Below are 129,685 nucleotides of genomic sequence, written 5' to 3'. Positions count from 1 at the left end.
CGTCTCTCCCCCCCCGTCTCTCCCCCCCCGTCTCTCCCCCCCCCGTCTCTCCCCCCCCCGTCTCTCCCCCCCCCGTCTCTCCCCCCCCCGTCTCTCCCCCCCCCGTCTCTCCCCCCCCCCGTCTCTCCCCCCCCCCGTCTCTCCCCCCCCGTCTCTCCCCCCCCCGTCTCTTCCCCCCCCCGTCTCCCCCCCCCCCCGTCTCCTCCCCCCCCCCGTCTCTCCCCCCCCCCCCCGTCTCTCCCCCCCCCGTCTCTCCCCCCCCCGTCTCCCCCCCCCCGTCTCCCCTCGTCTCCCTCCCCTCCCCTCCCCTCGTCTCCCCTCCCCTCCCCTCGTCTCCCCCTCCCCTCGTCTTCCCCCGTCACCTCGGCTCCTCCCCCCTCCCCCCACCCTCTTCCCCCCCCCCTCCCCTACCCTCCCCCCGTCCCCTCCCCTCCCCTCCCCTCGTCTCCCCTCCCTCGCCTCTCCTCGTCTCCCCTCCCTCGCCTCCACTCGTCTCCCTCCCTCTCCTCGTCTCCCCCCCTCCCTCCCTCCCTCGTCTCCCCCCATCCTCCCTCGTCTCCCCCATCCTCCCCTCGTCTCCCCCCCCCATCCTCCCCTCGTCTCCCCCCCATCCTCCCCTCGTCTCCCCCCCCCACCCTCCCCTCGTCTCCCCCCCCACCCTCCCCTCGTCTCCCCCCCCCCACCCTCCCCTCGTCTCCCCCCCCACACTCCCCTCGTCTCCCCCCCTCCCCTCCCCTCGTCTCCCCCCCTCCCCTCGTCTCCCCCCTTCCCTCGTCTCCCCCCCCTTCCCTCGTCTCCCCCCCTTCCCTCGTCTCCCCCCCCTTCCCTCGTCTCCCCCCCCTTCCCTCGTCTCCCCCCCCTTCCCTCGTCTCCCCCCCCTTCCCTCGTCTCCCCCCCCTTCCCTCGTCTCCCCCCCCCTTCCCTCGTCTCCCCCCCCTTCCCTCGTCTCCCCCCCCTTCCCTCGTCTCCCCCCCCTTCCCTCGTCTCCCCCCCCTTCCCTCGTCTCCCCCCCCTTCCCTCGTCTCCCCCCCTTCCCTCGTCTCCCCCCCTTCCCTCGTCTCCCCCCCCTTCCCTCGTCTCCCCCCCCTTCCCTCGTCTCCCCCCCCTTCCCTCGTCTCCCCCCCCTTCCCTCGTCTCCCCCCCCTTCCCTCGTCTCCCCCCCCCTTCCCTCGTCTCCCCCCCCTTCCCTCGTCTCCCCCCCCTTCCCTCGTCTCCCCCCCCTTCCCTCGTCTCCCCCCCCTTCCCTCGTCTCCCCCCCTTCCCTCGTCTCCCCCCCCTTCCCTCGTCTCCCCCCCCTTCCCTCGTCTCCCCCCCCTTCCCTCGTCTCCCCCCCCTTCCCTCGTCTCCCCCCCCCTTCCCTCGTCTCCCCCCCCTTCCCTCGTCTCCCCCCCCCTTCCCTCGTCTCCCCCCCCTTCCCTCGTCTCCCCCCCCTTCCCTCGTCTCCCCCCCCTTCCCTCGTCTCCCCCCCTTCCCTCGTCTCCCCCCCCTTCCCTCGTCTCCCCCCCCTTCCCTCGTCTCCCCCCCCTTCCCTCGTCTCCCCCCCCTTCCCTCGTCTCCCCCCCCTTCCCTCGTCTCCCCCCCCTTCCCTCGTCTCCCCCCCCTTCCCTCGTCTCCCCCCCCTTCCCTCGTCTCCCCCCCCTTCCCTCGTCTCCCCCCCCTTCCCTCGTCTCCCCCCCCTTCCCTCGTCTCCCCCCCTTCCCTCGTCTCCCCCCCCCTTCCCTCGTCTCCCCCCCCCTTCCCTCGTCTCCCCCCCCTTCCCTCGTCTCCCCCCCCTTCCCTCGTCTCCCCCCCCTTCCCTCGTCTCCCCCCCCTTCCCTCGTCTCCCCCCCCTTCCCTCGTCTCCCCCCCCCTTCCCTCGTCTCCCCCCCCTTCCCTCGTCTCCCCCCCCTTCCCTCGTCTCCCCCCCCTTCCCTCGTCTCCCCCCCCTTCCCTCGTCTCCCCCCCCTTCCCTCGTCTCCCCCCCCTTCCCTCGTCTCCCCCCCCTTCCCTCGTCTCCCCCCCCTTCCCTCGTCTCCCCCCCCTTCCCTCGTCTCCCCCCCCCTTCCCTCGTCTCCCCCCCTTCCCTCGTCTCCCCCCCCTTCCCTCGTCTCCCCCCCCTTCCCTCGTCTCCCCCCCCTTCCCTCGTCTCCCCCCCCCTTCCCTCGTCTCCCCCCCCTTCCCTCGTCTCCCCCCCCTTCCCTCGTCTCCCCCCCCTTCCCTCGTCTCCCCCCCCTTCCTCGTCTCCCCCCCCTTCCTCGTCTCCCCCCCCTTCCCTCGTCTCCCCCCCCTTCCCTCGTCTCCCCCCCCTTCCCTCGTCTCCCCCCCCTTCCCTCGTCTCCCCCCCCTTCCCTCGTCTCCCCCCCCTTCCCTCGTCTCCCCCCCCTTCCCTCGTCTCCCCCCCCTTCCCTCGTCTCCCCCCCTTCCCTCGTCTCCCCCCCCTTCCCTCGTCTCCCCCCCCTTCCCTCGTCTCCCCCCCCTTCCCTCGTCTCCCCCCCTTCCCTCGTCTCCCCCCCCTTCCCTCGTCTCCCCCCCCTTCCCTCGTCTCCCCCCCCTTCCCTCGTCTCCCCCCCCTTCCCTCGTCTCCCCCCCCTTCCCTCGTCTCCCCCCCCTTCCCTCGTCTCCCCCCCCTTCCCTCGTCTCCCCCCCCTTCCCTCGTCTCCCCCCCTTCCCTCGTCTCCCCCCCCTTCCCTCGTCTCCCCCCCCCTTCCCTCGTCTCCCCCCCCTTCCCTCGTCTCCCCCCCCTTCCCTCGTCTCCCCCCCTTCCCTCGTCTCCCCCCCCTTCCCTCGTCTCCCCCCCCTTCCCTCGTCTCCCCCCCCTTCCCTCGTCTCCCCCCCCTTCCCTCGTCTCCCCCCCCTTCCCTCGTCTCCCCCCCCTTCCCCCCCCCTTCCCTCGTCTCCCCCCTCTCCCCTCGTCTCCCCCCTCTCCCCTCTCCCCTCGTCTCTCCCCCCATCCACTCCCCCCCTCGCCCGCCCCCCCCGTCTCCCCCCACCCCCCGTCTCCACCCAACCACCCGTCTGCCCCTAGCCCCCTCCCCTCGTCTGCCCCTACCCCCCTCCCCTCGTCTGCCCCTACCCTCGTCTCCCCCCACCCTCGTCTCCCCCCCCGTCTCCCCTCCCCTCGTCTCCCCCCCCCCACGCGTCTCCCCCCTCCCCTCCCCGCGTCTCCCCCCCTGCCCTCCCCTCGTCTGCCCCCCCCTCGTCTCCCCCCACCCTCGTCTCCCCCCACCCTCGTCTCCCCCCACCCTCGTCTCCCCCCACCCTCGTCTCCCCCCACCCTCGTCTCCCCCCACCCTCGTCTCCCCCCACCCTCGACTCCCCCCACCCTCGACTCCCCCTCCCCCTCGACTCCCCCTCCCCCTCGTCTCCCCCTCCCCCTCGTCTCCCCCTCCCCCTCGTCTCCCCCTCCCCCTCGTCTCCCCCTCCCCCTCGTCTCCCCCTCCCCCTCGTCTCCCCCTCCCCCTCGTCTCCCCCTCCCCCTCGTCTCCCCCTCCCCCTCGTCTCCCCCTCCCCCTCGTCTCCCCCTCCCCCTCGTCTCCCCCCCTCCCCCTCGTCTCCCCCTCCCCCTCGTCGCCTCCCCCCCCGCTACCCCCCTCGCCTGACCCTCCCCCCCGCTCGCTCGCCCCCACCCTCGCCCACCCCTCCCCCCCCACCCCCAGTCTCACCCCCTCCCCTCCCCGTCTCGCCCCCGTCTCGCCCCCGTCTCGCCCCCGTCTCGCCCCCGTCTCGCCCCCGTCTCGCCCCCCTCTCCCCCCGTCTCGCCCCCCCCTCCCCCCGTCTCTCCCCCCGTCTCGCCCCCCCTCCCCCCGTCTCGCCCCCCCCTCCCCCCGTCTCGCCCCCCTCCCCCCTTCTCGCCCCCCTTCCCACCCGTCTCCCCCCCTCCCCCCCGTCTCCCCCCCTCCCCACCGTCTCCCCTCCCCCGTCTACCCCCCGTCTCCCCTCCCCCCCGTCTCCCCTCCCCCCCCCCGTCGTCCCCCTCTGCTCCCCCCCGTCGTCCCCCTCTGCTCCCCCCCGTCGTCCCCCTCTGCTCCCCCCCGTCGTCCCCCCCCCCCCCCCCCCCCCTCTGCTCCCCCCCGTCGTCCCCCTCTGCTCCCCCCCGTCGTCCCCCTCTGCTCCCCCCCGTCGTCCCCCTCTGCTCCCCCCCGTCGTCCCCCTCTGCTCCCCCCCGTCGTCCCCCTCTGCTCCCCCCCGTCGTCCCCCTCTGCTCCCCCCCGTCGTCCCCCTCTGCTCCCCCCCGTCGTCCCCCTCTGCTCCCCCCCGTCGTCCCCCTCTGCTCCCCCCCGTCGTCCCCCTCTGCTCCCCCCCGTCGTCCCCCTCTGCTCCCCTCCCTCGTCCCCCTCTGCTCCCCCCCGTCGTCCCCCTCTGCTCCCCCCCGTCGTCCCCCTCTGCTCCCCCCCGTCGTCCCCCTCTGCTCCCCCCCGTCGTCCCCCTCTGCTCCCCCCCGTCGTCCCCCTCTGCTCCCCCCCGTCGTCCCCCTCTGCTCCCCCCCGTCGTCCCCCTCTGCTCCCCCCCGTCGTCCCCCTCTGCTCCCCCCCGTCGTCCCCCTCTGCTCCCCCCCCCCGTCGTCCCCCTCTGCTCCCCCCCCCGTCGTCCCCCTCTGCTCCCCCCCCCCGTCGTCCCCCTCTGCTCCCCCCCCGCCGTCCCCCTCTGCTCCCCCCCCCCCGCCGTCCCCCTCTGCTCCCCCCCCCCCCGCCGTCCCCCTCTGCTCCCCCCCCCCGCCGTCCCCCTCTGCTCCCCCCCCCCGCCGTCCCCCTCTGCTCCCCCCCCCCGCCGTCCCCCTCTGCTCCCCCCCCCCCGCCGTCCCCCTCTGCTCCCCCCCCCCGCCGTCCCCCTCTGCTCCCCCCCCCCCCCGCCGTCCCCCTCTGCTCCCCTCCCCCCCGCCGTCCCCCTCTGCTCCCCTCCCCCCGCCGTCCCCCTCTGCTCCCCTCCCCCCGCCGTCCCCCTCTTCCCCCCCCACCCGTCGCCCCCCTCTCCCCCCCCGGCGTCCCCCTCTTCCTCCCCCCCCCCCGCCGTCCCCCTCTTCCCCCCCCCCCGCCGTCCCCCTCTTCCCCCCCCCCCGTACCCCCTCTCTTCCCCCCCCCCCCCCCCCCGTCGGCCCCCACTTCCCCCCTTCCCCCCCCTCTCCCTCTTCCCCCCCCCCCCCTCTCCCCCCCCCTCCACCCCCTCCCCCCCCCCCCCCCCCCCCACCCCCCCCCCCCCCACCCCCCCCCCCCCCCCCCCCCCCACCCCCCCCCCCCCCCCCCCCCCCACCCCCCCCCCCCCCCCCCCCCACCCCCCCCCCCCCCCACATCCCCCCCCCCCCCCCCCCCTCATCCCCACACCCCCCCCCCCACAACCCCTCTTCCCCCCCACCACCCCACTCCCCCCCCATCACCCCCACATCCCCCCCCCACCACCCCACTTCCCCCCCCCCCCCACACCCCCTCATCCCCCCCCCATCAACCCCACAACCCCCCCCCACCACCCCTCAACCCCCCCCCATCACCCCACTCCCCCCCCCAACACCCCTCTTCCCCCCCCCATCATCCCCTCTTCCCCCCCCATCATCCCCTCTCCCCCCCCATCATCCCCTCTTCCCCCCCATCATCCCCTCTTCCCCCCCCATCATCCCCTCTTCCCCCCCCATCATCCCCTCTTCCCCCCCCATCATCCCCTCTTCCCCCCCCATCACCCCTCTTCCCCCCCCATCAACCCCTCTTCCCCCCCATCATCCCCTCTTCCCCCCCCATCATCCCCTCTTCCCCCCCCATCATCCCCTCTTCCCCCCCCATCATCCCCTCTTCCCCCCCCATCATCCCCTCTTCCCCCCCCATCATCCCCTCTTCCCCCCCCATCATCCCCTCTTCCCCCCCCATCATCCCCTCTTCCCCCCCCATCATCCCCTCTTCCCCCCCCCATCATCCCCTCTTCCCCCCCCATCATCCCCTCTTCCCCCCCCATCATCCCCTCTTCCCCCCCCATCATCCCCACTTCCCCCCCCCATCATCCCCTCTTCCCCCCCCCATCATCCCCTCTTCCCCCCCCCATCATCCCCTCTTCTCCCCCCATCATCCCCTCTTCCCCCCCATCATCCCCTCTTCCCCCCCCCATCATCCCCTCTTCCCCCCCCATCATCCCCTCTTCCCCCCCCATCATCCCCTCTTCCCCCCCCCCACATCATCCCCTCTTTCCCCCCCCCCCCCCATCATCCCCCTCTTCTCCCCCCCATCATCCCCCTCTTCTCCCCCCATCATCCCCCTCGTCTCCCCCCATCATCCCCTCTTCTCCCCCCGGCCCATCATCCCCCTCTTCTTCCCCCCCCCTCCCCATCATCCCCTTCTTCTCCCCCCCCCATCATCCCCTTCTTCTCCCCCCCCATCATCCCCTTCATCTCCCCCCCCATCATCCCCCACTTCTCCCCCCCCCATCAACCCCCTCTTCTCCCCCCCCATCACCCCTTCTTCTCCCCCCCATCATCCCCATCTTCTCCCCCCCATCATCCCCCTTTCTCCCACCCACATCCCCCTCTTCACCCCCCCCCATCATCCCCCTCTTCTCCCCCCCCCATCATCCCCCTCATCTCCCCCCCATCATCACCCCCATCATCACCCCCATCATCACCCCCCATCATCACCCCCCCATCATCCCCCCCCATCATCCCCCCCCATCATCCCCCCCCATCACCCCCCCCATCATCCCCCCCCATCATCCCCCCCCATCATCCCCCCCCATCATCCCCCCCCATCATCCCCCCCCATCATCCCCCCCCATCATCCCCCCCCATCATCCCCCCCCATCATCCCCCCCCATCATCCCCCCCCATCATCCCCCCCCATCATCCCCCCCCATCATCCCCCCCCATCATCCCCCCCCATCATCCCCCCCCATCATCCCCCCCCATCATCCCCCCCCATCATCCCCCCCCATCATCCCCCCCCATCATCCCCCCCCATCATCCCCCCCATCATCCCCCCCCATCATCCCCCCCCATCATCCCCCCCCATCACCCCCCCCCATCATCCCCCCCCATCATCCCCCCCCATCACCCCCCCCCATCACCCCCCCCATCACCCCCCCCCATCACCCCCCCCCCATCACCCCCCCCCCATCACCCCCCCCCCATCACCCCCCCCCCATCACCCCCCCCCCCATCACCCCCCCCCCATCACCCCCCCCCCATCACCCCCCACCCCATCACCCCCCACCCCCATCACCCCCCACCCCATCACCCCCCACCCCATCACCCCCCACCCCATCACCCCCCACCCCATCACCCCCCACCCCATCACCCCCCACCCCATCACCCCCCACCCCATCACCCCCCACCCCATCACCCCCACCCCATCACCCCCCACCCCATCACCCCCCACCCCATCACCCCCCACCCCATCACCCCCCACCCCATCACCCCCCCACCCCATCACCCCCCACCCCATCACCCCCCACCCCATCACCCCCCCACCCCATCACCCCCCCACCCCATCTCCCCCCCACCCCATCTCCCCCCACCCCATCTCCCCCCACCCCATCTCCCCCCACCCCATCTCCCCCCACCCCATCTCCCCCCACCCCATCTCCCCCCACCCCATCTCCCCCCACCCCATCTCCCCCCACCCCATCTCCCCCCACCCCATCTCCCCCCACCCCATCTCCCCCCACCCCATCTCCCCCCACCCCATCTCCCCCCACCCCATCTCCCCCCACCCCATCTCCCCCCACCCCATCTCCCCCCACCCCATCTCCCCCCACCCCATCTCCCCCCACCCCATCTCCCCCCACCCCATCTCCCCCCACCCCATCTCCCCCCACCCCATCTCCCCCCACCCCATCTCCCCCCACCCCATCTCCCCCCCACCCCCCCCATCTCCCCCCCCCCCATCTCCCCCCCCCCCATCTCCCCCCCCCCCATCTCCCCCCCCCCATCTCCCCCCCCCCCATCTCCCCCCCCCCCATCTCCCCCCCCCCATCTCCCCCCCCCCCATCTCCCTCCCCCCCCCATCTCCCCCCCCCATCACCATCCCCCCCCCATCACCATCCCCCCCCCATCACCATCCCCCCCCCATCACCATCCCCCCCCCATCACCATCCCCCCCCCATCACCATCCCCCCCCCATCACCATCCCCCCCCCATCACCATCCCCCCCCCATCACCATCCCCCCCCCATCACCATCCCCCCCCCATCACCATCCCCCCCCCATCACCATCCCCCCCCCATCACCATCCCCCCCCCATCACCGCCCCCCCCCATCATCCCCCCCCCCATCATCCCCCTCTTCTCCCCCCCCATCTTCCCCATCCCCCCCCATCATCCTCCTCCCTAATTTCACCCCCCATCCCCCTCCCTACTCCACCTGCACATCCCCTCACCAATCCACCACCTCATCTGTTCTGTGTCCTCACTCTCCCCTTTTTGTAAAGTCTTCCTCCTGTACATCCACTTTGATATGGAAATGTAGCATTTAAAAAGATTATAATAGTTTCCTGTGTAACAGTGGTTTTTATATCCTTTTACAAATGGTGACAATATACTCATTTATTTTATTCAATTACAGCACGCCCCACACCAAAGGTAAGCTCCACGCTGAAAAAAGTGCCATTCTTTGGCATGGCAGGGGGTAGAAGAGGGCCAAGTAGAGCATCCTACTGCAGAACACAACTCAATGAATCTGGAACATTAGGGGGCTCTAGCTATTCCTCCAGCTCGCCCATTACCGGAGTACGATCAAGAACCAGGTAAAAAGAGTTCCTGTCTAACCTGTAGAATGTTTGCTGACTCTGGGTGTCCAAATGAAGTAGTTTGATTCACTAACAAGGACAGTAGGATCCTAGATGAGAACTAAAATATAACTTAACCAAAGCATTTTCCTTATAATGGTTTTTTTTAATACAATGATCATTTGTGCCCCTCCTCAAATGGGTTTCTGGACAGATGAGAATATTTGTGGAAGTATATTTACATTACGTTTAAAAGAAACATTTTTTCAGCTTGCACAATTCAAGAGCTTTACCGAGAACATAAATTCAAGGGGAAACCAACAATTGAATATGCGGGAATTGGATTCTTATTGGTGGAGATGTTACCATGGAGAGACAGATAATACCCAGGTAACATTCTGAAGAACGGCCGCTGGACCTCCAGCATTAACTCCACAGATACTGCCAGAGCTGCTGAGTTTTTCCAGCAGTTATTGTTTGATTCCAACATCTGTAGTTCTGTTTTCATGGGGGATGGGGTTTGTTCAGATACAAGCCAGGCATTATTCAAATTTTAAAATAGGCAGGTTGGCTGCAATTGATCATGGTTTTGCCCTGAGAAATGAACCAGCAAATAAATGGCTGACCTATTTGTTTAGTTGGAATGGGTGCAATGCCCATACACATTCCTTTTGTCTGCAAAGCCCAGGACCCAGTGTAGTTATGTATACTACATAATTTGTGATATATCTAAATGATTTGGAGGAAAGTGTAGGTTGCTTCATTAGCAAGTTTGCAGATGACAATAAGATTGGTGGAGTAGCATATAGTGAAGAGTTCTGTCAGAGAACACAGCAGAGTATAAATAGATTGGAGAGTTGGACAGAGAAATGTCAGATGGAGTTCAATCCAGACAGTGCGAAGTGATGCATTTTGGACGATGCAATTCCAGAACGAACCATACAGTAAGTGGAAACGTCCTGGGGAAAATTGATGTACAGAGGGATCTGGGTGTTCAGGTCCATTGTTCCTAGAAGGCAGCAATATAGGTCAGTAGAATGGTCAAGAAGGGCATGCTTTCCTTCATTGGACAAGAGTGTTGAATACAAGAGTTGGCAGGTCATGTTACTGTTGTATAAGATTTTTGTTTCGTCACATTTGGAATACTGCGTACAGTTCTGGTTGCCACATTACCAAAAGGATGTGAAACCAAAAGAGAAAATGCTGGAAAATCTCAGCAGGTCTGGTAGCATCTGTAAGGAGAGAAAAGACATGACGTTTCAAGTCTAACTGACCCTTTGACTCACTTTTCTCTCCTTAAAGATGTTGCCAGACCTGCTGAGATTTTTCAGTATTTTCTCTTTTGGTTTCAGATTCCAGCATCCGCTGTAATTTGCTTTTACCAAAAGGATGTGGATGTTTTTGAGAGTGTAGAGGAGGTTCATCAGGATGTTGCCTGGTATGGAGGATGCTAGCTATGAAAAGAGGTTGCGTAGATTAGGATTATTTTCATTGGAAAGGTGGAGATTGAGGGGGGACCTGATTGAGGCCTGCAAAATCATGAGAGGTTAGATAGGGTGGATAGCAAGAAACCTTTTCTCAGAGTGGAGGACTCAATTATATGGGGTCACAAGTTCAAAGTGAGAGGGGAAAGGTTTAGGGGCGTTATATGTGAAATGTTCTTCAGAGTGGTGGGTGCCTGGAATGCACTGCCAGCGGATGTAGTAGGGGTGGGAACGATAGTGTCATTTAAGATGTATCTCGACAGATACATGAATGGGCAGGGAGCAAAGGGATACAGATCCTTAGAAAATAGGTGGCAGATTTAAATAGAGGATCTGGATTGGTGTGGGCTTGGAGCTCTGAAGGACCGGTTCCTGTACTGTAATGTTCTTTGTATGTTGTTTCCTTTACATACTAGTGCACCACACTGTGGGCCTGACTATCCTAAACTAATTGTCAATGTAATTCCTCACATTCATAGAACATTACAGTGTAGTACAGGCCCTTCGGTTTTTGATGTTGCACCGACCTATGAAACCAATCTGAAACTCATCAAATCTACGCTATTTCATTATCATCCATATGTTTATCCAATGACCATTTAAATGCCCTTAAAGTTGGCATTCCATTCCCTTACTACTCTCTGAGTAAAGAATCTACCTCTGACATCTATCACCCTTCAATTTAAACCTATGTCCCCTCATGCTAACCATTACCATTCAAGGAAAAAGGCTCTCACTATCCACCCTATGTAACCCTCTGATCATCTTGTATGTCTCTATTAAGTCACGTTCAGGGGGTGTGTTGTGAATGCTTCACTGTTAATCAGCACTGATGAGTGAACTCTTCATGGCGATGTCTTTGCCAATCAGAGTACATATGCTGGGCAATCAACACTCACATTTCATGCAGTATAAATGTTGGTTTTCCTCTTGAATTTTTATTTTTGTGAAATGTTTTAACGAGTGCAGGATGACAGTTTTCATCAAAGTTTGTCTTTGCTTTAAAATATTCAAATTCTGTCCTGCAAAATTACTAAATGTTTTAATAGCTGACCACAGGCAATGCACTAGGTGACTGGAGGATAGCTGATGTAGTTCCTTTGTTCAGTAAGGGCAGCAGGGACAGGCTAGATAATTACAGACCAATTAGTCTGACATCAGTGGTCGGGAAATTATTGGAAAAATTCTGAATAACTGGATTAATCAATTCTGGGAGAAGCAGGGATTGATCAAGGATAGTCGGCATGGATTTATTAGAGGGAGATTGTGTCTGATTTATTTGACCTTTTTTGAAAAGGTGACTAAATATATTGGTAGTGCGGTGGATCTGGTTTATTTAGTCTTCTAGTAAGGATTTGACAAGGTCCCATATGGAAGACTGGTCCAAAAGGTGAAAGCCATGGATCCAAGGCAAGTTGACAAATAGGATTCAGAATTGGCTTACAAAAAGGAGGCAAAGAATGATGGTGCAGGCTTTTGTAATTGGAAGCCTGTGACCAGTGGTGTACTAGGACCCTTACTGTTTGTTATGTACATTAATGACTTAGATGTGAACATAGAAGGTATAATTAGTAAGTTTGCAGATGAGACAAAAATTGGTGGTGTTTGTTCGCAGGTAAAGGGACGGCTGGAAAATGGGAAGCCTTCAGAAATGAGATAACAAGAATCCAGAGAAAGTGTATTCCTGTCAGGGTGAAAGGGAAGGCTGGTAGGTATAGGGAATGCTGGATGACTTACGAAATTGAGGGTTTGGTTAAGAAAAAGAAGGAAGCATATGTCAGGTATAGACAGGATAGATCGAGTGAATCCTTATTCTGGATTAGTGGTGCTGAAAGAGCACAGCAGTTCAGGCAGCATCCAAGTAGCTTCGAAATCGACGTTTGGGGCAAAAGCCCTCCATCAGGAATATTCCTGATGAAGGGCTTTTGCCCGAAACGTCGATTTCGAAGCTACTTGGATGCTGCCTGAACTGCTGTGCTCTTCCAGCACCACTAATCCAGAATCTGGTTTCCAGCATCTGCAGTCATTGTCTTTACCTCGAATGAATCCTTAGAAGAGTATGAAGGAAGTAGGAGTATACTTAAGAGGGAAATCAGGAGAGCAAAATTGGGACATGAGATAGCTTTGGCAAATAGAATTAAGGAGAATCCAAAGGGTTTTTACAAATATATTAAGGACAAGAGGGTAACTAGGGAGAGAATAGGGCCCCTCAAAGATCAGCAAGGCAGCCTTTGTGTGGAGCCACAGAAAAAGGGGGGGATACTAAATGAATATTTTGCATCAGTATTTACTGTGGGAAAAGGATATGGAAGATATAGACTGTAGGGAAATAGATGGTGACATCTTGCAAAATGTCCAGATTACAGAGGAGGAAGTGCTGGATGTCTTGAAACGGTTAAAGGTGGTTAAATCCCCAGGACCTGATCAGGTGTACCCTAGAAATCTGTGGGAAGCTAGAGAAGTGATTGCTGGGCCTCTTGCTGAGATATTTGTATCATCGATAGTCACAGGTGAGGTGCCAGATGACGAGATTGGCAAACGTGGTGCCACTGTTTAAGAAGGGCGGTAAAGACAAGCCAGGGAACTATAGACCGGTGAGCCTGACCTCAGTGGTGGGCAAGTTGTTGGAGGGAATCCTGAGGGACAGGATGCACATGTATTTGGAAAGACAAGGACTGATTAGGGATAGTCAACATGTCTTTGTGCGTGGGAAATCATGTCTCACAAACTTGATTGAGTTTTTTGAAGAAGTGACAAAGAAGATTGATGAGGGCAGAGCAGTAGATGTGATCTATATGGACTTCAGTAAGGCTTTTGACAAGGTTCCCCATGGGAGACTGATTAGCAAGGTTAGATTTCATGGAATAAAGGGAGAACGAGCCATTTGGATACAGAACTGGCTCAAAGGTAGAAGACAGAGGGTGGTGGTGGAGGGTTGTTTTCAGACTGGAGGCCTGTGACCAGTGGAGTGCCACAAGGATCTGTGCTGGGTCCTCTACTTTTTGTCATTTACATAAATTATTTGGATGTGAGCATAAGAGGTACAGGACACCAAACTTGAAGGTGTAGTGGACAGCAAAGAGGGTTTCCTCAAATTCCAACAGGATCTGGTCCAGATGGGCCAATGGGCTGAGAAGTGGCAGATGGAGTTTAATTCAGATTAAATTTGCTGCATTTTGGGAAAGCAAATCTTAGCAGGACTTATACACATAATGGTAAGGTCCTAGGGAGTGTTGCTGATCAAAGAGACCTTGGAGTGCTGGTTCATGGCTCCTTGAAAGTGGAATCACAGGTCGATAGGATAGTGAAGAAGGCGTTTGGTATGCTTTCCTTTATTGGTCAGAGTATTGAGTACAGGAGTTGGGAGGTCATGTTGCGGCTGTACAGGACATTGGTTAGGCCACTGTTGGAATATTGCATGTAATTCTGGTCTCCTTCCTATTCAAAATGATGTTGTGAAACTTGAAAGGGTTCAGAAAAGATTTGCAAAGATGTTGCCAGGGTTGGAGGATTTGAGCTACAGGGAGAGGTTGAACAGGCTGGGGCTGTTTTCCCTGGAGCGTCGGAGGCTGAGGGGTGACCTTATAGAGGTTTACAAAATTATGAGGGGCATGGATAGGATAAATAGACAAAGTCTTTTCCCTGGGGTCGGGAAGTTCAGAACTAGAGGGCATAGGTTTAGGGTGAGAGGGGAAAGTGACCTAAAGGGCAACCTTTTCACGCAGAGGATGGTACGTGTATGGAATGAGCTACCAGAGGAAGTGGTGTAGGCTTGTACTATTGCAACATTTAAAAGGCTTTTGGATGGGTATATGAATAGGAAGGGTTTGGTTGGATATGGGCTGGGTACTGGTAGATGGGACTAGATTGGGTTGGGATATCTGGTCGGCATGGACAGGTTGGACCATAGGGTCTTGTTTCCATGCTGTACGTCTCTATGACTCTAGTGGAGAGGATGATCTCAGGCTAGTCTATTGATTAGGTAAATTGGGCAGAGCTTTGGCAGATGGAATTTATTCCCCATAAATACGAGGTAATCCAATTTGGGAAGGTTAATAGAAAAGGACATGCACAATGTATACATGCGTATGTAAGGTCCAGACAACTGAAGACAGACGAAAATTTGGAGGAATATCGGGAATGTAGGACCAATCTGAAACGAGGAACGAAGAGGGCTAAAAGGGGTCATGAGATATCCTTGGCAAGCAGGGTTAAGGAAAACCCCAAAGCCTTTTATTCATATATAAGGAGCAGGAGGGTAAATAGGGAAAGGTTTGGCCCACTCAAGGACAAAAGAGGAAAGATATGTGTGGAGTCAGAGAAAATGGGTGAGATTCTTAATGAGTACTTTGCATTGGTATTCACCGAAGAGCATGACATGATGGATGTTGAGGTTAGGGATAGATTTTTGATTACTGTAGGTCAAGTTGGCATAAGGAGGGAAGAAGTGTTGTGTATTCAAAAAGACATTAAGGTGGACAAGTCCCCAGGTCCGGATGGGATCTATCCCAGGTTACTGAGGGAAGCAAGAGAGGAAATAGCTGGGGCTTTAACAGATATCTTTGCTGCATCCTTGAAAACGGGGGAGGTCCCAGAGGACTGGTGAATTGCTAATGTTGTCCCTTGTTTAAGAAGGGTAGCAGGGATAATCCAGGTAATTAAGGACTAGTGAGCTTGACATCAGTGGTAGGGAAGCTACTGGAGAAGATACAAAGGGATAGGGTATATACTCATTTGGAAGAAAATGTGCTTATCAAGGATAGGCGGCATAATTTTGTGCCGAGAAGGTCATGCCTTACAAAGCTAATAGAATTCTTTGAGGAGGTGACAAAGTTGATTGATGAGGGAAGGGATTTAGATGTCATATACATGGACTTTAATTAGGTGTTTGATAAGGTTCCCCATGGTAGGCTGATGAAGAAGGTGAAGTCGCATGGGGTCCAGGGTCTTTTAGCTAAATGGATAGAGAACTATTTGGGCAACAGGAGACAGAGAATAGTAGTGGAAGTGAGCTTCTCAAAATGGAGACCTGTGACCAGTGGTGTCGCACAGGGATCTGTGCTGGGTCCATCATTGTTTGTGATATACAGTGGAACCTTGATTATCCGAATACTGATGATCTGAAAATCGGATTATGTGAAGATGATCTCGGGGTCTCGACAGAAACATTACATCAAACATGTGTCCAACACTGATTCCGTCTTTTGTTTATAATGATTAAAAGTGCTGCTGAGAACAGTCCTGAACTGATGGGAGCGCAGACACCGTCTCTAAATGACTGCCCTCCCGCCCTCTCACTCTATTCCCACACTTACCCTGGAATTTTACACAGGCATGTATCCTAAACTCCCCTTCCCAGATAGTTTCTCTAACATTATCCTGTACAGAGCTGAGGTGGAACCTGTCAAAACGTTGCAGTGAAAAGGTGTGTGTGTGTGTGTGCGCGCGCGCGCGCCTTGTTGGTGTCCAGTCTGGCTGTCCTGGAGAGGGGGCAGGGCAGAAAGGGGTAGGGTGGGTGCGGGGGCAGACGAGTTGCGCGGAGGGTGGGGGTGGGAGCAGGCGGAGTGGTCAGGGGGGCAGGTGGGTGTTGGTGTTGGGCGGGGTTTGGGGGGGCAGTGTTGGGCGGGGCTCGGGGGGCGCGTGGTGTCGGACGGTGGTTCGGGGGGAGCGCGGTGTCGGACGGTGGTTCAGGGGGAGAACGGTGTTGGATGGCGGTTCGGGGGGAGCGTGGTGTCGGACGGTGGTTCAGGGGGAGCGGTTTGGTCAGAGAATACAGCAGAATATAGATGGATTGGAGAGTTGGGCAGTGAACTGCACCTGCCATTTCTATGTGGACAAATGCCAGGTGATGTATTTTGGAATGCAATTCCAGAGCGAACTATACAGTAAGTGGAAAAGTAGGGGAAATTGATGTACAGAAACATCTGGGTGTTCAGGTCCATTATTCCCTGAAGGTGGCAAAATAGGTCAGTAGAGTGGTCATAGAGATGTACAGCATGGAAACAGACCCTTCGGTCCAACCCGTCCATGCTGACCAGATATCCCAACCCAATCTAGTCCCTCTGCCAGCACCCGGCCCACGTCCCTCCAAACCCTTCCTATTCATATACCCATCCAAATGCCTCTTAAATGTTGCAATTGTACCAGCCTCCACCACTTCCTCTGGCAGCTCATTCCATACACGTACCACCCTCTGTGTGAAAAAGTTGCCTCTTAGGTCTCTTTTATATCTTTCTCCTCTCAACCTAAACCTATGCCCTCTAGTTCTGGACTCCCTGACCCCAGGGAAAAGACTTTGTTTATTTACCCTATCCGTGCCCCTCATAATTTTGGAAACCTCTATAAGGTCACCCATCAGCCTCCAATGCTCCAGGGAAAACAGCCCCAGCCTGTTCAGCCTCTCCCTATAGCTCAAATAAGTGTATAAGTCTTGCTAAGATTTGCTTTCCCAAAATTCAGCACTTCCCATTTATCTGAATTAAACCCCATCTGCCACCTCTCAGCCCATTTGCCCATCTGGTCAAGATCCTGTTGTAATCTGAGGTATCCCTCTTCGCTGTCCATTACCACCGCTAATTTTGGTGTCATCTGCAAACTTACTAACTGTACTTCTTATGCTCGCATCCAAATCATTTATGTGAATAGCAAAAAGTAGAGTACCCAGCGCCGATCCTTGTGGTACTCCACTGGTTACAGGCCTCCAGTCTGAAAAACAACCCTCCTCCACCACCTCTGTCTTCTACCTTTGAGCCAATTATGTGTCCAAATGGCTAGTTCTTCCTGTATTTGGTGAGATCTAACCTTGCTAATTAGTCTCCCATGGGGACCCTTGTGGAACGCCTCACTGAAGTCCATATAGATCACATCTACTGCTCTGCCCTAGTGGTCAAAAAAGCGTATGGCATGCTTTCCTTCATCAGACGGAGTACTGAGTACAAGAGTTAGCACGTCGTGTTACTGTTGTATAAGACTTTGGTTCAGCTACATTTGGAATACTGCGTACTGTTCTGATCGCCACTTTACCAAAAGGAGGTGGAAGCTTTGGAGAGGTTGCAGAGGAGGTTCACCAGGATGTTGCTTGGTATGGAGGGTTCTAACTATGAGGAGAGGTTGAGTAGATTAGGATTATTTTCATTGGCAACAAGGAGGTTGAAAGGGGACCTGATTGAAGCCTACAAAATCATGAGAGGTGTAGACAGGATGGATAGCAAGAAACTTTTTCCCAGACCGGAGGACTCAATTACTCGGGGTCACAAGTTCAAAGTGAGAGGGGAAAAGTTTAGTGGAGACATATGTGGAAAGTTCTTCATGCAGAGGGTGGTGGGTGCCTGGAATGCATTATCAGTGGAGGTGGTAGGGACAGGAATTATAGCGTTGTTTAAGATGTGTCTAGATAGATACGTGAATAGGCAGGGAGCAAAGGGATACAGATCCTTAGAAAATAGGCAGCAGATTTAGCTAGAGCATATGGATCAGTGTAGGCTTGGAGGGCTGAAGGGCCTGTTCCTGTACTGTAATGTTCTTTGGTATGGAGCGTTGGTTAGGCCACAGATGGAATACTGTGTACAGTTCTGCTTGTCACACTCACAGAAGGATGTGATTGCACTGGAAATGGTGCAGAGGAGATTCACCAGGATGTTGTGTGGGATGAACAGCCTTGGTTATGAGAGATTGGATAGACTGGGTTTTTTTTCCTTAGAACGGAGGAGGCTGGAGGGGAGTTTGATTGAGGTATACAAAATTATGAAAGGCATAGAGTAGATAGTGAGAATCTCTTCCCCATGGCACATGTGTCTTAAGATCAGAGGGCATAAGTTTAAGGTGAGGATCAAGTGACTTAGAGGAAATCCAAGGAAAGGCTTTTTCATCTAGAGGGTCGCAAATATAAGGAACATGCTCGCTTAGATGGTGGTGGAGGCAAGTACTCTTGCAACGTTCAAGAAGCATCTGGATTAATACTTAAAATGCCTGAGCATTGTAGGCTGTGGATCAAGTTCACGTAAATGGGATTGGTGTGATTTGGTGCTTACTGGTTGGCATAGACATGACGGACCAAAAGTCCTGTTTCAATGCTGTATGACTCAATTAATTTACTTTTACTTTAAGGAGTGAAGAAACACCATGCTTTGTCCAATAAATGTATAAATAATCTTAATGCTATCACAACATTGTCAATTGCAATTCTTTTTACCTTTATCATTAGGAGTGGCTCAGGAACTGGCTTGACAAGCCCTCCCCTTGCAACCCAGACCGTGATCCCTCTGAAACACTGTAAGATTCCTGAACTACCTCTTGAGAAAGGCATTCTGTTTGAGCTTCACCTTCTCTTCTGCCACCTTGTAGCTTTGTTTGTTCATTACATCAACATCTATAAAACAGTGTGGTGGTATCCTCCAACTCATCCACCTTCATTTACATCACTGGTGAGTATCAATGTGTTGTTCCTTGTGATCTGACAAATTAGAGTTTTCTCCTGGCCAAATAGTTCATGGAACCAATTTTCTCTTGGACTGTCTAAAATGCTAATCAAACTTCATGTTCACAACAGAAAATACATGCACATTTATGTTTACTGTGCTTTTAAATTTATAACATTTTAATGGGTATTTGGATTCTGGGTAATCCAAGATGGAGGACGGGAAAAATTTCTGGCTGTAAGAGCTGCTCCTTTTTTGAGGTATTTTAGGTGTTGGAGGTGATTTCCTCAAATTCCAGGAGCAGCAATTACTGTTTTATATGCTGTTGCATTGTTCTGGAACCTTGGAAAAAGAAAGTCATAACAACAGCAGTTTAAAAGGGAGAAGAGCAGACAAAGGAAGCACATGGTGAGGACAGTGCAGGATAGAGAGAGAGAGAGAGAGAAAACCTGCACAGTTACCGCCTTTGCTATTTGAATTCGTGCCAGAGAATGTGGTGAAGGCTGGTACAGTTGCAACATTTAAGAGGCATTTGGATGGGTATATGAATAGGAGGGGTTTGGAGGGATATGGGCCAGGCGGTGGCAGTTGGAACTAGGTTGGGTTGGAATATCTGGTCGGCATGGACGGGTTGGACCGAAGTGTCTGTTTCCATGCTGTAAATCTCTATGACTCTATGGTAAAACCTTAATTTTAGCCATGCTGTCTCATTGCATCCTGAGCATTAAGTATGGTGTTTCCAGTATCTAGAAAGTTCCTGTTATGCCCTGATAGTGAAAATTATAGGTCGGACAAAATAACAAATTTAAATCAAGAATAAAGGTCTTTTACTATCTAATCTACATCAGTGCAAAATTTATAGGATCATAAGCTCTCCTTGACTACATTGAAAATTTACTGTGCAACTTTCATGTGAATCAACAGTCCTTTCATATTTGTCAATTTTGAAAAAAAAATGTTTATCCAGGATTATTCTTTATTTTGCTGTGCATATCAGTCATTTACCAAAGAAAATGAAATTTCTGATGGTTTAAATTTTAAATGTTTTCTTTTCCAGCTCTGACTGTTTTGATCGAATTTACTGCCACCAGTACAAATGCTGTTTAGGAACCTAAGTCAATTGATAGTAATTTTGAAAATTTAATTGTTCCTTTTAGCTCCCCAAGTCCCATCCTTTGCCCTCAAACTCTTCATGCCAATTTACTCAATACCTAGTATTAGCAAATCTTGGAAACCATCCAGAGGTGAAATAAAATAAAGTACTACATATCTATTGACAGACTTCACCATATAGCAAACGTCCCATTCTTGAAAACTCATTCAACATATTTAAACCCCCAGCCCCCCCCCCCCCCCGCCACAAAGCATTTCATCCCTTAGGAAAACAAACATTTGTATTCGTAATCCCACGTTAAAGATTAAGATTTTAATTACCTCTTGGAACCATCAATAAAACTAAAACTCAGACACCCCCACTGTGATAGTGATAGGTCATGGAAACAGTAATAACGTTATGATACCATTTAAAGCTATGTCACCAAACATCCATTGAAAATGCTAGAACAGATTTTATTCTCCCAGTTACAGGCAGGCAAGGTTATTTTCAACACTTAAGTAACTTGACAGCTTTACATGTTTTACTTGTCCTTCATAAAGGATTACATCTCTACCATAAACTCATGAAGAATGCACCATAGTTAGAGACCTTCCCTGGGCCAAAAATTATTTCAGTTTGTCCTGTGCACTGAGATTAAAAAGCCCACCTGATTTGTAATTTGCTCTTGTGTGCCTCACATCCCTTTTTATGACTGACAGAAATGGAATCTATTGGAAATAGGGGCTGGATTTGTGGATCTGGATCCCACCTGCTCTTTTTAAAGATCCAGAGTGTCTGATTGGCTACTGAATGGCCTAATGAAGCATCAATATATAGTTCATTTTATGAGCTAAATTAAAATGATAGGAATCTGGAAAGGAGGTAGATAGAAAACAGGAAACATTAGGCCAGTCAATTAAGACATCAGATCGAGAAAATGCTGTGATCAATGTTTAAGACAGTTTCATTATTGCACTTAGAAAAGCATAGTTTGAGCAGGAAAAGCCATCTTGGGAAAAGAAAGTCATTTTTAACAAATTTATTGAGTTTTTATTAGATTAAGTAAACCCTGAAGTTAGTTTGCCAAGGATTTGACAACATACTATGTGAAAGGTTAATGTGCAATATACAAACTCATGTTGCGCCTAACATAACATGTACGTGACATGTTGAGGTAATAACATTAACAATTGGTTAATGGACTGACTGCAAAGAGTAGGGATAAACTAGACATTTCAAGTTGTCAGGCTGGAACTAGTGAAGTGCCACAAGACTCGATTTTGGGGACCTGACTGTTTACCAACTGGCTCCACTGTTGTTTTTCATTTATGTAAATGATTTGGATGCGCATATAGGAAAAATGGTTAGTAAGTTTGCAGATGACACCAAATTTGGTAGTGTAGTGGGCAGGGAAGAAGGTAATCTAAGAGTATAGTGGGATCTTGATCAGCAGGGCCAATGGGCTACGGAATGGCAGATGGAGTTTAATTTAGATAAATGTGAAGTGTTGTATTTTGGTAAGACAAACCAGGGTGGTGCTTACACAGTTAATGATGGAGCATTGTGGAGTGTTATCGAACAGAGAGCCATAGGGGATCAGATACATAATTCCTTGAATGTGGTTTCACAGGTAGACAGGGTGGTGAAGCAGGCATTTGGCTTGCTTGCCGTTATTGATCGGAGCATTGAGTACAGGAGTTAGGGTGTCATGTTCCAATTGTACAGATCATTGGCAAGGCCACATTTGGAGCACTGCATACACTTCTGGATACACTGCTATAGGAAGGATATTATTAAATTGGAAAGGGTACAGAAAGGATTTACAAGGATGTTGCCGGGACTGGAGGGTTTGAGTTATAAGGAGATGCTGGATAGGCTAGGTAATTTTTCCTTGGAGAGTAGGAGATTGAGGGTGTCATCCCATTTTCTTCCTCTCAGTCAAAGCAAAATGCTCAAAGACATCTCCTCATCTATATTTCAGGACCTGGAGGGAGAGAGAATGAGTGCCTGTGTGCACAGAGACATGATTTCACGGTCTTCTCTGGAACAGCAGTTTCTCATTGAACTATATAGCCATTTTACAGGGAAGAACATTCAGATAAGGCGACATACATATTAATTGGGTTACCATTACAATCATTGAGTGCCAGTAGTTAAGATTAAGCCATCTGTTGTTACACAATGAATAACTGGCTTCACATAATAAATACTTGTCACCTTGTTAAACTGACATCACATATTGAATGCTTGCAATATTGTTAAATGGCTTGACATAATGAATGCTTTTCCATCTTGTTAACCCATTACCCTTGTCTCCAGAACCCCGTTGTTAACTGTAAGTTCTTATCTGATCTGAGTCATGCTCTGCTGAACCTCTTGTTTCACAAAACTCAGAACTTAACTCTTTCCCTACCTGCTTTAACCCTATACACATTCTCAAGGGGTGACCTTATAGAGGTTTATAACATAATGAGTGACATAGACAAGTTGAATAGCAGAAGTATTTTCCCGAGGATAGGGGAGTTCAAAACTGTAAGATGTAAGTTTAAGGTAAAGGGAAAGATTTAAAAGGGATCTGAGCGGCTTTTCGGAGGGTGCTGCATGTATAGAATGAACTACCAGAGGAAGTGATGGATGCAGATACAATTAAAATATTTAAAAGACATTGACAGATGCATGAATAGGAATCAGTTAGAGGGATATGGGCCAAGCACAGGCACTATTTGGTTGGGATACTTGGTCGGCATGGATGAATTGGACCGAAGGGTCTGTTTCCGTGCTATGTGACTCTATGATTTGGACAAAGAAATTGAGGATAATATATTTAATTTTGCTATCAGTACAAAGCTGAGAAGGAAAATAGGATGTGAGAAGGGCATAATGAGGTGTGTTAGGTTTCATTGGTTGAGGGATTGAGTTCCCGAACCGCAATATCATGCTGCAACTATGCAAAATGCTGGTGCGGCCACACTTGGAATATTGTGCACAGTTCTGGTCCCCATACTTCGGGAAGGATGTGGAAGCATTGGAAAAGGTGCAGAGGAAATTTACCAGGATGTTGCCTGGTCTGGAGGGAAGGTCTTATGAGGAAAGGCTGAGGGACTTGAACCTGTTTTCATTGGAGAGAAGAAGGCTAAGAGGGGATTTGATAGAGACATACAAGATGATCAGAGGATTAGGTAGGGTAGACAGTAAAAGTCTTTTTCCTAGGATGATGATGTAAACTTGTACGAGGGGGAATAACTACAAATTGAGGGGTGATAGATTTAAGACAGATGTCAGAGGCAGGTTCTTTACGCAGAGAGTGGTAAGGGCGTGGAATGCCCTACCAGCCAATGTAGTCAACTCAGCCACAATCAGGAGATTTAAACAGTCCTTAGATAAGCACGTGGATGATTTTGGGATAGCGTAGGGGACAAGCTGAGAATAGTTCATGGTCGGTGCAACATTGAGGGCCGATAGTATATTGAATGTTAAGTGGGAAACTGGCTGACAAATGTCATATAATTTGGATAGGTGTAATGTTATTCATTTTGGTAGTAAGAATAGGAAAGCAAAATTTTTTTATTTATAAAGCATGAAACTTTGAAAGGTTGATATTCAGAGAAATTCTCACTCATACAAGGATGTGAAATCAGCATGCCAGCAATTACAAAAGATCATGAGTTGGGAGTCTTATTACTATTGCACAGAGTTTTAGTGAGATTATTCTTGGAGTATGTGCATGGCTTTAGTCTCCATTTCTAGAGAAAAATATACTACTGTTGGATAGGAGGCAATGGCCTAATGGTGTTATTGCTAGACTGTTACCAAGTAATGAGACCCAGCTAATGTTCTGGGGATCCGGGTTTGAATCACGCCATGGCAGATGGTGGAATTTGAATTCCATAATAATCTGAAATAAGAGTCTAATGATGACCGTCAAACGTTTATCAATTTCCAGAAAAAACGTGCCTCGTTCACTAACATCTTTTAGGGAAGGGAACTGCCATCCTGACCTGGTCTGACCTTTCTATGACTCCAGACCCACAACAGTGTGGTTGACTTTTAACTGCCCTCTGGGCAATTAGGGATGGGCAATAAATACTGACTCAGCCAGTGCTGCCCACATCTGTGGATGAATAAAAATAAATGTTCAGTAGATTGGTTCTTGGGATGAGAGGCTGAGTAAATTGGATCTATGTTCTCTGGAATTTAGAAGAATGAAAGGTGATCTCATTGCAACATACAAGATTCTGAAGGGGGTTGTTAGGCTGGGCAGTCAGTTATTTTCCTTGGCTAAGGAAATCTAGAATCTCAGACAAAATTTCAGAATAAGGGATCAATCTCAGGATGAGGGATCAATCTAAGGAGACGTGTGTTCATTGCAGAGTTATGAATATTTGAAATTGAGCTCCCCAGAATTTTGAGGGTATTCCATTCTTCAGTATTTTTAAGCCTGAAATCGACAGATTGTTGGTCTGTCTGGGCATCAAGGGACATAAGAACTGGGCAAGAACGTAGAGTTGAAAGAGAAAATTAGTGACAATCGTATTGAGTGATGAAGCAGGCAAAGTCTGTTGTTGTGTTCTTATATTCTGTGACACTACAACAAAATGATGAATTATGTTGAAGTATGGTTTTCTCTCCATTTGTAGAATTTCCATCTGATTGATTACAATTTATTAGTCCTCGCTATTATTGTGTTGGCACGTCGTCTTATAATTGCAGTTGTAAAAGAGGTAAGCTCCATATAACTTCTGCTTTTAAGTAATGTTCACTTTTCCAGATGGGTACATACTAGCAGAGAAGCCTTTTTGTTTTGTTCTGCTGAATTCTTTTAAAACAATTGAGTAAAAACTGCTACAGTTTGCAGCATAAACAGTACATTTGATTTTTTCCATCAATATGTTAGAGTGGATGAAAACAATTTCCATCAAAATCCCAATTACCCCAAACTAATAAAATGAGATTGATCAGTCTCCACAGTCCAAGTGGGCAATTGTTATGATCCCAGCTGATGATAATACTGGACAAGCCACAAAGTGAAATCTTGTTTAATAACCCATAAGTTCTATTTTTCCAATTTATTTATCATGATGGTCAGTCAGCGAACATAATCACAGGAGTCTGCCAATGTAGTTTCAACAAATGAATATCATTGTTTATTAAATGCGAAAGTTAGAAAAAGTAAACTACTTTATACAATATAAGAACTATTTAAAGTGGTCTTATTGCAAATATCTGAAAGAAAGTTTTAATCCTTCTGCCCCGCCCACAGCAACCTTACAGATACTCAAATCTCAGTAAAGAACTACTCTGTTTCGATTTTAATGTTCCTTGTTCAGTTGGCACAGCTTTTTAATTTCTTTCTGGCAAGAGTCTGCATTCACTCAATATTAACTTCTTTAGTTTGTGTCTCTTCTTGAAACCCTTAAACAAACTGCTAATGCAACTAACTTATTCCTTAAACATATGCTCCTTAATTTCATGCACTCAAAAGTCTTGTAGCATGTAAAGTCTTCTGTTCCTGGAGCTTTTCTGTTTGAAAACTTAAAGCCACTCAGAACTTCTTTTTCTGCTCAGTGTTTTGGACAGTGCTATAAAGGTCACAGGCTTTTTTCTTTCTGAATGACTTGTTTTTGTGTCTGAAAGAAATCTGCACTCACTGACCTTTTGGAAGGCTCTCGCTGTCTAAAATAACTTTTTTCTGTTTTTTTTGTCTCTCTGTGTCTAAGGATAACACCGCAGTTTTGGTCTTCTCTTGTGCTGGCTTAAAGCTTCATTTAAATGCATGTATGCATATTTCCAAACAATCTAGTATGAAATTGAAATGAAAACCATGTTTCCCTTCTTCAATTCTCTCAATATATAAGTACAAATCAAGCATAAGGGTAGTCATTATTCTGTCCACAGTATACCTCTGTTTCTAACTAATAATGATATTTGATTTGCATTTACATTATAGCTCCCTGCAAAAAACAAACTGAAAAGGTCACTTTTAGATTTCCTATTTCAATTTCCTGATCACATCTATTCTACTTATATAGCTTTCACTTTGATAATACATAACACTTTTCCACTATCATCTATTAAAGTTCATTTTGATCACATTTCTTCTCTTTCGTCATTGCTCTTGATAAACCATTTGGATGGGTAGATGAATAAGAAGGGTTTCAAATGGTAAGGGCCAAATGCTGACAAATGGGGCTACAGCAGTTCAGGATAACAATGTGCACTGCTTTTAAATTGTATAGTTGTAGCATTAGACTTCTAATGCAAGTTTCATTTTTTATGAAATGGCAAAGTGTTTTAAACACTGCATTTTTATTTTTAATTGTGGGCCAAAATCAGAAAGAATTGTTTTAAAATGAAGGACTGTAGAAGAAGTTGGTGTATTTTTAAACACAAGGTACTGGAAATCATTGAGAGTTCTGTTTACACTGCTGTTTTGCAAGCAGTGGGGGAAGGAATGATAAGGAACCACATCATCTGGGTGTGTGCACAGAGTAAGATTTGATCAGAAAATTGATTGCTGATCGGTATGGACAGTCTTCTCCTGTTGTGGATATGAAAGTCATCAACTTGATGACAAGGTCTAGGAACCGAATCAGGCCATTCAACCAATCAACGAGCACTGCTTTTAATCATGGATGACATGTTACTCATCTCCATTCTCCTGCCTTCTTGCTATAACTTGTTGATCCCCTTACTAATCAAGAGCCTATCCAACTCTGTCTTAAATACACACAATGAAATTATCTCTATGGCCCTCTGCAGCAATGCATTCCACAGATGCTCTGACTGAAGAAATTCCTCCTTATCTCAGTCCTAAAGGCTTGTCTCTTCATTTGGGTCTGTGGTTCTAGTTTCAGGTCCTAGTCATAGAGTTATATGGCATGAAAGCGGACCCTTCAGACCAACTCACTCACGTCAACCAGTTATCCTGAACTGCTGTAGCCCCATTTGCCAGCATTTGGCCCTTATCATTCGAAACCCTTCTTATTCATGTACCCATCCAGATGTCTTAAATTTTGTGCCTCCAGCACTTCCTCTGGCAGCTCATTCTGTGTACACACCACCCTTTGCATGAAAAAGTTGCCCCTCAGGTCCCTTTAAAATCTTTCCCCTTTCACTTTAAACCAAGCCCTCTAATTTTGGACCTAGGAAAAAGACCAGATCTATTTACCGTATCCATGCCCCTCATGATTTTATAAACCTCTTTTAGGTCTCCCCTCAGCCTCTGAAGCTCCAGAGAAAAAAAGCCCCAGCCTATTCAGCCTCTCCCTATAGCTCCAAGCCTCCAATCATGGCAACATCTTTTATGAACACTTTCAAGTTTAATAACATCTTTCCTATAGTAGGAAGACCAGAATTGAATGCAGTATTCTAAAAGTGGCCTAACCAGTGTCCTGTACAGCCTGAATGTGACATCCCAACTCCAAAACTCAATGCGTTAACCAATGAAGGCAAAAGTGCCATCACAGTGGCTCAGGCAGCATCCATGGAGAGAGAACAATCTAATATTTCGAACAAAGAACAATACAGCACAGGAACAGGCCCTTCAGCCCTCCAAACCTGCACCAATACATTTTTCCTGTCTTCATTTTCAAGATCTATACCCCTCTATTCCCTTCCTATCTGTGTATTCTCCAGGTCCTTCTTGAATGCTGCTGTGTCTGCTTGCACCACCACCACCTCTGGCAATGTGTTCCAGGCACTGACCACCCTTTGTGTGAAAAACTTATCTCGCATATCGCTTTTATACCCCAGAGTTCTGAAGGAGCGAGCTAGAGATTATAGAAGCATGGATGGTGTTCATTCAGGAATCACTGGAGTCAGGGAGGGTCCGAGAGGATTGGAAAATGGCTATGGTAAATAGATGAGGTCTTTTTCCTAGGTTAGAAGAGAGGGAGATAGAAGATCGGAAATTATAGGTTGGTTAGCCTGACCTCAGTTATTGGTAAGATTTTAGATTCAGCCACATAGGATAAGATTGCAGAGTACTTCAAAGTGCTCAGTAAATTAGGGCTGAGTCAGTTCAGCTTTGTCCAGAGGTAGTCATGCCTAACATATCTGTTAGTAATTTTTTAGGAGGTAACAAACAAGGAGTGCCAATGGACGTGATTTATTTGGATTTCCAGAAGACCTTTGACAAGATGCTGCACAGGAAACTGTTAAATAAGACAAGAGTCAATTGTTTTAGGGACAAGTTACTGGCACAGATAGAGGATTGACTGACTGGCAAGCATAGAGTGGGTATAAAGGGATATTTTTCAGGATGGCAACCTATAACTAGTGAAGTTCCACAGGAGTCCATGTTGAGACCACAACTATTAACATTATATCTTATCAGTCTGGACAAAGGAACTAAGGGCATTGATGCTAAATTCGCAAATGACACATAGATGGAAAGACAGTTCATGTTGAAGAGGCTGGAAGGCTGCAAAAGGACTTGGACAGGCTAAGAGAGTTGGCAAAGCAGAAGCAGATGGCATACAGTGTGGGGAAAGGTGAGGTTATGCACTTTGGTAGGAAGAATAGAGGCGTAGACTATTGTCTAAGTGGGGAAAAGCTTCAGAAATCTGAAGCACAAAGAGACTGTTCAGAATTTTCTTAAGGTTAACATAGAATCTTACAGCACAGAGACAGCTCCTTCAGCCCAAACCGGTCCATGCCAAACAAGAAAATGTCCATCCACGCGAGCCCCATTTCCCTGCATTTGGCCCATTTTCTTTTAAACCTTTCCTATCCATGTATTTGTCCAAATGTCTTTTAAATGTTATTAATGTACACACCTCAATCACTTCTACTGGCAGCTGATTCCATATGTATACAATCCTTTGTTTAAAAATGGTTGCCCCTCAGGTTCCTATTTATTCTTTCCACTCTAAAACCTTGCATCAGTTTAAGGTTACCACAATTCTCTCCTCTTGTTCCTTCTCTGCTGCTCCTCCAGTCACTGATTGACATTGGCCAGATTTCTGTAACGGACTCTGACGTCTCCGTTTTAGATCTATGCTGCTGTCAAATTCACGACTACTGCATCTGAGCTGGAGCCATTGGCCTGGGGACTTGAGGGTTCCATACCTCCTGTTCCTCATGGCACTTCTTCAGGCTCGTGGGCCTAACCGCAGTCCCGGAGCCACGGCTCAACCTGAGAGTCTGGGCTGGGGGAGTTAACTCCGAGCTTGCTCCTGGCTTGCAGTGAGATCCGGGCAAGGGTGAAGCCATGTCTGGCTCATCCTGGTGTTGCTGCTACTGCCTCTGGAGGCTTCCTCTTTTATTTGCCCCTCTCCAGGCTTTAGAGGGAAAATAACACGTCCAAAAGCAAAAAGAAGAAAAGAAATAAAAAGAGAAAGAAAGCAGATGGGATCGGATGAGCACCAGGCTCAGCCCTGCTACTCTGCAACCATCTTGGAATTGACATGAGGCACTATGGGCCATCAACGGCAGTAGAATTGTACTCCATCACAATCTGCGACCTCGTGGCCCAGCATATCCACCGTTCAACCATTTCAATCAAATTGGGGGATCACCCCTAGTTCAATGGACTGTCCAGGAGGGTATGCCAGTACCAGCACCAGGCATACCTAACAACAAAGTGTCAAGCTGGTGAAGCTACCAAACAAGACTACCTGTGTGCAAAGCAGCATAAGGAGCAAATGATAACAGAGCTAAGTGATCTGACAATCAACGGATTAGATGTAAGCTTTGCAGTCCTGCTACATCCTGTCTGGAATGGTTGTAGACATTCCAACAACTCACAGAGGAGGAGTCTCCACAAATATCCCATCCTGAATGATAGAAAAGCCCAATACCACCATGCAAAAGACAAGGCAGAAGAATTCACAGCGATCTGCAGCCAGAGTTGCCAAGTGGATGATCTATCACTGCCTCCTCCAGTGATCCCAAGCAATGCACTTACCAATCTTCAGTCAATTCAATTCACAGGATGTCAAGGAATGGTTGGAGGTACTAGTTACTGTAAATACTATGGGCCCTGACACCATTCCGGCAATAGTACCGAAGATTTGTGCTCCAGAACAAGCCACTCCCTTAGCCAAGCTCTTCCAATACATGTACAACACTGTCAACTATCTGGCAATTTGGAATATTGCCCACATATGCCCAGTACACTAAAAGCAGGACAAATTCAACAAATTGAGATAAAAGTGAAAATCCTTGACGTGAAGGCTGCATTTGATCAAGTGTGGCATCAAGGACCCCTAGCAAAACTGGAATCGATGGGTGTCGGGGTGCAAACATTCTGCAGCTTGAAGTTATACCTGGCACATTGGAAGATGGTTGTAGTTGTTGGAAATCCATCGTCTTCACTCCAGATGTTTCTGCATGAGTTCCTCAGTGTAGTGTCCCAGGCCCTGGTGTCTTCAGCTGCTTTATCAACAGCCATTCCTCCATCACAAGATTGGAAGTGGGGATGTTAGCTGATGATTGCACAATACAGCAAAATTTGCAACACCTCAGATACTGAAGCATTCCATTTCAAATGTAACAAGCCAATTTCCAGGCTTGGGCTGATAAGTGCCAATTATATTTGTACCATACAAATGCCAGGCTATGACCATCACCCTAAAGAAACAATCTAACCACTGCCCCTTGACATTCAATGATGCTGCCATCAGCGAATCCCCCACTATCATTGTCCTTAGATTGCCATTGACTAGAAACTCAAGTGGACCCACCACACAAACCTAATGACTTCAAGAGCAGGTCAGAAGCTAGGAATACTGCAGTGAGTAACCCACCTACTGACTCCCCAAAGCCTGGCAATTATCAACAAGACACAAGTCAGGAGTGTGATAGAATACTCCCTACTTGCCTGGATGGGTGCAGCTCCAACAACACTCAAGAAGGCTGACACCATTCAGACCAAAGCAACCTGCTTGATTGGCACATCCACAAAAACTCACTCCTCCACCACTGATATTGAGTAGCAACCATATGCCTCTGTTTTTCTAAATGCAAGTGGTCATGGATTTGAAAAAAGTGCAAGGAACCTTGGTGAATTTCTGCGTTGCATCTTAAAGGTGGCGCACACTGCTTCTGAGCACTGATGGTGGAGGGAATGGATGTTTGTGGGTTTGGTGCCAAGCAAGATGGTTGCTTTGACTTGGATATGACTCTGTATTTTGAATTTTAGTTTCTATATGTTTTCTCAGTTACAACCATAATGTCTCCACTGGATGCTTTCCCCTCGTTACATCTTCTCTCACCACAGAAATGATTCTGTTTACAATCAGCAATGCCACTCCACTCCCATGGCTCTTTTCTTCATCCCTTTTGGTATGTTTAGTTCCCAGTCCTGACCATCCTGCAGCTACCCCTCTGGCTACTGTATCATATTTTCCAGTTTGAATCTGTGCCTGCAACACATTTAATTTGTTCCTTACACTGCATGCATTTGTACAAAAAAACTCTAATTTTGGCTGTACACTCTCTCCTGTCCTTCAGCATCTTTTTATTATTTCCACTCCTGTCTTATTCAATACATGTTTTATAGTTCTACCTTGTTCATTAAACTGGCATTGCTTTTTCATTCTTTTAACTTTGACCTTTTCACATGGCTGACCTAATGCTCTGCTTCCCAACCCCCTGCCATACTAACTTAAGCCCTCCCGAGTAGCACTAGCAAACCTCTCCTCAAACATGTTGGTGACCCTCCAGTTAAGGTGCAACCTGTCCTTTTTGTACAGGTCCAACCTGCCTTGGAAGAGATCCCTATGATCCAGATATCTGAATTCCTTCCTCTTACACCAGCTCTTTAGCCACGTGTTCAGTTGTACTATCTTCCTTTTTTGGCCTCACCAGCATGTGACACACAGAGTAATCCCAAGATTAGAACCCTAGAAGTTCTGCTTTTTAACTTTCTGCCTAACAACTTAAATTCCTTTTGCAGGGCCTTATCACTCTTCCTACCTATGTTGTTAGTTCCAATATGGGTCATGTTTTCTGGCTGTTCACCCTCCCCTTTCCGAATGTTCTGTACCGACTTGGAGACATCCTTGACCCTGGCACCAAGGAGGCAATACACCATTCTGGAGACTAACTTGCAATCACAGAAATACTTCTCTGTGCTCCTGACTATAGGGTCACCAGCCATCACTGTTCACCCGCACTTTGATCCTCCCTGCTGTGCAACAGATTCAGTTGTAGTGCAATTGTTATGGCTACTGCTTTTGCCATTCCATTCCCCATCCCAACATTAGCCAAAATGGTTTACAGAGGAACGTTAATTATCCGAAGGACATGGGCAGGGAGTATATCGTTCAATTAATCAAATGCCTGATATCCGATTGCCAGATAACGTAGTTAGCCAAGGTCAGGACCTTGTGATCTTGTTCGGATAATCCAAAATTCGGTTAATCAAATGCCGGATAATCAATGTTTCTCTTTACTTGTTTGAAAGGGAAATAGAACTTAGAACGGTACAGCGCAGTACAGGCCCTTTGGCCCTCGATGTTGCATCACCCTGTGGAATCAATCTGAAACCTATCTATCCTACACTATTCTGTTTTCATCCACATGTTTATCCAATGACCATTTAAATACCCTTAAAGTTAGCGTGTCTACTACTGTTGCGGGCAGGGTGTTCACACCCCTACTACTCTCTGAGTAAAGAAACTACCTCTGACATCTGTCCTATATCCATCACCCCTCAATTTAAAGCTATGTCTCTTTATGCTAGCCGTCACCATCTGAGGAAAAAGTCTCTCACTCTTCACCCTGTTTAACCCTCTGATTATCTTGTATGTCTCAATTAAGTCACTTCTCAACTTTCTTCTCTCTAATGAAAACAGCCTCAGGTCCCTCAGCCTTTCCTTAGAAGACCTTCCCTCCATATCAGGCAACATTCTAGTAAATCATCTCTAAACCCTTTCTAAAGCTTCCACATCCTAGGTGGGTTTCCTCCCACAGTCCAAAGATGTGCAGGTTAGGTGAATTGGCCATGCTAAATTGCCTGTAGTGTTAGGTGCATTAGTCAGGGGTGAATGTACGGGAAGGTCGGTGTGGATTTGTTGGGCCAAAGAGTCTGTTGCTGCACTTCAGGGAATCTAATCAAAAATATCCTTCCTATAAAGCAGTGACCAGAACTGTACGTAATACTCCAAGTGCGGCCACGCTAGAGTTTGTACAGCTGCAGCATGACCTCGTGGCTCTGAAACTCATTCCCTCTAACAATAAAAGCTAGCACACCATATGCCGCCTTAACAACTCTATCAACCTGGGTGGCAACTTTCCAGTTTCTATGTACATGGACACCAATATCTCCACTCATCTACACTACTAAGAATCTTACCATTGGCCCAGTACCCTTTATTCCTGTTCTCCTTCCAAAGTGAATCACCTCACACTTTTCCACATTAAACTCCATTTGCGACCTCTGCAGCTTATCTAGTAAGTCTTAGTCTTAGTTCGGTGGTAGGCAAAGTAATGGAAAGGGTACTGAGGGATAGGATTTATGAGTATCTGGAAAGACATTGCTTGATTAGGGACAGCCAGCACGGATTTGTGAGGGGTAGGTCTTGCCTGACAAGTCTTATTGAATTCTTTGAGGAGGTGACCAAGTATGTGGATGAGGGTAGAGCAGTGGATGTAGTGTACATGGACTTTAGTAAGGCATTTGATAAGGTTCCCCATGGTAGGCTTATGCGGAAAGTCAGGAGGCATGGGATAGTGGGAAGTTTGGCCAGTTGGATAGAGAACTGGCTAACCGGTCGAAGTCAGAGAGTGGTGGTAGATGGTAAATATTCAGCCTGGAGCCCAGTTACAAGTGGAGTTCTGCAGGGATCAGTTCTGGGTCCTCAGCTTTTTATTAATGACTTGGAAGAGGGAGTCGAAGGGTGGGTCAGTAAATTTGCAGACGATACGAAGATTGGAGTTGTGGATAGTGAGGAGGGCTGTTGGCTGCAAAGGAACTTAGATATGATGCAGAGCTGGGCTGAGGAGTGGCAGATGGAGTTCAACGCTGTCAAGTGTGAGGTTGACCATTTTGGAAGGACAAATACGAATGCGGAATGCAAGGTTAACGGTAGGGTTCTTAATAAGGTAGAGGAGCAGAGGGATCTTGGGGCGTATGTTCATAGATCTTTGAAAGTTGCCACTCAGGTGGATAGAGCTTGTAAGAAGACCTATGGTGTATTAGTGTTCATTAGCAGAGGGATTGAATTCAAGAGTCGTGAGGTGATGTTGCCACTATATAGGACCTTGGTAAGGCCAGATTTGGAGTACTGTGTGCAGTTCTGGTCGCCTCATTTTAGGAAAGATGTGGAAGCTTTGGAGAGGGTGCAGAGGAGATTTACCAGGATGTTACCTGGAATGGAGAATAGGTCGTATGGTGGCACAGTGGTTAGCACTGCTGCCTCACAGCGCCAGAGACCCAGGTTCAATTCCCGCCTCAGGCGACTGACTGTGTGGAGTTTGCACATTCTCCCCGTGTCTGCGTGGGTTTCCTCCGGGTGCTCCGGTTTCCTCCCACAGTCCAAAGATGTGCAGGGCAGGTGAATTGGCCATGCTAAATTGTCCGTAGCGTTAGGTAAGGGGTAGATGTATGGGTGGGTTGCGCTTCGGCGGGGCGGTGTGGACTTGTTGGGCCGAAGGGCCTGTTTCCACACTGTAAGTAATCTAATCTAATCTAGAGAAAAAAAAATTCTGAATGTGTAGGAGGATAGGTTGAGAGTGCTAGGCCTTTTCTCATTGGAACGGCGAAGGATGAGGGGTGACTTGATAGAGGTTTATAAGATGATCAGGGGAATAGATAGAGTAGACAGTCAGAGACTTTTTCCCCGGGTACAGCAGAGTGTTACAAGGGGACATAAATTTAAGGTGAAGGGTGGAAGGTATGGGGGGGGATGTCAGGGGTAGGTTCTTTACCCAGAGAGTGATGGGGGCATGGAATGCACTGCCTGTAGGAGTGGCAGTGCCAGAATCATTGGTGACCTTTAAGCGGCAATTGGATAGGTACATGGATAGGTGCTTAAGCTAGGACAAATGTTCGGCACAACATCGTGGGCCAAAGGGCCTGTTCTGTGCTGTATTGTTCTATGTCCTTGTGTAACTTGCAACATCCTTCAGCTCCTTGCAACATCTACAACTCCATCAACCTTAGTATCATCAGCAAATTTACTGACCCATCCATCTAGACAGTCATTTATAAAAATGACAAACCGTATTGGCCGCAAAACAGATTCTTGCAATACACCACTAGTAATGAACTCCAGGATGAACATTTCCCATCAACCACCACCTCTGTCTTCTTTCAGCTAGCCAATTTCTGATCCAAACCACTAAATCACCCTCAATCCCATGCCTCTTTATTTTGTGCAATAGCCTACCGTGGGGAACCTTATCAAATGCCTACATGAAATCCTCATACATCACATCAACCGCTTTACCCCCTTCCATCTGTTTGGTTACCATCTCAAACTCAATAAGATTTGTGAGGAACAATCTACTCTTCACAAAACCGTGTTGACTATCCTTAATCAACTTATTCCCCTCTAGATCTATCCTCTAAATCCTATCTCTTATAACCTTTTCCAACACTTTGCCCACAACCGAAGTAAGGCTCCCTGGTCTATAATTACCAAGGTTGTCTTTACTCCCCTTCTTGAACAAGGGGACGACATTTGCTATCCTCCAGTCTTCTGGCACTATTCCTGTAGACAATGACGATATAAAGATCAAAGCCAAAGGCTCTGCAATCGCCTCCCTGGATTCCCTTTCCATCACTAAAGTAAATATAACCGAATTGTGGTCACTTTCACCAAAGTGTTCACCTACCTCCAAATCTAACACCTGGTGAGGTTCTTCACCCAGTACCAAATCCAGGTTGGCCTTGCCCTTTATTGGCTTGTCTACATACTGTGTCAGGAAACCATCCTGCACACATCGGACAAAAACTGATTCACCTAAAGTACTCGAACTATAGTATTTTCAGTCAATATTTGGAAAACTAAAGACCCTCATAACAACTACTCTGTTACTCTTGCTCTTATCCAGGATTATCTTTGCTATCCTTTCCTCTACATATCTGGAACTATTTGGAGGCCTATAGAAAGCTCTCAACAGGATGACCTTTCCCTTCCTGTTTCTAACCTCAGCCCATTCTACCTCATAGACGAGTCCTCAAACGTCCTTTCTGCCACCGTAATAGCCACCGGGACCTCCTGCATTGACTGCCTGCCCCACCTGCCTCAACTTTGGGAATGGCCATGTCTTTGAAGTTCCTATTTGTGACACTTACCGGCACCTACATGCTTCTATCTGTCCATGCGGTCTGAGAGAGGTGCAGGTAAATACATTGGTTGAGGGTCCATCGGAAAACTCTAATAAATTAGTCAGACATAATTTCCATTCTATGAAGCCATGTTGACTCTGCTTGACTAGATAAAAACAATGACCTCAGATGCTGGAAACCAGATTCTGGATTAGTGGTGCTGGAAGAGCACAGCAGTTCAGGCAGCATCCGAGGAGCAGTAAAATCGACGTTTTGGGCAAAAGCCCTTCATCAGGAAGGTGGAAAGGGGCGGGGAGGGAAATATATCCCTGGTGGTGGGGTCTGTTTGGAGGTGGCGGAAATGTCGGCGGATGATTTGGTTTATGCGAAGGTTGGTAGAGTGGAAGGTGAGCACCAGGGGTGTTCTGTCCTTGTTACGGTTGGAGGGGTGGTCGGAGGTGCGGGATGTGGGCGAGATGCATTGGAGGGCATCTTTAACCATGTGGGAAGGGAAATTGCGGTCTCTAAAGAAGGAAGCCATCTGGTGTGTTCTGTGGTGGAACTGGTCCTCCTGGGAGCAGATATGGCGGAGGCGGCGGAATTGGGAATATGGGATGGCATTTTTGCAAGAGGAAGGGTGGGAAGAGGTGTAATCCAGGTAGCTGTGGGAGTCGGTGGGTTTGTAAAAAATGTCAGTGTCAAGTCGGTCATCATTAATGGAGATGGAGAGGTCCAGGAAGGGGAGGGAAGTGTCAGAGATGGTCCAGATAAATTTAAGGTCAGGGTGGAATGTGTGGGTAAAGTTGATGAATTGCTCAACCTCCTCACGGGAGCACGAGGTGGCGCCAATGCAGTCATCAATATAGCGGAGGAAGAGGTGGGGAGTGGTGCCGGTGTAATTACGGAAGATCAACTGCTCTACGTAGCCAACAAAGAGACAGGCATAGCTGGGGCCCATACGTGTGCCCATGGCTACCCCTTTGGTCTGGAGGAAGTGGGAGGATTTGAAGGCAAAATTGTTAAGGGTGAGGACCAGTTCGGCCAAACGAATGAGAGTGTCGGTGAAAGGGTACTGTTAGGGACGTCGGGAGAGGAAAACACGGACCGTAAAAAAGACAGAACCCCCCCTGGTGCTCACCTTCCACCCTACCAACCTTCGCATAAACCAAATCATCCGCTGATATTTCCGCCACCTCCAAACAGACCCCACTACCAGGGATATATTTCCCTCCCCACCCCTTTCCGCCTTCCACAAAGACCGTTCCCTCCATGACTACCTGGTCAGGTCCATGCCCCCCCCCCCCCCCCCCCCCCCAACAACCCACCCTCCCATCTTGGCACCTTCCCCTGCCACCGCAGGAACTGCAAAACCTGCGCCCACACCTCCTCCCTCCCCTCCATCCAAGGCCCTAAAGGAGCCTTCCACATCCATCAAAGTTTTACCTGCACATCCACTAATATCATTTATTGTATCTGTTGCTCCCGATGCAATAGACAATAGACAATAGACAATAGATGCAGGAGTAGGCCATTCTGCCCTTCGAGACTGCACCGCCATTCAATATGATCATGGCTGATCATTCCTAATCAGTATCCTATGCGGTCTCATCTACGTTGGGGAGACTGGATGCCTCCTAGCAGAGCGCTTTAGGGAACATCTCCGGGACACCTGCACCAATCAACCACACCGCCCTGTGGCCCAACATTTCAACTCTCCCTCCCATTCTGCCTAGGACATGGAGGTCCTGGGCCTCCTTCACCGCTGCTCCCTCACCACCAAATGCCTGGAGGAAGAACGCCTAATCTTCCGCCTCTGCTTGACTAGATGTCAATCACACTTTCTGGCAAGTCATTAGATATGTATACTTCGAAGTGATGTTGCATCAATGCCAAATTCATAATTTTTTCCCCCCACAGTTGAGTATTTCTGTTGGTAAGCATTTAGTTTGCTTGAAAAGTAATTGATTGGCTGTTCAATTCTCATTTTGTCCTACTATAATAATGTTGCACCAACACTAACATTACTAGCATCACAGTCATTTTAAATGGCTTCGTGCAATTTGATGCTGCTAAAACCAGTGCAGAACTGCTGTTTTGCTTTGTTAGGTACTTAATTTGTGCCACTGTGGGGTAAGACAATGCCCCAGTGGTTTTAACGCTAGACTACTAATCCAGAGACCCAGATAATGTTCTGGGGACTCATGTTCAAATTTCACCATAGAAGATGGTGGAGTTTGAATTTAAATGATAAGGAATCATGATCATGAATCGATTATTTGGTGGGGGTGGGGGGGGAAGAAATCTGGGTCACTGATGTTCTTTCGGGAAGGAAACTGCTGTGTTTACCTGGTCTGGCCTACATATGACTCCAGTTTGATTGACTCTCAACTACCCTCGGAGAAATTAGGGTTGGACAATAAATACTAGCCTGGTCAGTGACACCTGCATCCTGCAAATTCTACCATTGATACAGTTTCTTTCTTATTCTGCAAAATTTTAATTCATAAGCTTACGGAACAAGCTCATAAGCATTGAATATTGCTCTTTTAGCAGCTTCATAGTCTGTGGGTTGTTCTTCTGACAAACTAGTATACACATTCGTACCTACTAAGAATCTCCATGTAATGTTAAGGTCAAAACATCTTTTGATCGTTTGGTTTTCACAACTGTCATCAAATGAGGTGAAATATTTTTCATCTCTACCCTCTCTAAATTTAGGCACTAAATACAGATTTCAAACCTCTCATTGAGATCAGAATGATCCGGTGAGTTTTTGATTCCTTCTTTCTTTCTTTACTCTAAGCTTTTCTCTACCGGAGTAATGTTTTCTGATTAACAGTTTATTTGAAGTTGAAACTATTTTTGTTGCATTATCATTTCTTTTTCTTTTTCCCTTCCTCCCTATTTAGTGTCATAGTCATAGAGGTATACAGCACAGAAACAGTCCCTTCAGTCCACCTTTTCCATGCTGACCAGATATCCTTACCTAATCTAGTCCCATTTGCCAGCACTTGGCCCATATCCCTCTAAACCCTTCCTATTCATATACCCATCTAGATGCCTTTTCAATGCTGTAATTGTGCCAGCCTCCATCACTTCTTCTGGCAGCTCATTCCATACACGCACCACCCTCTGCATGAAAAAGCTATCCCTTAGGTCCCGTTTATATCTTTCCCCTCAGACCTGAAACCTATGCCCTCTTGTTCTGGAACCTTCAATTTATCCATCAACACTTTAATTTTAACCTTAGTCAAAATTTTCAATTAATCTGCTGTTACGCCTTCCACTCCCAGAAATGTCTTGGTAACATCAAAGTCATTTTTACATTTCAACTCGTGTCTATGGTTATTACATCTCTGTACTCGTTTTTTGAAAATCCACAGACTTCTGTTAAATTGAACAGGTGGCAATTCCATAAAGATCTCCCACTTTGTTATAACCAAAACAGAAGTTGCTGGAAAAGCTTAGCGGGTCTGGCAGCATCTGTGAAGAAATCAGAGTTCACGTTTCAGGTTCAGTGACCCTTCCACTTTGTTATTCTAAGCTTCTGGTATTAAAAGTCAGATCCCAGAATGAAACTGGCTTAGTAGACTACAAGTTTTATTTTTGCAATTTGTTTCCTAATGTGCTCAGTCACTGAAAATATTCACAAGAGGCTACCGATGTACTTTTAACAAAAGAACATCAAAATTTATTACACATAAAGGGAAAAAAATGGACTTCTTTGCACTATGTGGGAACTATTTCAAATCGGCTAATTCCAAATAACTGAAATAAAATTCAGCCTTTCTACCCTTGCAATGATCTTACAGATTCACAAACCTCCGTGAAGAGTCACCCTGTTTCCACTTTAAAAGTTTCTTGTTCAGTTGGCACAACTGTAATTGGTTTCTTTCTGGTAAACGTCTTCAACCTTGATGCTATCTTCTTTAGTTAATATCTCTTCGTGAGACCTTTAAACAAGCTGCTAACACAGCTGATTTCCTCCTTCAACATATACTTCTTAAACTCGAGCATCTAACTGTTCTGCAGGATGTCTTCATTTCTGAGCCTTAAAGCCTAATTTTTGTGAAGCTTTTATTTTGTGACCTTCTAAGCCAATCAGGGCTTATCTTCTGTCTAATTCTTTTGGAGACTGCTAAGTAGCATTGCTGATATTATAGACTTTTTCCTCTCTGGATGGTCTGCTTCTCTCTCTGAATAAAATAACTGTGGTCACTAACCTGGATGGCTTTCTCTTTCTAAAATAAGTTTTTAACGTTTCTCTCTTTCTGTGTGACAAGATACCTTAACTGTTATCCTGTTTTCTCTGCCTGTTTTATGAAGCACTGAAGTGTTCACATTGGGATTTTTTTCCAAGCTACGTTTTAAATATGTGCAAACATATTTCCAGGCAACCTGCTACCACTGAGAACTTAGAATGAAACTAAAACTAAATTCTCCCTTCTAACCTGCACAGTATAGATACAAATCAAACATAAAGATATATATTGTTCTTGCCATCTTCTAGAATCCAAGTTTCCAAATAATAATTACATTTTGTGAACCTTCATAATACGGCATAAAGCTGTTAATTATTGAGCTTTAGCTCTGAACTGGACTCTTCATTTGACCCTGAGGGCAGATGATGTGGAACATCAAAAGTAAAAGTGCACATTTTAAGTTTGTAGCATTTTCACTGTTTGAATACTAAATAGCAGTTTGTATTTTGAAGTTGATGATACACATATCTAGAAACAGGTCTAAAATTACAATAATGTTGTCATAATCAACAAGGAAAAAATACAGATATTGTGCTACTTTTGAATTATTGTTTTACTGCTTTCTGTTTTATTTCTCAGGCCTCTCATGGTGGTAAAATCTCAGTACCACAGTCTGTAATATTTGTGACAACTCGATTTGCAGTTCTGACTGGAGCAGGGTGGAGTCTGTGCCGATCACTCATTTACCTTTTCAGAACATACTCTTTCTTGAATTTATTGTTCCTGTGTTATCCGTAAGTTGCAGTTATTGAAATTTTTCAAAAAAGTAATCACGTTAACTATAACCGAACAAAACCAAGCATTCATATAGTATTTGCTGTGAAATTTAGAAGAATGAGAGATTAACTGATAGAAACATATAAGAATCTGAGGGGCCTTGACTGAGTGAATGCTAAAAGATTTTCTTCTTGTAGGTGAGTCTAAAACCAGGCGGCACCATTTAAAAATAACATCTCACATTTAAGCCAGCAGTGAGGAGAAATTCTTTCCCCTGAGGATTGAGAGATTATGGAATTCTCTTCCCAAATGATAGAGGCAGGGTCATTGAATATATTTAAGGCACAGTCAATAGATTCCTCACTAGGCAGGGCTGTAGAGGGTTACAAGGTTTTTAGATTAGATTAGATTAGATTACAGTGTGGAAACAGGCCCTTCGGCCCAACAAGTCCACACCGACCCGCCGAAGCGCAAACCAGCCATACCCCTACATTTACCCCTTACCTAACACTACGGACAATTTAGCATGGCCAATTCACCTGACCTGCACATCTTTGGACTGTGGGAGGAAACCAGAGCACCCGAAGGAAACCGGGGGAATGTGCAAACTCCGCACAGTCAGTCGCCTGAGGTGGGAAATGAACCCGGGTCTCTGGCACTGTGAGGCAGCAGTGCTAACCACTGTGCCACCGTGCCGCCCACAGTAGCCAGGAAGGAGCGGAAGAATGGTCTTAGGAGAGCTAGAAAGGGGCATGAAAAAGCCTTGGAGGGTAGGAAAACCCCAAGGCATTCTACACTTACCTGAGAAACAGTGTGAGAGTAGGGCTGATCAAGGATTAATAAATTCTTTGCTTCGGTATTCACTAATGAGAGGGATGGCATTTGTGAGGACAGCATGAAACAGGCTGATATGCTTGAACATTTAATGTTAAGAAGGAGAATGTGCTAGAAATTTTGAAAAATAGGATAAATAAGTCCCCTGGGCCAGATGGGATATACCCAAGGTTACTACGGGAGCCCAAAAGGGAAGAGATCACTGTCCATTGGAGTAGTACCAGATGACTGGAAGATGGCAAATGTTATTCCCTTGTTCAAGAAAGGGAATAGGGATAATCCTGGGAATTACAGACCAGTCAGTCTTACGTCAGTGGTGGGCCAATTTTTGGAGAGGATTCTGAAAGACCGGATTTATGATTTTTTTTAGAAAAGCATAGCTTGATTAGAGATAGTCGGTGTGGCTTTGAGAGAGGTAGGTCATGCCTCACAAACCTTATTGAATTCTTTTAGGATGTGACAAAACACATTGATGAAGGTAGTGCAGTTATTTGACGTATATGGATTTTAGCAAGGCGTTTGATAAAAAAGAAGGAAAGTAGGAGAATTAGCAGTATTGGTTAAGGAGTGCATTGCAGTGCTGGAGAAAGAGGATGTCTCAGGATTGAGTCTATTTGGCTAGAATTAAGGAATAAAAAGGATACAATTACATTGGTGTTGTCTATAGAACACCAGCTAGTGAAAATGACATACAGGAACAAATCTGTGAGGATATTATCGAGAAATGGCAACTTTATAAAATAGCTTTAATAGGGAACTTGGATAACCCAAATATAGACTGGGATACTGATAGTGCAAAGGGCGACAAAAGGTAAATATTTCTAAATTGCATTTAGGAGGGTTTCCACAGCTGTAAGTGTCCAGTTCTAAAAGGAAGGAAGCATTGTTGGACCTAGTCCTTGGAATTAAGGTGGGCTAAGTGGATCAAATGTCACTGCGGGAACACTTAGGAGACAGTGATCATTGTGTCATAAGACAGGATCATTCAGATTGGTGGTGAAGAATGACACCCAACAATCCAGAGTGAGAAAAATCAAGTGGTGGTGAACTGACTTCAGTGGGGTAAGAAGAGGGTTAGGTGACATTGACTGGAAGAAAAGCTTGGTGGGAAAAGCAGTAAGTGAACAATGCTCTACCTTAAGAGCATATGGTTCAAGTTGAAGCATATTCCCTCAAGTGGGAAAGGTAGGACAAACAAATCCAGTGTTTCCTAGGTGTCAAAGGAGAAATAAATTAACATTAAAAAGAAAAAGAATGCTTGTGACTGGTGGAAGACAGAAAATAGAGTTGACAACCAAAAAAAAACACCAAAGTTTAAAGAGGATGTGAGAAAAGAAATAAGAGAAGCAAAGAGGAATTATGAGAAAAGACTAGCAGCTAACATAAAGATAAACCCTAAAGCCTTCTATAGTCCATGAAATAATAATTGGTTGAAGGAGGATGACGGCTGATTAGAGACCTAAAATAAGATTTACACATGGAGAATAATGTTAAATGCATCTATCTTAACAAAAGAAGAGGATGCTACCCGGGCCACGAATGAAAGAAGAGGAAACTGTCACTAAAAGCTTCTAAATTAATAAAGAACTAGAGTTGGATAGACTGTTGATGCTTAAGGCACCAAGACCAGATGAGATCATAAAAGGATTTTGAAGGAAGTGAGGTAGAAAGTGCAGAAGCACTGCTTTCCCTTGCCTCAGTGAGGTGCCAGAAGACTGGAAAATTGAAAACAATACAGCCTTGTTCAAGAAAGGTTGTAAGGATAATCCCACCAATTACAGACCAGTCAGGTTAACTTTGGTGGTGGAAGCTTCTGGAAACAGTTCATAAGATCGAGGGGCAGAATTAGGCCATTTGGCCCATTGAGTCTGTTCAGCCAATCATGGCTGATATGCTCCTCACGGCCATTTTCCTGCCTTCTTCCTATAACTCTTCAACCCATTACTGAATTAAAAACTCCTCCTCAAATTTATTCACTGTCCAAGCAACCATCGCACTTTGAGGTAGCAAATTTCACAGATTTACAATCCTTTGAGAGGAGAACTTCTCAAATCTGTTTTAAATTTGCTACCCTTATCCTAAGACTATGACCTCTCATCCTAGAATGCCCCACAAGAGGGAGCTTTCACTCCATGTCTATTTTATCCATACCTTTTATCATCATCTGTTCATGTCACATTACAGGTGACCACCATTGTACTATACACACATACAGATACTCCTACACACACACACACACACACACACACACACCACGACTCCTTTACACACAGACGTGCACACAGGCACCCACACACACCCTTACAGACACACACATTCACAGACTTAAGACACTCTGCACTCACTACACTCACACACACACTTTCTCACACACACACTTTCTCACACTCACAACCCCCAACCCAGACAGACACACGCTCACACAGACAGACAAAGACCCACATACACACACATATTTTGTGGGGTGAATTTGTACTTGCAGGATGACTTTGTACTTTGTTCAAAAACTGCATGAATTCATGTAAAACTCCTTTATCTCACTCTTTAGATTAGAATCAATCTAAACATCATGGCATAGACAGAGAACACAGGGGGCTAACACCTTCAACATATTGTCTAGCTATCACCATTGTTAACAGCTAACCTGAGAATGCAACGTTTTAAAAAAAGGTTTTGTGATTTACACATGAAAGAAGTGAAACTATCACGGTATTCTAACAGATGAAAGGCTTAACAGATAATCAATTTTTCAATGTATAATTTCAGTTACATCACACTGTAAATTTTTGCTATAAATTCTGTTAGGATTGAGCCTTCCACTACCACCTGATGAAGGAGCAACGCTCTGAAAGCTAGTGTGCTTCCAGTTAAGCCTGTTGGACTATAACCTGGTGTTGTGTGATTTTTAATTTTTATCATCTTGCATGCCTCAATTTGATCTCCCCTTATTCTTCTAAATTGCAGAGTGTATAGGCCTAAACTGTCCAATCTTTCTTCATATGTGAAACCCCTCATCTCTGGGATCAATCTAGTGAAACTCCTCTGAACTATCCCCAATACCACTATATCTTTGTTCAAATAAGGAGACCAAAACTGTGCACAATACTCCAGGTGCAGTCTCACCTGGAGTTATTTTAGATATAATTATTAGTCTCAAGAAAAATGTGAGTTGATCAGGAAGAAACAGCATAGATTTGTAAAGACGAAATTGTGTTTAATTATGTTGCTGGAGTCTTTGAAGAACTAACAGGCTCCATAAGGGTAATAGTGTTAATGTGGTTTGCATGGATTTCCAGAAGGCGTTTGAAACAGTGCCTCACAATAGATTTGTGAGGAAAGTTATAGCTCACACTATAATGTAGCCATGTAGATACAAAGTTGTGATTGCATTAGGAGGGGTACTGCAAGATTATTGCCTGGGCTGGAGTAGTTTAGCTATGAGACTGAATGAGTTTAGGTTGTCTTCTTTAGAGCAGAGAACGTTGAAGAAAGTTTGACTGGGGTGTATAAGATTATGAGGGGCATGGAGACAGTAAATAGAAAGCAGCTGTTCCCCTTAGTTAAAGGATCAATAACAAAAGGGCATAATTTAAAGGTGAAAGGTCGGCAGTTTATAACAGATTTGAGGAAAAAGTGTATTCACCAAGAATATGGTGGGAACCTGGAATGCAATGACTAGGAGGGTAATTGAGACTTGAAACCTTACAACATTTAAAAAACATTTGAATGAGCACTTGAAATATCATACCATTCAAGGCTATGGACCAAGTACTGGAAATTGGGACCAGTGTAGGTTTAGAGTACAGGATGTTCTGATATAAAGCGACAGTTGTTCCTCTGTAACCGCACGCTATGGAAAACAGCTACAGAAAATCGCGCTTTCAAAGATCGCTATAGAAAATCACTATATCTGTAGAGTTAGAAGGTTTGCGTTATCCACAGTGTCCACAATTCGTCAGTCACATTATAGCCAACTCACATTGACGAAATGCACATTTTACCAGAACGACCTGTAGTTTTTGTCGGTGTAGACTTGATGGGACGAAAGGTATCTTCCGTCCTATATGATTCTATGAAAATTGGCCATGATGGGAAACAAAGTATGGGTAAATGGATATTTTCTGGGCTGGAGGAAGGTTTGGAGTAGCGTTACCTCAACCTTTCCTGATATTTATTAATGATCTGGATCTCTGTGTACAGTGGACAGTTTCAAAGTTACAGATGACATGAAATTTAGGTGAACTGTGAGGAGTACCGTGTCGAACAACAAAAGGATATTGACACGTTGGTGAAGTAAATCGATAGGTGGCAGATGAGGTTCAGTGCAGAGAAATGTGAGGTCCTAGAAACATAGATTTGTACAGCACAAAAACAGACCCTTCGGTCCAATTCATCCATGCCAACCACATATCCTAAATTAATCTAGTTCTACTTGCCAGGATTTAGCCTGCATTCCTCTAAACCCTTCCTATTCATATACCCATCCAGATGCCTTTTCAACGCTGTAATTGTACCAGTCTCCATCACTTCCTCAGGCAGCTTATTCCATACACACACCACCCTCTGTGTGAAAAAAGTTGACTCTCTTTTATATCTTTCCCCTCTCATCTTAAACCTACGCCTCTAGTTTTGGACTTCACCCATCCTGGGAAAAATCTTTGCTGTTCAACCTCTCCATTCCCCGTCATGATTTTGTAGACCTCTATAAGGTCACTCCTCAAATTCCAACACTCCAGGGAAAATAGCCGCAGACTTTTCAGCGTCTCCCTCTAGCACAAACCCTCCGGTCCCAGCAACATCCTTGTAAATCTTTCCTGCATCCCTTCTAGTTTAACAGCATCTTCCCTATAGCAGGGAGACCAGACTTGAATACAGTATTCCAAAGGTGGACTAACCAATGTCCTGTAAATTCGCAACATGTATGCTCACTGCACTGACCAATAAAGTTAATGCACGTTTACAGAAATAATAATAAAAAACAGTATAAAATAGGGGGTACAATTCCAAAATGCTGCAGGAGCTGAGTCCTGAGTGTTTGTATGTATATGCACAGATCATTAAGGATGACAGGAGTGGTGGGGAGGTCAGTTAATAAAGCGTACAGTGTCCTCACCTTTAAAGTACAAATGAATGTTGAATTTTTACAAGACACTCGTTAGACCTCAGGCTGGAATATTGTTTACAGTTGTGACATTATATTATAGTAAGGATGTGCACCTGTTGGAGAGAGTGTAGAAGCGATTTACAAGACTGGTTTCCAGAATAAGAAATTTCAGTGAAGGTAGATTGAAAAAGTCGATTACTTTTCTTGGAGAGAAGAATGAGCGAACATGTGATTGAGGTTTTGAAAATCATGAATGGACTTGATAGAGTAGGTAAGGAGAAGTTGTTCCTGTGCATAAAAGAAACAAATGAGAGAGGGCATAGATTTAAAATGATGTTCATAGAAATGAGAATGATGTGAAAAAAATCATTTCACATGGCAAATGGATAAGGCATGGAATGCAATACCTAGAAATATGGTGGAAGCAGACTTAATTGAGGTACTTGAGAGCCAGGACTGATTGTTGGATTTGAAATAATGCGCAAAGGTCTGCGGTAAAAGCAGGAAATTGGCCTGAGGTAATAATGTTTATTTGAATAGCTGGTGCAGAAATGATGGCCAGTTGGCTTCCTTCTGTGCCATAACATTTCTGAGAGTCTGTATCAGAGGTAGACAGGGAAGTGGAGTTAAGGCCACAATCAGGTTTACCATGAACTTATTAAATATATAACACCTTGAAGGTAGATACTGCTAAAGAACATTTTCAAACAAAATAACCTGATGAATTAATCGAAGCGTTATTAATTTCTTGTTTAAAATTTATGAAACTTCTAAAATGTAAGCAGTAGAATGTAGTAATTAAAAGTAATATAATTTAGAATTATAGATGTTTACAAAACAGGAGGATATTTGGCCCATCATGTCTGTATTGGTCATCAAAGAACCAGTTGCATTAATCCTATTTTCCAACTTAAGTCCCATACCCCTGAAGGCTATGGCAATGCAAGCGAATATCTAAATGCTGCTTAAATGTTACAAGAGTTTCTGACCCAGCGACCATTTTGGGCAGAATTCCAAGCTCCCATCACTCTGAGTGAAAATATTTCACCCTGAATCCCTTCAGCTTCTTACTTTAAATCTAAATCCTTTGGTTACTGACTCTTCTAATAATGGAAAACATGCCTTCCTACCCAACCTATCTATGCCCTTAAGTATGTTATACACCTCTAACTGGCTCCTTCACAACCTTCACCGCTCCAAGGAAAATAGCCTCAAACCTATCCAATCTTTCTTATTAGCTCAGACCGGGAGAAAGTGAGGACTGCAGATGCTGGAGATCAGAGCTGAAAAATGTGTTACTGGAAAAGTGCAGCAGGTCAGGCAGCATCCAAGGAGCAGGAGAATCGATATTTTGGGCATAAGCTTCGGGCATAAGTCGATTCTCCTGCTCCTTGGATGCTGCCTGACCTGCTGCGCTTTTCCAGCAACACATTTTTCAGCTCTTAGCTCAGACTCTCTAGCCAGATAGCATCACGGCCAAACTCTTTTGCACCCTCTAGTGTACTCAGCCTTTCTATAATGTGGTCACCAGAACTGTGCGCCATACTTAAGTTATAGCCATCGTGTCATACAGCACAGAAAGAAACTCTTCGGTCCAACTCGTCCATGCTGGCTAAGTTTTCCAAAATAAACTAGTCCCACTTGCCTGCGTTTAGCCCTTCCTATTCATGGACCTATCCAAATGTCTTTTAAATGTTGTACCTGTACTTGCATTCCCCTCAGGTCCATTTTAAATCTTTCTCCTCTCACCTTAAAAATATCTCCTGTAGTTTTGAACTCACCCTCCAAGGAAGAGAGCTTTGCTATTCACCTTATCTTTGCCCTGATGATTTTATAAACCTCTACAGGATCACCTCAACCTCCGACTCGCGAGTGAAAAAGTCCCAGCCTATCCTTATAATTCAAACCCTCCAGTCCCGGCAACACCCTGGTCAATCTCTGAACCCTCTCCAATTTAGTAATATCCTTCCTATAGCAGGGTGACCAGAATTATACATGCTACTCCAAAAATGGCCTCACCAATAACCTGTCCATCTGTTATACTAGATGACTGGAGCAATGAAGGCAAGTGTGCTAAGTGACTTCTTAATAAGACCATAAGACATAGGAGCAGAAATTAGGCCATTTGGCCTATCAAATCTTCTCTGCCATTCAGTCATGGCTGACAGGCTTTTCAATCCCATTTTCTCACTTTCTCCCCGTAACCTTTGATCCTCTTGGCAATCAAGAACTTATCTGTCTCAGTTTTAAATGTACTCAGTGACCTGGCCTCCACAGCCTTCTGTGGCAATAAATTCCATAGATTCACCGCTGCCCGGGTAAAGAAGTTTCTCCTTCTCTCTGTTCTAAAAGGTCTTCACTTTACTCTGAGGCTGTGTCTCTTGAGTCCTCATCTCTCCTGCTAGTGGAAACAACTTCCCAACATCCGCTTTGTCCAGGCAGTTCAGTATTCTGTAAGTTTCAATCAGATTACTCCTCATTTTTCTAAACTTCATCAAGTATAGTCCCAGAGTCCTTAAACATTCTTCATATGTTAAGCCTTTCATTCCTGGGAGATGCTTCGTTCCAGAGATATGGGGCCCAACATTGCTCGCAGTACTCTAAATGTAGTGTGACCAGAGCCTTATATAGCCTCAGAAGTACATCCCTGCTTTTGTATTCTCAAGATGAATGACAACATTGTATTTGCCTTCCTAATTACTGAGTCATAGAGATGTACACCATGGAAACAGACCCTTCTGTCCGACCCGTCCACGCCGACCAGATATCCCAACCCAATCTAGTCCCATCTGCCAGCACCGGCCCATATTCCTCCAAACCCTTCCTATTCATATACTCATCCAAATGCCTCTTAAATGTTGCAATTGTACCAGCTTCCACCACATCCTCTGGCAGCTCATTCCATACACGTACCATCTTCTATGTGAAAAAGTTGCCCCTTAGGTCTCTTTTATATCTTTCCCCTCTCACCCTAAACTTATGCCCTCTAGTTCTGGACTCCCCGACCCCAGGGAAAAGACTTTGCCTATTTATCCTATCCATGCCTCTCATAATTTTGTAAACCTCTATTAGGTCACCCCTCAGCCTCCGACGCTCCAGGGAAAACAGCCCCAGCCTGTTCAGCCTCTACCTGTAGCTCAGATTCTCCAACCCTGGCAACATCTTTGTAAATCTCCTCTGAACCCTTTCAAGTTTCACAACATCTTTCTGATAGGAAGGAGACCAGAATTGCATGCAATATTCCAACAGTGGCCTAACCAATGTCCTGTACAGCCGCAACATGACCTCCCAACTCCTGTACTCAATACTCTGACCAATAAAGGAAAGCATACCAAACGCCGCCTTCACTATCCTATCTACCTGTGACTCCACTTTCAAGGAGCTATGAACCTGCACTCCAAGGTCTCTTTGTTCAGCAACACTCCCTTGGATCTTACCATTAAGTGTAAAAGTCCTGCTCAGATTTGCTTTCCCAAAATGCAGCACCTCGCATTTATCTGAATTAAACTCCGACTCAACCTGCAAGTTTACCTTACAAGAAACCTGGACTAGGACTCCCAAGTCCCTTTGCACTATCCTGTCTACCTGTGATGCAGATTTCAAAAAAACATGTACCTGAACCCGTAGGTCTCTCTGTTCGACCATGTTACCCAGGGCGAAAGTAAGGACTGCAAATGCTGGAGATCAGAGTCGAGATTAGAGTGGTGCTGGAAAAACGCAGCAGGTCAGGCAGCATCCGAGGAGCAGAAAAATCGACGTTTCGGGCAGGAGCCCTACCATTAACTGTATAAGTCCTGCTCTTGTTTGTTTTACCGAAATGCATTATCTTGCATTTATACAATTTCGACTCCACCCGTCACTCCTCAGCCTATTGGCGCAGTTGGTCTTGTGTCCTTTGTAATCTTAAGTAACTTTCGTCACTGTGGACTATACCAATTTGGTGTTATGCGCAAACTTACTAACCATGTCCCCTAATTGTGTATATAAATTACAAACAAATGTGGACTCTCTATTTCCCTGTGGAACACTGCTGGTCATAGGCCTCAAGTCCGAAAAACAACCCTCCACCACCACCACCTGTCTTGCACCGTCAAACCAATTTTGTATCCAGTTGGCAAGCTCTTCCTGAATCCCATATGATCTAACTTTTTACTAATTGGTCTACCATAAGGAACCTTGTCAAAGGCTTTACTAAAGTCTGTGTCAACAACGTCTACTGCTAAAAATTTAATTTGAATATATTTGCTCTTGAAATGCTGGTGATTATCAGATTTTCTCAAAAATATATCCAGTTCTCTGTCACTATTTTAGTACCCAGAATTTTAATAGCGATATTTTCACATTGCCTATTTAGTATAATGATAATGTTTACAAATACTCTTTTAATGTTTTGTGATATTCCCTATTGCCTCAAAGCCTTCAGATAGAGAGCTCCTCCCTATCCAGCTTTACACTTATCAGCACCATGTACTTTATTTAGCTCCATCCAGTTTTCCAACCTTACCTGATTGTCCCTGATCTCTCTTTGATCTTTGCTGTACTCAATGACATGCCCTTATTGCATAATTCTCTAGTTCACTTGTATGTCATGATCTGGTTTCTGCCATAGACTTATTTTCTTCATTATAACCTGATGAAAAAGTGCTGTTAATAAATGTTATGCTTAAATTACAGAAGAAATGATAGCGCACTTGATTTTCTATTTCTGTAGATTTGGAATGTACATACCTTTGTTTCGATTGAATAATGATCCGAAGAAATCAAACTTGCCGCCGTCTGTGACTAATACAGGTCCCAATGAGACAGAAACAGCAGTTGGAAGAAGGAAAGATTGCTTAACAGTTTTAAAGGAAACATGGAAGCATCATACTAATCAAATGTACAGCATAAACACCATGCCAACTCATGCATGCTGCTTGTCTCCAGACTTGATCAGAAATGAAGTTGAACATTTGAAATTAGATTTCAACTGGCGCATGAAAGAAGTTCTGGTCAATGCGATGCTGAGTGCGTATTACATAGCCTTTGTTCCTGTTTGGTTTATAAAGGTAAGTAATAAATATAAAATGCAAAGGCGTAATATCTTAAGCTATTCATCAGGCTGTTATTGCAGATATATTGCTTTATTTGCATTATTTGCCAACAGTTGTTCCACCATTTTGCTGAAAATTAACAAGAAATTCAAAATGAGCGGCACAAAGTCTTTAGATCTTTAACTTTGAATGTGGTTTTCATTTTCTGAGGTCGTTGATGGCATCCACCCCTCTCGGGAGGGAAAGAATGGATTGTACGCAGGGTATATGTCATTTATGGAATAAACATTGTCTGTTGTAGCTGTAAAAGCTGACTTATGAGTGGTAGTTCCTTTTGCAGTTGGCACAGATAAATAGTGTTGGCCCAATGTCATAAAAACGTGTTTTTCTTCTGATTGGCTTTCGTCTCTGCTATCTGGACGTTCCTTTTGTTCTCTGCTTTTGCCACATCCTTTGAGACTGCTTATCTGTAGGCAGTCCAGTCAACATGCACTTATCATGCATTGGGCAGAGTTTTCAGAGGCCAAAAAGGCACAAACGCTAGAGAGAACAAGAGTAATTAGGAGAACTAAAACAGGATACGAAAGCATACTGGCAAGTAAAATAAAGGAAAATCCTAAAATGTTTTGCAGGTATATTAGGAGTAAAAGGATAATGAGGCAAGGACAAAGGAAGGCTTGAAAGTAGATAAATCCCCAGGGCTGGATGAAATGTGCAAGGCAAAAGCAGGAACACACCTGCAAAAATGTTCAGTTCCTCGCTGGTCATATGAGAGGTGCTGGAGGACAGCTAATGTGGTTCAGTTATTCAAGAAAGTAGCAAAGGATAAACCAGGAAACCGCAACCACAGTCTAACCTCCGTGCAAGCAATTCTGAGAGACGGAATTACTCTGTTTGGAAAGGCAGGAATTAATCAAGAACAGTTAGCAAAGGTTTGTTCAGGGGAGGTCATGTCTGATCAACTTAATTGAATTTTTGAAGAGGTGACCAGGTGTGTGGGTGAGGGCAAGCTTTTGATGAACAAGGCTTTTGATATGGACCTGTATGGGATACTGATAGCAAAGATAAGAACCCATAGGAACCAAGGCATTTGGCAATTTAGTTCGTAACTGGCTGATTGGCAGGAAGCAGATGATTGAAGGTTCAGGGGTGTTAGGTTCCACAAGGTTCAGTGTTGGGGTCCTTGTTATTTGTAGTTTACATAAATGATTCAAACTTGAATGTAAGAAGGTTGATCAGTAAGTTCATATACAATACAAATATTGGTAGGATGATAAATAGGAGGGGATAGCCTTAGATGGCAAGAGGATAAGGATGGGCTGATCAGTGGCAAATGGAATTTAATCCAGATAAATGTAAGGTGATGCACTTGGGCATAACAAACAAGGTAAGGGAATACATGATGAGCAATAGGATCTTGGGAGGCACTAAGGATCAAAGGGACCTGATATGTAAGAGGTGTATACTCACCTCTTAAGTTATCAGGACAGGTGGGCAAGATGGTTAGTTGGGGCATAAGAGTTTAAGAGCAGTGAGTTTATGCTGGAACTGTATAAAACATTGATTAGGTATTGTGTGCAGTACTGGAATCCACATGATAGGAGTGAAGTGGTAACACTGGAGACAGTGCAGAGGAGACTTACCAGGATGTTGCCTCGGCTGGAGAGTTTTATTTATGAAGAGAGATTGGATAAACTGGGGTTATTTTACTTGGAGCACAGGAGATTGAGAGGGGACATAATTGAGATGTATAAAATTATGAGGGGCATGGATAGGGCATATAGGCAGAAATTTTCCCCTTTGATGGAGGGATCAATGACTGGGGGCATATATTTAAGATAGGAGGCAGAAGTTTTAGAGAAGAGGTGAGGAAAAATCACTTTCACCCAGAGGTTGATGGGAATCTGGAACTCACAACTTGTAAGAATGGTAGAGGCATAAACTCTCATAACACTTAAGAAGCATTCAGATGTGTGTTTGCAATGTCAACGCATTGAAAGTTTTGGGCCAAGTGCGGGAAAATAGGATTGGAATAGTTTGAGGTTGTTTTTGATCACTGCAGACTCAATGAGCCAAAGGGCATTTTCTGAGTGCAGATCTCTATGACTTTTAAGAGGGAGAGATAAAGAATAGAGGAAGAAAGGTGAAACAGCCATGGTAATTTAGGGTTTAGTTGTGCTAAAAAGGGGGAAGTAATCAAAAGAGTAGTATACAGCCATTGTCTACCTAAAAGTCGAAATCCAAAAGTGAGATTCTGAGAATGTACAGTGGAAAAGGCAGGAACTCTTTAGATTGGTTTTGTATACAGTAAAGCAAGCTAATACAAACTGCAAAGAAGAAATCAAAACAGAAACTACACAAAGGAAAATCTGTGTGGTGCAAGCATCACTTGCCATTTGTCAGCCCAAACTGGGATATTGTCCAGGTTTTGCTGCATTTGATACTGGCTACTTCAGTATCAGAGGTGTCATGAATAATTCTGAACATTGCAGTCATCAGTGCACATCCCCACTTTTCACCTTACGAAAAAAGCAAAAAGCTGATAAAGCAGCTGAAGGTGGTTTCGCTTACTACACTACCTTTAGTTAGTAACAAAATCCTGCAGAGATGTCCTGGAGCTGAATTGGCTGACCTTCATCAATTACAACCATCTTCCTCCGTCCAACGTGTGTCTCCAACCAGCAGAGATTTCCCAGATTCCCATTGACTCTAGTTTTGCTTGACCTTTTCGATAATACACTTGGTCTGATTTGGCATTGATGTCAAGTGCAGTCACTCTCACCTCACCTTTGGAATTTTGCTCTTTTGTCCATGTATGAACTAAGGCTGTAATGAGGTTAGAAGCTGGATCACCCTGGTGGAACCCAGCTTGATTGTCAGTGAGCAGTTTGATGCTTAACCAGTGCTCCTGAATACCTCTGTTGATAACTTCTGTCACTTTACTGATGATTGAGAACAGACTGATAAAGTGGTAATTGGCCAGATTAGATTTGTCCTGCTCTATGTGTACAGGACATTTCTGGGTGGTTTTCCACAATGTCAGATCGATGCCAATACTGGAGTTGTACTCAAGTAGGTGTGACACATTCTGGAACATGTCTCAAAAGTATTGCTGGAGTGGTGCCAGGGCCCATAGCTTTTACAGCATCCAGTATCTCCAACGGTTAGTTGATGTCATGTGGAATTAACCAGCTTGGCTGAACACTGGTATGTGTGATGCTGGTGACCTCTGGACAATGCAGAAATGGATAATCTACTCAGCAGTTGCAGCTGAAGATTGTTGCAAATGCTTCAGTCTTATTTTTTGCACTAAGGTGCTTGGCTGTCTGTAAATTAGGATGGCAATGGTTATGGACCCACCTCCTCCAGTGAGTAATTTATCTCACACAGTTCATGATAACAGCACATGTTCAGCGACCTCTTCCCATTTTGTTCACCTTGCCAACTCCCTGGTGCTCTATGCGAGGTCAAGATGTGTACTCATTACTTAACTTTGTTCTGAAATGCACAAGAAGGTATTCCCTCAGCCCTGTAAATTTTGCCGAAGGCAGTATCAGGTGCCTCATAGAATTGATCCTTGACGTTTGGGGTGAACTTCACCAATGCTTGTTGACAAACTAGTAGTAAGAAGTCTCTCTCAGCATCCTGGGAAGGATTCAATCATTGTGAATGGAGATTTTGGCTGCCAAAGCTGCTCCATGCTAATGTAATACTTCTTAGACATTATCCTGCCAGAAGAACTTGTGGTGTTTCTTCTTACGGGATCTACTTTGAGCAAATCTAGAATTTTTTTCCCTGTAGCACAGCAATGGTCACATTTCATACATCAATAATCTGCAGAAGGTGAACTACAAAGCCCAGAGGCATGGTCAAGCTTACAAACAAAACTGATATCTTAATTGTTAAGTTTGTCTTGCCTGACGCAAATATTAATGACTCACCTATCGAGAAATGATTCTAAATTCTAAGCACCCATTGAATAAGCAAGCCATCGCAGGACACAGTTATTTAATGGAGAACTACGCAGTTTGAGGCAGATAGTAGTTATCCAACGAAATATGATAGACCTCTCCCACTGCCAGAAATAATCCATAAGACCATAAGATGTAGGGGCAGAAGTCGGCCATCTGATCTGTTGAGTCTATACCAGTATTCAGTGACATCATGGTTGATCTGTTAGCGGTTGTTGTGGAGAAAATATAGAGAATCACCAGGGGACGCAGCGAGTTCTTCAAGAAGTAGGTCTTTTATTTGCAAACAAAAAGCCGTGACACTGAGAAAGCAGATTCTTGAATGCCCACGAACCTCGGTGTTCGTAGATTTTTATATCTTTTTTATCATGTTTCTGTTAGCTTATCAGCATGTCCAACTATACTAATCAAAGTACCTCACTCTAGCTACACAATAAACCAGTGATGTTAGTTCCCATTATCTCTTTAGTTGTACATTCTACTTAATGTCATTCTAATGTCATGGTTAGATATTTATTGCTAACTCTGCTACAGTGATCTTCCATTCCAGACTAACCTGTCATGATAGATGTTTAGCTATTCCATCTATTACAATAGTCTCCTGTCTCAAGCTGATTCTACTAACAATTAATTAGATATTTTAATGTCGTGTCCCAAATATTTATTGCCCCAATCTTGTCACAATGATACTTAACGGAGAAACTTGCTTTATTACTTGTGTTATCTCATCTCACCATACTGATCTTTCAGCCTTAACCTTACTCTGCTAATTGGTGTAAGAGCATTCCACTATTCTTATCCCATCCTGCCTTCCACAGACCACAGATTGCCAGTGGTCTTCATGCTTTATCTCTTTCCATGCTTTCATGTTCTTTATTTTCCATATGGTCAACGCCATTTTCCTGGCTTTTCCCCATAAGCCTTGATTCCTTTGCCAATTAAAAATATGGCTATCCCAACTCTCAATATACTTCAAGACCCAACTGCTGCAGCCTTCCGTGGTAAAGAATTTTTAATCAGTAAAATGGAAAAGACATCTAGCTCCTTCTGCTCCTATATCTTATGGCATATGTATTAAAGAGACTGCCTGTAAATCTGAGATTTACCTTTGTATCAGCCGTAGTGTAATTTGTTGTTTTCACTGAATGCAGTTTGCCTATTAATTAATGCATAATTCAATTTGATTTTGATTTGATTGTTAAAGTGCGAGTTAGTTTAAAAAATGAAACCTGTCATTCAAATTTTTTTTCCGTTGGGTTATTTGGTAAGCTTCATTCTTTTAATTTATCTTTTTTTTAATGAGAATCATAACAAGTGCCATGGGACCTTTTAATTCACCAGAAGAGACAGATGGGCTGCAGTTCAACAGCTCATCCAAGAGATGCACCTTCAACAGTGTGGCGCTAGAAATCAATCTTGATTTCTGTGTTCAGGCCCTGGTATTTGATCCCAGAGCTTTATGACTCAAGGGTGTGAGTGCTAACTGACCCACACCTGAGATGCATGAGGACAGAGTTGCCTGCATCCTGTCAGCCACATTGCCTGTGTTTCAGAGACTGAACACCTTTTTTTTCCCTTAATATAGTCTCTCTTTAAATCAATTTCTGGGTTATGGCCTTAATTATACAAATGCTTCTGAAGTCCAGCTTTATTCCTCATTCAAAAAAATCATTATCACCCAGTACAGTATTTTTTTAAAGTCAGAAGTATCTCTTTTAAGTGCTTTCTTGTTTCTTCTATAACTTACAGATTTTTGTGTCTTTTAACAGAGTACACAATATTACGATAAGAGGTGGTCGTGTGAACTTTTTATCTTAGTTTGGGTCAGTACTTGTGTACTATTAACGAGGCACCTATTACCACCATGTTATTGTGACCTGCTACATAAGGCAGCAGCACATTTGGGTAGCTGGCAAAAAGTAGATCCTGCACTCTGTTCTAATGTACTTCAGCATCCGTAAGTAGCATTTTAAAATATCTGCACTTTATATCTTGATTGTTTTTCCTTTTCAGTATTAGGAGGTTTCTTTGAAGGAACATTAGTCATGGCATACATTTTTGTAGTAAATGCTACAAATTCTTTCATCAGGTGAACAAATTGTCATTGTGTAATTCTTATGGCTATGGACTCAAGTCTTCACCTTATTTAACATGATGACCAAGGGAGTTTTCCAAGGTCAATATGAAAATTCATTTTGATGGGAAAAGATAAAATAAATTATTACTTTTTAATATGTACATTTTTGTAATGTAGTATATGAAATAGAAGTAGAAAGAAAGGCATGTTTCAAGAAGACTAGAAGGATTTTGACTTCAGAAAGACTAGAAGGATTTTCGCTTCATTTTGATGTTAAAATGTCAGTTACAGTCATTTTTTGTTGTACTTCAGTTCAGCGCTCTCATCTCGAGACTCAAACATACTGATTGTTTAATGCCCCTATCCATACACCCTGTTGTCACCAATTAACCTGTAACCATCCTTAGTTCCATTTCATCCCTGGCATTCCTATCAGACCCTGCAAGATAATAACAGATTTCCTTTTCTCAAATAAATTAATATATATAATAATTAAAAATGAATGAAACAAAACACAAAACGTCAACAGAGCATGCGCAAGAAATAGGATCTACTCCCTCTTAAAATACTTGTGATCTAGCCTCCACAACTCTCTGGGTTAGCACAGCAGGTCAGACAGCATCCGAGGAGCAGGAGAGTAGATGTTTCGGGTAAAAGCCCTTCCTGATGAAGGACTTTTGCCCGAAACATTGTCTCTTCTGCTCCTCAGATGCTGCCTGACCTGCTGTGCTTTTCCAGCACCACACTCTCGACTCTAATCTCCAGCATCTGCAGTCCTCACTTTCGCCAATTCCCTGCATTAGGCGATTCTTGACAATCACCATTCTGAATGAAGAAATTCCTTTGTATCTCAGTTTTAAATAAGTGCCCCCTCATTCTATAACTACATTTGAGATTCACCCAGTCGTGGAAACATCTTCTCAACAGCCACCCTATAAAAGTGAGAATTTTGTATGTTTCAATAAGATCACCCCTCACTCTTCTAAACTCTAACAATACAGCACAGAACACGCCCTTCAGCCATCGATGTTGCACTGACCTGTGAACTAATTAAGCCAATCACCCTACACTATCTCATCATCATCCATGTGCTTATCCAAGGACTGTTGAAATGCCCCTAAAGTGGCTGATTTAACTACATTGGCAGGCAGGGCATTCCACACCCTTACCACTCTGAGTAAAGAACCTGCCTCTGACATCTGTCTTAAATATATCACTCCTTAATTTGCAAAGTAGACAAGTCCCCTGGGCCAGATTGGATTTTTCCAAGAATTCTCTGGGAAGCTGGGGAGAAGATGGCCAAGCTTTTGGACTTGATATTGAGTCGTCATTGTCTACAGGTTTAGTGCCAAAGGCATGGAGGATTGCAAATGTTGTGCTATTGTTCAAGAAGGGCAGTAGAGATGACCCAGGTAATTCTAGACCAGTGAGCCTTATGTCTGTTAGAGGAAAAGTTTTGGAAAGGATTATAAGAGATAGGATGTATAATCATTTAGCAAGCAACAATTTGATTGGAAATAGTCAACATGGATTCGTCAAAGGCAGGTCGTGTCTCATAAACCTCAGTTTTTTGAGAAGGTGACCAAGCATGTGGATGAGGGTAGGGCAGTTGACGTGGTGTACATGGACTTCGGTAAAGCCTTTGATAAGGTTCCACATGGTAGGCAGTTGGAGAAAATGCAGAAGCATGGGATTGAAGGTGATTTGGCAGTTTGGATTAGGAACTGACTTCCTGTAAAAAGGAAAATATTCAGCCTGGAGTCCAGTTACTAGTGGTGTGCCACAAGGATCTGCTTTGGGACCATGCCATTTGTAATTTTTATAAATGACTTGGACACAGGTTTAAATAGATGGGTTAGTAAGTTTGCAGATGATACTAAAGTCGGTGGAGTGGTGGACAGTGTGGAAGAATGTTGCAGGTTGCAGGGAGACTTGGATAAACTGCAGAATTGGGCTGAGAGGTGGCAAATGGAATTCAATGCAGATAAATGTGAGGTGATTCACTTTGGGAAGAATAACAGGAAGGCAGAATACTGGGTCAGTGGCAAGATTGTTGGTAGTGTGGATGTGCAGAGGGATCTTGGTGTCCGCTAACATAGATTCCTGAAAGTTGCCACCCAGGTTGAAAGTGCTGTTAAAAAGTCATACACTGTGTTGGGTTTTATTGGTAGAGAGGTTGAGTTTTGGAGTCGTGATGTCATGCTGCAACTGTACAAAAATCTCCCATAATGACCATCCTGTTCCTTTCGTTCCTGCCCAGAATCTATTTGCCAATCCTCTCCTCCACATCCCTGGAACTTTGCGGAGGCCTATAAAACTCCCAGTGTGACCTCTCCTCTCCTGTTTCTAACCTCAGCCCATATCACCTCAGTAGACAAGTCCTCTTCAAAAGGTCTTCCTGCCACTGTTATACCGTCCTTGACTAACAAAGCCACACCTCCCCCTCTTTTACCACCTTCCTTGATCTTCATGAAAGATCTCAACCCTGGAACCTGCAATATCCATTCCTGACCTTGCTCTATCCATGTCTCCGAAATGGCCACAACATCAAATTCCTAGGTACCTATCCATGCTGCAAGCTCACCTACCTTATTCCAGATATTCCTGTGACTGTGTAATCCTGTCCCTGTCCTCCCTATTCTCATCTTCCTGTGCACTGGAACTACAACACAGGTTCCTATCCCCCAGCTGAGCTCATTTAAACCCACCCGAATAACACTAGCAAATTTCACACCCTGTAGTACAAGTGAAGACCGTCCTGTTTGTAGAGGTCCCACCTTCCCCAGAATGAGCCTCAATTATCCATAAACCTGAAACCCACCCTGCTGCACCATCCCTGCAGCCATGTGTTCAGCTGATATCATCTCTCCCTGTTCTTCACCTAGCTATGACATGGCACAGGTAACAATCCAGAGATGATAACTCCGTTTGTTCTCGCTTTCAGCTTCTACCCTAGCTCCTTGAAATCTTGCCTTACATCTCTATCACTCTTTCTACCAATGTGGACCACGACTTTGGGCTGGTTACCCTCTCCCTTCACGACCCCAAAGATACGATCCGAGACATCACAGATCCTGGCACCTGGGAGGCAACAACCAATTGCGGGTCTCTTTCGTTCCCAGCAAACCTTCTGTCTGACCCTCTAACTATTGAGTCCCCAATGAGTAACACTCCCCTCCTTTCCCCCCTTCTTTTTTGTGCAACAGGGACAGACTCTGTGCCAGAGACCTGCACCCCACTGCATGCCCCTGATAAGTCGTTTCCCCCCCCCAGCAGTATCCAAAACAGTATACTTTTTTCTCAGGGGAATGACCACAGGGATCTCTGCACTGACTGTTTTCTCCCCCTTCTAACTGTTACCCAACTTTCTTCGTGCCTTGGAGTAACTACTTCCCTGTAATTCTTATCTATCACAGTCTCTGCCTCCCGAATGATCCGAAGTTCATCCAGCTCCCAGAATTAAGGTGCAACCTCTTGATAAATCATGTCCTTTATTCCAGGAGTCATAGAGCCTATACTGTGCTGTCATATTCTTCAGCTCACCATGTTGTGCTAAGCATTTATCTTAATCTAAGATAAACCTGATTTACTGCAGTCCATGTGCTTGTCCTGCAATTGCTTAAATGTCCCTAATGTCTCTGACTCTATTATCACCGCTAGCAGTGCATTCCCTGCACCCACCACTCTCTGCATAAAGAACCTACCTCTGACATCTCACCTATACCTTCCTCTAATCACCTTGAAATTATGATTCCTCGTGACATCCATTTCTGCCCGGGGGCAAAGTCTCTGGCCATCTACTCTATCTATGCCTCTCATTACCTTGTACACCTTTATCAAGTCACCTTTATCAAGTCCACACTGTAAGTAATCTAATCTAATCTAATCTAATCTAAAACCTCTCTTCCTTCTCTCCAGTGTGAAAAGCCTGAGCTCACTCAACCTCTCTTCATAAGACATGCCCTCCAATCCGGGCAGCATCCTAGTAAATCTCCTCTGCACCCTATCTAAAGCATCTACATCCTTCTTATAATGAGGTGACCAGAACTGGACACAATATCCCAAATGTGGTTTAACTAGGGTTTATAGAGTTGCAGCAAACTTTCATGGCTCTAAAACTCAATCCCCTTGTTAATGAAAGCCGAAACACCATATGCCTTCTTAACAACCCTATCAACTTCAGTGGCAACTTTGAGGGATCTGTGTACATGGACCCCAAGATCCTGCTTCTCCACATTGCCAGGAATCCTGTCTCTAACCTTGTATTCAGCATTCAAATTTGAGCGTGCAAAATGAATCACTTAGCATTTATCCAGGTTGAAATCCATCTGCCACTTCTAAGCCCAGCTCTGCATCCTGTCAATATCTTGTTGTAGCTTGCAACAGCCCTCAACACTATCTACAACACCACTGACCTTTGTGTCATCAACAAACTTACTAAACCATTCTTCCACATCTTTATCCAAGACATTTATAAAAATTACAAAAAGCAGAGGCCCAAGAACAGATACCTGCGGGATACCTCTGGTCACCAACCTCCAGGCGGAATACTTTCCGTCCACTACCATTTACTATTGTTTTGGCCAACCAATCCTGTATCCAGGCAGTCAAATTTCCCTGTATTCCATCCCTCCTATCTTTCTGAAAGAGCCTGCCTTGGGGAACCTTGTCAGCTGCCTTGCTGAGATCCATATACACCTCAGTCTAATAATAGATATTTGAAAACGCATGTTCCATTTTTAAGTTATTTTTCATTAGTTCGTTCACCTAACAAGATGTTCGGGTCTACTTTCAACTAGACACAGCCTAGTTTTGATGAGCCAGAAGTTACTGTGAAGTACCAAACTCTAGAGGCATTGTTGAGGCTATGTACACAGTTATTTGTCCTCCATAAATACTGAGGAGAAATATTCATTAGTAATCTCCTCCATCTCCTGTGGCTCCACACAAAGACGGTGGAAATCTGAAACAATAAAGAAATTTATGGAGAAATTCAGCTGGTCTGGAACCCTCTGTGGAGAGAAAGCAGAGTTAACATTTCGGTTCTGGTGACTCTCAGAACTGATTAGCTTTGTTTTTTCTATATCCAGTTCCATAAGCACTTCTATTTTACCAGTGACCTAATTAATAATTAATTTTACTGGATACTACATCCATGCTAATAAAATGATTGTTTCCAGCTATTTTATAAGGAATCACTACTGTTTAGAAAAATTTTAGCATGTTTAGTAATTCTGACACTGCCAGAATTCTCAAATTCCTTAACTTAGTTTCAATTCTCATCATTCAGGTGGCATTTTAGTCTCTTCTGCACACTGTAGACATGTATCTCCAGTTTAATAATTGAAAGATTCTGCTCCTAACTACTTCTTCATTGGCAGAGACTTCTTGCCATCGACATAATGCCGTCTCCATGATCAATTTTCTTCTGAAGTTTCCATTTCTTGTTTAGTTTCAAATATTCAACTAATATACCATTTTGGATAGTTCATAGTATAATGGTATTTTGAATCACACCTGACGAGTGAGCATTTCTGGGGTTCATCCCTTTATTATAAATCCTAAATTTTCTTTGCTTCTGACAATATTGAAAAACAATTTCATTCCCATTTCTCTTAGTTCAAATGCTTCTTTAATAGCATCTTCTGTGACCTGCATTTAAATAGTTTTGCCAGCCCATTAATGTGTCCTCCACTTTCTGTTATATGGCTGATTGCCCCATTCGTACCACAAACACTACCGAAAGGAATAGTTTGCAAGGAGTCTTTTTTTTTTTGTGCTTCTCTCTTTTGTTCTGGCAGTGTGTTTATCTGCAAATTTAACTTGCACCAAAACTAGAAATCTAAATTCAATATTTTGACACAATCGAATAACTTAAATGCCAGCACAAATGGGGCATTCCTCTACTGAATAACGGGTTTTCCTATGAAATGAAGCTGGATAAATGGTTGAAATATTAGTGGGGAGCATTTTGCAAACAGCAATTATGACTCAAGATTATTATATTATACTTTTTAATTGGAGTTTTATTTCAACCTACACACAAAACTATAACATATATAATTTGTTTCCCATCTATAGTTGTCAACCAGTTATTTCTTAATTAGTGTAATATAATCTTCTGTTACCTGGGTCTGATTGTTCTCAGGCATTTCTGTCAGATCGAATCTAGATTAGTAATGAAATCTGAATTCCTGATTGTTGTAATAGATTGGAGATGATAATTGTAGATTTTGAATGTGTGTCTTTTTAAAAATACTAATATTATATGTTTCCTTCCACCAGTTGGTCCGAAGAGTATATGTGGCCACAGGGGGTGTTAGTAAAACATAATAAGAATGTGTACAAAGCAATGGGAAACTACAATGTCGCAATCCCTTCAGATGTTTCACACTTCAGATTCTATGTAAGTATGAGTAAGTATTATAAACTTTCATTATCGCAGTAAAAATAAAAACTATATTAAAATCAAAAGTTTACAAAGAAGACTTTTTAAAATGTGAATTATTGGAGACATTGGAATAAGTGGAGGATATCTGAAACAGTCATGAATGAAGGTGGTTAGCTACCACATTTTACATCTTTCAGCTGACCTTTGCAACTCTTCTCCTTTTGTAAATCCATCATCTTGATGTCGTGGCTCTCAGCGATTCATGCAAACTTAGAAATATAAAGATAGGAGCAGGCGGAGGCCGTTCAACCATTCGAGCTTGTTCCACCATTCATCAGGAATGTGGCTGATTGTCCAACTCAATGGCCTAACCTTGCTTCCCTGCTTCCCCACCCCCCCCCCCCCCCGCCCGCCCCCCCCCAATAACCTTTGATCCCATTCACCCCAAGTGTTATATCTAGCTGCCTCTTGAATGACATTCAATGTTTTGGCAAAATGTGGCTTGCATGTTAGATTTTATGGCAACAAGGAAAATCTTTGAAGGATCTTTGCGGGTGGCATGGTGGCACAGTGGTTAACACTGCTGTCTCCCAGTGCCAGAGACCTGGGTTCAATTCTCGTCTCAGACAACTGTCTGTGTGGAGTTTGCACATTTTCCCCGTGTCTGCGTGCGTTTCCCCCACAGTCCAAAAATGTGCAGGTTAGGTGAATTGGCCATGCTTAATTGCCCGTAGTGTTAGGTGAAGGGGTAAATGTAGGAGAATGGGTCTGGGTGTGTTGCTTTTTGGAGGGTCAGTGTGGACTTGTTGGGCCGAAGGTCCTGTTTCCACACTGTAAGTAATCTAATCTAATCTACCTAATCATGGGTATTGACTTTCTCCTGATTAGTTCAGTTCAAATTTTTTTTTTATTTATTGTCTTTCCTCGACGAAACTTGACCTGTCCATGTACTCTTTAAATACTCTCAGTAATCTAGCATCCACACCTCTTTGGGTAGGGAATTCTAGATATTCATTACTCTTTGATAAAGTAGAAGTTATTTCACATCTCCATTTTAAACTGGTGTCTCCTTATTCTGTAATTAGTTTGAGATTCACCCACTGGTGGAGACGGTTTACGAAAATGTACCTCATCCACAATGTTCTGCCTGAGCAGCCACACTCCAGCCTAATCAACTGTTATGGACCAGACCAAACCTTCTCAAACTATTCAGAAGACTGTCTAGACACTAACTTTTTCTTATTTTAAAGGGAAATTTAAGGTGTTCCGTTCCAAATGCAATTTGATTAGTCAAACTACTGGATTTAAAGCATTATTCATCCACTATAGTTAAAATATAACAAACAAAAGAATGATTTGGAATAACAACGCTATTGGAAAACTTAGCAGAATAATAGATACAGTAACTATTACTAATTAACTGTTCCATTATAGTAACATCTCATACTATTGGCAAAAGTCAGAATCAGAAAACAGATTGTCTCACATACAACCTCAGTAGCCCAGAAGGGAAAAAAAATCAAGAGAAAGTTCTGAGTGTATGGCAGTGGGGAGAGCTTACTCTAGCTTTCAACCCTGCTGAGACCCCTGAAACAACTGAAAGCTAAAACTAAAAACCCTGGTTCTGTTAGAGCTTGACCACACCCATTCAAGCTGATTTTATTGTTTTTTTTAAAAAAAGGCCTAACAAGCTGTTTACTGTAGTGATTCTGGTAGACTGCTCAGTATCTCTGCCTTAAAAACTGTCTTAAAAAAAAACAGGACAAAATACACCTCCTGAGGTCACAGTATTGTCACACAAGACTTGTACGGTTGTAATTAGACTTCCTTTGAAAACTCCAACCCCCTACAATGAAGTCCTTATTGAGTTCTTTGAGAAGCTGACAAAATAGCTGGATGAGGGTAAAGTGGTTGATGTGATGAATTTCAGTAAGGTGTTTGATAAGGTTCCCCATGGCATGCTATTTCACAAAGTATGGAGGCATGGGATTAAGGGTGATTTAGTGGTTTGGATCAGAAATTGGCTAGCTGAAAGAAGACAGAGTGGTGGTTGATGGGAAATGTTCTTCCTGGAGTTCACTTACTAGTGGTGTACCACAAGGATCTGTTTTGGGGCCATGATGTTTGTCATTTTTATAAATGACCTTGATGAGGTCATAGAAGGGTGGGTTAGTAAATTTGCGGATGACACTAAGGTCGGTGGAGTCGTGGGTAGTGCCGAAGGATGTTGCAGTTTACAGAGGGACATAGATAAGCTGCAGAGCTGGGCTGAGAGGTGGCAAATGGAGTTTAATGCAGAAAAGTGTGAGGTGATTCACTTTGGAAGAAGCAACAGGAATAAAGAGTACAAGGCTAATGGTAAGATTCTTGGTATTGTAGATGAGCAGAGAGATTTCTGTGACCATGTACATAGATCCCTGAAAGTTGTCACCCAGGTTGATAGGGTTGTTAAGAAGACATACAGTGTGTTTGTTTTTATTGGTAGAAGAATTAAGGTTTGGAGCCATGAGGTCATGTAGCCGTACAAAACTCTGGTCCACACTGACCCTCTGAAGAATAACCCACCCAGACCCATTCCCCTACTGCTCTCAATTTACCCCAGACTAATAATACACCTAACCTATACATCCCTGAATACTATGGACAATCTTAGCATAGCCAATTCACCTGACCTGCACATCTTTGCACTCTTGGAGGAAACCGGAGCACCCGGAGGAAACCCACACAGACAGGGGGAGAATGTGCAAACTCCACACAGACAGTCATCCGAGGCTGGAATTGAACCCGGGTCCCTAGCGCTGTGAGACAACAGTGCTAATGCAGAGGAGGTCAGAGGATATTTGCTAGAATGTTGCCTGGTATGGAGGGAAGGTCTTGTGAGGAAAGGCTGAGGGACTGGAGGCTGTTTTTGTTAGAGAGAAGAAGGTTGAGAGGTGACTTAACTGAGACATATAATCAGAGGGTTAGACAGGGTGGATAGTGAGAGCCTTTTTCCTCAGATGGTGATGGCGAGCACAAGGAGACATAGCTTTAAATTGAGGGGGTGATAGGTATAGGACAGATGTCAGAGATAGTTTCTTTACTCAGAGAGTAGTAGGGGCGTGGAATACTCTGTCTGCCACAGTAGAAGACTCGCCAACTTAAAACCTTCCTTCAAAAAAAGCCAGGGCAAAATGCATCTCTTGAAGTCACAGTGTTGTCACACAACAGTGTACAATTGTAATTTAAATGGTCGTTAGATAAACATATGGATGAAAATGGAGTAGTGTAGCTTAGATAGGCTTCAGATTGGTTTCACAGGTCGGTGCTGTAATGTTTAATGTTCTATGTTCTAAGTGCAAAATGTTTTGCCTCAATTAATAGCTCAACCTGTATGTTAACTTTTTATGCTTCGTATACATGAACACCCAGACCCCTGGACGATACACATTTTTGGAGTCTTTGCATTTAAAGAATAGTCTTAGAATCCTAGAATCACTACTGTATGGGAGCAGACCATTTAGCCATTCAAGTCCACACCAACTGTCCGAAGAGCAGCCCAACAAGACACAAACACACACACACACACACACACACACACACACACACACACCTCTGTAACCCTGCATGTCCCATGGCTAATCCACCTAGCCCGCACCTCTTCGGACTGTGGGAGGAAACTGGAGCACCCGGAGGGAATTCAAATAGACACAGGGAGAATATGCAAACTCCACACAGGATGGAAATCGAAACCAGCGCTGTGAGACAGCAGTGCGAACCATTGAGGTGTCGTGTCGCCCAGCCTCATTTTGATTCTTCCTACTAAAGTAAACAACCTTGCACTTTCCTACACAAAGTTTCATCTGCTTACTTGATCTATGTTGTCTTGCAGATTCCTATGTCCACAAAACACCGTGCCCTCCCAATTATTTTTGTATCATCGGCAAAGTTGTATGCATTACATTCTGCTCTCTCCTGCAAGTTATTAATATTGATGATAAATAATTGAGACCCTAGGACTAATCCTTGTGTTACTCCACTAGTTATGTCTTTCCAACGTCAAAAGACCTATTTATCCTTACTCTCATTTGTCTTAAGTGTGTTGACCAATTCTCAATTGATGTTGATAATAGATTACCACTGATGCATATTATCATCGAATCCCTACAGTGTGGAAACAGGCCATTTGGCCCAACGGAAAGGCATCCCACCCAGACCCATCCCTCTATCCTTGTATTTCCCATGGATAACTCCTAGCCTGCACATATCTGAACACTGCATGGAATTTACCATGGCCAATCTGCCTAACTTGCACATCCTTGGACACAATGAATTCCTGTCTTGGAGATAACCTCTTTTGTGGGAACTTAAAGAATGCCTTTGGAAATTCAAACATACTACAACAACTGGTTCCCTTTTATCAAATCTGCTTGTTATATCCTCAAAGAATTCTGGCAAATTTGTCAAACATGATTCTCTTTCACAAAGTTGAATGCGTTTGATTGCGCTATGTTTTTCTAAATTTCTGCTATTCCATCCTGAATAGACTTCACCACTTTTCCAGCAATGTATGCTAGGTTAATTGGCCTACAGTTTGCTGCTTTCTATCTCCCCTTCTTGAACATGCATGCTAACTAGACAAATCATACCTTACGTAAATACATCAGTGTAATAGAACAGAACGCAGAGTATAGTGTTACATCTACAAAAGTGCAGAGAAAGATCAACTTTAATATACGAGAAGTCCATTCATAAGTACGATAACACAAGGAAAGAAGCTGATCTTAAATCTGTTGGTAAGTATTTTCAAACATTTATATCTTCTACCTGATGGAAGATGCTACAACCAGGTGGCAGGGTCAGGGTTAGGGATACGCTATCTGGAGTTGGGAAGAGTCAGAGATGTCTTAAATAAGAGGGTGCCCATTTAAAGGCATCACTTTAGTGATTTTCAAACTGCTGGAACCTTCTTGGAATCCAGTGGATTCTGGAGTATTTTGACCAATACCTCCACTATTTCTGCAGCCACTTCCTTTAAAACTGTTAGGTACAGGTCATCTGTTCCTATTTATCTATTAATCTATTTACCTCTATCCTAAAGACACTCAATGACTTGACCTCCACAGCCCTGTGCAGCAATGAATTCCAGAAATTTGCCCACCATCTGGCTGAAGGAATTCTTTCACATCTCCATTCTAAAGGGTTGTCCTTTCACTCTGAGGCTGTACCTTCAGGTCCTAGTCTCTCCTACTAGTAGAATATTCTCAATTTTAACCTTCTAAATTCCATAGAGGGCAGATCTGGATGTGCACCACTCGTATGACAAGCCCTTCATTCCTGGGATCATTCTTGTAAACCTCCTCTGGACTTCCTCTAATGGCAACACATCCTTCCTTAGATATGAGGCCCAAAACTGCTCACAGTTGAATATGTGGCTGAAAAATTGGTGAGGGTTTCAGTGTGGGAGGCACTGGCACTAACCCTGGGAAAGTGGGGTATGTGTTGTGGGACAATCTACTGAACTGGCCTGGGACTTGCGTTCTTGTGAACAGATAGCTAATGAAGTAAAATGGGTTTTAGGCAAAGGGCCCAAATTTGGGAAATTGTGGTGAATCAAAGAATGAGGAATGCAAAAGAGGAAGAGATGTAGGAATTGATAAACAGACAGGAAGGGATAAAAGAATGCAGATATCACAGCAAGTCAGCAGATACAACTAGAGAAAGGCAGAGTAGGTAAGGTTGGCAGTTTCCTTCCCAAAAGGACATTAATGAATCAGTTTGTCCAACGACAATTCTATGGTCATTACTAGACTCAATTTCAGATTTCTATTGAATTTAAATTCCACCAGCTGCCATGTTGGAATGCAAACCTAGATGCCAAGAACATTACCTGGGTCTCTGGATTAATAGTCTAGTGATATTACCATTACAAAAAAAATTAAAAAGACAAAACTTACTGCATGTACCATTCAAAACAAGTTGAGGTAAATAAGTACAATCTAGTGGCTGTCAGAAGGTACTAGCTTGGATAGAAGATTGACTGACTGATAGAATGTGGAGAGTAGGGATAAAAGGGCCTTTTTCAAGATGGCAGCAGTGGAGTTCCATAGGGGTTTGGGTCTGGACCACAACTATTCATGTAATACATTAATGATCTGGATGGAGAAACTGAGGGCTTTGTTGCCAAAATTTGCAGATGACTAAAACTAGGTGGAGGGACAATTTAGTGTGGAGGAAGTGGGAGGCTATAGAAGAACTTGGAGAAAGAGTTGGCAAAGAAGTGGCAGACAGAATACAATGTGGAGAGTCAGAGGTTATGTTTGGGAGGAAAAATAAAGGCACAGACTGTTTTCTAAATGGGAAACAACCTCGGAAATCTGAAGCTGAAAGGGATATGTGAGTCCTGGTTAGGATTTTCTTAAGGTTCAGCTGGCAGTTAGGAAGGCAAATGCAATGTTAGCCTTCATTTCAAGATGGTTAGAATCCACGAGCAGAAATGTACTACTGTGGTTATATAAGGCTCTGGTCAGACCACATTTGCAATACTATGCCAATTTGCACATTCCTCAAGTAATAATCCAGAAATTATTACCTTTTGAGATTCTGCTTCTTAATTTAGTACCTATAGCACCTCATACTGGCTATGCAGAATCTCTTTCCTAGTTCTACCTATGACATTGGTACCTACATGGACAACTGGATTCTCCCCCTCCCACTGCAAGTTCTTCTGCAATCCAGAGCTGATGTTCTGCATTTCCTCTGGGTACTCCAGTTTCCTCTCACAGTCCAAAGATGTGCAGGCCAGGTGAACTGACAATGTTAAATTGCCCAGAGTGTTAGATGCATTAGTCAGAGGGGGCGCGGGTTGTTCTTCGGAGGGTCGGTGTGGATTTGTTGGGCCAAAGGGCCTGTTTCCACACTGTAGGGAATCTAATCTAAAAAAAACTCTGGCATTAAGCAGTCAGTGTATGGTGTGACGCTCTTTGCTGTAGAGAGCAGTGTCAATATCCCTGACTACGCTGTTCCCCTAATACTATTATATTCCTTTTTGCTCCCCCACTTGTATTGCTTTGCGTACCATGTCGTTATGATCATTTTGAGAGAACCTCAACCTGTTGAACAATTGCACTTACTGGCACTCCTGCACTCTGTCCTCTGGGTCTCCTTACCTGCATTTCAATGACTGTAGTTCAGCCTCCAGCTCAAACTCTGAACCAAAGTTGCTCAAGCATTAATACGTACTGCAAGTGTGTTTTCCCTGGATCACAGTAGTATCCTTGTGCTCCCAAATATTGCAGCTTTGACAGACCACTGTACTGCCGCCTTTCATGAATCGTTATTCATTATTCAGTAATATTATTAACTTACTTATGTTGCTTTTCATGTATTAATTTTGCCACCAATGTGTGCATACTATGTTAAAAATTATGAGAATTGACTTCAACCAATTAATAGATACAAATTCCTTGATAAATAAGTGCATGAGTTTGCTTTGACCATCCTGTCTTCAGTCCTCCCTTTCCAATACAGCCGATTAGCTGATTGACTTTCTGTGATGTAATTCTTTTTCATCAAGAACCAAATGCAAGCTACTTTTCCCTGGCAGGGAGACTATTGCAGAAAATAGTGAAGGAATCTCCATTTAGAGACGAAGTTTGATCAGAGATAGCATGGTTTTGTCAGAGGGAGATCATGTTTAACAAATCAAGACGGTGACCAAGTATTTGGATGTAGATAGGGCAATTGAGATCCAGACACAAGGCCCTGTGGAATTCCACTGCTACCATCCTGAAAAAGATCCTTTTATCCGTACTCTCTTTATAGAATGTCATTATATAGATTTCAGCAAGAAATCCCACATGGGAAACTGATAAAGAAGGTAAATGACTATGAGGATCATGGGTAACTTCCAAGATGAATTGAACATTGGTTTAGTGGTAGGAGATGGGAGAGGGTGGTAGAAGGCTATTTGTGTGACTGGAGCCCAGTGTGTAGTGGTGTACCATTGGGACCAGTGCTAGATCCATTTATTGTTTATGATATTCAGAAGTGATGCAGATGAGAATGTGGGAGGGATAATTAGCAAGTCTGGATGATTTGAAAATTGACCAGGTGGTTGGCAGTGAGGAGGACTCTCATAGGTTACAGGAGGATATAACTGGATTGGTTAAATGGGTGGATCAGTGGCAGATGAAAATTAACCATAATACATGTAAGGTCATATACTTTGGAAGAAATAACAAGACAAGGGAATATTCAATGAGCTCAGGGAGGCTCAGAGGAGCAGCAGCATCTTGGGGTCCTTGCCCACAGATCCCTGAGGGTGTGAAGGACATGTGAGTAGAGTAGCCAAAAAAACAAACGGGAGCTTGAAGGAGGTCATTCTGGAACTGTGCAGAACTTTGGTTAGGCCACAGCATGCAGTTCTGGTCACCATGTTATAGGGAGAATGTGGTTTTCCTGAAGGATGTGCAGAGGCAATTCACTAGGATGTTGTGTGGGATGAAACATTTCGCCTACTAAGAGAGGCTGGGTAAATTCAGATTGTTTTCGTGGAGCAGAGATGGTTGAGGGGGGACCTGATAGAGGTGAATAAGATCATGAGGGTCATGGGCAGGATGTGGATAGAAAGCAGCTGTTCTCCTTAGTTGAAGAGTCAATAAAAATGGGACATAATTTCAAAGTGAAAGGCAGAAGGCTTAGAGTGAATTCAAGGAACAAATTTATCATCCAGAGGATGGTGGGGATCTGTAAGGCACTGTCTGGGAGGGTTGTTGAGGCAGGAAACTTTACGACCTTAACAAGTACTTGGATGCGCGCTTGAAGTGTCATAATATTCAAGGCTATGGGCTTCGTGGAAAAGTGGGATAGTGTAGGTAGTAATATATTATTGGTGGTACAGACTTGATAGACCAAAAGGCCTCTTCTCTACAGAATCCTGTTTGATTCTGATTTTCAGTCTGATTAACTGCAACAATGTCTGCACACCACTCTTCCTAATTATCTCACTGCGATGGGCACTTCATGCCATTGTTCTTAGTCTGCTTTACTGTGATGCCTGAATACATTTTATGAGGAGATGGACAGATGTTTAATCAATAATGAAGTAAAGATATAATAGGAAAAGACTGGGAAGGTAAAGTTGAGGCTGAGATGAGATAAGCCATAATCATGTTTGAATTGCCTATTCCTTCTCCTAGTCTCTAAGTTCTTAGCAGAGTTTCTTTCATTTACATTGCTACCTCAGCTCCTTTTCCTTGTGGCTTTTTTTTTCTGGAATGTTGAATACTTCTGAAAATTTCTAATAAAGAGTCTTAGGCTTTGACTTCGTAATTATGTATTCTGGTTCTAATTGCTACTGCACTCTTCTGCTTATATTTTCTGCTCCTTGCTGTCACACTCTGATTATCATTTGCTTCTTCATTACCCTGCACCATTTCTGTCTGATTTCATTTTGGGTTTTTTTCTTAATTTTCCTTCAATGTAAGCCTCCCCAACTTATAGGTTTAAATGCTACCTACAACCCTAGTTATCTAATTTGCCAGGATACAGGTCCTAGCAGGGTTCAAGTGTAGCCTGCCCCAAAGGAACAGCTTTCTCTTCCCCTAGTACTGGTGTCAGAGTCCATGGATGGGAATCCATTTGCTCCCACAACGATTTGTGAGCCATGCATTTCCTTTCTAATCATATCATTTGTCAATTTCTATGTAGCTCAAGTAGTAATCTTAACATTATTATCTTTGTGAGTCTGCTTTATAATTTAGCCACTAGCTGCACATAAGACCATAAGCAACAGGAGTAGGCTATTCAGCCCCTGGTGCCTGCTCCACATTCAATTAAATGATGGCTGATCCAACACTCTTCACATCCATTTTCCTGCCTTTTCCCCATTACCCTTGGTTCCCCTGTGATAAGAACCTATCTATCTCAGCCTTAAATATATACAAGGGCTCTGTTCTCTCAGCTGTCTGTGGCAAGGAGTTCCAAAGACACTCACTCTCAGAAGAAATTCCTCTTCATCTCACTCTTGGCACCTGTTTATCCTAAGATTATGCCCTCTGAACCTAGACTCTCCCCTGAGGGGAAACTTCGCATTTACCCTGTCAAGCTCCTTAAGAATCCTATATGTTTCAATGAGGTCACCTCTCATTCTTCTAAATTACAACGAATAGAGTCCCAATCTGTTCAGCCTTCTCGCATGAGAGAACCCCTCCATACTGGGGATCATCCTAATGAAGGTTCTCTGAACTGATTCCCGTGAAATAAAATCTTTTCTTAAATAAGGGGACCGTGGGCGGCACGGTGGCACAGTGGTTAGCACTGCTGTCTCACAGCGCCAGAGACCCGGGTTCAATTCCCGCCTCAGGTGACTGACTGTGTGGAGTTTGCACGTTCTCCCCGTGTCTGCGTGGGTTTCCTCCGGGTGCTCCAGTTTCCTCCCACAGTCCAAAAATGTGCAGGTCAGGTGAATTGGCCATGCTAAATTGCCTGTAGTGTTAGGTAAGGGGTAAATGGAGGGGCATGGGTGGGTTGCGCTTCGGCGGGGCGGTGTGGACTTGTTGGGCCAAAGGGCCTGTTTCCACACTGTAAGTAATCTGATCTAAAACTACTCTCAGTGCTCCAGGTATGATCTCACCAGCACCTTGTACAGTTGCAGTAAGACTTCCCTACTATTATAGTCCAATTCCCTTAAAATAGGGGCTCACATTGAATAGCCAATTTTCTCCGATTGTTTAAGAAGGGTAGCAAGGATAATCCAGGCCTGTGAGTGTCACATTGGTGGTCAGAAAATTATTGGAAAAGATTCTTGGGGACAAGATCTTTATGCATTTAGAAGCAAACAGACTTATTAGCGATAAACAGTATGGTTTTGTGTGGGGGAGGTCATAAGTTTTTTGAGGAGGTCATGAAGATGATTGAGGGAAAAGTGGTTGATACTGTTTACGCAGACGTCAGTAAAGCCTTTGACAAGGTCCTTCATTGCAGACTGGTACAAAAGGTGAAGTCACACAGTATCAGGGTGAGCTGTTAAGGTGGATACAGAACTGGCGCATCGGAGATGGAGGGTAACAGTGGAAGGATGCTTTTTGGAATGGAAGATTGTGAATACTGGTGTTTTACAGGGATCAGTGCTGGGACCTCTGCTGTCTGTGGTCTACATAAATGATGTGGAGGAAAATGTAGCTGGTCTCAGTAAGTTTGCAGATGATACAAAGATTGGTGGAATTGCAGATAGTGAGGAGGATTGTCAGAGGATACAGCAGGATATGGATCAGGCATGGACAGAAAAATGGCAGATAGAGTTTAATCCGGACAAATGTGTGGTAATACATTTTGGAAGGTCAAGTACAGGTGGAAAATATACAGTGAATGGCAGAACCCATAGGTGTATTGATATGCGGAGGGATCTGGGTGTGCAAATCCACAGATCGCTGAAGGTGGCAGCATTGTTAGATAAGGTAGTATAAAAAGCCTTGGGGCATGATTGCCTTCATTGGAAGGGGGATTGAGTATTAGGATAGGCAAGGTATGCTGCAGCTTTATAGAACTTTAGTTAGGCCACACTTGGAATATTATGTACAGTTCTGGTCACCATGTTACTAGAAGGATGTGGATGCTTTGGAGTGGGTACAGAAAATGTTCACTAGGATGTTGCCTGGTCTGGGGGATTTTAGCTATGAAGAAGGTTGGATAGACTAAGTTTGCTGTCACTCGAATGCAGGGGGTTGAGGGGCGACCTATGTTTGAGGCAAGTTTTTTCACATAAAGGGTGGTGAATACCAGGCACATGTTGCCAGAGGAGACAATAGACAATAGTTGCAGGCGTAGGCCATTCTGCACTTCGAGCCAGCACCACCATTCATTATGATCATGGTTGATCATCCTCAATCAGTATCCTGTTCCTCTGGGTGAAGAAATTTCTTCTCAACTCTGTTCTAAGTGGCCTATCCCTTGTTTTTAAACTGTGTCCTCTGGTTCGGGACTCACTCATCAGCGGAAACATGCTTCCTGCCTCCAGAGTGTCCAATCCTTTAATAATCTTATACGTCTCAATCAGATCCCCTCTCAGCCTTCTAACCTCAAGCGTATACAAGCCCTGTCGCTCCAATCTTTCAGCGTAAGAAAGTCCCGCCATTCTGGAAATTGACCTTGTGAACCTACGCTGCACTCCCTCAAAAGCCAGAATGCCTTTCCTCAAATTTAGAGACCAAAACTGCGCACTGTATTTCAGGTGGGGTCTCACCAGAGCCCGGTACAGCTGCAGAAGAACCTCTTTGCTTCAATACTCAATTCCTCTTGTTATGAAGGCCAGCATGCTATTAGCTTTCTTCACTGCCTGCTGTACCTGCATGCTTGCCTTCATTGACTGGTGTACAAGAACACCCAGATCTCTTTGTACTGCCCCTTTATCTAACTTGACTCCATTTAGGTAGTAATCTGCCTTCCTGTTCTTGCCACCAAAGTGGATAACCACACATTTATCCACATTAAACTGCATCTGCCATGCATCCGTCCACTCACCTAGCCTGTCCAGGTCACCCTGTAATCTCCTAACATCCTCCTCACATTTCACCCTGCCACCCAGCTTTGTATCATCAGTAAATTTGCTAATATTACTTTTAATACCTTCATCTATATCATTAATGTACATTGTAAAAAGCTGTGGTCCCAGCTCTGATCCCTGCAGTACCCCACTGGTCACCACCTGCCATTCCGAAAGGGAGCCGTTTATCACTACTCTTTGTTTCCTGTCAGCCAACCAATTTTCAATCCATGTCAGTATTTTGCCCCTAATACCATATGCCCTAATTTTGCTCACTAACCTCCTATGTGGGACTTTATCAAAGGCTTTCTGAAAGTCCAAGTATACTACATCCACTGGATCTCCCTTGTCCATCTTCAGAGTTACATCCTCCAAATATTCCAGAAGATTAGTCAAGCATGATTTCCCCTTCAATAAATCCATGCTGACTCTGACCTATCTTGTTACTGCTATCCAGATGTGTCATAATTTTGACCTTTATAATTGACTCCAGCATTTTTGCAACCACTGAGGTCAGACTAACTGGTTTATAATTCTCTGTGTTTTCTCTCCCTCCTTTTTTAAAAAGTGGTACAACATTAGCCACCCTCCAATCCGCAGGAACTGATCCTGAATCTATAGAACATTGGAAAAGGATCACCAACGCATCCATGATTTCTAGAGCCACCTCCTTCAGTACCCTGGGATGTAGACCATCAGACCCCGGGGACTTATCAGCCTTCAGACCTAACAGTCTCTCCAACACCATTTCCTGCCTAATATAAATTCCCTTCAGTTCAGGTCCTTCAGCCACTTTACATCTGGGAGATTGCTCATGTCTTCCCCAGTGAAGACAGATCTAAAGTACCAATTCAACTCTTCTGCCATTTCTTTATTCCCCATAATAAATTCGCCCGTTTCTGTCTTCAAGGGCCCAATTTTAGGAGGTGGTGGACGCAGACAATAGCAGCATTCAAGAAACACCTGGACCAATACATAAATAGGAAGAAAATAGAGAGATACAGATCCTTTAAGTAAAGACAGTTTTAGGAGGGCTGAAGGGTCTGCTGCAATGCTGTATTGTTCTTTGTATTCCGTTAGTTTTCCTGATTACCTGCTGCACCTGTGTGCTAACTTTTATTCATTCACTAGTATTTCCAAGTTCCTTTTGCTTTGCAACTTTCTGCCCTTACTCAGAGAGTAGTAAGGGTATGGAATGCTTTGTCTGCAACGGTAGTTCGCCAACTTTGAGTACATTTAAATCGTCATTGGACAAGCATATGGTCATACATGGAATAGTGTAGGTTAGATGGGCTTCAGATTGGTATGACAGGTCGGCGCAACATCGAGGGCCTGTACTGCACTGTAATGTTCTATGTTCTGCAGGTTTTCTCCATTTAATTAATACATTTTTGCTGCTCTTTCCAAAATGAACAACTGAATTCCCACGTTATACTCCACTTGCCAACTTTTTGCCTACTTAACCTCTCAATATCTTACTATAGCCTGTTTGTACCCCTCTCGCAACCTGCTTTTCCACCTATTCTTGTGTTCATTGCAAATTCAGTGATAATACATTCGTTTCCTTCCTCCAGGTCACTAATATATATTGTAAACAGTGTAGGCCCAGTACTGATCCCTATGGAACCTCATTAGTTACAGCCATCGCAGGGGAAAAAAACTCATCCCCACTTGCTGTTTACTGTCCATTTGCTAATTCTCTAACCATACCGACATAATACCTTCAATCTTATGGGGTCTTATAATGTGACCTTTTGTAAAGTACCTTGTTGAACATCTTCTGGAAGTCCAAATTCAGCAAATTGACTGATTCCCTTCAATGCATTCTGGTTGACTCTACCTCAAAAGTCTCTAATAATCCATAGATGTTTCTGCAGAAGTTCCCCAATGCTCCTCAGAGAGCATCTTCCAACCCCACAACCACTACCAACTAGAAGAAAAAGAGCAACAGGAACTTAGGAACACCACTACCTGCAAGTTCCCCTCCAAGCCATTCACCATCCTGACTTGGAAATGTATGACTGTTCCTTCAATGTTACTGGGTCAGAATTCTGGAACGCCTTCTGTAACATCATGTGATCAACTGGCACCACATAGACTGCAGCAGTTCAAGAAGGCTCACCGCGATTTTCTGAAGACCAACTAGGGATGATCGATAAACACTGGCCAGCCAGCGATGTCTCCATCATGTGCAAGAAGAATGAAAAAAAACCTTCTGCAGAATCTCTTTCCTAGTCAATCTCATGTGTTTGGTGCATATGTGAAACATGACTACTGGATCCTTTCTCTCTCACTCAAAGCACTCTTCAGCCCAGAAGAGATGTCCTGAACCTTTGCACTAAGTTGGCAACACAGCCTTCGGGATTCTCTCTCATTGCTGCTAAGAACAGTAGCTATTCCCCAACCCCATTTTCTCATATTGCTGCTATATTTTGATTGTCCCTCAATTTGCATGGCTGTCTGTACCACAATGCTGTGGTCAGTTCGTTCATCCTCCCTGCACTCGTTCACACAGGGAGCAAGAACCTCATACTATTGGACAAGGATGCTGGCTAAGGCCAATCCACAGGTAAAGTCTGGATTCCAATACCTTCCTCCTTTGCACTCATACCCTTCAGTTATAAGGATAAATTGGAGAAGTTGGGACTGTTCTCCTGGAGAGGAGAAGATTGAGGAGATTCGCTATAAGGTCTAAAAATCATGAGCGAGCTCGATAGATAGATAGGAAGAACCTGTTCCCACACGTACAAGGAAAAGAACATGAGCACTGATTTGTAGTATTGTGAAAAAGCAACAAGGGTGAAGTGAGTAAAAACATTTTCACTTAACGAGTTGTTAGAGTAAGGAATGCCCTGCCTGAAAGCGTAGTGAAGGCAGTTTCAGTTGAGGAATTCAAGAGGGCATTGTATGGTTATTGGCTACAAGGGAATTAGAATAAAGCAGAAATTTGGTACAGAGGGATAATGCTCATTTAATGAGCCTGTGTCAGTATGATGGGCTGAATGGCCTTCTGAACCATAACATTTCTATGATTCTGACCTTTGCACAAACCAAATTTGACGTAATTAATCTCAGGGGTATGACTATCTTCTGAAAGGTAGTGTCCAAGTAATTCTTCTCCCTCCTAATATGTCAGAGTATCCATAGCTCGGACTCCAGTACATCAGCTCTGAGCTGAAATTCCTCAAGCAACCAATATTTACTGCAGATGTGGTTTCCATGGATCATACTGGAGTCCATTAGCTCAACAGATAGCTGCCTGCCCAGCCATCTGTATCCTATTCAATTAATTAATTACAATGTTAAATACTTCAAAAGTGAACTTCCTAACTGTACCCTTCAGCTGTAATATTATCTCCTGATTAAAACCACTTAGCCACTAAGAAGAGTCAGAGATGAAATACTAAGCACTCACATACTTGCTCTCCTGTGAGTCAACATTGGCTCTGGCAGATGGAAACAATTTGAAAGGTGTCTCTGCTGCTGGATTTATCTCGAGTTGATGCTACTTTTCTACTGGAGTCCGAGCTATGGATACTCTGACATATTAGGAGGGAGAAGAATTACTTGGACACTACCTTTCAGAAGATAGTCATACCCCTGAGATTAATTACGTCAAATTTGGTTTGTGCAAAGGTCAGAATCATAGAAATGTTATGGTTCAGAAGGCCATTCAGCCCATCATACTGACACAGGCTCATTAAATGAGCATTATCCCTCTGTACCAAATTTCTGCTTTATTCTAATTCCCTTGTAGCCAACCTTTTTCACAACGGCACTTGCTGCATACACCTCCCAGTCTGCATCACAGTGATACTGGCTTACTACACTCTCCGCCCAGTTTTTTTTGGAGTATGTCAGTTTCAAACTGAGCATAGAATTTAATGATATTTTGATTACTATTTCCTAGTGGATCCTTTGCTGCAACATCACTAATGAACACTTGCTCATTACAAAGTACTTATAAGATACTATAAGATAGTTTTATCCCTCAGCAGTTTCACGATGCAATGCTCCAAGCAACTGTCAGTAAAACATTCTACCATCTCACTTTCTTCCCTCCTCTTCCTATGAAGAATAAAGTCCCCCAGAATTTTTAGATTGCCTTTGTTACAAGTACCAATAAATTCATTTCTCTGTCCACTAGTGTAACTACTGTTAGGGAACTGTAAACCTTTCTTCATCTTGCTTTTCCAAATTTCTACCATGTTGAGCTTCTGCATCCAGATCCTTTCCCTTATGTCATTGTTTACTATCAGGGTTACCCTTCCTTCTTTGCCATTCTGTTCATCTTTCGGAAATATTGTGTACCTGGGAATTTTTCATTTCTCAATCTTAATCACTTTATAACTATGTATTTCTGATGGTGCTTAGATCTGAATAATTTCTATTTGTGCCATTAGTTCATCTGTTTCATTGCAGATGCTTCAAACATTCAGATAAAGAACCTTTAATTTTATTGTTTTGCTTCTGTTGCCTGCAAAGACAATATTTGCTTTTGTACAACTTTTGTTAAATTCTCTGTCGTTTTCTGCCTCACTCTGTCCATGTTTATTCATATAGCTGTACTGTTCTGATAAGCAAACCTTTCTCTTTGGATTTATAAGCCTCCCTTCAACTGAACCCCCATCCCTCAACCCAGTTTAAACTCCTTCCCTTCGGGTTGTTTTATGAGGAGAGGCTGCGTAGATTGGGATTATATTCATTGGAATTCAGAAGAATGAGGGGGGAATCTTATAGGAACATAAAATTATGAAGGGAATGGATAAAATAGAAATAGATAGGATATTTCCACTGGTAGGTGAGACTAGTACAAGAGGGCATGGCCTCAAGATTAGAGGAAGCAGGTGTAGAACTGAACTGAGAAGGAACTCCTTCACCCAGAGGGTTGTTAATCTATGGAATTCTTTGCCCAGGGAAGTAGTTGACGCTACTTCAGTAATCACTTTTAAAGCTAAGGTAGATACTTTTTTAAAGAATGAAGGGATATGGTGAATACGTGGGTAAGTGGAGCTGAGTTCATGAAAACATTAGCCATGTTCTTATTGAGTGGCAGAGCAGGCTCGAAGGGCCGGACAGCCTATTCTTATGTTCCATAATTGCATAGTCAGCCCAGACGCTCATCCCAGCACCGTTCAAATGGAAACTTTCTTGACAAAATAACTTGCTCTTCTCTGAGTACTGAAGCCAGTGACACATGAATCAAAAACCATTCTTCCAACGTCACTATTTGAGCCATGCATTTCATTTTCTAATCTGCCTATCTCTGTGGTAATTGATGCATGGTTCAGGATTAGTGGTGCTGGAAGAGCACAGCAGTTCAGGCAGCATCCGAGGAGCAGTAAAATCGACGTTTCGGGCAAAAGCCCTCCTGATGATTTTACTGCTCCTCGGATGCTGTCTGAACCACTGTGCTCTTCCAGCACCACTTATGCCAGAATCTGGTTTCCAGCATCTGCAGTCATTGTTTTTACCTAATTGATGCATGGTTCAGATAACAATTGAGATATAATTATCTTTGATATTTTGCATTTTAGTTTGTGCTCTAATTCGTCACACTGTCTTTAAAACATCATTCTTGGCACTAATTTTATCAGGGTTCCCGTATGGAGTACAACAACAGAACGTCTTGTGAGATGTCCTTAAGGCAACAGAACCTTCAAAACTACTAGTCATAGCTGCAGAGAACACTGTATTCCCTGAGTATACTGTCTCCTACAGATGTCATATTCTATTCACTTCCCCCCCCCCCCCCCCCCCCCCCCCACCCGCCCCAACCAAATTCTTGAATGGCAGCCACAGTGGTACCAAGTATGGTTTATCTGTTGAATAAAATCAAATCCTGAGACTCCTGCAAGATAACATGATGTTTCTTCATTCTGGTCCCTGATCATTGTTACTATTCCTTTCCTGTCTTTGATTATTGTGATCAGTTCTAAAGTTTTGCCTATCCAAAGGAGTATGAATGCCTCCTAAGTAACATTCTCTCTCTGTCTCTCTCTCTCTCTCTTTCTCTGACATGTTGCCATGTCTGCAGCTTGATGTCCTGCGCAAAGAGCCTGAGCCAAAACGCTTCTTTTTTTCTTGATTTTTCCTTCTTCATTTTCTAGACAGGAAACCCATATTATACAGTCAATAGATAACAAATGCTGTGCCATATATAATACACTAACTGAGTAATAATGAATAAACTCCCAATACATTTTATTTCTGCTAGGACATCTCTGCAGGAGTTTATTAGGGTAGTATCCTAGGCCTAACCATCTTTAGCTACTTCAGCAACTCTCTTCTCTCCATCATTGGGTAATAAGTGGGGAGCGAGAGTGTGATGCTGGAAAAGCACAGCAGGTCAGGCAGCATCTGAGGAGCAGGAGAGGTGACGTTTCAGGCAAAAGCCCTTCATCAGGAATTGATGTTGCCTCACTTGCTGTGCTTTTCCAGCTTCACACTCTTGACTCTAATCTCCATCATCTGCAGTCCTCACTTTTGCCCTGATAAGTGGGGATGTTCACTGATGATTGCACAATGTTCAGCACCATTCGTGACTCTTCAGACACTGAAGTAGTCCATGTCATAGAATCCATATAGTATGGGAGCATCACCACCAAAATCTTACCATTGCCATCACTGAATCCAGCACTACTAACATCCTGAGGGATTACCATTGACCAGAGACCAAACTGAAGAAGATACATGCATACAATGGCAATCAGAACAGATGCAAAGAATCTTTAAGTGATTAAACCACCTCCTCGCTCCCTAGAACCTGTCTACCATTTATGAGGTGCAAGTCAGGAGTATAACTGAATACCTGTGCTCCTCACTTGCTGGAGAAAGTGAGGACTGCAGATGCTGGAGATCAGAGCTGAAAATGTGTTGCTGGAAAAGCGCAGCAGGTCAGGCAGCATCCAAGGAACGGGAGAATCGACATTTCGGCATTCCTAAAGAAGGGCTGATGCCCGAAATGTCGATTCTCCTGTTCCTTGGATGCTGCCTGACCACCTGCGCTTTTCCAGCAACACATTTTCAACTCATCACTTGCTGCTCAAACAATACTTGAGACATTCGATGCTATCCAGGACAAAATAGTCTGCTTGCTTGACACCATGTCCACAAAAATTCACTCCCTCCACCACCAATGCTTACTGGCAACAGTGCATACCATCCACAACATAGAGTATAGAGCTGTACAGGACGGAAACAGATCTTTTGTTCCAAGTCACCCATGCAAACCAGACATTTTAAATTAATTCATTCCTATTTGCCAGCATTTGGCCCATGTCCCTCTAAACCCTTCCTATTCATATAGCTGTCCAGATGCCTTTTAAATGTTACAATTGTACCGCCTCCACCACTTCCCCTGGCAGCTCACTCCAAACATGCACCACCCTGTATGTGAAAACGTTGCTCCTTAGGTCTATTTTAAATCTTTCCCCTCTCACATTAAACCATGCACTGCAGAAATTAATCAAGGCTTCTTGACAGCACTTTGAAAACCACAACACTTCCATCTCGGAGAATGATAGTGAAACATAGGAACACCTACCCACTCCCTTCAAAGTCACTCAACATTAACACTTGGAAATATATTGTTCTTTAACATCACTAGGTCAAAATCTTAGAATTCCATCCCTAAGGGAATTGTGGGTCTAGCCATGGCACATGGACTGTAGTGGAGGCAGTTCAGAGAAGGTTCATTTGATTGAGCATAGGTATGCAAAGACCGTCTTATGAGGAAAGGTTGAGTACACTGGGCCTGTACTCATTGGAATTGAAAAGGATGAGAGGGTAGGAGTTGGGAGATCATGTTGCAACTGTACAGGGCATTGGTTCAGCCACTTTTGGAGTATTGTGTGCAATTCTGGATTCCCTCCTTTTGGAAGAATATTGTGAAACTTGAAACGGTTCAGAAAAGATTTACAAGGATGTTGCCAGGGTTGGAGGGTTTGAGCTATAGGGAGAGACTGAATAGGCTGGGGGTGTTTTCCCTGGAGTGTCAGAGGCTGAGGGATGACCTTATAGAGGTTTATAAAATCATGAGGAGCATGGATAGGCAAAGTTTTTTCCAAGGGATGGGGAGTCCAAAACTAGAGGCCTTAGGTTTAGGATGAGAGGCAGAAAGATATAAAAGGGACCTAAGGAGCAGCTTTTTCACACAGAGGGTGGTGTGTGTATGGAATGAGCTGCCAGCAGAAGAAGTACGATTACAATATTTAAAAGGCATCTGGATGGGTATATGAATAGGAAGGGTTTAGCTGGATATGGGCCAAATGCTGGCAAATGGGACTAGATTTAAATAGGATATCTGGTCGGCATGGTGGAGTTGGACCCCAAAGGATCTGTTTCTGTTCTCTATCTCTGTGACTCTGGGAAACCTTATTGAAACATAAGGACTCTTGGGGGATTTGACAGGGTAGATACAGTAAGATTGTTTTCCCCAAGTGGGAAGTCTGGAACCAGAAGGCATAATCTCAGAATAAAGAGTCCTTCATTTAAAACTGATGTGGATTTTTTTTCTGGAAGGTGGTGAATGTTTGGAATTCTTTACCTCAGAGGGGTGTCAAGGCTAGGTTAAGTATGTTCAAGCTGAGACAGAAATTTTTAACCAAGGGTCATAGGAAAAAGACAGGAAATATAGAGTTGAGGATCATCAGGTCAGCCATGATCTTGTTGAATGGTCTACTTCTGCTCCTGCTTTTAATAGTCTTATAAAACTTTTTGTTATTGAATTTCTCTGCCCTCTATTTTATTACAGACCTTGCCTTTTGTTCTCCCCATCCTGCACGACCCTTCACTTGTTCAAAATCTTTTATTTTTCTGTCATTTCCCAGTTCTGATTGACTTCAGATTTTGCCTCCATCTCTCTCTACTGTTCCTGCTTCACTCACTGTTTATTTCCAGTAGCAGCAAATCAAATCGTAATTTTTAATGACTCATGAAAGTAAGCATTATTGTACATTCTGTGTGCTAATTCTAGACGAATTCTGATGTTTGTTTGATCTCTTTGCAGTTTTTCTTCAATAAACCATTGAGGATCTTAAACATTCTTATCGTTATTGAAGGAGTCATCATAGTCTATCAGTTGTACTCATTGATATGTTCAGAAAAATGGCACCAAACAATATCTTTGTCATTAATTCTCTTCAGTAATTATTATGCTTTTTTTAAACTACTCAGAGACAGAATAGTTCTGGGTAAAGCATATTCTTACTGTACAGGTGGAAATTCAGAGAGTAAAATTAATTAAAGTCTTCTATTTTCCACACCCTCAAATCTGTTAGCGATCAGAGCTTTGTATTTTTGTTACAAATGCTTGTTTTTCATGTAACTGTCATTAAAATATTTTTATATCTCTGGATCATTGTTATTTGCTGCTGATGTTTTATTTTTGTATGATTTTACTTCTGAAATAGCCATATCCAGTTCATGTACTTTATAATGTCAAATGGTTTATAGGGAAAAAAGATGAGGATTTTCTAAAGGGTCACTGTAGCCTGAACGTTGACTCTGCTTTCTTTCCACAGATGCTGCCACACCTGCAGCATCCGCACTCTTTGCTTTTTATCTTGGTAATTCACTTTGACAATGAAGGCACTTCCACCGAGAAGACTTACTTGACCATACCTACTTTCCATAAAGGTTGAAGCAGACAATCTCCCACTAATTTCAGTAAAAATTGAACTAAAAAGGGATTCATTTTTGTTTTGAGTGTACACAGATGATTTGCTGAATAAATAACAGGTATCTGAAACTGCACCAGTAGTATAAAATTACTGGTGCATCTTAGTGGAGAGGTTAGTTGTACTTTGTTCATAACGGATGCATTTTGCTATAAGGTTCCACTCACTGCTTAACACCACATTTTAATTCTGAGCAATAATTTGAAGTATTCAAAAGAATTTTGTCTCCTGTAAGGAATGAATGTTTGACATACCAGATGGGTACAAATGAAGCAGACTACTTTGTCCTTGAAGGTGTCAAGCTTCTTGAGTGTTCTTTGAGCTGCACTCATCCAGACAAGAGAAGAGTATTCCATCACACTCCTGACTTATGCCTTGTAGACGGTGGACAGGCTTTGGGGAGTCACAAGGTGACTTACTCACTGCAGAGTTCCCAACATCTGATCTGCTCTTGCAGCAACAGTATTCATTTGGCTAGTCAAATCGAGCTTCTGGTCAGTGGTAACCCCCAGAAATATTGATAGTGTGAAAATTAGCCATAGTAATGCTATTGAATGTCAAGGGGGATTGTTAAACTTTTTTATGTTGGAGATGGCTATTGCCATGAAGTTGTGTGGTGCAAATGTTACTTGCCACTTGTCAGCCCATGACTGAATGTTGTCCAGGTCTTGCGCGTAAGAACTATGCAATAGTCACTCCTATGATTATGTCTTTGATGAATCTGTGGCAAGTAGATTAATGAGGAAATGTCATGTAGGTTTTTCCCTATTGTTAGCTCACCACCTGTCATAGACCTGTCCAGCAGGTCTGATGAAAAATATCTGTTTAACACTTCTGTCATTTCCTTGGTCCTCATAACTATCTCCCTATATTAATTGTTTAGGGAGCCTAAGTTCACTGACTTTTTTTATATATTTAAAGAAGCTGTTAAGGTCAGTTTTTAAGTTTGTTCCTAGTTTGTCCCAGTAATTTATTTTCTCTGTCTTAGTCGTCCTTTGCTGGATTCTGAATTAATCCCAGGGCGGCACGGTGGCACAGTGGTTAGCACTGCTGCCTCACAGCGCCAGAGACCTGGGTTCAATTCCCGCCTCAGGCGACTGACTGTGTGGAGTTTGCACATTCTCCCCATGTCTGCGTGGGTTTCCTCCGGGTGCTCCGGTTTCCTCCCACAGTCCAAAGATGTGCAGATCAGGTGAATTGGCCATGCTAAATTGCCCGTAGTGTTAGGTAAGGGGTAGATGTAGAGGTATGGGTGGGTTACGCTTCGGCGGGGCGGTGTGGACTTGTTGGGCCGAAGGGCCTGTTTCCACTCTGTAAGTAATCTAATCTAATCTAATCTTTGGGGCTATCACTGACTTTTGCCTCCTTATATGCTTTTCCATTCGACTTAATATTCTTCCTAACTTCATTGATTATCCATGTTGATTTAATCCTCCTTACTGGGATATATTTTTGCTGAGTCATGAATTACTTCCTTAAATGTATTCCACTGCTTGCTTACTGATTTTTCTGCTAATCTATCTGTCCAGTTTACTTTAACTAACTCTATTCTCATTTCATTGTTATTCCCTTAAGTTAAACACAGTTGTTTCTGACTCGTTTCTCAGTCTCAAATTGAATAGCAAATTCCATCATGCTATTATCACTACCTCCTAGAGGATCCTTTATTCGATAGTTATTTATTAAACCTGCCATACCGTGACCAGATCCAAGGTAGCCTGCTCCGTGGTTGGTTCCATGACATTTTCCTTTAGGAAATTATCCTTAATGCACTCTATGAATTTTTGTTGTAATTACCCTTTCAAATCTAATTGACCCGATCAACAAGAAGATTAAAATCACCCATAATTATTGCTTTTTTTAAACATGCTTGTATTATTTATTAATTTATAGTCTTTCCTACAGCATGGTTACTGTTTGGGGTTACTCTTACCAATGTCTTCTTTACCTTGTTATTCACCTTCACCTAAATGGACTCATTATCACCTGCATTCCTGATGGAAGGCTTATGCCTGAAGTGTCGACTCTCCTGCTCTTCGGATGCTGCCTGAATGGCTGTGCTTTTCCAGCGCCATACTATTCGACTCTATATCACCTGAGCCTAAATCATCTCTTGCAGATGTCTTCATTTAATTTCTTTTTAATAGTGTTACCTCAATACCTTTACCTTCCCTCCTGTCTTTCCGAAAGGTCAAAATATCCATGAATGTTAAGTTCCCAGTTTTGATCTCCATTAACCATGTCTCTATAATAGCGATAAGATCATATCCACTTAATTGGATTTGTGTCGTCAGTTCATCTACTTTATTCCACATACTTTGTGCATTAAGGTACAAAGCTTCATACTTTTCAAAATGGCACTCTACTTGTTACATTCTGACTGATTCACATACTTTTAATGCGAACCCTAATTGAATTTTGTAATTTCCAAACATCTAATTCAAATGTATATGTGGAAATAGAAGAATGAGGAGCAGAAATAGGCAATTCAGCCCCTCACGTCTACTGTACTATTTAATGCAATCATGCTGACATCATCTCAGCCTGAACTATTTTCCTGCCCCGCTCCAAAACCTTTTTACCATGACTAATTAAAAATCTGTCTATCTCCCCCATTATCCCTTAACCTAAAACTATGACCACTCATTCTTGATTGCCCACAAGAGGAACATCCTTTCCACATCCATCAGTCCAAGTTTACTTATGATCTGAAAGTGGTCCAATTATATCAACTCTGTCTCTTCTAAACTCCAGAGGATACAGGTCTCACAGTCTAGCCTTTACTCATAAGACAATCTGCTCATTCAGATATTAGTTTAGTGAATCTTTTCTGAACTACTTCAAATGCACGAGCGTCCATACGTAAATATGTTGACCATTACTGCACACAGTTCTCCAGATGTGTTCTCTCCAATGCCCTGTATAACTGAAGCGTAACTTCCTAGTCTTGCAATCAATTTCCTTCACAATAAATCATAACATTATTTTAGATTTCTGGATTACTTGCCATACCTGCACACTAATCCTAAATCATCCGTGCACTAGAATACCCATCTCACTGCCTCTCACAGTTCTGTAACAGCTCACCATTTAGGTTATCTGCTTCTTTTTCCAGAAATAGCTAATGTTTTTAGTTTTCCAAGTCCCATTAGATTCAGGGACAGTTCCTTTAGATTGGAAATAGCTAATAGAACCCTTTTATTTAAAAGGGAAGGAGGTCGAAAGCAGGAAACTACAGACCAGTTAGCTTACCATCTGTTGTAGAGAAAATATTGTAAGCTAATTCTACAGATATTATAACAAGATTCTTGGATAAGTTCAAGCTAATCATGCATGGCAATATGGTGATGTTGAAGGATTTTTTTTATTCACTTGTGGAACATAGGCATTGCTCGCTGGCTAGCATTTATTGCCCATCCCCAGTAGCCCTTGACAAGATGATGGTGAGCTGCCTTCTTGAACTGCTGCAGTCTACATGGTGTAGGTAGATCCAAAATACCACTTGGAAGGGAATTCTAGGATTTTGACCCAGCAAAAATGAAGGAATGGTAATATTTTTCCAAGTGTGGATGGTGAGAGGCTTAGAAGGGAACATGCAGATGGTGGGATGTTTCCATCTATCTGCTGCAGTTGTCCTAGAAGGAAGTGATTGTAGGTTTGGAAGGTGCTGTATAAGGATCTTTGGTGAATTTCTGCAGAGAATCTTGTAAATACACACTGCTGCTATGAGTATTTATGATGGGGGGAGTGCATGTTCGTGGATGTGGTGACAGTCAAGTGACTGATTTGTCCTGAATGGTGTCATGCTTTTTGAGTATTGTGGAGCTGCACTCATCCAGACAAGTGGGAAGAATTACATCACACTCCTGACTTGTGCCTTGTAGATGGTAGATGGGCTTCAGGGAGTCAGGTGATGGGTTACTCACCGCAATATTCCTAGCTTCTGACTTGCTCTTCTATCTACTGTATTTATATGGCAGTTCCAGTTGAGTTTCTGATCAATGGTAACCCCCAGGATGTTGATAGGGGATTCAGTGAGTAACACCATTGAATGTCAAAGGGTGGTAGTTAGATTGTGGAAATGGTTACTGCCTGGTACTTGTGTGGTGCGAATGTTACTTGCCACTTGTCTCTACCATGGATATTGTCCAGTTCTTAATGGATGTGCGCATGGATTGCTTCGGTATCTGATGAGTCGCAAATCATACCGAACATTGTACATTCATCAACAAACACCTTTGTTTCTGACCTTCTGATGAAGGGAAGGTCATTCAAGCAGCTGAAGATGTTTGGGGCCAGGACACTAACCTGAGGAACTCATGCAGAGATGTCCTGAAGTTGAGATGACTGACCTCCAACAAATGTTTTCGCAGGCATACAGGTGCGTAAATCTCCAGGGGTTGATGAGCTGTATCCCAGGGTGGTAAGCAATGCAAGGGAGGAGATTGCTGGGTCCTGGCAGAAATATTTAGTATCCCCTAAGGCTACAGGCAAAGGGCCAGATGACTGAAGGATAGCTGATGTGGTTCATTTGTTTAAGAACGGCAGCAGGGACAGGCTAGGTCATTACGGACCAATTAGTCTGACATCAGTGGCACGGAAATTATTGGAAATAATTCTGAAGGACAGGAGTCAACAATACTTGGAAAGGCAGGGATTGATCGAGGATATTTAGCACGGACTTCTTAGAGGGAGATTCTGTCTGACCAATTTGAGTTTTTTTTGAAGACGTGACTAAATATATTGATTAGGGTAGTGCAGTTGATGTGGTTTACACAGACTTCAGTAAGGCTGAAGGCTGGTCTAAAAGGTCATAGCCCATGGGATTCAAGACAAGTTGGCAAACTGGATCAAATTTGGTTTACAAATTTGGAAGTAAAATGTGATGGTGGAGGACTTATTTTGTAATTGGAAGTAATCTGGATGACTGCAGCTCCAACAATACTCAAGAAGTTTGACACCACGAACATGCACTCCCTCCACCATAAATGCTCAAAGCAGCTGTGTGTATTATTAAAAGATGCACTGCAGAAATTCACCAAAGATCCTTAGACAGCACCTACCAAACCTACAATTATTTCCTTCTCGGACAACAGCAGCAGATAGATGGAAACATCCCATCAAGGGATTGGCACTGGAGTCCTTGCTACTTGTTATGTACATTAAAGACTTTGGATATGAATTTCAGGCTACATTTTGATGTTGATGAGCTGGTAAATTAGGCAGAGCAATGGCAGATGAAATTTAACCCTAATAAAGTGTGAGATGAAACACTTTGGAAGGTCTAATTGGGGAAGGATACACATGGATGGTAGGTCCTTAAGGAGTACTGAGAAACAAAGAGACCTCAGTGTACAAGTCCATAGATGCCTGAAGATGTCAGCACAGAAAGGATGGTGAAGAAGGTAGCATGTGGGATGCTTGCCTTCATTAGATAGGGCATAGAAAAGAGACATGAGGAAGTCTTGTTACAACCTTATAGAGAATTGATTCGGCTATGCATACAATACTGCATGCAGTTCTGTCTGTTACACTATCAAAAGGATGTGATTGTGCTCAGGAAGATGCAGAGGAGATTCACCAGTATGGTCAAGAAGAGAGGATTGTTATGAGGAGAGACTGATTGGCTGTGTTTGTTTTTCTTGGAACACTGCAGGCTGAAGGGGGATCTAATTGAGGTATTAGGAGAGGCATAGACAGAGAGTAGATTGTGAGAATCTCTTCCTCATATTAAATGTTCTAAGGTGTAGGAGCTAGTGCTTCAGTGGAGATCTGAGGAAAATAATTACCATCCATAGGATGATAGATAAATGGAAGGTCGGAGAAAGTGAGGATCGTAGATGCTGGAGATCAGAGTCAAAAAGTGTGGTGCTGGAAAAGCACAGCGGGTCAGGCAGCATCCGAGGAGGAGGAGTCAACATTTTGAGCATAGGCTTTTCATCAGGAATGTCGTGACGAAAAACTTATTTTCGAAACATCGACTCCTCTGCTCCTTGGATGCCGCCTGACCGGCTGTGCTTTTCCAGCACCACACATTTTGACTGATAAATGGAAAGTACTACCTGAGAGAATGGTGAGGCAAGTATTCTCGAAACATATTTAAGAAGCATCTGGATAAATTGCTAGGGCATGGTAGGCTATGGACCAAGTGGAGGCAAATGATTAGGGTAGTTTAGCATTTGTTTGTCGCCATTGACATGGTGGGCTGAGGAGCCTATTTTGATGTTGTGTGCTTATAACTCTACAACCACAACCATCTTCCTTTGAACCAGGTTTGACTCCAACAAACAGAGAGTTTGCCCCTGATACCTATTGTTTTCCCTTTTACTAGGGCTCCTGGAAATCACACTGAGTTGAATGTAACCTTTGTATCAATGGCTGTCATTGTCACCTCACCCTTAGAGTTCAGCTCTTTTGTCCATATTTAAATCAAGGTTGTAATGAGGCCAGGAGCTGAGTGGCCCTGGGGAACCCAAACTGGGGTTCAGAGAGCAGGTGTTTGCTGAGCAGGTGCTGCTTGATAGCACTGTTGATAAAACCTTCCATTCACTATTGATGATCAAGAGTATACAGATGAAACAGTAACTGGCTGGATTAGATTTGGCCTGATTTTTATGTATAGGACACACTTGGAAAATGTTCCACATTGTCAGGTAGATGCCAGTATTGTAACTTTACTGGAACAGCTTGGTTAGAGATGTGACAAGTTCTAGAGCACAAGTCTTCAGCACTATCACTGGAATGGTATCAGAGCCCATAGCCTTTGTAGTATCTAGTGCCTCTGACCATTTCTTGATATCACGTGGAATGAATTGAATTGGGTGAAGACTGGTACGTGCGATCCTGGGGAATGCTGGAGGAAGTCAAGATGGATCATCCACTTGGCCCTTCTGGTTGAATATTGCTGCAAATGCTTCAACTTTTTTTTTCCACTGATGTGCTGGACTCTTCCATCATTTAGGATGAGGATGTTTGTGAAGACTCCTCTTCAATGAGTTATCTACTTGTCCACCACCATTTGCAATTGGATATGACAGAATTTGTCTTGCAAATGTTTCATCCCCTGTCTAGGTGACATCCTCAGTGCTTGGGAGCCTCCTGTGAAGCGCTTCTGTGCTGTTTTCTCCGGTATTTATAGTGGCCTGTCTCTGCCGCTTCCGGTTGTCAGTTCGAGCTGTCCACTGTAGTGGCCGGTATATTGGGTCCAGGTCGATGTGTTTGTTGATAGAGTCTGTGGATGAGTGCCATGCCTCTAGGAATTCCCTGGCTGTTCTCTGTTTGGCTTGCCCTATAATGGTAGTTCCTGATGAAGGGCTTTTGCCCGAAACGTCGATTTCACTGCTTGTTGGATGCTGCCTGAACTGCTGTGCTCTTCCAGCACTACTAATCCAGTATTTGGTTTTCAGCATCTGCAGTCATTGTTTTTACCTATAATGGTAGTGTTGTCCCAGTCGAATTCATGTTGCTTGTCGTGTGGCTACTAAGGATAGCTGGTCGTGTCGTTTCGTGGCTAGTTGGTGTTCGTGTATACGGATCGTTAACTGTCTTCCTGTTTGTCCGATGTAGTGTTTTCTGCAGTCCTTGCATGGGATTTTGTACACTACATTAGTTTTGCTCATGTTGGGTATCGGGTCCTTTGTTCTGGTGAGTTGTTGTCTGAGCGTGGCTGTTGGTTTGTGTGCTGTTATGAGTCCTAGTGGTCGCAGTAGTCTGGCTGTCAGTTCAGTAATGCTTCTGATGTATGGTAGCGTGGCTAGTCCTTTGGGTTGCGGCATGTCCTCGTTCCGTTGTCTCTCCCTTAGGCATCTGTTGATGAAATTGCGAGGGTATCCGTTTTTGGTGAATACTTTGTATAGGTGTTCCTCTTCCTCTTTTTGTAGTTCTGGTGTGCTGCAGTGTGTTGTGGCCCTTTTGAATAGTGTCCTGATGCAACTTCGTTTGTGTGTGTTAGGGTGGTTGCTTTCATAGTTTAGGACTTGGTCTGTGTGCGTGGCTTTCCTGTAAACCTTTGTGGTGAATTCTCCGTTCGGTGTTTTCTGTACCATCACGTCTAGGAATGGGAGTTGGTTGTCCTTTTCTTCCTCTCTAGTGAATCGGATTCCTGTGAGTGTGGTGTTGATGATCTGGTGTGTGTTCTCTATTTCTGTGTTTTTAATTATTACAAAGGTGTCATCCACATATCTGACCCAGAGTTTGGGTTGAAGTTGTAGTAAGACTGTTTGTTCTAACCTTTGCATTACTGCTTCTGCTATGAGTCCAGAGATCGGTGAGCCCATGGGTGTTCCGTTGATTTGTTCGTACATTTGGTTATTGAACGTGAAGTGTGTTGTGAGGCACAAGTCCAGTAGTTTAAGTATGCCGTCTTTGTTGATAGGTTCAACGTCCTGCTGTCTGTTATATCTGTCCAGCAGGTTGGCTATTGTTTCTTTGGTTAGTGTTTTGTCGAAGGAGGTGAACAGTGCCATTACATCGAATGAGACCATAGTTTCTTCCTTGTCTATGTGTATATTTCTGATGATGTCCAAGAATTCCTGTGTCGATTGTATAGATTGTTTGGATCCGCTGATCAGGTGTTTCAGTTTCTGCTGTAGTTCTTTGGCCAGTTTGTGTGCTGGTGTCCCTGGTAGTGATACTATGGGTCTGAGTGGGATGTCTGGTTTGTGCACTTTGGGTAGTCCATAGAATCTGGGGGTGTTGTTGCTTTCAGGTTTCATTCTTTGTAGGTCAGACCTGGTTATCTGTCCGTTTTTTTGTAGATTCCTCAGTGTGTTGTTTATCCTATTGGTGAGCTGTGGAGTGGGGTCAAACTCCCTCTTTTGGTAGGTGTTGGTATCTGCAAGTAGTTGTTGTGCTTTTTGCATGTACTCTGCTTTGCCCAGGATGACTGTCATTCTGCCTTTGTCTGCTGGTAGTATAATTATGTTCTTATCGTTTCTTAGTGATTTTAGTGCTTCCCTCTCCTTGGTGTTGAGGTTATGTGTTTGTTTTTTTCTTGTTATCAGTGGTACGATACTTTGTCTCACAGTTTGTTGTGTCTCTTCTGTCAGTCCATTGTTCCTGAGTGTGCATTCTAGTGCTGCTAGGAAGTCTGCTGTCTTGGCGTCCCTGTGGTTGTAGTTGAGTCCCTTGGCCAGTATTGTTCTTTCCGTGTCTGTGAGCTGTCTGTGGGAGAGGTTTTTAACCCAGGTATGTGTTGTGGTGTCCTCTTCTTTGTGTGTTAGTTTGGCCATTTTTTCTTTTAGTGCCGTTTTTTTGCGGTGTGTGGTCCTGTTCTGTCCTATGGTGACGGCCTGTTCTATGGTTCGGGTCCATTCCTGATTGGTGGTTTTTGAAATTAACGATTTTTGGCGCGCAATTTCTTGTCTGTATTTGTGTAGTCTGTTGTGAGCGTCTGTAATCATTACCTGGATCATCCTGAATCCGTTCTGTTTGGCTGTGTCCCTGGCTTGTGGATTGTTGACTGGTGGTCTGTATCTGACACATGGTGGAAGGATTCGATTCTTTCGGCATTCATGCAGGAGCCGGAGTTGTTCGTATGTGGCGCTTAGGCGGTTGGCATAGGATTCCCATTTCCTGGCTTGTCTTAGCATCTCTCGCCCGTAGGTGTTCAAAGTTTGGTAGAAGATTTGTAGCTCGGGTGCTTGTTGTTGTGGTTCTGTTCGCCGAGCTGGGAATTTGTCTTGCAAACGTTTTGTCCCTGTCTAGGTGACATCCTCGGTGCTTGGGAGCCTCCTGTGAAGCGCTCATCCACAGACTCTATCAACAAACACATCGACCTGGACCCAATATACCGGCCACTACAGTGGACAGCTCGAACTGACAACCGGAAGCGGCAGAGACAGGCCACTATAAATACCGGAGAAAACAGCACAGAAGCGCTTCACAGGAGGTTCCCAAGCACTGAGGATGTCACTTAGACAGGGGATGAAACGTTTGCAAGACAAATTCCCAGCTCGGCGACAGAACCACAACAACGAGCACCCGAGCTACAAATCTTCTCCCAAACTTTGAATATGACAGAACTGCAAAGCTTGGATCTGATCCTTTGGCTGTGGGATTGCTTAGCTCTATCACTTGCTCCATTCAGGTAGCCCTGTTTGACAACTTCACCTGATTGATACCTCATTTTTAAGTATGTCTGGTGGTTTTCCTGGCATATCCTCCTGCACTCTATATTGAACCAGGATTGATCCCCGGTTTGACAGTAATGTTTGAATTGGGGATAATGTGGGGCATGAAGTGGCAGATTGTGTTGGAGTAAGATTCTGCTGCTGTTAATGGCCCATAGTGCCTCATGGATGCTCTGTTTCAGCTGCTGTATCGGAGTGAAGTTTGTCCCATTTAACATGTTGATAGTGACACACAAGGCAAAGGGTCGTCTCAACGAGGCGAGACTTAGACTATAAGACCAAGGAGCAGAAATTAGGCCATACAGCCAACCAAGTCTGCTCCATCATTCAGTCATGGCTGATAGGTTTCTCAACCTCATTCTCCAGCTTTCTCCCCATAACTCTTCAGCCCCTTGATAATCAAGAACCTATGTACCTCAGTCTTAAATATACTCAATGACCTGGCCTCCACAGCTTTCTGTGGCAATGGATTCCATACATTCACCACTCTCTGGCTGAAGAAGTTTTTCCTTATCTCTATTCTAAAAGGTCTTCCATTTACTGGGGTACAGGCTTGACCAGATTAAGATTAATGAAGTTAATGTGCTGGAAATTTTGGCAAACATTAAGATTGATAAGTCCCCAGGGCCAGACCAGATTTATCCTAGGCTGCTCCAGGAAGCAAGAAAGGAGGTTGCAAAGCCACTGGCGAAGATCTTTGCTACCTCACTCTCCATGGGTGTCGTATCGGAGGATTGGAAGGAGGCAAATGTTGTTTCTCTTTTTCAAGAAGGGTAATAGGGAAATCCCTGGCAATTACAGACCAGTCAGTCTTACCTCTGTGGTCAGCACAGTTTTGGAAAGAATTCTGAGGGATAGGATTTATGACTATTTGGAAAAAGCATAGTGTGATTAAAGGCAGTCAGCATGGCTTTGTGAGGGGCAGTTCATGCCTCACAAATCTTATTGAGTTCTTTGAGGAGGTGACAAGACAGGTTGATGAAGGTCGAGCAGTGGATGTGGAGTATGTGGACTTCAGCAAGGCATTTGATAAGTTTCCCCATGATAGGCTCATTCATAAAGTCAGGAAGTATGGGATACTGGGAGATTTGGCTATCTGGATTCAAAATTGGCTGGCTGACAGAAGGCAGAGAGTGGTTGTAGATGGAAGTATTCTACCTGGAGGTCAGTGTTGAGTGGGGTCCCACAGGGCTCTGTTCTTGGGCCTCCGCTCTCTGTAGTTTTTATAAATGACTTAGATGAGGAGGTTGAGGGGTGGGTTAGAAAATTTACAGATGATACAAAGGTTGGAGGTGCCGTTGATAATATCAGGGCTATTGCAGGCTGCAGCGTGACATAGACAGGATGCAGAGTGGGGCTGAGAAATGGCAGATGCAGTTCAACCTGGATAAATACAAAGTGATGCATTTTGAGAGATTGAACTCGAATGCTAAATATAGGATTAAAGACAGGATTCTTTGCAGTGTGGAGGAACAGAAGGATCCAAGTGTTCAACCACATAGACTCCCCAAAGGTGCTACTCAAGTGGATAGGATTGTTAAGAAAGAATATGGTGTTTTGGCTTTCATTAACATGGGGAATCGCGTTTAAGAGCCACGAGGTTTTGCTACAGCTCTAAAAGTCCCTGGTGAGACCTCACTTGGAATATTGTGTCCAGTTCTGGTCATCCTACTATAGGAAAGATGCAGAGGCTTTGGAGAGGGTGCAAAGAAGGTTTACCAGGATGCTGCCTGAACTGGAGGGCTTACCTTATGAAGAGAGGTTGACTAAGCTCGGACTTTTCTCTTTATAGAGAAGGAGGAAGAGAGGTGACCTGATCGAGGTATACAAGATTATGAATTCATTTGGAGGTGCTGGTGTTGGACTGGAGTGTACAAAGTTAAAAATCACACAACACCAGGTTATAGCCCAACAGGTTTAATTGGAAGCACTAGTTTTCAGAGCGCCGCTCCTTCATCAGGTGGTTGTGAAAGCTTGTGCTTCCAACTAAAACTGTTGGACTATAACCTGGTGTTGTGTGCTTTTAAGATTATGAGAGGAATGGATAGAGTCAATAGCCAGAGACTTTTCCCAAGGGCAGGATTGTCTGGCACAAGGGGTCATAGTTTTAAGATATTAGGAGAAAGGTATGGAGAGGACACCAGAGGAAGGTTCTTGATGCAGAGAGTTGTGAATGTATGGAATGCGTTGCCAGTGGTGATGGTGGAAACAGAGTCATTAAGGACATTTAAGCGACTGCTGGACATGCACATGGATCGCAGTGAGTTGAGGGGCGTGTTGATTAAGTTATTTTATTTTACATTAGGATTAATCCTCGGCACAACATTGTGGACTGAAGGGCCTATTCTGTGCTGTACTTTTCTATGTTCTACTCTAAAGCTTTGCCCTTGGGTCCTAGTCTCTCCTACTAATAGAAAGATTTTCCAAACATCTACTCTGTCCAGGCCATTCAGTATTCTGTGTGTTTCAATGAGATCCCCCCCCCACCCTTCTAAACTCCATCAAGTATAAACCCAGAGTCCTCAAACCTTCCTCATATGTTAAGCTTTTCATTCCTGGGACTATTCTTGTGAACGTCCTCTGAACTGCAGGCTCCAGGACCAGTACATCATTCCTGAGATATGGAGCTCAAAACTGCACAGGATACCCCAAATGTGGTCTGACCAGAGCCGTATAGAGTTTGAGAAGTACATCTCTGCTTTTATATTCAACTCCTCTCAAAATAAATGCCATCATTGCATTTGCCTTCCTAACTCCTGACTCAACCTGCAAGTTTACTTTGAGAGAATCCTAGACTAGAACTCCTATGTCTCTTTACACTTCAGGCTTCTGAATTTTCTCCCCATTTAGAAAATAGTTCATGCTTCTATTCTTTCTACCAAAGTGCACGACCTCACACTTCCCCACATTGTACTCCATCTGCTACTTCTTTGCCCACTCTCCAAATCTGTCCAAATCCTTCTGCAGCCTTCCCGTCTCCTCAATGTTACCTATCCCTCTACCTATCTTTGTATCATCTGCAAACTTAGCCAGAATGCCCTCAGTTCCTTCATCTAGATTGTTAATATATAAAGTGAAAATTTTGGTCCCAACACTGAGCCTTGCAGAATACCACTTGTCACTCACCAGCTGCCATCCTGAGAAGAACCCTTTTATCTCCACTCCCTACTTTCTGTCAGACAGCCAGGCTTCTATCCAAGCTAGCATCTTGCCTCTGATACCATGGGCCCTTATCTTACAGTTTCCACACTGTAAGTAATCTAATCTAATCTAATCTAATCTACTTAGTAGCCTCCTGTGCAGCACATTGTCAAAGGTCTTCTTGGAGTCCAGGTAGATAACATCCATTGGCTCTCCTTGGTCTAACCTGCTCATTACTTCCATCAAACAATTCTAGCAGATTTGTCAGGCATCACCTCCCATTAATGAAACCATGCTGACTTTTCCCTATTTTACCATACACTTCCAAGTATTCAGACATCTCATCCTTCACAATGGATTCAAGGATCTTACCCACGACCGAGGTTAAGCTAATTGGTCTGTAATTTTCCGTATTTTGCCTCAGTCCCTTTTTAAACAGGGGTGTCACGATCATGATTTTCCAGTCCTCTGGGACCCTCTCTGATTCTAGCAATTCCTGAAAGATCACCACTAATGCCTCCACTATCTCTTTAGCTATCTCACTTACAACTCTAGAGTGCAGTCCATCTGGTCGAGGTGATTTATCCACCTTCAGGCCATTCCTTGGTGATGGCCACCATACTCAGCTCTGTCCCCTCACTCTCTTGAATTTTTGGGACATTACTCGTGTCTTCCACTGTGAAGACTGACACAAAATAATTATTCATTTCCTCAGCCATTTCCTTGTTCCCCACTACTACCTCTCCAGTGTCATTTTTCAGAGGCACAATGTCCACTTTTGCCTCTCTTTTGCCCTTCATCTCCACAAATACTTTGGGTAGTCATTCTCACCAATACTGTCATGGCCAGATATTCTGTAGCCGCAGATTTGTAAGAATAAGGTCAAGTATGTTTTTCCCTCTTGTTGATTCCTTCACCACCAGCCACAGACCCAGTCTAGCAGCTACATCCTTTAGGACTCGACCAGCTCGATCAGTAGTGATTTATATCCACCACTCAGACTACATTTTGTGCCCTTGCCAACCTTAGCACTCCATAACAGGTTGTAGATAGGTTAGTGAAAATAAAACAAAGAACTGCAGATGCTGGAAAAAATAAATAAAATCAGAAATTGCTGGAAAAGGTCAGGCAGTTGTGGAGAGAAAGCAGAGTTAACATTTCGGATCCAGTGACCCTACTTCAGTTCTCTGATAAGTTAGATAGTTTCGCGAATGGGCAAATAAATAGCAAATGGAGTACAATGTTGGAAAAATGATAAATTGTCCATTTTGAGAGAAAAAATAAAAAAGCATATTTTATGGAAAGCAAGGCCATATGGGTAGAGCTGAGGAATAGGAATGTAATCACTTTGATGAGATTGTACTACAGGCCTCCAACACATCGACGGATTATGGAAAAACAACAGGGTTGATGTGTCATAGAGTCATAGAGATGTACAGCATGGAAACAGACCGTTCGGTCCAACCTGTCCATGCTGACCAGATATCCCAACCCAATCTAGTCCCACCTGCCAGCATCCGGCCCACATCCCTCCAAACCCTTCCTATTCATATACTCATGCAAATGCCTTTTAAATGTTGCAATTGAACCAGTCTCTACCACTTCCTCTGGCAACTCATTCCATACACGTACCACCCTCTGTGTGAAAACCTTGCACCTTAGGTCTCTTTTATATCTTTCCCCTCTCACCCTAAACCTATGCCCTCTAGTTCTGGACTCCCCGACCCCAGGGAAAAGACTTTGCCTATTTATCCTATCCATGCCCCTCATGATTTTGTAAACCTCTATAAGATCACCCCTCAGCCTCCGACGCTCGAGGGAAAACAGCACTAACCTGTTCAGCCTCTCCCTATAGCTCAAATCCTCCAACCCTGGCAACATCCTTGTAAATCTTTTCTGAACCCTTTCAAGTTTCACAACATCTTTCCGATAGGAAGAAGACCAGAATTACACGCAGTGTTCTAACAGTGGCCTAACCAATGTCCTGCACAGCCACAACATGACCTCCCAACTCCTGTACTCAATACTCTGACCAATAAAAGAAAGCATACCAAACGCCTTCTTCACTATCCTATCTACCTACGACTCCACTTTCAAGGAGCTATGAACCTGCACTCCAAGGTCTCTTTGTTTAGCAACACACCCTAGGACCTTACCATTAAGTATATAAGTCCTGCTAAGATTTGCTTTCCCAAAATGCAGCACCTCGCATTTATCTGAATTAAACTCCATTTGCCACTTCTCAGCCCATTTTGGCCCATCTGGTCAAGATCCTGTTGTAACCTGAGGTAACCCTCTTCCCTGTCTACTACACCTTCAATTTTGGTGTCTTCTGCAAACTTACTAACTGTACCTCTTATGCTCACATCCAAATCATTTTTGTAAATGACAAAAAGTAGTGGACCCAGCACCGATCCTTGTGGCATTTCACTGGTCACAGGCCTCCAGTATGAAAAACAACCCTCCACCACCACCACCCTCTGTCTTCTACCTTTGAGCCAGTTCTGTATCCAAATGGTTAGTTCTCCCTGTATTCCGTGAGACCTAACCTTGCTAATCAGTCTCCCATGGGGAACCTTGTTGAACGCCTTACTGAAGTCCATATAGATCACATCTACCGCTCTGCCTTCATCAATCTTCTTTGTTACTTCAAAAAACTCAATCAAGTTTGTGAGACACGATTTCCCACACACAAAGCCATGTTGACTATCCCTAATCAGTCCTTGCCTTTCCAAATACATGTACATCCTGTCCCTCAGGATTCCCTCCAACAACTTGCCCACCACCGACATCAGGCTCACCGGTTTATAATTCCCTGGCTTGTCCTTACCACCCTTCTTATACAGTGGCACCACGTTAGCCAATCTCCAGTCTTCCGGCACCTCACCTGTGACTATCGATGATACAAATATCTCAGCAAGAGGCCCAGCAATCACTTCTCTAGCTTCCCACAGAGTTCTAGGGTACACCTGATCAGGTCCTGGGGATTTATCCACCTTTATGTGTTTCAGGACATCCAGCACTTCCTCTTCTGTAATCTGGACGCTTTGCAAAGTGTCACTAACTTTTTCCCTACATTCTATATCTTTCATATCCTTTTCCACAGTAAATACTGATGCAAAATACTCGTTTAGTATCTCCCCCATTTTCTGGGCTCCACACAAAGGCCGTCTTGCTGATCTTTGAGGGGCCCTATTCTCTCCCTAGTTACCCTTTTGTCCTTAACGTATTTGTAAAAACCCTTTGGATTCTCCTTAACTCTATTTGCCAAAGCTATCTCATGTCCCCTTTTTGCCCTCCTGATTTCCCTCTTAAGGATACTCCTACTGCCTTTATACTCTGTGTTGGGTAATAGAACATAGAACATAGAAGAATACAGCGCAGTACAGGCCCTTCAGCCCTCGATGTTGCGCCGATCAAAGCCCACCTAACCTACACTAACCCACTATCCTCCATATACCTATCCAATGCCCGCTTAAATACCCATAAAGAGGGAGAGTCCACTACTGCTACTGGCAGGGCATTCCATGAACTTACGACTCGCTGAGTGAAGAACCTACCCCTAACATCAGTCCTATATCTACCCCCCTTAATTTAAAGCTATGCCCCCTTGTAATAGCTGACTCCATACGTGGAAAAAGGTTTTCACTGTCAACCCTATCTAACCCTCTAATCATCTTGTACACCTCTATCAAGTCACCCCTAAACCTTCTTTTCTCCAATGAAAACAACCCCAACTGCCTCAGCCTTTCCTCATAGGATCTTCCTACCATACCAGGCAACATCCTGGTAAACTTCCTCTGCACCCGTTCCAGTGCCTCCACATCCTTCCTATAGTATGGCGACCAAAACTGCACACAATATTCCAGATGCGGCCGCACCAGAGTCTTATACAACTGCAGCATGACCTCAGGACTCCGGAACTCAATTCCTCTACCAATAAAAGCCAGTATGCCATATGCCTTCTTCACTGCACTATTTACCTGGGTGGCAACTTTCAGAGATCTGTGTACATGGACACCAAGATCCCTCTGCTCTTCCACACTACCAAGTATCCGACCATTAGCCCAGTACCCCATCTTTTTGTTACTCTTACCAAAGTGAATCACCTCACACTTAGCTACATTGAACTCCATTTGCCACCTTTCTGCCCAGCTCTGCAGCTTCTCTATATCCCGCTGTAACCTGCCACATCCTTCCTCACTGTCTACAACTCCTCCGACTTTCGTATCATCCGCAAACTTGCTCACCCAACCTTCTAACCCTTCCTCTAGGTCATTTATAAAAATGACAAACAGCAATGGTCCCAAAACAGATCCTTGCGGAACACCGCTAGTGACGGCACTCCAAGATGAACCTTTGCCATCAACTACTACCCTCTGTCTTCTTCCAGCCAGCCAATTCCTAATCCAAACCTCCAACTCACCCTCAATGCCATATCTCTGTATTTTCTGCAGTAGCCTACCATGGGGGACCTTATCAAACGCCTTACTAAAATCCATATATACCACATCTACCGCTTTCCCCTCATCTACCTCCTTAGTCACCTTCTCAAAGAATTCAATAAGGTTTGTGAGGCATGACCTGCCCTTCACAAAACCATGCTGACTATCCTTGATCACATTATTCTTATCCAGATGTGCATAAATCCTATCCCTTACAATTCTCTCTAAGACTTTGCCCACAACAGAAGTGAGACTCACTGGCCTATAGTTACTAGGATTATCCCTACTCCCCTTCTTGAACAAGGGAACCACGTTTGCTAGCCTCCAGTCCTCTGGCACTACTCCTGTAGACAAAGAGGACACAAAAATCAAGGCCAATGGCTCTGCAATCTCCTCCCTTGCTTCCCAGAGAATCCTAGGATAAATGCCATCAGGCCCAGGGGACTTATCTATTTTCACCCTTGCCAGAATTTCCAACACCTCTTCTCTACATATCTCAAAGCCATCCATTCTACTTATTCGTGCCTCAGTATTCATATCGACAACAATGTCCTGTTCCTGAGTGAATACTGACGAAAAGTATTCATTCAGTGCCTCCCCAATCTCTTCAGCCTCCACACGCAACTTCCCATTACTATCCTTGATTGGACCTATTCCTACCCTAGTCATTCTTTTATTCCTAACATACCTATAGAAAGCCTTAGGGTTTTCCCTAATCCTACCAACTAAGGACCTTTCATGTCCCCTCCTTGCTGCTCTTAGCTCTCTCTTCAGGTCCTTCCGGGCTACCTTATAACTCTCAATCGCCCCTATTGAACCTTCACGCCTCATCTTTACAAAGGCCGCCCTCTTCCATTTAACAAGGGGTTCCAATTCCTTATTAAACCACGGCTCCCTCACACGACCCTTTCCTCCCTGCCTGATAGGTACGTACTTATCAAGGATACTCAATAGTTGCTCCTTGAACAAGTTCCACATATCAATTACGCTCTTGCCTTGGAATCTACTTTTCCAATCCACACATCCTAAGTCATGCCTCACCGCATCATAATTTCCCTGCCCCCAGCTATAACTCTTGCCCTGTAGTATACACTTATCCCTCTCCATCACTAGAGTAAAAATCACCGAATTGTGGTCACTGTCCCCAAAGTGCTCACCTACCTCTAGTTCTAATACCTGGCCTGGTTCGTTACCCAGAACCAAATCCAGTATGGCCTCACCTCTTGTTGGCTTATCTACATATTGTGTCAGGAAACTCTCCTGCACACATTGGACAAACACTGACCCATCTAACGAACTTGAGCTATAGCTTTCCCAATCAATATCAGGAAAGTTAAAGCCCCCATAACAACCACCCTATTACTGTCACTCTTCTCCTGAATCATCTTCGCAATCCTTTCTTCAACGATTCTAGGACTATTAGGAGGCCTGTAAAAGACTCCTAACAGGGTGACCTCACCTCTCCTATTCCTAACCTCAACCCAAACTACCTCAGATGGCAAATCTTCATCCATCGTCCTTTCCACCGCTGTAATACTATCTTTGACAAGCAAAGCCACACCCCCCCCTCTTTTACCCCCACCTCTGACCCTACTAAAACATTTAAACCCTGGAACCTGCAACAGCCAATCCTGTCCCTGATCTAGCCATGTCTCCGTAATAGCCACAACATCAAAGTCCCAGGTACCAACCCACGCTGCAAGTTCACCTACCTTATTTTGTATACTTCTGGCATTGAAGTATACACACTTCAAGCCACTCTTCTGTTTACAGGCACCCTCCTTTAAGATTGATGCCATATTCCTAACCTCCCTACACTCCAGGTCCTGCACCCTAAAGCTACAGTCTGGGTTCCCATGCCCCTGCAGAGTTAGTTTAAACCCCCCGCAAGAGCACTAGCAAACCTCCCCCCAAGGATACTGGTGCCCCTCAGGTTCAGGTGCAGACCATCCTGTTTATAGAGGTCCCACCTTAAATTAACTATATATTAACTATATATTGGGACTCATTTAATGCCAGGGTCTTGGATTGAGGGGCATTTGTTAGATGCGTATAAGTCAGTTTTATGAAACAATATGAAATAATCCAAATAGGCAAGTGGCCATGTTAGATCTGGTATTGGGGAATGAGTCTAGCCAGGTGATCAAAGTTTCAGTGGGACAGCATTTCAGGAACAGTGACCATAATTCTGTAAGTTTTAAGTTATTTATAGATAATGACAAAGTAGTCTCTGGGTGAAAGAATTAAACTGGGGAGGGAAGGCTAACTACCACAACATTAGGCAAGAACTGGGGAGTATAGATTGGGAACAGCTGCTTGAGGGTAAATCCGCACCTGACATGTAGAAATCTTCTAAAGGCCATTTGATTAGTATTCAGGACCAGCATGTTCCTGTGAAAATAAAGGATAAGGAGGGCAAGATTGTGGAATCTTGGATGACAAGAGAAATTGAGAGCTAAGTCAAATAAAAGGTCACACGATACTAGGTTATAGTCCAACAGGTTTATTTGAAATCACAAGCTTCCAGAGGACTGGTCCCTTTGTTAGGTGGTGTGAAGAGACTATAACCTGGTGTCATGTGACTTCAGACCTTGTCCACTTCAGTCCAACATCAGGACCACCACATCATGGCTACCATTGACACAAACTCCAGGCTCAAAGTTTAGAGAATCTCCAAGAAAATCGTGTATATTGACACATCCATCAAATTTCTGCAGAGATGCAAGAAAGCACAGAAAATCCTGAAAGGACTACAGATCATCATCCCACTCAAGTCGACCTACAGCATATACTACGCTGAAAACATCTGCTGTTGCACCTCTCACACACTCCTCAATCATCTGTACACCAGCTCTACAGCAGATGCCACAACCTTAAAATCAAGATAGAGTTCATATTCTCAGCTTGTGCTCAGAATACAGTGACCAACTACAAGACACTGCCAAGAAGATGAGGCAACAGAAAATGCCACCTCCACGCACACCAAGAACAGGAAACTGGAGAAACCGGTTATTATTATGGACCAGGCCAGGCCCCCACAAAATATTTCAGGGAAGTGGTCCAGACCCTAACTTTGCTAATTATTTTAAGCAGGTGTTAATGCAGATATTCCAGGAGTGATGCAGCTGGTCAACCCACTTAGTTTTAAACAAAACAGAATTTATTTACAAGATTATCAAATGAAACACAAACAAAAGAGAACAGAACAGAACACAGGATAACTTAAACTATCCAAAAACCCAACAGATTATCCCAACCTAATGATGCTGCTCGGAATACTTGCAACAAACCCATAAACACCCCTTGGAAAAAAAGGAAAAATTAAACACAGGTTCTTACAGGAGAGAAATCAGAGAGAGAGAGTACCAGCATGGACCTGCTTCTTTGAGTTCAGCAGCTTCAAAACCTGCCTGACTGCCAAAAACCAAATCAAACCAGAGAAAAACTGAGCTGGGAGAATTAGCCATTTCCCTTTCATTGTAGAAGTTTTTTTAAACTTGAAAGTCTTTTGCTTGAGGCAATATCTGTTAGCTATATTCATATTGTCCCTAAAATACATCCAAACCCAGACTTTTCAGAGTCTGTGTTTTTTAGGACCTCTCTGAAAAAAAACTAAGGACAACATAATCTTGTTAAAGGAGCAGCATCATCACATGTCCCACCCTTAGAAAAAAAGAACCGTAAATATCCAATGATGGCTTCATTTTAAAACACATTAATCTTAAATTGTTAGTAAACTATAACACACATATATTTTACATTGAATATAATCATGCAAACATGCACTACTACATTTTGTTTCAGTCTGTTTTACTCATACTACCGAACACCTCCACTTCTCATTCAAACCTCAACAATGCTTCGACAATCACATTTTCTTGTCCTGCCACATGTACAATTTTCAAATTGAATGGCTATAGCAACAAGCTCCATTTAAACATTCTGGAATTTTTGTTCTCAAATTTCTCCACAAACTTCAATGGATTATATTGTAGTCTCAGTGTATATGATTGTCTCAGATATGTGACTTGTAACATAAACATTGATATGTAATGCTAACACCAAGCTCAAAGTCTCCTTCTCAACTGTTGAATATTTCTGCTGATGAATAGTCAACTTTCTGGAGAAATACTCAATAGGTCTTCCTATTTTCTCATTGTCTTCTTGCAAGAGCACAGCACCAACACCCATATCACTTGCATCGATAGCCACCATGAATGGCTTTGCATAATTAGGTGTGGCTAATACTGGGTAGTGGTCAATACAGCTTTTAGGCTGTCAAATGCCTTCTGATAGTCTGTTGCCCACTGAAACCTCTTGCCTTTCTTTACAATTAAGTGAGTGGAACAGGAACTGTGGTACTGTTTGTTTTATTGATGGTATGGGAAATTCCCCAATTACCTTTGTTTTTGCATCCTGTGGGGCTGTTTTTCCATGTTCAATAACATGGCTCAGGAAGGTGACTTGGGCTTTGGCAAATTCACTTTTAGCTAGGTTTATCACCAAACTTGCCTTCTGAAATTGATCGAACAAGTCTGATAAATGTTGCAAATGTTCCTTCCATGTATGACTAAAAATCACCAAGTCATCTGAAATGTGGCTAGCACATTTTTCATACCAAACAGCATGACTTTAAACTGAACAGTCCATTCGGTGTTACGAAAGCTGAAGTTGTCTTCATTCTTTCTGACAAAGGTACCTGCCAGTATCCTCAGAGTAAGTCCAACTTAGAAATATAAGTTGCTGCCCACCTTCTCAACACAGTCTTCCAAAAGCGGAATCGACTATGTATCAGTCTTTGTAACAGCATTGACTTTGCAATAGTCCACACATAACAATTGGGTACCATCTGGTTTGGGCACCAATACTATGGGTGAGCTCCAGTCACTGTAACTCACTTTGATTATGTCATCTTGGAGCATGCGTTCAATTTCCTTTTGAACCTGTGCCAACTTTAGAGGGTTATGCCTATAAGGATATTGCTTAATCGGAAAAGTATCTTCTATATCTGCATCATGCATAAGTAGGTTAGTACTTCCCAGCTTATTTCCACATCTCCCATGTGAGAGTAGTAACACTTTCAGGTTATTTTGATTTTCCTCTGGAAGGTAACTCAATAATTTATCCCAATTCTTGTCAACTTCCTCATTGTCCAATTTAATTTGAGGAATATCCAATTCAGAAACCTCTGAACTTGGTTCTTCCCTCTGTGTTGTAACCAATAACACAGTCTCCTTTGGCTTTCCTTCCCTGTCAAAATACCTTTTGAGCATATTCACATGACACATTCTGTGAGATTTATTTCTGTCTGAAGTCCTTATCAAATAGTTCACCTCACTCAATTTCCTTTCGACTTGATATGGTCCACAAAACCTTGTTTTTAAAGGTTCACCTATCACTGGAAGTAACACTAGCACCTTATCTCCAATGATTAGTTTTTGATTTCTTGTCTGCTTCCTGTTTCATTGCATGCTGTGAGACTTCTAAACGCTTCTCGCCAACTCCCCCGCTCTATTTAGTCGTTCCTGAAAAATTGTCACATAGTCCAAATATGTGGTCTCTGAATTCTGACTTACCATTTTCTCCTTAATCAATTTTAGCAGTCCCCTCACTTCATGCCCAAACACTAATTCAAATGGAGGGAATTTGGTTGATTCATTTGATGCATTTCTGATTGCAAAAAGTACAAACAGAATTCCCTTATCCCAATCATCTGGATAGTCTTGACCATAAGCCCTCGATATGGTGTCTAATGCAGGATGCCACCTTTCTAATGCTTCCTGAGACTCTGAATGGTACGCAGTAAATTTGAATTGTTTTATTCCTAAGCTGTCCATAATTTCCTTGAATAATTTTGATATAAAGTTTGACCTTTGATATGATTGTATCTCTGTGGGTAGTCCGTATCTAGTGAAAAAATTGACTAATTCCTCTACGATCCTTTTAGCAGTGATATTGCATAATGGAACGGCCTCTGGAAATCTAGTCGACATATCCATTATTGTTAACCAAATACTGATTCCCACTTTTTAATTTGAAGTAGGGGTCCTACACAATCAATTAAGACACTTGTAAAAGGTTCCTCAAATGCTGGAATAGGTATTAAAGGTGTGGGTTTATTACTGCCTGTGGTTTTCCAATTATCTGACATTTATGACAGGTATGGCAAAATTCAATTACATCCTTGTGCAGTCCAGGCAAGTAAAAATGTTTTTTGTATTTTAGCTTGCGTTTTTCTCATTTCTAAATAACCCTGTAGTGGTAGCTTGTTCAAAACCTCCTTTCTACAACCTGCTTGCAGTACGACTTGATGAATATCTGCCCATTTCTCATCTGCCTAAACATGCGATGGTCTCCATTTCCTCATTAAGACATAATTTTTAAGATAATAACGTTTAGGGATACATTCAGATTCCTTTTCTGTGTATGCCTTTTGATACAATTGTTTTAAATTTTCATCTTTCTGCTGTTAACTTATCTGAGCCAAAGATGTTCTGCTGTGTCATCTATCTGCTGCTGGCTTGTCTCAACCATTTGATCAAACAGAGTCTCTGCTAATTCCATTTCAACTTTCTTACTTGTAGTCTTTCATCTCTCCTGTTTCAACTGGTAACTTTGTGATTTTGTTACCAGTCAGCAAAAATCCCTGGTTATGGGTCTTGCAATAGTTCAGTTGCCTGAGTTTCCAATGGCTTTTCAACCAAAGTGGGCAGCACTCCTACCGGCGAATCAGCGATATCATTAGCAAGGACAAACTTTATTCCTGGAGCTGAGGATTTGTCCAGTACTCCTACCACTCTTCACTCTCCACTGGACACTCTAACCTCACTTTGCACAACTGAGCGCTTCTTGTCTCACCGTGAATGCCCCATTACTCGCATTTTTTCTGGAAATAGTCTTTCAGAGGTACATATCTCCTCATCTTTCAACACCACAATTGAGAGGATCTTTATGTTGTAACCTCTTTACCTGTTGCTTCTGGCCTATGCAAATAAACTTTACCTTTGCAGGTATATGTTTTAAGAAGATCTGGCACTTCCTCCTTAACCAACCTCCGACCAGCTTGTACATTCTGGTGCAGCTTTCTAGCCTTCACTGTGCTTTCTATTACCAATCCAGCAAAATTCACTGGCTTATCCTGTTTTCCTACATGTGGCTTTCCATTGCTTTCTATAACCTACCAACATTGTGATTTCAGGTGCTTTACTTTATTACAGTGAAAACACTGGAGATTTTTAACTTCTCTCCCACCTACAAGGGTTTTCTTTTCATCCTGTGATAAGTTATCCTTTTGATCTTCACTGAGATCTACCTTTCCCTTTCCACACAAGGATTTCTCTTACCCCCAGTTTCTATCCCCCATGGATTGAAATTGATTTATGGACCAACTCATAATCATCAGCCATTTCAGCTGCAAATCTTGCAGTTTTAGCTCTCTGCTCTTGCACACGAGTTCTCACTACTTCAGGAAGTAAATTTTTGAACTCTTCCAAAATAATTATCTAAGAGTGTCATAGGTTTGCTCTATTTTTAATGCCTTATTCACCAATCAAAATTACTTTGATCCTTTCAAACTCAATATATGTTTGAACAAGGTCCCTCCATAGGTTCCTAAAACATTGTCTGTAGTCTTCTGGCACAGGCTCATATGCACTTAAGATGGTGTTCTTTACCTCCTCATACGCCCCGGGTACCTCCTCTGATAGTGATGTGAATACCTCACTAGCTCTACCTACAAGTTTTGTTTGGATCAACAAAACCCACATGGTCACTGGCCACCACATTTGTTTAGCCACCTTTTTAAATGAGATGAAAATGGCTTCCACATCCTTCTCATCAAACTTAGGGAATACTTGAATATATGTAAATAGTTTCTCACCAGGCCTTTGGCTACTATGGGCTTGCTTATCCTCACTCCCTTCCTCACTAAGCTTACCTTCAGCCTTTATCTCCATCCCTTTAAGCTGACTTTCCTATCTAAGTGCCAATTTCTCTCTTTCTTCCTTTCCTCTCTCCTCTCTCTCTTCTGCTTTTAATCGTAATTCCTCATATTTTGCCTCTAACTTAAGCTGCTTCATTTTCAATTGAAGTGTAGCCATCTCTAAAGATTCTGTTGGCATTTCCACCAAATTTAAATGCTGAGCTATTGCTGTAATTATATCTCCTTTCCTCATGGGAGGTGGCAGCTCCAACTTCAGCTTGTTGGCTCATTCCAGCAACTTGGCCTTCATTACCCAAAACCTCCCAAGGTCACTTCTTGCACCCAGAGAAAACTCTTGGTGACTGAAAGTGCCATTGCTATTCCAAGCACTGTTTAAATCCACCAAATTCAACACCCAGAACAAAAAGACACCAACACCAATCACTCGCTGGCTTCGAGTCCAATAACCAAGTAAGAGAATGGTGGTTGATGGGAAACGTTCATTTTAGAGTTCAGATACTAGTGATGTGCCGCAAAGATCTGTTTTGGGGCCACTGTTGTTTGCCATTTTTATAAATTACCTGGATGAGGGCGTAGAAGGATGGGTTCATAAATTGCAGAGTTGTGGATAGTGTTGAAGGATGTTGTAGGTTATACAGGGAGATAGATAAGCTGCAGAGCTGGGCTGAGAGATGGAAAATAGTTTAATGCGGAAAGGTATGAGGTGATTCACTTTGGAAGGAGCAACAGGAATAAAAAGTACTGGGCTAATGGTAAGATTCTTGGTAGTGTAGGTGAGCAGAGAGATCTCGGTGTACATGTACATAAATCCCTGAAAGTTGCCACCCAGGTTGATAGGATTGTTAAGAAGGCATGCGGTGTGTTAGCTTTTATTGGTAGAGGGATTGAGTTTTGGAGTCACGAGGTCATGCTGCAGTCGTATAAAAATCTGGTGCGGCCGCACTTGGAGTATTACGTACAATTCTGATCACCGCATTATAGGAAAGATGTGGAAGTTTTGGAGAGGGTTCAGAGGAGATTTACTAGGATGTTGCCTGGTATGCGGGGGGAAGGTCTTATGAGGACAAGCTGAGGGACTTGAGGCTGTTTTTCATTAGAGAGAAGGTTGAGAAGTGACTTAATTGAGACAGACAAGATAACCAGAGGTTTAGATAGGGTGTACAGTGAGAGCCTTTTTCCTTGGATAGTGATGGCTAGCACGAGGGAACATAGCTTTAAATTGAGGGATGATAGATATAGGAAAAGTGTCAGAGGTAGTTTCTTTACTCAGAGAGTAGTAGGGGTGTGGAACACATTGCCTGCAACAGTAGTAGACTTGCAAATTTTAAGGGCATTTAAATAGTCATTGGATAGACATATGGATGAAAATGAAATAGTATAAGATAAATGGGCTTCAGATTGGTTCCACAGGTCAGTGCAACATCGAGGGCCGAAGGGCTTGTTCTATGTTCTTTAGGAGACATTACTGCCTTCCGAAGATACACAAAGCCAACACACCCGGATGTCCTATCGCATCAAGTAATGGGACCTTGTGTGAGAACCTCTCTAGCTATGTCAAGGACATCTTGAAACCCATTGTATAAGGAACCCTTAGCTTCTGTCATGACACTACAAACTTCTTAAAGAAACTCAGTACCCAGTTGAACCAGGAACATTCCTCATCATATTGGATGTTTTGGCACTCTACACGAGCATCCCCACAACGATGCCATTGCTGCAACAGCCTCAGTACTCAACACCAATAACTGCCAATTTCCAGGTGCCATCCTACAACTCATCTGCTTCATCCTAAACCACAACATCTTTACCTTTGACAACCAGCTCTTCATCCAGACACAGGGAACAACCCTGGAGACCAAGTTTTGCACCCTAATACACAAACATTTTCATGCCCAAGTTTGAGCAAGACTTCTTTGCTGCACAGCACCTCCTACCAATGCTATACACTAGATATATCAACAACATTTTCTTCCTTTGACTCATGGTCAGGTATCACTGAAATAACTACACAGTGATATCAACCAAGTTCCATCCCATCATCAAACTTACTACTCTTCAGAATCAGTGCTATTCTTGGACACACACATTGCCATCACGGATGGACATCTCAGTACCTCACTCTACCGCAAGCCCATGGATAACCTCACAATGCTGCACTTCTCTAACTTCCATCCAAAACGTTAAAGAACCCATCTCCTACGGACAAGCCCTGCATATGCACAGGATCTGCTCAGACGAGGTGGAACGCGGTGGATATCTACAGATGCTGAAAAATGCCCTCATAAGAACAGGATACAATGCTTAATTCATCTATCACCAATTCCGATGTGCCACAGCGATAAGCTGCAGCTACCTCTTCAAGTGACAGACCCTGGCACTTAACTGATAGAGTACCCTTCATCATCCAGTACTTCCCCAGAGTGGAGAAACTATGCCATGTTCTTCGCAGTCTTCAACGTGCCATCAATAATGATGAACATCTCATAAGATCATCCCTACATCTCCAATTCTTGCCTTCAAACAACTGCCAAACCTTAAACAGGGCAACCTCTGAAAGACATGCCAGATCATCAATATTGTAACTACTATCACCCGGGGGAACACCACCCACCACGTACATGGCAGATACTCATGTGGATCAGTCAGTGTTGTCTACCTAACACACTTCAGGCAAGGATGCCCTAAGGCATGGTATATTGGTGAAACCATGCAGACGATATGATAATGGATGAATGGACACCAAACAACAATCTTCAGACAGGAATGGTCCCTCCCAGTTGCGGAACACTTCAATAGTTAAGGACATTTAGCCTCCAATCTTCGGATAAGTGTCCTCCAAGGCGACCACAATGTAGAATCGCCAAGCAGAAACTGATAGCCAAGCTCTATATCCATTAATATGGCCTCAACCATGATCATGGGTTCATGTCACATTACATATAATCCCACCACACTGTTCTGTATCTGTAAAACCTTCCTTCCTGGCCTGTTTTGACACCATCACCTTTATAACGTGTTATGATCTTTCTTAATTAGTTTGTCTGGTTTTGGATTACTTCTTACTTTGTGACTCTTATACCCATCATGTTATTCCAGCCATTTGGTTTGTTTCCAGTACCACCTTATTTTTAACTTTTTGTAATTATCTCTCTGCCTCAATTAATCAGATTACAGGTCATCCCTTCACTTGCTATTCAGCTGTTGACACTTTACCCACACTGTCTGACACTTTTGATCACCTCCAGAGACTTATTATTCAGCCTGTCGACACTCCACTCACATCATTTGTATGATCTTTTTATCTCTCTGCCTATAAGTTATGTGCCTGTTTGCTTCTCGTCACCTGATGAAAGAGCAGCACTCCAAATGTTTGTCATTTCAAATAAGCTTGTTGGACTATATGTTATGTGACTTCTGACCTTGTCCACTCCAGTCCAACACTGGCACCTCCACATCAAAAAAATAGAAATCATATGTAAGATTTAGGAAACTGAAGACAGGCCCTACAAGAGGCCATGAAATGACTTTGGCAACCAAGTTTAAGGAAAATCTCAAGGCATTTTATAATATATAAGAAGCAAGAGGGTGGATACAGGAAGATTAGGTCCACTCAAGAACAAAGGAGAGAATTATTGCATGGAGCCAGTGGAAGTGGATGAGATCCTTAAATAATGCTTTGCACTGATATTCACAAAGGAGATGAAAATAGTGGGTGGTGAACCTCAGGAGTGGTATGTCGATATTCTAGAGCATGTCAATATAAAATGGAAGTGATGATGGGTACTTTGAAAAGCATTAAGTCCACAGATCTGATGGGACCTATCCCAGAATGTTGAGAGAAGCAGATGAGGAAATTGTTGGGGCCTTGTACAAAATATTTGTACATCTTAAGTCACAGGAGAAGTCCTAGAGGATTGGTAAAAGCTAACGTTGTTCCTTTGTTTTAGAAGGGCAATAGGAATAATCTAGGAAATTAGAGGCCGGTGAGCCTTTCCTCATCAGAACTCCATTTTTAATAACGCTATGGAACTTGTTCAGTCACAGCTTCAGTGTAAGCTATCTGTGCTAACTTAGTTAACTCTGGATCTAAGTCTCAGGAAATGAAAAAAGGCCAAATACGTCTCTTAAACCATCATAAGATTTCATAAAATGTAAATCAACTCCATCCATAGATCATTCCTTCACTATCTGTAATGCAGGCAGGTCACTCTCCAATTGGACTTTTTACAGTGGAACCAGTATATACTCTTTCCCCAATGCTATTTATTATAATTAACTTTGATTTAACCAGCACCTTATGAATTGGTACTCTTGATAAACCAGCAAAAATTATATAACTAAATTACCAGACATTTACTGTATTATTGCAATCTGCACAATGGCTTAATAGTCATAGAGGTATATAACACAGAATAGGCCCTTCAGTCCAACTCGACTATGTTACCAGATATCCTAAACTGATCCAGTTCCATCTAAACCCTTCTAACTCATATACCCATCCTGGTGCCTTTTAAATGTTGCAATTGTACTAGCCTCCACAATTTCCTCTCGCAGCTCATTCCATATAAGCAACATCCTCTGGGTGAAAAAGTTGCCCCTTTGGTCCCTTTTAAATCCTTGTGGCACACTGCTGGTGTGAAAAATCACCCTCTACCACCACCCTGTATCTAATACCTTTGAGTCAGTTCTGTATCCAAGTGTTAAGTATATATGAAAACTGCAGCGAGTGAGAAAACTAGCACCCTTAATACCCCTTCTAGTATTTGAGGAGCTTTTTACGGAATCTTAATTGATTGCACGGGACCCCTCCCAAAAACAAAAAGTGGGATTCAATATTTGTTTACTATATCAAACTTGTTTACTAGATTTTCAGAGGCAATTCCATTACAAAATATCATGGCTAAAAGGATTGTAGAATTGTTACTCAATTTTTTTTACTAGATATGACTGTCCACAGAATTACAACCAGATCAAGGATCAAATTTTACATCAAACTTATTCCAGGAAGTTTTGGATAGCTTATGAGTAAAACAATTTAAATCAATTGTGTACTATCCAGAATTGCAGGGAGCATTTAGAATGGTGGTATCAAACTCTAAAAAATTTGTTGAGAGTCTATAGTCAAAAGTATCCAGAAGATTGGATTAAAGGAAGTTCATTTTTACTTTTTTGCTATTAGTGACGCACCTAATGAATCTACTAAATTCAGTCTATTTGAATTAATTTTGAACATGATATGAGTGGACCGCTTAGTTAAGGAGAAATTGGTGAATCAGGATTCAGAGACTACATTATTGGACTATGTGTTAGTGGAAGAAATTAAATAAAGCAGACGAATTGACTAGACAGCATTTAAAAGTAGCACAGTATGTGATGAAACAAGAAGCAGATAAGAAATAAAAACATTTGTAGATTCATGAGTGGGGATAAAGTGTTAGTATTACTACAGTTAAAGGTGAACTTTTAAAAACAAGGTTTATTGGGCATTATCAAATTGAAAGGAAATTGTGTGAGGTGAATGACTTGGTAAGATAAAAAGAAATCTCACAGAGTGTGTCATGTGAATATGCTCAATCCAGATGTTTCTGAATTCGACATTCCTCAAATTAAATTGGACAATGAGGAAGTTCTCAGAAATAGAAATAAATTATTGAGTTAGTTTCCAGAGAAAAATCAAAATGAACTGAAAAAGTTTTTACAATCATATGGAGATATATGTGGGAATAAGTTGGGAAATACTAATCTAATTACGCATGATGTAGATATAGAAAATGCTGTTCCAAATAAGCAACATCCTTATAGACTTAACCCTATAACATGGTATAGGCCTAAAAAGAGATTAAAAACATGCTCAGAGACAACGTAATTGACATGAGTTGCAGGTGAATGGAGCTCACCCATAGTGACAGTACCAAAACCAGATGGCAGTCACACACAGAAGGAACATTTGAAGCATCGAGTGGAATTGTTCGATCAATATCAGGAGGCAGGTTTAGTGATATATCTAACCAAGAGTGAGTTCGCAAAAGCCTAAGTCACATTCCTAGACTATATCATTGGACAAGGACAGAAGACTCCCCAGAATGTGGAACCAAAGATTACTGGGGAGTTGCCCATTCCATCAACAAAAGAGGGAAGTACTGTGATTCCTTGAGGTTTGACCAAAACTTTGTAGCGAAATTTAGCAGCATGGTTGTTCCACTGATAGATGTGTTGAAGATGTGCAGATAACAGTGGATAGCTGAATATCAGGAGGCATTTGACAGCTTGAAAGCTGTATTGATCATCGCCCAATGTTAGCACATGCAAGTAAGCAAAGCCATTCAAGATGGCTATTGAAGCGAGTGATATGGATGTCAGTGTTGTGCTTTTATAAGACAACAAGAATGTAAAGAGGCCCAATGGATATTTTTCCAGGAAATTGAATGCTCACCAAAAGAAATATTCTATCATTGTAAAGAGACCTTGAGCTTCTGTTGTTAGTAATGAATCTGAGACGACTGTTCATACTGATCATAACCCCCTTAACATTTTTGGAACAATTTAGGGATAGAAATACCAGACTATTCGGATGAAATTTATTGAGAAGTGCACCCAACTCCAGCTCCTCAAAACCATGTTAGGTAACTGGAGCTGGTGCTGGATGAACTTCAGATAATTCAAGAGACTGAGGGAGTGATAGAATGGAGTTATAGGGAGGTAGTCACACTTAAGGTACAGGATCAAGGTAGCTGGGTGACCATTAGGAAAAGGAAAGGGAATAGGCAGACAGTGCAGGGACCTCTTGTGGTCATTCCCCTCAATAATAAGTATACCATTTTGGATACTGTTGGGAGGGACGAACTACCAGGGGAAAGCCATAGCAGCCAGTCTCTGGTTCTGAGGCTCAGAAAGGAAGGTGGGAGAATGGGAGAGTGATAGGAGATTCAATCGTAAGAGGATCAGACAGGAGATTCTGTGATCATGAATGAGACTGCCAGATGGTATGTTGCCTCCAGAGTGCCAGAGTCAGGGATATCTCAGAACGAGTCCACAGGATTGTTAAGGGGAAGGGGTCAGCAGCCAGAAGTCATGGTATACATCCATACTAATGACATAGGTAGGGAAAGGGATAAGGATCTGAAAAAGAATTTAGCGAGTTAGCTTGGAAACTAGAAGACAGGACAAGCAGAGCAGTTATCTCAGGATCGCTGCCAGTGCCACGGGCTAGTGAGGCTAGGAATAGAGAGTGAGTGCAGATGAACATGTGGCTGTAGGGCTGGTGTAGGAGGGATGGCTTCAGATATGTGAATCATTGGGATTCCTTCTGAGGAAGGTGGTACCTGTACAAGAAAGACGGGTTGCACCTGAACTGGAGGGGCACCAATATCCTGTGCAGGAGGTTTACTAGAACTCTTTGGGAGGATTTAAACTAGATTGGCAGGGGGTTGGGAACCAGAACTACACTTGAGCTGATGGAGTAGATAGTGAACAGCCAGATACAGCATGCAGAGTGTCTGTGAGGAGGGATAGGCACTTTATAGGGCAAAGGTGCAGTCAGCTTGATGGGTCAAAATGTGTCTATTTTAATGCAAGTAGTATCAGGAATAAGGATGATGAACTTCAAGCATGGATCAATACTTGGAATTATGATGTTGTGGCTATTATGGAGACTTGGATATCACTGAAATGGTTGTTAGATGTTTCGAGGTTTAGATGTTTCAAAAGGAAAGTTGGGGGGGTGCGGGTGTGTAAAAGAGGTGGGGGAGTGGCATTGTTAATCAGGGATGGTATCGCAGCTGCAGAAAGGGAGGTCGTCAAGGAGGGTTTGTCTACAGAGTCAGTATGGGTGGAAGTCAGAAACAGGAAAGGAGCAGTCACTTTATTGGGACCCCCCAATAGCAACAGAGACATGGAGGAGCAGATTGGGAGGCAGATTTTGGAAAGGTGCAGAAGTAACAGGGTTGTTGTCATGGGTAACTTTAACTTCCCTAATATTAATTGAACCTACTAGTTCAAATAGTTTTGATGGAGCAGTTTTTATCATGTGTGTCTAAGTAGGGTTCTTGACTCAATATGTAGATAGGTCGACTAGAGGGGAGGGCATACAGGAGTTGGTGCTTGGCAACAAACCAGGTCAGGTAACAGATCTCTTGGTAGGAGAGCATTTCGATAATAGTGATCACAACTCCCTGACCTACACTATACTCATGGAGAAGGATAGGAGCAGGTGGTATGGAAAAGTACTCAATTGGGGGAGGGGGATTACAATGCTATTAGGCAGGATCTGAGGTGCCTAAACTGGGAACAGACGTTCTCAGGGAAATGCATGACAGATATGTGGAGATTGTTCAGGAAGCACTTGCTGATAGTGCTGAGACAAGCAAGGAATGGTAGGTTGGAAGAACCTTGGGTGACAAGTGATGTGGAACATCTAATCAAGAGGAAAAAGGAAGCTTACTTAAGGCTGAGGAGGCAAGGATCAGACAGGACGCTAGAGGGTTACAAGGAAGGAACTGAAGAATGGACTTTGGAGAGCTAGACAGGGGCATGAGAAAGCTCCAGCAGGTAGAATTAAGGAAATTCCTAAGTATTCTAAGAGGATGGCCAGAGTGAGGGTAGGGCCGATCAGGGATAGTGGAAGGAACTTGCGCCTGGAGTCGCAGGAGGTAGGGGAGGTCCTTAATGAATACTTTGCTTCCGTATTCACGAGTGAGAGGGACCTTGTAATTTGTGAGGATAGTGTGAAACAGGCTGATATGCTTGAATAGGTTGATGTGAAGGAGGAGGATATGCTGAAATTTTTGAAAAGCGTAAGGATTTTTGAAAAACAAATAGAAAGCAGGCCATGCCACCAGTGCTTCATCTGGAGGTTCACTGATGATGTTACCTAGTATGGTGACAAAACATTTGAAAACAAACCTTCCAGCTCAGCGAACACACCCACATCAATTTTAGCAAGGCATTTGATAAGATTCCCCATGGTAGGCTCATTCAGAAAGTAAGGAGTTATGAGATACAGGGAAATCTGACTGCCTGAATACCGAATTGGCTGGCCCATCAAGAACAGAGGGTGGTGGTAGTTGGAAAGTATTCAGCCTGGAGCTTGATAACTGGTGGTATTCCTCTGCTCTTCGTGACTTTTATAAATGACTTGGATGAGGAAGTTGAAGGGTGGATTAGTAAGTTTGCTGACGACATGAAGGTTGGTGGAGTGGTAGATAGTGTGGAGGGCTTTTGTAGGTTGCAACAGGACATTGACAGGATGCAGAACTGGGCTGATAAGTTGCAGACTCAGTTCAACCTGGGAAAATGTGAAGTCATTCACTTTGGAAGGTCAAATTTGAATGCAGAATACCGGGTTAAAGGCAGGATTCTTGGTAGTGTGGAGCAACAGAGAGATCTTGGGTCCATGTCCATAAATCACACAAAGTTGTCACTCAAGTTGATACGGTTGTTAATAAGGTGTTGGTATGTTGGCTTTCATTAGCAGGGGATTGTGTTTAAGAGCTGCTAGGTTATGCTGCAGCCCTACAGAGCCCAGGTTAGACCACACTTGGAATATTGTGGTCAGTTCTGGTCACCTCATTACAAGAAGGATGTGGAAGCTTTAGAGAGAGTGCAGAGGAGATTTACTAGGATGCTGACTGGATTTAGGGACATATCTCATGAAGAAAGGTTGAGGGAGCTAGGGACTTTCTTTTGGAGTAAAGAAGGATGACAACTGACTTGATAGAGGTGTACAAGATGATGAGAGGCATAGATAGAGTGGATGGCCAGAGACATTTCCCAGGGTGGAAATGGCTAACACGAGGAGGCATAATTTTAAGGTGATTGGAGCAAAGTTTTGGGGAGATATCAGAGATAGGTTCCTTACACAGATAGTGGTGGGTGCGTGGCATGCACTGCTAGCAGTGGTGGTAGAGTCAGATACATTAGGGATATTTAAGCAACTTTTGGATAGTCACAAGAAAGATAGTACAATGAAGGGAATGTAGGTTAGTCGGATCTTAGAGGAGGAGAAAAGGATGGCACAACATCAATGGCCAAAGGTACTGTACTGTTCTATGTTACAGCCATTCAAATTGAAAATTACATGTGGCAGGACGAGGTAATGTATTGCCAATGCATTGTCACAACTTTGATGATGGAAAACAGAGGTGTTTGGTGACAGAAGAAACGAACTGAAATGGACTGTATTACTGAATGTTTACATGATTTGAGTTAGTACAATGTATGCATATATAGAGTACTAATAGGTGAGACGAAATGCTTCGAAAATGATGTCATCTCTGTATATTATTCATTTTTGCAAGGGGGAGGGCAGTTGTGACAATACTGTGCCTTTAAGGGAGGTGTTCTGTATTGTTTCTCTTACAGAGTGGGGTTGCTACAGTGGCACTGGGGTGCTTGCTTCAGACAGGCATTCAGTACACAGCTTTGAGTTATCCCTGAATTTTCTTTAATGAGATAAAAAGATTGAGTGGGTGTGGTTATGACTCAGACAGATCCAAGAAGGTTTTACAGTTTTATTTTCAGTTAGTGAGAAGGTTTCTGTTACTGTTGAGCTAACAGCTTGAGTTCTCTGCTGTGAGAGTCTTAGACATGAGGCTTCCTCTTAGAAATAAAAAGAAGCAGGCTGTTTCTTTCAGCATTTTGTTCTGCTGCACTGGAGAGAGGCAGCATGTGAGAACTGTAACTTTTGCTAAACTGTCTTGACAAGGGTGTGTTTATGGGATGCTGTCTATGTTAGAACAGTTGAGGATTAGTGGTTAAATTAAATAGTAGCTTGTTAAGTATTTCAATAGAATTAGTTATGGCTGTTCATTTTGTTTGTATTTTAATCATGTTGTAAAAGTAAAGTGTGTTAGCCTGGAGAGCTTCATCAATGATCAAGTTACAATTGACAACATCAAAACCTGTTCCATCTCTGCGCAGGACCTTATCAATGGTTGGTTCCACAGGAATTCACAAATAGTGCAATTAGCAATGGTCGCTCTGCTACCAGTGGCTTCCAGTGAGGAATGAAGCTCCAAACTCCGATAAACCACCTGTTCTTACATGAAAGAAAGATTGTGACTCAGCCTACACAGAATTTGTGTCACAGCTTTTCTTACAACCATCATTACTTCTGATGTCCCCAACTAATCTTCAGCCAATTTGATTTACTCCAGAGCATATCAAGAAATGGCTGAAGCACTGGATACTGCAAAGGCTATAAACCCTGACATCATTCCAGCAGTAGTATTGAAGGCTTGTGTTCCTGAATTTGCCGTGTCAGTAGCCTAAGCTGTTCCACTACAACTACAACACTGGCATCTAACTACAACATGGAAAATAAACCAGGCGTGCCCTGTACATAAAAACTAGATGAATCCAACTTGACCTATTACACCACATCATTGTGCTCTTGATCATCAGTCAAGCAATGGAAAGAGTCATCAACAGCATTTGCTTAGCAATAACCTACTGACACTCACTTTGGGTTCCACCTGACCCACTCACCTCGTGATCTTATTACTTTGCTTTGCTTCAAACATAGACGAAAGAACTGAACCCAAGACATGAGGTGAGAATGGCTGCCCTTGACATCAAGGCTATATTTAACTGTGTGTGGTATCAAGGTGTCCTAGAAAATGTCACAACTCATTGGGGTAGTGTGCTGAAACTATTGTCCAAGTCACCATAAGTAATTATACTTAATCAAACTTCTTCAAAGAAATGTCTTCACCCAGAAAGTGGTGAGCCTGTGGAATTATCTGCCATAGAAAGCAGCTGAGGCCAAAACATTGAATATTTTCAAGGAGGAGTTAGATTTTATTCTTAAGGTTAAGAAAGCTAGTGCTTCCAAATAAACCTGTTGGGCCATACCCCCCACCCAGTCCAACACTGTGGAGAGAAAGCAGGAGCAGAGTTGGAAGATTAGCCATGCTCCACCATTACTGAATGGTGAAGCAAGCTTGAAAGGCTGTATGGCCTACCCCTGTTCCTATTTTCTAAGGTTCTGTGAAACTACCAAAAAATCCCAACTTGCCTCTATCTGCTACCTAGTAGAAAATCAAACCACATAATAACAATAACAATAAAAAGTTGCATTTATTCACACAATCGTCACTTTAACAAGAACAGTAAAAGGACAGGATTTCTAATCTTGGCACCTTAAAATTTACCCCTATTAAAATTCACACAACCAGACACACAAATATAGAGAAGTACATCTACCAACGTACACACTCATGCACAAAGCAAAAATATAACAAAATTATGAATGAAGGGACAAAGTAATGAGAGTAAAACAGTTCTGTATCAGTCTAAAATCAAAATAAACAGGGTGGTGCGTATATATAAAACAAATTACCAAAGGAAGTAGTGGACGTGGGTATAATTACAACTCTTAAAAGGCATTTGAATGAGCATATGAATAGAATAAGTTGAGAAGGAAATGGGCCGAAGTCTGGAAAATGGGACGAGGTCAGATTGGGATGTCTGGTCAGCGGGGACGAGTTGCACTGAAGGGTCTATATTCATGCTGTATGACTCTATTGCTCTATGAGTTGGTTCCACAATTCTCAATGATACCCAAATGTTATTTGCACAGTGATCATCATAGTCATAGCGATCTGCAGTATAGAAAAAGACCGTTTGGCCCATTGCATCTGTACTAGTCAAAAACAGCCACTAACTACTCTAATCCATTTTCTAGCACTTGACCTGTAGGCTTGTATGCCTTGGCATCACAAATGCACAACTAAATACTTCTTAAATATTACGAGGGTTTCTACCTCAATCACCCTTACATGTAGTCAGTTCCATATTTATACCAGTCTCTGGTTGAGAATGTTTTTCCTTACATCTCCTCTAAACTCTCTACCCCTGAACTTAAATCAATGCCCCTGGTCATTCATCCCTCCATAAGGGTTGCAAGTTTCTTTCTGTCTATGCCTCTCATACTTTTATACATCTCAATTGTGTCCCACTTCTATCTACTCTGTTTTAAGGAAAACAACCCCAGTCTGTCCAATCTTTCTTAATAACCCGGAGGAAACCTATGCAGATGGGGTGAATGTGCGAACTCCACATAGTCACCCGAGGCTGGAATCGAAGTTGAGTCCCAGGTGCTGTGAGGCAGCAGTGCTAACCAATGAGCCACCATGCCGCTTCCTTATGATCCTCAGTCCTGTCTAGTCTAATAGCCTGTAGCTCAGTATTCTTTTTGACAACATTGTCTTTGAACACAGTCAGCCAATTTCTTGCTAACAAACCGAAACAAACAGGCAAAACACATCCAGACACCCTAGCCACTCTCCCCTACATCAAAGACATCTCAGAAATGACTGCCAGACTGCTCAGACCTCTTGGCATCATGGTAGCCCACAAACCCACGAACACATTAAAACAACACCTAATGAACATGGAAGACTCTATACAGACAGCAAGCAAAACTAATGTCATTTACAAAATGCCTTGCAAGAACTGTAACAAACTCTACATTGGACAAATAGGCAGAAAACTAGCCACTAGGATACATGAACATCAACTAGCCACAAAAAGACATGACCCACTCTCATTAGTATCTTTACATAGAGATGAGGAAGGACACCACTTAGACTGGGACAACACATCTATCCTAGGACAAGCCAAACAGAGATATGCACGTGAATTCCTAGAAGTACAGCATTCCAACCAGAACTCTATCAATAAATACATTGACTTGGATCCCATTAACCATCTCCTGAGAAAAAGAACAGGAAATGACATCGCCATAGGAAATGATGTCACCGACCCAAAGGAACCTAAATACATAAATTTGAAACAGTCCATACCATCAGTGCTCCATTGGAGGCTCACTGATGATACGTCTAAAAATAAACCTTCCAGCTTAGCAAGCAAACTTAGATCCAGAATCCCAGCTTGAGCTACAAATCTTCTCAAACCTCACTGACATTGTATGTTTCCCGTGTGAATAATGATGAAAAATATTCATTTAGCATCTCTCCTGTCTCTTCGGACTCCATGCACAACTTCCCACTTCAGTCCTTGTCTGGCCCGAATCTTGCCCTAGTCATTCTTTTACTCCTGACATACCTATAGAAACCTTTAGGGTTTTCCTTGATCCTATCTGCCAAAACCTTCTCAAGTCCCTTCCTGGCTCTTCTTTGCCCTCTCTTTAGGTCCTGCCTGGCCAACTTTTAACTCTCAAGCGCCCTAACTGAGCCTTCATGTCTCATCTTTACATAAGCCTCCTTCTTCCTTTTGACAAGAGATTCAACTTCTTTAGTAAACCACGGTTCCCTTGCTTGACAATTTCCTCTCTGCCTGACAGGTACATATTTATCAAGGACACACAATAGCTGCTCCTTGAACAAGCTCCACATTTCAACTATGCCTATCCCCATGCAATTTCTTTCCCCACCCTATTCAATCCTAAATCTTGCCTTATCGCATCATAATTGCCTTTACCCCAGTTATAACTCTTGCTCTGTGGTATATACCTATCCCTCTCCATCGCTAAAGTAAATGGAACCTAATTATGGTTACCATCACCAACGTATTCACCTATTTCCAAATCTAACACCTGGTTTGGTTCATTACGCAGTACCAAATCCAAGGTGGCCTTGTCTCTTGTTGGCCTATCTACATACTGTCTCAGGAAACCCTCCTGCACACAATGGATAAAAATGGACCCATCTAACTTACTCGAACTATAGTGTTTCCAGTCAATTTTTGGCAAGCTAAAGTTCCCCATAACAACTAACCTGTTATTTTCACTCCTATCTAAAGCATCTTTGCAATCCTTTCCTCTACATCTCTGGAAGTTTTCGGAGACTTATAAAAAACTCCCAACAGGGTGATCTCTCCTTTCCTGTTTCTAACCTCAGCCCATACTACCTCATTAGACGAGTCCTCATCGAACGTCCTTTCTGTCACCGTATTACTGGCCTTGACTAACAATGCCACACCTCCCCCTCTTTTACCATCTTCCCTGATCTTACTGAAACATCTAAACCCCGGAACTTGCAACAATCATTCCTATCCTTGCTCTCCAAAATGGCCACAACATCGAAGTCCCAGGTACCAAACCATGCTGCAAAGTCATCCACCTTTTTCTGGATGCTCCTGGCATTGAAGTGGACACACTTCAAACCACCTTCCTGCTTGCCGGTACACTCAACGACCTAGAAACCTTATTCCTGACCTCACTACTCTCAACCTCCTGTACACTGGAGCTACAATTCAGAATCCCATTCCCCCTGCTGAATTAGCTTAAACCCTCCCAAAGAGCATTAGCAAATTTCCCCACCAGGATGTTGGTATGTCTCTGGTTCAGGTGAAGACCATCCCGTTTGTAGAAGTCCCACCTACCCCAGAATGAGCCCTAATTATCCAGGTATCTGAATTCCTCCCACCTGCACCATCCCTGTAGCCATGTGTTCAAGTGTTCTCTCTTCTCCTATACCTCGCCAGCACATGGCACAGATAACAAACCAGAGATAACAACTCTGTTTGTCTCGGCTCTTTTCTACATCCCCTAGCTCCCTCATCGTCTGCCTTACATCCCCAGCCATTTTCCTACCTATGTTGTTGGTGCCTATGTGGACCAGGACTTGGGGATGCTTAAGGATCCCGAAAACATGATCCAAGACATCACGAACCTTGGTGCCTGGGAGGCAACACACCAACCGCAAGTGTCTCTCATTCCCACAGAATCTCCTATCTGTCCCCCTAACTATGGAGACATATCATCATGAAGCAGTTGAAGGATAGTGAAGACATTTTTACAAAATCCAAATCTCTAGACCACAACCAACAAAGCCTGATAATTTACTGAATTAAATGCTTTTGTCAGATCAATGAAAAAATGTAAAGTACCTCATTCTGAAGAAAGGTCCCATTAGTTTTGAAACATAAACTCTGTTTTTGTCTCTAAAAATGTTGTCGATTCTGCTGAGTTTCTTCAGCTATTTCTGTTTTTATTATTGAACACTTCCTCAACATTTGTTTAAACAGTACTGAGAAAAGCATATTGCAAAGAAGAAACTGAACATATGAAGTGTTATAGTTGATTAAATGAATGGGAAGAAAATTGGCAGGTGGAATATACCGCGGAAAATGTGAGATTGTCCACTTTGGCAGGAAAGATACAAAAGTAGACAATAATTGAAATGAAGAGCTTGTCTCAGAACACAAGGAGCAGGAAGGGTCTTGTACTTGAATCTATTTGGACAACAATATCCAGAATGAACAGGAAGATACATGAATGTGCATAGTACTTGGAACAAAACAAATGATTAAACGGCAACATATATGGGTTAATGGGCATGATATTATAGCCATTACAGAAACATGGAGTCATGGAGATATATAGGAAGGAAACAAACCATTCGGTCCAACTTGTCCATGCTGACCAGATAGCCAAACCTAATCTCGGCCCATTTGCCAGCACTTGGCCTGTAGCCCTCTAAGCTGAAAATGTGTTGCTGGAAAAGCGCAGCAGGTCAGGCAGCATCCAAGGAACAGGAGAATCGACGTTTCGGGCATAAGCCCTTCTTCAGAAATGAGGAAAGTGTGCCAAACAGGCTAAGATAAAAGGTAGGAAGGAGGGACTTGGGGGAGGGGCGTTGGAAATGCGATAGGTGGAAAGAGGTTAACGTGAGGGTGATAGGCTGGAGTGGGGGTGGGGGTGGAGAGGTCAGGAAGAAGATTGCAGGTTAGGGAGGTGGTGCTGAGTTCGAGGGTTGGGACTGAGACGAGGTGGGGGGAGGGGAAGTGAGGAAACTGGAGAAATCTGAATTCATCCCTTGTGGTTGGAGGGTTCCTAGGCGGAAGATGAGGCGCTCTTCCTCCAGCTGTTGTGTTGCTATGGTCTGGCGATGGAGGAGTCCAAGGACCTGCATGTCCTTGGTGGAGTGGGAGGGGGAGTTGAAGTGTTGAGCCACAGGGTGGTTGGTCCGGGTGTCTCAGAGGTGTTCTCTGAAACGTTCCGCAAGTAGGCAGCCTGTCTCCTCAATATAGAGGAGGCCACATCAGGTGCAGCGGATGCAGTAAATGATGTGTGTGGAGGTGCAGGTGAATTTGTGGTGGATATGGAAGGATCCTTTGGGGCCTCGGAGGGAAGTAAGGGGGAAGGTGTGGGCGCAAGTTTTGCATTTCTTGCGGTTGCAGGGGAAGGTGCCAGGAGTAGAGTTTGGGTTGGTGGGGCGTGGGGGGTGTGGACCTGACGAGGGAGTCATGGAGGGAGTGGTCTTTTCTGAACACTTGATAGGGGAGGGGAGGGAAATATATCCCTTGTGGTGGGGTCCGTTTGGAGGTGGTGGAAATGACGACGGATGATACGATGTATATGGAGGTTGGTGGGGTGGTAAGTGAGGATCAGTGGGGTTCTGTCCTGGTGGCGATTGGAGGGGTGGAGTTCAAGGGCGGAGGAGCGGGAAGTGGATCATGTCTGGGGGGAAATTGCGGTCTTTGAAGAAGGAGGCCATCTGGGTTGTTCGGTATTGGAACTGGTCCTCCTGGGAGCAGAAGCGGCGGAGACGAAGGAATTGGGAATATGGGATGGCGTTTCTACAGG

At 44.1% G+C, this 129,685-nt stretch overlaps 1 protein-coding gene across 5 annotated transcripts; it reads left to right on the top strand.

Annotated features, from left to right (window-relative positions):
• The first annotated feature begins 8,488 nt into the window (after window positions 1–8,488).
• On the top strand, window positions 8,489–86,155 carry tmem39b (transmembrane protein 39B). Of its 5 annotated transcripts, none has more exons than XM_072547877.1 (8): window positions 8,489–8,689; window positions 18,359–18,578; window positions 24,306–24,389; window positions 40,729–40,883; window positions 51,516–51,852; window positions 57,578–57,765; window positions 64,171–64,291; window positions 85,810–86,155. In XM_072547877.1, exons 1-8 carry the CDS (start codon window positions 8,562–8,564, stop codon window positions 86,044–86,046), a joined length of 1,470 nt encoding a protein of 489 aa, XP_072403978.1. In that variant the 5' UTR covers window positions 8,489–8,561; the 3' UTR covers window positions 86,047–86,155. The 5 variants fall into 5 exon arrangements, with proteins under 5 accessions (XP_072403978.1, XP_072403981.1, XP_072403979.1 ...); XM_072547880.1 differs by having other exon boundaries at window positions 64,171–64,301; window positions 85,810–85,979; XM_072547882.1 differs by having other exon boundaries at window positions 8,507–8,525.
• Window positions 86,156–129,685: the final 43,530 nt, after the last annotated feature.

This window comes from Chiloscyllium punctatum, chromosome 27, assembly GCF_047496795.1.
Source record: "Chiloscyllium punctatum isolate Juve2018m chromosome 27, sChiPun1.3, whole genome shotgun sequence".
NCBI lineage: Eukaryota > Metazoa > Chordata > Chondrichthyes > Orectolobiformes > Hemiscylliidae > Chiloscyllium > Chiloscyllium punctatum.
This window is presented reverse-complemented; position numbering and strand designations above follow the sequence as displayed.

Excerpts from the sequence above, each read along its gene's own strand:
- tmem39b (XM_072547877.1), top strand. The coding sequence starts at position 8,562 with ATGGCAGGGGGTAGAAGAGGGCCAAGTAGAGCATCCTACTGCAGAACA. Across the intron at positions 8,690-18,358 it reads GGAGTACGATCAAGAACCAG|GAGTGGCTCAGGAACTGGCT; the intron begins GTAAAAAGAGTT and ends CTTTATCATTAG. Across the intron at positions 57,766-64,170 it reads TCTAATGTACTTCAGCATCC|TTGGTCCGAAGAGTATATGT; the intron begins GTAAGTAGCATT and ends TCCTTCCACCAG.